The 129,926-nt window shown below is 41.2% G+C and overlaps 3 protein-coding genes across 4 annotated transcripts; all 3 read left to right on the plus strand.

Annotated features, from left to right (window-relative positions):
• The first annotated feature begins 16,756 nt into the window (after positions 1 to 16,756).
• Positions 16,757 to 50,912, plus strand: LOC144520777 (aggrecan core protein-like). The gene is made up of 19 exons (XM_078254798.1): positions 16,757 to 16,918; positions 26,731 to 26,825; positions 26,997 to 27,088; positions 28,416 to 28,707; positions 30,220 to 30,394; positions 31,613 to 31,740; positions 31,872 to 32,165; positions 33,150 to 33,452; positions 34,582 to 34,756; positions 34,867 to 34,994; positions 35,181 to 35,474; positions 35,904 to 36,002; positions 36,108 to 37,847; positions 38,943 to 39,020; positions 42,589 to 42,747; positions 43,065 to 43,147; positions 43,963 to 44,107; positions 46,586 to 46,768; positions 47,660 to 50,912. The coding sequence occupies exons 2-19, from the start codon at positions 26,741 to 26,743 to the stop codon at positions 47,725 to 47,727; spliced, it is 4,521 nt and encodes a 1,506-aa protein (XP_078110924.1). The 5' UTR covers positions 16,757 to 16,918; positions 26,731 to 26,740; the 3' UTR covers positions 47,728 to 50,912.
• A 1,480-nt stretch (positions 50,913 to 52,392) lies between these two features.
• Positions 52,393 to 77,521, plus strand: znf408 (zinc finger protein 408). 2 transcript variants are annotated; one of them, XM_078254813.1, is made up of 9 exons: positions 52,393 to 52,476; positions 56,637 to 56,922; positions 59,520 to 59,578; positions 62,666 to 62,877; positions 65,732 to 66,693; positions 68,003 to 68,212; positions 70,556 to 70,679; positions 73,891 to 74,124; positions 75,368 to 77,521. In XM_078254813.1, the coding sequence occupies exons 2-9, from the start codon at positions 56,641 to 56,643 to the stop codon at positions 76,003 to 76,005; spliced, it is 2,721 nt and encodes a 906-aa protein (XP_078110939.1). In that variant the 5' UTR covers positions 52,393 to 52,476; positions 56,637 to 56,640; the 3' UTR covers positions 76,006 to 77,521. The 2 variants fall into 2 exon arrangements, with proteins under 2 accessions (XP_078110939.1, XP_078110947.1); XM_078254821.1 differs by lacking the exon at positions 68,003 to 68,212.
• Positions 77,522 to 92,319: 14,798 nt separating this feature from the next.
• On the plus strand, positions 92,320 to 98,476 carry LOC144523025 (alpha-2Db adrenergic receptor-like). Its single transcript, XM_078258298.1, has 2 exons — positions 92,320 to 92,649; positions 97,297 to 98,476. The coding sequence occupies exons 1-2, from the start codon at positions 92,320 to 92,322 to the stop codon at positions 98,455 to 98,457; spliced, it is 1,491 nt and encodes a 496-aa protein (XP_078114424.1). The 3' UTR covers positions 98,458 to 98,476.
• Positions 98,477 to 129,926: the final 31,450 nt, after the last annotated feature.

The following is a 129,926-nucleotide window of genomic DNA, read 5'->3' on the forward strand; positions in this document are numbered from 1 at the left end:
GACCTTAAAATAGAATGAGTTGTCAGTCATTAGATTAGATTAGATTCAACTTTATTGTCATTGTGCAGTGTACAAGTACAAAGACAGCAAAAAAAAGCAGAAAAGTGCAATGCGATATTCAAGTATAGACAGGTGGTGCATAGGCAGGACAAGAAATATATTGCAGTGTTATAAGAGCAGAATAAATATGGCTATGTAACATGAACAATGTATGAACAACATGTACAGATATGTGCAATGTACTAGCAGTGACATTATACTAGTAGTAAGAATAATATATATATATATATATAGTATAGTATAATTACAGTATGTACATCTGTAAATAAATAAATAGAACAGTTTGGGTGGAAGGAGGATGGGTTTTCACCACCCTCTGCAGTGCTTTCCGGTCATGGGCAGAGCAGTTGCCATACCAAACTGTGACACAGTTGGTGAGGATGCTCTCGATGGTGCAGCGGTAGAAGTTCACCAGGATCTGAGGAGACAGGTGGACCTTCTGCAGTATCTAGTTGTTTTGCATGAAGACAAATTCATTGGATGTGCAAACCTACGTGGCAATAAAGCTGTTTCTGATTCTAATAGTAGTAGTAAGGTACTTCTATGTGTATCATGCACATACAAGTGTCAACATGGACTTAGTACAATTTGCAGTGGTGCAACATTTGTCAGAAAAGAAGACAGACTAATAAAAACCTGGACACAAATAAGAAAAGAACATAACTTCTTACATGAAACATTACATTGCAAACAAGAACTCTGACTTTTCTCAAGAGCTCAACATAGAAAATTTGCCACAAAAAAAAGTCAGTAGAGATGATGGACACTCTACTAAAAAATGTATCGCTCCATAAATCATCATATAATGAGCAACACAAACATAAAATGGCCTTTAGCCTCCCATAAATCATATACCAAACAAAGCCTTTCCTCTTAAGGGAAATCATTAAACGTGACTGTTTCTGACTGATGGTAGTGTAACTGAACACAGAAATCTTTCACTTTTAAATACATTCTGCTTCACATACAGCAAGGTTCTTCACTATTGTTGTTATTATGGAGACAATGTGTTTGTAATTTAGGTTTGTACCAGACATCAACAGACCATCTTTGTGCTGAATATTACTCTGTAGCCTTTTCAGACATTTCACAAGTCTGTTTCAAAGCTGAAACTTCTTTGGAGGTTACACAGTGCAAACATAATAAAGAAATACATTATGATGTATTACTATAGATTAAGTCAATACTTTCTTGAACCCAGGGGGAAATTCACAAAATATCCAGCAGTATATAAAGTACTTAAAATAGCTCCACCTTTACCAGCTGCAACATTAAAGTAAAGAACACATTAATGCATCAGTAATTATAATCCAATTATATAATATTCTGCATAATGAGTATGTTTACTTTTGGTTTTTTATACTTTATATTTTGATGCTAATACATTTAAACTTCCATTTAGGTAGCCTAACTTTTTGAATACAGGACTTTTATTGTAACAGAGTAGTTCTACACTGTGGTATTGCTACTTTTACTTAAGTAAAGTACATGAGTACTTCTTCCACCACTGTGCTACAGTCCCACACAAACCCTCGGAGCAAGCATTATTAAAGGCAGGGTTGGTAATGTTGAAAAGCTAGCAAGATTTGAAAGTAGCATCTCCTCGGGTGGATCCTAAATCGGATCTGCTAGAAGGGTCGACGTAGTTAGGCAGGCATGGGGAGTGGAGATTGGTAGGGTTAGGGTAAGAATACCAGAGTAAGCCAATCAGAGGTGCAGAGTCTTTTACCAACTCCTACAGTAGGCCAATGAGGTGGGACCAGGGAAGAACTTGCTTAGACGCGTGTTTTGCGTGCCAATAATCAATGTCCACAATCTGTCTGCATTTCGGTGCTGTGACCCATTTATTTTCTATTGCACACTAATCTAACAATGACACGGTGAAAAGCCGTCTGCTTTTCCCCCTAACCACACACCTGTGTATCCCTGGCTGTTACCTATATATATATATATATATATATATATATATATATATATATATATATATATATGTTACCTATATGCCTTCCTAAAGGCAATGCTCCACCCAGTGCTCAAACATAAAACTGCAGATTAATTAGCATAACCAACAAAACCAAGTTGTGTAATGGCTCCAACAAGAGGCATCATAAGGCGGGCCACGAAGCACATCCTGTGATGTCGACACTTCTAGCGAATCTGATCTAGCATCTACCCACCACACACAGACGTGTAGAGCAACGCTGCATTGCTGCTTCAGAGTAGAGCAGAGAAAGGAACATCATTTTACTTCATGTCTCATTCACCGGTAAGCAAACTCTGAATATTATCACACCGAACGTTTAAAACAAACAGGACTACTTTTAGCAACGCGCCGACGACGCGCATTGAGCTCAGGCTCGTACACGGGAGTGGTGGAACAAGCACAGCGGGGCAAGGAGGCATTTCATTGGTTCTTTCCAAGCGGGCCGCGAGGCAGTGATTGGTGGGTGTTTTTACAGATACAGCAGCTACAGATGACAGACCTTTTTCACACTTTTTTCCTGTGCCCATAAGTTATTTATTGCTTTTGTGGTGTAAAGACAATTTCAAACAATATATAAAAAAGTGTATATTGGTAATAGTTACTAACCCTGTCTTTAAAAAGCCTCTACAGCAACTATAAGCACTACGACTGTTGGTTAACTTCAATGACTATATTGTTTAGCATGAATCCAACAACAGGACATTTTGTGGTGGGTTCTCTGACACAACCTCAGCATTTTTCTAAAAGGTGACCTGCCCTCCTTCAATAGAGAGTCAGCAGAGCAACCCGCCTGCCTGCTGCTGATGTAAGGGCCAACATTGACGTCAGCGTGTCTCTGAGCTTCCCTGTTTAGACCAGAGTCTGTTTGACCACCACGCCACCCTGGCCGTTACATACCTGTGTGCAGGCCAGATGGGGCTGCTGCTGCTGTGAACTTTTGGGGGGGGGTCATAGTTGGCCACTCTGCTGCTTATGAAAAGAGCATTTTAGAAACAGCAGGGTTCTAAACAAGGCTCTTCTGTAATCAAACTGAACACATAGAGAAGAAGAGAGCATGCAACCACTTAAACAAATATTGTCAGTATAGAAATGGAAATACTTTTTCCCTGTTGGCATAAGATTTTCTTTTAAATAAGCTACAATATACACTAAAACTCAAATATGGTGTTTCTGTTCTTGTACGCACTTGAAACAGTGCATGGATTGTCCGATTTTCAGCCAGATTTATCTAAAGTATCCTTCACTACCTACAGCTCCTGCCACAAAGAGCCTCTGTGAGGAGGCCCTCCGCGGCCCTCCGCCCTCATATGGCTCCCATTTGCCAAAGTCAGGGGTGTCACACTCTCTGTGACTTACAGAAGCAGGTCAGACTAGGACAAGGAGGCTCATTATGGATGCAGTTCCAGTCTCTGTACCTTGGGTCTCTGGGCCCCTTAAAGGACCAGGTGGGTTTCTGCCTGGCTGTAAAGACGTTCCTTAAACTGCCCAACTGATAAATGTGGACGCAGCCATGTGGGTGAGGCAAACCTCAGCTCTTAGGTTAAAGTCTTGGCATATGGACATTTTTACTTCAAAGTCCAGTGTTTTATATATATATATATATATATAGGGTACTAGTGATGTTCTATATTTTTACTATTGTCAATAAATCCCACGAAGAGACCAAAACCAACAAGAAACTGACAGTTTCGAAAAGCTGTGCACCTCTCCAGTCGCCTCTCTGTCAGCCAGCTCCCCAAAAATGTATGCTGAATATATTTGACAAATATTAGTAGTTCTTTACTAATATGAGTCGCTCAACAGGACCAGGAAATCAACTTGCCATTCTCCTGCCGACTCCGCTAACCTCCTGTCGAGTCTTCTAGCCAGGGCTAGCTAGCCAGTTAGCATCAGACTATGCACTGAGGAAAAGGTAGAGAAGATGGGCTCCAGCTAGAAAGACCATCTCTGCGTCCAACTCATGACTATGAGTCGCTCATCAGGATGTGGAACTACGTATCTCCAAAAGTCAACTTTTCATGGTGTCAGAAACACAGCCCTGTTTCCAGCTTTGTGACGATGCTTTTTCCAGCTGATCCAAGAGGCTTTTTAAAGACTTTATTTAGCTTATGAAGTAGGAGAATCTACTCAACACATAAAGGAACATTTCATCATTCAGTTAATCCTTAACAATCAACATCAACACATGGTTTTCACTGGACAGGAAGGGGGATTAAAAACTGAATAGCAACTCAAGCTGTCAGACAAATGTAGTGGAGTAAAAAGTAGAATATTTTCCTCTGAAATGTTGGGTAAAGATCCTCTAAATGGATCTGAATCACTTTTCATTATGGTGCTTTTGTCTAACAACACATATATGAGTGACAACACTTGCATTGTCAGATGTGTCAGATATATTGAAATAAAATAAGTGATCACATGCAGAGCTTGAAGCAATCTGGTGTGGAAACACTAAATTCATTTTCAGGGTCATACTGTACTTAGATCTTTGCTTTATCCCATTTTATATTACCATATTATATTTTCTTCATGTACAGTAAAGTTGCCTGAAATTCCACATTCACGCTGCATTTTTGCTTTTTCTGTATCACAGGTTTTCATCTCTACAGAAGTAGTACTTCTTTTAGTTACATCTTTGCCTCTACAAACAAAACTGCCCAGAGAGGGTATAAATTATAACAGTTTCTAAAGAAACTCCATTTAATAAGGAGCTACAGTGGCTTTGAGTTATTTTAACATGACATTTGAACATGTCCTGTTTGACCCAGCAGCGGAGTGTAGCCTCTATGGTGTTAGAATATAAAACAGGTACAAGACTTCTTTCAGTGGGGGAAAGGCACGTGTCACAACACCCGTGCAGTTATGCGGCAGTTAATGGCTCTGGGTGTGAAGTAAACGCAGGCTGGCAGCGTTCTGGCTGCCGATGGACATTGTATTTTATCAGCTGTGTTTTCGAGCTCTGCTCAGTAAGAAGAACGTCTGTTCTGTTGGAAACACACCGAACAAGTCTGCAGATTAAGGATTAATTCTCATTTTAACAGAGAAACGTCGACACGCATGAACACGCGCAGACGTGTGCTATCTTGGTCAAACTGTAACGGTACTTTCAGGGGCTTTCATGCTTTCACTTTAACTGAAGAAATGCTTGGTCATCAAGTTAAAAACAAGGTGGTTTCCTCCTTTCTTTTCAACAAGCATTCACAAGACAAGTGCAAAGACTTTAATGGGAAACTTATATTTACCAGAAGGAACAGGAAAAAGGAAGTATCCATTATTCATACTGGACATAAACCTTGGCTTAACTTGTTAACCTTATATTTGCTCTAACATTAAATTACTGTATACTTCAAGAACACTAACGCAAACCTTAATCAAACAGCTGGCACAACAATTTCATCATATTTTTTGTATCAATATGTAAATTCCCAATAGTTATTTTTAGTTTTATATGATACAACAATAATCTACAGCCATACTAGCAGCTCTGTGAGGCTGTAACACTCATTGTAAAGACATCAAACCTGTAAAATGATCAACGTTGAGGTCCAAAGTTTGTTTATGATCTTATGTCAGTTTAAGGTTGTAAAGACTTGTATTTGTAAGATGCTGGACTCGTTACTCTAATTGGACTAGCGCACTAATGACTTGGACTCTGGATGAAGTTTCTGACTACTTTAATGTGTAATGGGTCATAAAAATGTGATATAAGATTATTTAGTCTGTAAATATCTCATGCAGGGTGATGCGGAGGGATGCGCCCAGGTCGTGAAGTTCGCCTTCACAGATTTTACATCCACTGCTGGAAAGACCACCACTGAATGGTCCATTTGCACAATTGGTGTCATTTTTGTTTAATATAGACCCTCTTTTAATTGTATATCAGCTCTTTGAAGGTGCCAGATTGGAGCAATGGAGGCAGTCTTGGAATTCAACTCAGGCGCAACCTTGATGACTCGAACGCTGGTAATGGTGACTTGGACTCAGACTCTTCTTTAAAGCTTTAGTGCGTATTAATGAATGTCTGTTACATTCAAGTCATTGCCAAATAAGTTGCTACAAAGCTAATTAAGACTATCAGCTCCACACAACTCTCTCTGGATTTCTCAGTATGGCTATGTTCAGAAGATTGTGGCGTCCGGTGACTTTTGCGCTCAGAAACTCGAGTGAAGATGATTACCTCTTCTGAAGAGTCCATCATGTTTTTTTAATCCTCCGTGTCCTCCTTGGCTACTAACAACTGCGTGGAGGAGGGGTGGAGGTGGTGCACAATCACAGAAGGCTTGTTTGTGGACGCGCCGACAGTTTTGCTGTCATTACTTAGAATTCCTCATGGGGGAGACAGAAACTACACACTTTAGCTTTAATGACTGGGACTTGGACTCGGACTCCAACACTGGGGCCTCGAGACTCGACTCAGACTCAAACTCAGGTCATGGTGACTTGACTCGGACTCTTCTTTGGTGACTCAGACTCAAACACTTGGGGACTCGAGACTTGACTCAGACTCGACTACAACACTGGTAAGATGTGTGTGGCAGTATTACATCATTTTGCAACCCTGGGAATTATGTTTATTGATATGCATGTTGATGGTCTGTAGAATCGTTTTCTCTCATCTTTAATATGGTCGGGCTACTTGCATTTGTTCCTCAACAGATAAATACTGTAGGTGCACCGATTGAAAATTTCTTGAGTTTATGTTCCCTTGGGCTAAAAAAAAAAGATGCCTCCAAGGTACAATATCTGTTTTCCAAAATAAAACCCATGCAGCAAGTTTGACCTGTTTTATTGGTTCTGTTTAATTTGTAGAGGAGACACGTTGTAGATATTGTAAAAGTCTCACATGCAGCAGGAATCAGGAGCTTGTTTCTGATCTCCTGTACAAGCTGAAGCTGCAGACTCAGTCCTGTTCTGCAGGTACAGAGAGAGCTGCACACAGCAGCCATTCATACGCACAAGGTAAGAAAAAATAAACACACTCTGCTTTCAACAAATGTTCTCCTGAGAGGTTTCTGACAAAATCCTTTCAGCAGCGGAGAGCAGACTTCCTGACTGCAGGGTAGCTTCTCCGGTCGGTCTGAAATGTTTAAATGAGAAGTTACAAGAAGAACATTAGCTCGAAAAATCCCCGTCTATACTGTATACACCCATACATGAGTGTGAAGTTAAGTACAGAGCTTGGGCAAGGACTGGAAGCTATTGGAAACAGCTAGGCTTTCTCTGTCCAAATTGCAAAAATTGAGTTAAGTACAGACGTTAGTTACTAAAGAACGAGTTAGGGAATTGATCAGGAATGACTTGATAATTAATCGTTAATAAGTCATTTCTGAATAACTTTGAATCCTGGACTCAATAGTAGTCAATGATAAGAAGAATCAGCTTTGAGATACTATACCAAAGATGCTATTTCAGTTTGATCATTTCTTGGTTCAAATGAAAAACAAACTATCAAAACGTACACGGATCCATTTGTAAATTACAGTGCAACCAATCAGGACGAGGATCAGTGTCCATTGTAAATAACGGACAGTGCAACCAATCAGGACGAGGATCATTGTCCAATATGTACCTACCCTTTCAGTTTCAGTCTTACTAATGCTGTCGTGTTGTGGGGAAATGCTATCATGTTGTGGCGAAATTCTGTCATGTTGTGGAATTTGCTATCATGGTTTGCACCAAAAAAATGCCATTTAAGTGTCAGAATGTTCTGGAGGTATGTCGCTTGTGAAAAATGGGTCCAATATATATACTTTGGTAACTATGGGGCGAAAGAATCAGTCATAATCTGTGTTCACGTTCACTTCTCCCATTGGGATCAATACATTCAGGACCTGCCACTAGTCTCCTATAGGGGAGTGGCAGTTGTGAAACCCATGTGACACTGATACAGGAAATAACTCTTGGTTGGGGGGTCTCAGTTCTAAACAATCTCTGACTCATTGGCGATTTTAGACCCTTTTGAGAGGGGCTAAAGCACACCCTAAATTTCATCTAAAAATTATAATAATAAAAAACAATAATAATAAAAAAAATATCTATCTATATCTATATCTATTTTAGTGCTTCAAGTTAGAGTTTGCAAACTAGTCTGTTAGTTACAGAGGACAAACAATTACAGGTTCAAAGGGTAAGTATTAGAACCCACATTGAAACGTAAGCAACTAAAATTGCTGAATGTTAGAACATTGTGTCAAATTATTACTGTGACTTATAAAGTGTCAGGTTTAGTTCCACCATAGTGTCAAAAAAATGTTAGCTGACGTTATTGTTCAGTAGCTAGCTCAGAGATTATTGGCTAATGAAATAACTGATTTAGGAAAGGGGTGGTAACACTTTTGCAAGACACTGTATCTGTGTCACATTCTCATTAGGGGCTGAGCCCCCCTAAAGATCTTAGAATCGCCCCTGCTCTGACTTGATAGTTCATAAATATCTGTGAATCTGCATACTGACCACTTTCTTTGTGAGTCGTTCCTGATTATAAATCAGCCACTGAGCGTCAATTGAAATACCTGTAATCTGACTTTTGATAGTGTTTCTGCCTTTATGCCCTTAAATATGTTGTTACAAACAATAAGCTCTGGTTGGAGAATAGGTAACAAACACAAAAACTGTTTTCCAGTTTCCAAAACAGCAAAGGCATTCTTCAGGTGGTGTTGTGTTCTGAAAACTTTTCATTCAATCAACATAATCACGGTATCAAAATGCCATTACAAAGACTATTCACTCAAGACAGCAAAAGCAAACAACAACCTTCACTGTTCAGACTGCAGCCCTTTTCCTGAACTGGCCTTTGCTGTGAAAGGAGCTTATGAATAAAGAATGTCTGCTGATCCCCGAGGATTTAACTGAAACTCTGTCATGGATCCATCACTGTGGGTCGCCTCAGTGCCATTTGTGTGGATCAACACTGTTTCTGATGAAGACAGAAAAATACAGACACAAATATAATCTGCCTCAAACAGCTCTGTCAATAATTTACAGTTTACTGTTAATCTTATGTCATTGGAAAACTTTGTTGACAGGTTGCTGAGGTGAGTTAAAATGTGTTTAATTAGTTTAACAATTTAGTCATTTCCCTCGACCTGTGTCCAGTATAAATAGCCCAGTTTGTAGCCACACCTTGACTCAAACTCCCTGGACAAATATTCCAAAAGTGGAAAAATCTAAACGTCGCAGAGGAAATGTGGGACAATAACCGTCACAATCTCAGCAGTCTTTCTCCTCCTCTCTGTTGCCTGTTCCAGGTGGTTCAGTTACTGCACACTATTCAGATTTAAATCCAGCAAGAACAAGTCCAACCCTACAGCCTCTCAAATGTAGCATTCTCCTAATTTCTGCATCCCCTCAGCCTCTCATCAGAGTGTTCATATGGAGATGGAGCGATAATACACGGTAAAATGTGCCCGAAAGTTGACTGTGAATCCATATCGTATCCCAGTATTCATGTTAAATGATGTTTTGACCAATCACTATAGACCCCCCAGAGCGGCATCAGATCAGGCTGTGCTGTAAAATCTACTGGGTACCGTGGCAGGCGACTCCATTCCCTAACTCAAAAGCCTAGAATCTTTAAGGGTTTTAAAATAACTTCAACTTTGTGTCAGTTCCCCTCAGTCTCACCAGCAAATCAATAAAGCAAAAGTTCTATTACTGGGGACATATCGAAGTTCATTCCCTGAACTCTACTAAAAATAGGTTTCAATATTTGCAATACTGTTTACGACAAATTCCTACCCTACCAATGTTGTGTAGCCTATTAAAATCTGACAATGTTTGCCTCTTTTAGGTGGCAGGAGTGAAAATCCTTAACATTTGTTGTGTTCTGGTTTCAGAATGATAAAGATTCAGATAATTAGACACAAAATAGGATGAAGGCTCTACAGGATAATCGTTTTCCTTGGTAAATATGTTTTTTTCCCAAATGATCCCCCCAAACTAACCTACCTTTAAGCTGCCTTTAACTCCTACTTTCGCCTAAGCTGCCATGGCTTATCTAGCTCCACTAATCTTACAAATAGTTATCAGTTCTATCAGAAAACTTTTCACACCATTTTCTGACATAGTGCACCTTTAATGCGTCCTTAAATCGTATCTTAACCCAAGCTAAGAGCAGATACTCTGCAAAATGATCCCGCCTTATATCTATGTTGTATTGAACAGTAACACAAGAAAATTAAATAATACTAAATAAAGATTGTGCAGGTGAGATTAAGAAAACCCATAGGGGCTAATAGAAGGAAGAGAGGAATAATAGAGATAATGAACAATTACAATGACAAGTGTCCTAAACAAAAACAAACAAATTGAACACAAGTAAGCACTGAATGTAAGCATAAGGTTGGCTACATAAACATCAAAGGCATAACATGAATTACAATAATATAGATAAAATGAGGATAAACCTTGTACCTGCTCAGGTTAACTGTAGTTGCTGGCCTGACTGGCTTAATAGGAAACTTCAATCTGAAATGTTAGAGCACCAACCACCATCACCGTTAGTCTTACTGACAGAAATATGGTTTTACCAGTAACCAGAGAAACTCTGGTATGAGTTCTTTTCTTTTAAGATTATTTTTTTGACGTTTTATTAGATTTGTGCAGATAAACAGGATATTGGGGAGAGATGGGGGATGACATGCAGCAAATCATGTCCCTTGACCTGTCTTACCAACAAAAGGAACATTGTGTCAAAATGTATCTGTGTGTTAGTGTAAGAGTGCAGGCAAGAATACTTGGTCATAAAGTGGACAACCTCTCAGTAATCAGTAATTGTTGAGTTGGGCCCACGACACCGAGCCAAATATTCCCCCTCAGCTACCTCCTCTTATAGCAAGCACCAAAGCACGCTCTCCTGTCTACCGTATCACCTCCGGCTAACAATATGTCAGGCCAATCATACACTGTCAGGGGCCACAGTTTGCCTGGAAGGCTTGATGTCTCTATCCCCTAATGCCAGGCACTACCTGCTGTCTCATTCCCTGGATCTGCCCCTTATCACTAAGAGCTGCATCACACCAACTACCTTAACCTTTAAAGGTCCCATATTATGCTCATTTTCAGGTTCATACTTGTATTTGTTTTTTTTTACTAGAACATGTTTCTGTGCATTAATGTTAAAAAAACACTTTATTTTTGTCATGCTGTCATTTTGAATATACCTGTATTCAAACTCTGTTTGAAATGCTTCGTTTTAGTGCTTGTCTCTTTAAACCCCCTCCTAAAACAAGCCAAGTCTGCTGTGATTGGTCAGTGTTTCTGGGTCTTCTTCATCTGCACTCTCGGAGTCTCTGCACCGTCATTGCAGCCGGGGAGTGACTGTAGCAGCAATTTCTACATATATATAGTATAGTTGTGACATCACAACCGTACAATCCTGACATCTCGTGAAAAGCAAGGGGGTAAGCGAGCATCCGGAAACGTACCTCCTATGGGGAGATTCTAGGCTAACAAGCCATCACCTTCCGTTCATTGACTCCCATTCATTTTTGTGTCACTTTGACAGCGAATAACTTTACATATGAAGCGTTTAAAGACTCTATTTGTCCATTGTTTATTTCTAAAGAAACATGACAATGTATAAAAGGCTCCATTACCTTGTATCTCACGTTATGGCCCTGTAGCAACCATTTTTGTAAATAGGCAATGACCACGCGACTTATTGTCGCACAGTAGAGGAATTACCGTACAGTACAGGAGAAGCTCGCAGGCAGTTTCAACTTACATTAGCTGTTTAAGTTTAATTACTAATGTTAACTAGCATTTTAGTTAGCAATAATTAGCCTGTGCCTATGTTATCTCCTTACATATTGACCCTTTGCAAACACGTCACACAACTACGTGACGGCGCCATGACGGAGGGCGGAAGCACAGGCTAAACAGTAGTAGACGAGCGGAAAGTTTCATAGTTTCAATCAGTTTGAAATACATAACACTAAATAAACTGTATTTATGGCTTTATATGACTTCTTCTATTGAACAACAAGTTGTCGTGCCGTTATCGGTTGAGGTAGGGCATCTGGTAGGTGCTCACAAAGAGCAGTATTTGGACAAGTTGGAGATAGCAGGATTGGATACCGACCCTTAATTCGTTCTCCCTCCGTTTTCACGAACCTCATTAAATCACCGAGTCTGCCACTGATCTGTACCACTATGTGGTAAACGGGGTACCCCATATACTGGTGCTGATCTCAAAGCTTTTAAAAGTCTGGATGCTTACCAGTTTGGGTTACAGGTACGCAATGCTACGCTAACGGCGGGGGGGTACCGCATAGTAAGATAAGACATCAATCTAGGGTTTGTTTTGTATTAACATCTATTCTTTACTTTAGTAAAGATTTATATAACATGTAGCCCATGTTTTTAGAGGACATGGTCGGTCGTGGCTACCCACATACCATTGTTCACTGGGTGTGCCAATGCAACTTCCTAGCTAATGAATGCCTGAACACATCCCAGCTCTTGGAAGTGCAGTCATTAATTATCTATCACACGTTAATCCATGCAGTAAATCACGGAGTGCCTATGATCAGTAGTAACCACACATAATTGCAACATCTAGCCATCTTCTTATCTGTGATTATATTTCGCTGTGTAGCCTATGTTTAGATTTGACCGGTGGATATTATGACGCGATGGGCCCAGTCGACCAGTCCAAAGCTAGCTGCAGCTAGCTCGTCACCTAGCCGGGGTAGGAGCTCTGCAGACCCGCATTTAACTTGTTTTTGAAGCTAGTTTCCGTGCCATGTCATCTTTAATTTAACCGATATTTTTTGTATGTGTGTTAAGTTAAATGATCAAGGGAACGGCTTTCTTTTTTGGATATGTAGCTAGGTCAGTGAATAACCGATGTTAGCTAGTTATGTGGGTCATCATCGGGTTGGACCTGTTAGCAGGACAGCTGGTTAGCACGGCAGCTAGCTGGTTGAGGATAATTTTATTTATCACTCATTTAAAACAGAAAGGCAATACATACACATGCTTGTGTTGGTGAGGATTACTCTGCAGATTGTGAATGTGAGAACACAAACACGAACGAAAACGTACGAGTTTAGCTTGCCGTCCATCTACAGCATAGCTCTTCTGCCGTCCGTCATGGTGTTCATAATTCCTGCATGAAGTCACGTACAAAGGGTCAATACCTACGCTCTCCGTCTCTGCAAGATTGGGAATGATTGAGATTTCTCTTGGCAGAGCTACCAGAAGACTTTCAGACAGGTTGTTTACGTCATATCTTCGTCATCAAGCTCAGTTTGAAGCTGCGCAGTAACGCTCAGCCATCACCGGAAAAGTGACTTCACTGGTCTCCGTCGAAGTATATGGCATCACTGTGTCCATTTCTTTTACTTTCTATGGTGAAAAGGCACAGTTTCTGAATACAGGCTGTGTGCATTTCTCTGTGGACTGAGCATTTTGATACTTTCACAGTATTTATATAACACCTCAACCTGCTTTATAAGACATGGAGGCTCACTTTTTACAATATGGGACCTTTAGCTGGCTGTTAGCACTGCTGGAGTTTCCTCCTCTAACTTGAAACCTTTTTCAATTGAAACACTCCTTAATGTACTTGTCTTAACCTTGAATCATTTTAGCACACTTTAAGTTACTGTTCAACTCAACCAGCAGCCTTTTGGTACATGGTGCTGTGAACCAGTAAGCCTACAATAATCAAACTGAAACCTCCTTAGTGAAATATTTCACTAAGAAGAGAACAAAAGGCAGAGGAGGAAATTGAACCATGCAGCATCACAGCATTGAACTTAATCAGAATATGTGCTGCTGTTGGAAATGGAGTGTAACTGTCATTATGTCCCACTTAAACTCAACCTAGACTCCCATTATTTGTTAAGTGGGGTTGATTTGTATCCGTAACAACATTATTTTTAGGCGTGTGAATACTCTGTAATTGCACATTTTGCTGTTTCCTGCCCAATGAGCTCTCAGTGGTACCTGAGAGAAAGGGCAGCTTTGTCTTCAGTTTTCTTTTCAGGAGCGAAAGCAAGCGGGCGAGGAGAGGTTAAATGGGCGAGGCGGGATAATCTCAGATGTTTTAGGGGCGCATTAAAGAGCCTAAAGGTGAAGGCAGGATGACAGAGCAAAGGTACACGTGAAATCGGAGGCATTAGGGTTCAAATGGGACTTGTACTTAAGTAAAAATTCAAGGTACTTTACTTAAGTATTTCCATTTTATGCTCCTTTATACTTCTACTCAACTACACCTTAGAAACAGTTTTTCATCCCTTCCTGTCCAATAAAAAAACATGTATCTCCAGTGTTGATGTTACATTTTTGTGATAAACTGAAGGATAAAGTTAAGGTAAAGATGTATGTACAGTGCTTAGCATAAGTGAATACACCCATGCTAAAGGAAAATTGATCGTAATGCCTTAACTAAAAAAAAATTGAAAAAATCCAACTTTAAGGAAACTTTAAATAATAAATTAATATTTTTTTATTCCTCTTTTTAGTCAACTTTAGCATGGGTGATTCACTTATGCTACGCACTGTATGTGTTATGTGTTGAGAAAGTTCTCCTACTTCTTTAAAGCTAAAAAAAAAAGCCTCTTGGATCAGCTGAGAAATGCATCGTCACAATGCTGAAAACAGGGCTGTTTTTCTGACACTGAAAAGTTGACTTTTATAGATACGTGGTTCTCACAGGACAGCGACGCTACAAACATATGATGATATTATAGAATATGATGTATTGCTGTAGATTAAACTACCCAACAGTATATAAAGGAGTTAAAATGAGCACAACCTTAAACATCTACAGCATTAAAAATGCAACATACACATTAATGCAGCAGTGATATTCATCCAGAAACATCAGATAGAAGAGGAAAACACTGACAGGGGACATTATACTGCACAATGAGTACTTTTGCTTTAATTAAATACATTTAGCTGATATACTTTTACTTAAGTCAAGTTTTGAATGCAGTGGGATATTAGTACTTTTACTTAACTAAAAACCAGATGTTTTTTTCAATCATAAATCTGGTCTTGTGTCACTTGACGGAGATGATGGTGATGATGGATAAAATGCAGAACAATAAAGTTATTATAAGCTCATTAGAGTCAGGCAGTGCATATAATATGAGCCCCTTTAGAAACACAGTAGTATAGTTGTGTGTTTCCTCTGATTCAAATAGACAAGTTTATTTGTTTTTGATTATTCATAAGAGTACATTGGCTGATCTCCATAAAAGGAGCATTACCTCATTTCTACCCAGTGGGTGGAACGGCACACACCCTCCTACCTCCAACCCTATTTCCTCCCTTGTCCCCCCCCATCAGATGAGTCAAGTATGCCAGATAGTGCCAGTTAGGTTTCCTTCAAAATAAAAGCAAAACATTTGCAAATATGTAGAAAAGAATATACTAAAAGGTGACAACAACAACCATACTTATAAGTAGTGCTACTGTTGCTATTAAAAGCACTACTAATAATACCACCACCACTAATAATTATTATAATAATCTTCATTTTTACAGCCCTTTTCAAACCCTATGTTACACAGTGATCCACACATAGCAGCAAATCAAAATCAACAATTATGAAATCAAATATGAAACTAATTAAATGGGGAACTTTTTGGTTAAAAAAAAAGAGACATTACCTGGCCCATAAAACCAATTCCAGTAGTATAACATACATGAAATAAAGAGACAATTCAAGTACAATCAAGAAAAAAAACAAAGAACTCAAGTAAAATCTGGATAATCTCTCCAACAAAAGTACTTTTAATGGAGAGATTTTAAAGATGATGCTGAGTCAGCCAACCTTATTTCCTAAAAGACATCTGTCTGAGAATCGTAATCTAACTACAGCTTGTATGGGACAAAAAGGTCAGAAATATGGCCAATAGTGAGGCCACCAAGAGTCTTCGAAGTAACCAAAATCAACCCTAAAACTGTGAGCCAGTGAGGCTGAAACAGGAGTGATGACTAAACATGAGTAAATCTCTGATCTCTACCAAAATAATTGATGTAACTCTAAATAACGTTAATAAAACTTTACCAAAATGACACAGCGATGGGTTAAAATGACTCTTAAAGCTTTAGTGCGTAACTTTTTGATATTGATGATCTGTTACATTCAAGCCTCCGTGTCCTCCTTGGCTACTAGCAACTGTGTGGAGGAGGCGGGGCTGTCGCGATCACAGAAGGCTTGTATCATGTGGCCGCAAAGCGAATGCAGAAGTGCCGTTCACCCTGTTACGAGTTGATGAACCACTGAAACGATTTTGGAAACATTATTTTAAGGTACAAAAGAGTCCTTGGTCTTGCTTTAATTCCACCAATAAGTCATTTCACGGACCCCAAATATGAAAAGTGTCATTCCAAAATAATTTATATGTATATCCTCCTGACAGTAGTTCAAGATAAAAGAATCATCTTTTACATTTAGAGTGAATCATCTCTCAGATGTGAGTGAAATGTGATGCATTTTGGATGCTTGATTTGACGTTCACAAACAACACTGAATTGGGGTGCAAGCTTCCCAAAGAGATGACCTTCTTCCCTCATCATGTGGACATCTTTTCCTTTACCGAGCACACTGTGATTCACTCCTTTGAGAAAAGTTGGCAGCAGCATGCCTGCTTTTATTTTGAAAGCAGTACTCAGAGCAGCTCACGCTTCACTGTGAGCAGCTTGACGGCGGTGTTTCCCTCTGAGGTGTGATGACCAGACCCGGTCCCGTCTCTTTCCTCTGCACACGGCTGAGCATCCTGAGCTCTCTGCTGCTGCTGCTGCTGCTGCTCACTGGGACTTTTAAACATCACAACCTGGAGCTCAACTGACCCCAGAAACACACCACTGGAGAAGAGTTTGGCTTTGACAAGAGTGAAGGTATTTCTACAACAGGTGGGCAATATACTTTGTTTTATTGTTTGGCAAATAGAAAATAAAAAATGTGAAGTTATGAAGAGGAGCAGGTTATTCGATATTATGTTATTTATGTGTATGTGTGCTTTATTACCACTCCTGTTGTCCTCAGGTTGAATTTGACCCTGTTTGAACAAGTTTTTAATATCAGATATATGAGTTTATTTCAAGCAAATTGCATGAAATTATACGCATGGTTCCATAGAAACGCTCTTCGAGTAGAATTAAAGATCAATTTACTACTTTTGTTTAATTGTGGGTGTTTTGTAGCATTTTGAGAGAAAAATGAAATTGTGAAATTGTTTCAAAACAGTATCCTGACTAAACTTTGACATATACCAGTCCGGGAAACATATGCTCCTCGGATTTGAACTATTAGTCAAAATAATTCAGAATTTCAGCTTTTATTTAGGAATAATTTCATGTAAATGAGATTTATTGGTCATTAATTACAAAAATAAGCGTAAAACTAATAGGTCAAAAAAAGAAAAAAGAAACAAAAACCTTGAAGAAAGCAACAGAAATTCAAAAAAGTGTCAAGAACGTTGAAAAAAAAGTCTAGAGAAGGGTACATTTTCTTGGTAACACTTTACTTGAAGGTATCTACATAAGAGTGACATGACACTGTCATGACACATGAACCCTAACTCTAACCCTAACCATAACTTGACAAAAACCGAATGACACTAAAAGAAGCGTTATCTCATAAATGTTTATGACTTGTTTATTATGTTTATGACACGTTCATGACAGTGTCATGTCACTCTTATGTACATATCTTTAAGTAAAGTGTAACTATTTTCTTTATCAGGGAGGACAACACAAGGGTTAAAACAGCATTTTAACTAGATATTTATGGTTATTTTTCTACCTTCATATATCCTCATTTGGGCTAATTCACATCTGTGTAATATATTGTAGTACACCGTACATTGTAAAGATTTATCTTATTCCAAAAAAAGCATTTAATAAAAGCAAGTTTTTTAAGTTTGAGTACTACACCTGCCTGAGTCTATTTGTGGATCCATCATCTCTCTTTATGTTCATCATGAATCATCTAATTGAAATCTTTAAAAAAAAAAAAAAATCAAGGGATTTGTGTTTTTCACGTTTTTATCTACTGGACAATCACTAATTCAGCATCATATCCGTGTAATTTGTAGAATAAATACAATAAAAAGCATTAGAATAAACATTAACAAAAGTACATTCGACAATCGACAAACTGAAATAAATCAAACCAAATCTGAGCGAATCTGAAAAACAAAATGATTTGATGCCTATAGGCAAACAGTATTTTATCCTAACCATGATATCAACGTACATACTATGGAACCACAAAGTATCAGACAGTAAGTATAACTCACTATGGAGTATCACAGACTCTTTTGTGTAACTTGATTACATTATGAAGCAGATTCAAAAACAGCTGATATTGACGAAAGAACAGCAGAAAGTCAATAAATCTAAAGTCTATATCCACGACGTTCCACTTCCGGGATTGCTCCGGTGTCGCAGGATATTCTGATATACACCTTCCTCTTTCTTTGTGTTGGCGTTCTAAACTCCGGTGGATTTCTGAGGACTATGGTTAACTGCTCCTCAGATCTCTGCAGGGTAAATCCAGACAGCTAGCTAGACTATCTGTCCAATCTGAGTTTTCTGTTGCACGACTAAAACTACTTTTGAACGTACACGTGCTCCACCGAAACAAGTTCCTTCCCGAGGCTATTCTCCAGAGGCACCGTGGCTCCGTCCGGGGCTCAGCGTCGCACAATACTATTGTGATTGGTTTAAAGAAATGCCAATAAAAAACAGAGCAGGTTTTTCTCCCATCCCGAATGCTGTGTGGACTAGCCAGACCCTCCTCCGCAGCGCTGTGGAGGAAGGTCTGGCAATCTGAGACTAATAAATCTATAACCTCTGACTACAACGGGTCACCAACATATTCTACATCCACGTGAGAGTGTGACAAGAATGTTCTCTCTATCTTCTTTCCATTTCATTCCTGATTGATCATATGAGAAATGTAAAAAGATGGACAGGTGAGGATCAAAGACCTTTCCGGCAACACCTTTAGCCCTCGCCTCCTCCCATCATGCCTCACACCGTTCTGAGTCTCCTGCCTGAATGTTGGCAGTGTTGAGACGTGAGGGAAAGGCGGCTGTTTACTTAGTGCCTGGTGTCGTCAGAGCTGCCATAATACAGGCTTCAGGGGGAACAGATCTGGTCTTATGGGCCCCGGTCTCTCTGGGAGTGGACCTCACCAGCAACTGAATGGGCTCAGTGTGGAGCCGGCCACCAGCACAGCTCACACACACAACTCAGCTGCTAATCAACTGTCACTTATTCCTAACACCACAGCTCAGTCCTGCTGCATGAAGAGACACTCCCTCCACGTTTCAAAACTTTCAAAAGAGAAAAAAGGTATAAGGCACTCTTCTTCTTCACACCCTGAAGAAGGCTGTTTTGTGCCGCTACGCGTGGTTTTCTGCCCATCTATTTTTAATGTTCTAAGATTCCGATATGAAATAGCTATTTAAATAAAGGCTTTTACATTTTTTGCAAGAAGAGTGCCTTGGACCTCTTTTTCTCTTTTGAACATTTGTGTTCCCCTTTCCAAACAGCACCTTCATCTTTTCTTTGAACTTCTGAGCACTCCAGACCTTTTTTTTTAATAAACTTTTTAAAACAGTTTGAAGAAAGTTAAGGTAAAGAAGCTGGAGATTGAAAGTCAAATAAATAAATTCTGACATCCAGTTAGACAAAAATATTGCCATTGAAAAGTTTGGAATCAGCTGTTATATCAATGATATTCTTCTCCCCTTCAATAATAACTATTAGGTAACACTTTACTTGAAGGTATCTACATAAGAGTGTCATGACAGTGTCATGAACACATGACCGTTTTCCTTTCCAGAAAACCATTAGTGACCCTTGATCATTATTGAATCACAATGGTGCAATGTGGCTTTAAACATTGAGTTGTAGCATTGGTTTCAGCCCTACGTTCCCACATTTCTAAGATTTTTCTTAAAATTAGGTTCTATGTTAGGGTTAGGGTTACATTCCATCTGTAGTCCATTGCTACTGGATAATAGGTTGGGTGTAATTGGCTACCAAATTGGGAGAAAGGGGGATAAAAATCTGATACAAATTTATGAAAAAGGAAATGTGGGAACATAGAGCTTAATTTTGGAAAGAAATCTTAGAAATGTGGGAACATAGAGCCTAATTTTGGAAAGAAATCTTAGAAATGTGGGAACATAGAGCCTAATTTTGGAAAGAAATCTTAGAAATGTGGGAACATAGAGCCTAATTTTGGAAAGAAATCTTAGAAATGTGGGAACATAGAGCCTAATTTTGGAAAGAAATCTTAGAAATGTGGGAACATAGAGCTGTGGGAAGATAGGCACGCTCCCGTTGCGTTTTATCTTTGGGCCCTCTGCAGTCTACTCAGTGGTATGATTGAAGATGTTTATAGTATATCAGCTGCTATTCCAATAGTGCTTACCCTAGAGACTAACTTTCTGTTTCTATTGTGAAGTTTGAAGAAGAGTTTTGCTAAAGCAACACGTTGACTGTTACATGTAATTCCAGCTTGTTCAAGGCTGCGTTATTGTGCACTCGACACTGAAACAGGAAGCTGTTCCTAATTAAATCTGCCCACATTTTGATGCTAAGCTTCCAGTTTCTTCTACCAAGGACTGCTGATTTCTTCCCTTCTTATTGAACGTTGTCTTTGACTTTCTACAACCTAAAAGCATTAAAGACCTTTCAAAAATATAAAGTATCTGACTGGACCCAAACAAGCTATTGTAGCAGGAGATTATAAACTTTTGAATCATAACTAGTTCAAGTTCAAGTCAAATTATTGTCAATTGGAATTTTGTTCTTCTGAAATGAATGGGGCAACAAAATCAAAACACGGACAACACAAACAAGACAATAAAACTAACAAAAAGCAACATAGCAGTGGTGGTAGAATTATTAAGATATTTTACTCAAGTAAAAGTAGCGATAGCACAGCATACTCTATTACATGTGAAGTCCCACATTCAAAATGTTACTTAAGTAAACGTACAGCAGTATTATCAGCAAAATGTGCTCAATGTATCAAAAGTAAAAGTACTCCTTGTGCAGAAAAACCCTATTCAGTGTGTTATATGTATCTTATATATATTATTGGAATATTATGACTGAGGCCGTCCATTCGTCTTATTGTTTTCCTTTATTTTTTATTTAAATATGAGAAAAAAGTAATTGAATGAGAGTTAGCAAAGAAGGCTAACTTCCATCTGCCAGATGTTAGAAAAGGCAGCACAAAAAAAGTTGAATTAAATGACATATCTATCTACATACTATCAGTGGTGGAAGAAGTATTCAGATCCTTTACTTACAGGAAAAGTACTAATACCTCACTGTAAAAATACTCTGTCAAAGTCCTGCATTGAAATGTTACTTAAATAAAAGTATGTAAGTATCATCAGGAAAATGTACTTAAAGTATTAAAAGTAAAAGTACTCAATGCAGAAAAATCCTCCCATTTTAGAAACTGGAAACGATCCAACCAGTTGTGTGTTTAATGGTCTAATCATCTCAGCTGGACTTGTAGGCCGTTATATTGTTGGGTAGTTTAATTTATGATAAAACATCATATTTTATAAACTACATGTCTTTTGTGTGCAAAAATCTTAATTTGTAAAATAACTAAAGCTGTAACAGATGAATGTAGTGGAGTAAAAAAGTACAATATTTCTCTCTGAAATGTAGCGGAGTAGAAGTAGAAAGTGACATGAAAAGAAAAGACTCAAGTAAAGTACAAGCACCTCAACATTTGGACTTAAGTACAGTACTTAGTTATATTCCACCACGGCATAGTATATATGTGCAATCTTCCTGCTCCTTCTGTCAATTTCACATCATGAACTCAGGTGTCCTCCTTCCTCTCCATCTCTGGCGATAAGTGAGCAATTTGTTCAGCTTGTAGAAAGTGTGTTGGATTTCCACAGCTCAGAAAAGTTCGCAGGAGCTTGTAGAATCTGTGGTGAGAGCCAGAGCTGCATCCCTGCATGGCAACACGCCTCGAGACAGTTTGTCCAAGACTTTTTGTGCTGTTTACCTCATTTCTCTGTGCTGTTGTCAGACGGTCTAAGAGTGTGTGTCGTTTTATCTTCATTTTTCTCTTCTGTTCTGCGTGTCTTAACTTGAATTTTGCAGTAGTTTAGTTCAAGGGTGTTGTTTGTTTCAACATGGGGGGGGGGGGGGACATTAAAACCGGGAGGGTCTGGGGGGTCCTCCCCCAAAAACCTTTTTCAGCATCATTTCCTGTGTCTGAAGTCGTTGGGAAACATACATTTACTGGTAAGAAGTAGGGCTGGATCTGAATATCCGACCATATGGATATTCATTCGTTGGGTAGGTGTTCGATTTTCAATTTTGGGATTTGAATATTTTGTTGTTGTTTTGTTTTTCTTTCAACACTGTAATAAAGTCGAGATGGATTCAACTTTTGGAGAAACCCAACACTAAGAGGCAGCCCTAAGAAGGATATATACATGTTTACCTCTTTTTGGGGAGTGGGTTGCCTTTCCATATTTTCTGAAGGGGGAGAAATCTACCTCTTCTAAATAATGGTGTGGGGGGGGGGGACATATCCCCTGCATCCCTGCCAAAATCTATGCCCATGGTTTAGCTGTCTCACGTGTCTCTGTCCAAATTAGAACAATTTGGGTTATTTCACATGAGACATTTCTGTATTTGTGTGGGCTCCATGCACCAATCAGGATTTAGCAATATTCAAATCAGAATTTGATGACAGTCACTGGGTTGTTTTGTCACTATCATCTATCTATCAAATCTGATCAAACAGATCAGCTGAATTTTTGAGTATTTATAGAGTAACTTAACACAAAATACACTTTTTTATGTCATTGAATTAAAGGTACAGTTACTTTATTACACTATCACCCAGTGTAGAGTTCATTGCAACACAAATTGATTGTGTCATGGTTGGAATACAATACTGAATTTGTGAGGGGGCATGTTCTAAAACAGGGGGCAGGTAGCCCACACAAATGCAGAAATGTTATTGTAACTTTGGCAGAAAATAGTATGATCATGGACGCCCAGATAGCTCAGTTGGTAGAGTGGGCGCCCATATATAGAGGTTAACTCCTCGACGCAGCGGGCCTGGGTTTGACTCCGACCTGCGGCCCTTTGCTGCATGTCTTCCCCCTCTCTCTCCCCTTTCTCACCTAGCTGTCCTATCAAATAAAGGCGGAAAAGCCCCACAAATAATCATTCCCCCTCTCTTGCCCCTTTCATGTCTTCAGTTGTCCTGTCAAAAATCGTGGCCGATCGTGGCCGGGTTGGTTCAGTGAGTAGAGCAGGCGCACATATACTGAGAGGTTTATGCCTCGAAGCAGAGGTCTAGGGTTCGAATCCGACCTGTGACAATTTCCTACATGTCTTCCCCCTCTCTCTCCCCTTTCTCACCTAGCTGTCCTATCAAATAAAGGCGGAAAAGCCCCAAAAATAATCTTTAAAAAAATAAAGGCTGAAAATGCCCAAAAAATAATCTTAAAAATAAAAAAAAATAGTATGATCATGTAGGACCCCAGTGCTGAGAAGCTGAGGGCCTTTAAGATTTGAAACAGGCCTTTAAAAGTAAAAGTAGCAAAAAGTAAGTTATGATAGGTTTTTGGGTTGTTCGCATGTTTATCAGTGAATTCTTTTGTGTTAATATTGCACAGAGACATATCAAGATGTCTGTGGCATTCAGTACTGTATATTTGATAATGCATGTCTGTGTTCAGTTCTCATGCGTGTGCACATGGATCTGAACAAATATACAAACTGAATTTGTGGAAAGTCTTATTAAGTCAGTATAGGAGGAGGGAGGAGCAGGAAGTGTTACTCAGGTGGAATAACAGAAAACATTAACTTTTGAAAGAACTCCCACAGAACTTTCCTGTGACCGTTGGTTGTTTGAGAGTGTTGTAATCACTGTTACAGAGATAAGTGGTTGTGTGTTATTCCTTTGGGAAATGAAGTTGCTGTGTAGCTGTTGTGGAGGAAAATTAGATTTTTTTCTGTTTGGGACATCAAACAAGATGGACATATTTTGACTTTAGGCTAAATGCGTCATTTGGATTTGAGTGTTGAGACTTATAAGTAGTGGCCCTCCCTTTCTAAGCCCAGAGAGGAAGAATGTTGTTAGGACCAGAAGCATATTCATGCAGACAGAGCAGGCATTCAGGCCAGTGTTCAAACTGTAGATCAGCATCATGTGTTTCCAATGAATGGATGTAACTTTGTGGAGGACTTCCATGTGTATTTTTAGAGAGAAAGAGACTGTTGTTTACCCATCTTATTGTTAGATTCAGTGGCACAGTTTTCTTTGAAATTTGATAAAAAGAAAAAAAATTACTAGTTTTTGGTGCAGCTCCAAGATTTATTTATTTATTTATTTTAAAAGTCCCATATCATGCTCATTTTCAGGTTCATAGTTGTATTTTGGGTTTCTACTAGAACATGGTTACAGGCTTTAATGTCCAAAAAACACTTTATTTTTCTCATACTGTCCATCTGAATAATACCTGTATTCACGTTCTGTCTGAAACGCTCCGTTTTAGCGCCTGTCTCTTTTACATGTCTCTTTAAGACCCACTCCCGAGAAAGTCCAGACTGCTCGGAGTGGTTAGCATTTCCGAGTCTTTCACTTCTAGGCTCTCTGCGTCGCTGCACCGTCATTGCAGCCGGGGAATGACTGTAACAGCACTGTAGCGGCACTTTCTACCTATATATAGTTGGGACATCACAACTGTACGGAAGACCTGACGGCTCGTTTAAAGGCACCATTTCTGAATACGGCCTGTGTGTCATGTGTGTTCTCTGTGGATTGAGCGTTTTGATATTTTCACAGTATTTATATAGCACCTTGGCCCCTTTATAGTGAAAAAAGACATGGAAATGTCACTTTACAATATGGGACCTTTAATATTTATATGCATAGTATGTAGCATAAACATATTCCACACCACAGCATTCATAGCCTAAGCTAATTTGCAATGCCTGTCCATTGATTGGCCTTTAAAATACATTAAACCCAACAACAAATACATAAAAGACAATACAAAACATAAACTCAAGATACTTACATTAAAATGCAAAACTCAGAACTCAACAAGAAAATACAGACAAAAGAAATACAACACAGACTAATACAATAAACAATATAAAAGAGGAAGCACCAGATTTTTCATAACTACATGACGGCTCCCTCTTTTTTTTTTAAGTTTAAAATGATCCCAGTTTGAGTTCAGCAGTTAAAGGTCCCATGACATGGTGCTCTTTGGATGCTTTTATATAGACCTTAGTGGTCCCCTAATACTGTATCTGAAGTCTCTTTTATATAGACCTTAGTGGTCCCCTAATACTGCATCTGAAGTCTCTTTTATATAGACCTTAGTGGTCCCCTAATACTGTATCTGAAGTCTCTTTTATATAGACCTTAGTGGTCCCCTAATACTGTATCTGAAGTCTCTTTTATATAGACCTTAGTGTCCCCTAATACTGTATCTGAAGTCTCTTTTATATAGACCTTAGTGGTCCCCTAATACTGTATCTGAAGTCTCTTTTATATAGACCTTAGTGGTCCCCTAATACTGTATCTGAAGTCTCTTTTATATAGACCTTAGTGTCCCCTAATACTGTATCTGAAGTCTCTTTTATATAGACCTTAGTGGTCCCCTAATACTGTATCTGAAGTCTCTTTTATATAGACCTTAGTGTCCCCTAATACTGTATCTGAAGTCTCTTTTATATAAACCTTAGTGTCCCCTAATACTGCATCTGAAGTCTCTTTTATATAGACCTTAGTGGTCCCCTAATACTGTATCTGAAGTCTCTTTTATATAGACCTTAGTGGTCCCCTAATACTGTATCTGCCAGTCCCACAATGATCTTTCCTTAGGATGTGCCATTTCTGTGTCTGTAGCTATTGAGGAGGAGAGGGGGGGGGGCAAGGTGGAGAGTGGGGGTGTGGCCTTGACCAACTGCCACTTTGCTTGTTTTCAAGCCATGATGTCTCTCTCTCATGGGCGGGCCAAATTCTCTGGGCGGGCAAAGCAGAGAAAGGTGAGGTAACCTTTCACCTTATGACGTCATAAGGAGAAGATTCCAGATCGGCCCATCTAAGCTTTCATTTTGTCAAAGGCAGAGCAGGATACCCAGGGCTCGGTTTACATCTATCGCCATTTCTAGCCACTGGGGGACCATAGGCAGGCTGGGGGAACGCATATTAATGTTAAAAAACCTCATAAAGTGACATTTTCATGCCATGGGACCTTTAAGGGAATTCTACAGGTTGATCCCTCGACCAGAAAAAAACTGTTGGTCCGAATGAGGATTTACGTAAGGGCACCTTACAATTCCCATTAGGTGCACTGCTGCACTTACTTGTTAAAATACTTTATTTTCTTTTTTTTTGCTGAATTAGTGAAAACAGAAATAACATTACATGCATTTTATATGTATCAGTGATGAAAATGAGAGGAACTTTTACATCCCATCACCAGCATAAAGTGATGTGAAGACACATCTGAGAGGTTGTATATGAGGCCTGTAGGGAAATAAAATATCTTAGATGACATCTTTAAAGCTATAGTGCGTAGTTTCTGCCGCCCCCATGAAGATTCTAAATAATGACAACAAAACTGTCGGCGCGTCCACATGATACAAGCCTTCAGTGACCACGCACTGCAACCCCCTCCTTTCTTAAATTCCAGGTGAAATACGATGAGGTGGATTGTGTTGCTGTCTGTGTGTCTACATGTCACGTTAGCAGCATTTGATGACCTTTATGAAGAACACTCGTTTATGGGTAAGAAACCATATTTTTTTCTTTAATGTATTAGATGGTCGAAACGCCAGTGGCAACATAATTGGAGCTCAGTGTGTGGTCATCCTCTCTTCAATGCATGTCACTGCCATAACCAGCAGTCCAGTCTTTGGAGTTCATTCAACCGGCAACTCTTGCTGATCTTTTCCACAGACCCGGAGGATGTGCTGAGTGTGAGCATTCCTCTGGAGGAGCCACAGCGTCCTCTACTAGGGGCAACGTTGCTACTACCGTGTTACTTCGAGGTGTGTAATTATGAGCTTTTACTAAAGGCAGTTTGTTATGAAACCCAGTATGTTATCCACTGTATATTCCATACTAGGGCTGCACAATATATTGTTTTGTTATCGTCATCAACCGTCGCAATATACAAAAATCGCAAAAAGCCTGTGACATATCACAAAATACACACTGAAAATATCAGTATAAAACTGCACTTTAAAATGGAACTGTTGTTCTTTTATTAGTGGTGCCTTTTATATTTAATGTAATATTCAATTTGTTCAATAAAAGAATGTTGGAAATGATTTTCTTTCATTTGTTTAAAATTTTAGCAGAATACTGAAAGCAACAGAAATGCAGAAGTGAGTACTTTAACATCTGTTTATTTATCGCAAGTAAGATCGTTATCGCAACATTCAACAACGTTATCGCATATTTTCCTCATATCGGGCCCTATTCCATACAATATACATATTTAATGCTACGGCATAACCACGCTCTGGGAAAACGAAATATTATCGTTACGTTATCGTCTAGGGCTTCCAGAGTTTGGCATATGAAACTACAGAAACTGAACGCTAGCCCACCAGGCTGAAAGTAAGTAAAGTAAGGGCACTGCTTGCTCCGTCTTCGACCAGCACAGTCCTTGGTGCAGCGTCAATTAGCATTAACACTCTGTCAATAGTTCATTTGTAGACATTTAAGACGCTGACAATACCATTAACACAACTTGACATCATCACAGCCTGGTGGTAGGCCAAAACAGCCAATAGGAAAAAGACTGTACTGTGACAATATAAGGATTTGTATTCTCCGCTTCTTTAAATTCTTTAAAATATTTACTAGCTGTCACTCACTGGTTTTAGATTTCTATGTTGAAAAACAAAAAAACTATTGAAGATTGAAATTGGTGGTTTTGTACTTTTACGATGTCCCTAACTACACCCCGCGCATTGGACAGACATTCAGTTATTTGCTTCTCAACTGCATCATAAATTTTAGGGAGTTTGAGTTGATCAAAACTGTTAATCATCTGCCTAAATTAGCTCTCCAACATAACCTAAAACTGGGGGAAATCGAGGCTTGGACATGGAGCTATTTATGGAAACGTCAAAGCAAACCGACAAATGCCAAACATTAAACTGACTTCACCCCGATGTTCATCAAGTGGACATAAACACAACTCCAGATGAATGCTAATGTTGCTTGGTGTCTGCTGTGTAAATAGGCAACAGTTTGCTAATGCAGTCGGATTAGTTTGTATGCTATTAAAGTTACAAAAGTTTTAATTGAGTACTACTGAGAGCGGACTGGAGTTTATGGTGAAAGGTGTTGTTGTTTATCACGTAGGACCACACTGTCCCTGACCCCGGAGCTCCCACCATTGCTCCACTCGCTCATCGCATCAAATGGAGCCTAGTCACCAAAGAAAAAGTCACGACTATCCTGGTGGCCTTGGAAGGACAGGTGCGTATCAGCGAGAGCTACCTGGACAGAGTTCATCTGGTGGGCTACCCCATGACTTCTATGGATGCTAGCATCAAGATATCTGAGTTGCGGTCCAGTGACACGGGAGTCTACCGCTGTGAGGTCCAGCACGGCATCGAGGACAACCATGACATCGTCCATGTGCAGGTTCAAGGTACGAAAATGAGCTGTCGCATCAGTGCCGATACTTTATCAACGACGTTTAATTTCCAGGATTGTTCAGGTGCCGCTAGAAATTCTGCCGGATGTCCTTAATTTTCGGCCAGATGTCTGTCCCTTCCGTTTTCTTTGTGTTGACATTTTAAACTTTGCTCTTCAGATCTCTGCAGGGAAAATCCAGACAGCTAGCTAGACTATGTGTCCAATCTAAATTTTCTGTTGCACGACATTAACAACTTGAATGAGCACGTTCCACCAAAACAAGTTCCTTCCCGAGGCTATTTTGCAGGGGCACCGTGGCTCCGTCCGGTGCTCAGCGCCACCCAAGACGATTGTGATTGGTTTAAAGAAATGCCAATAAACCCAAGCATGTTTTTCTCATATCCCGGAATGTTGTGTGGGCTAGCAAGACCCTCCTCCGCAGCGCTGTGGAGGAAGGTCTGGCAATGTGGCAGACCAGTGTCGATACAACATATCTGAATATCAAGGAAGCAGGGGCTGAGTGGGAGGTTTGCTTCTGGGGCTCCAGAGCCGAATGTTTTCTCAAATGTCCTAGTGTTTTTTTTTCTGTTTTTAAAATACCTTCAACTTCGTCATTTACCCCTAGACCGTCAAATCAATGGAGACAAAGTTATATTACTGGGGAATGCTGTCATCCATATGTCTGCCCTAACATTGTCATTGTTGTTGCTGCCACTATGCGATTCCCTAAAGAAATCTTATATAATTGAGTAAATGTTTTTCTGTTGGTCTAATATTCAATTCAGGGTACTGAAGACGACATTTACTTGGCAGGGTTGGGGATCCTTGACTTGCAATTAGAGCTGCCCAGATTATTATGGCATGGATTCAAATTTCATTCATTATGTGAACTCTTCTCCAGCATAGTAAAACAAAAATAGGTTTCAAGATTAGTAATGTTACCTACATTATGTAACTTAAAAATAGTAAAATCAGACAATTGTTACCCCTTTTAGGTTGGCAGGAGTCAAAACTAGTCGTCCTCAACATTTGTTGTGTTCTGGTTTCAGAATGATGAAGACAGTTTGAGACAGTTAGACACAAAACAGGATGTCGGCTCTACAGGATGATTCCTTGGCAACTATCATGTTTTTTGCAAATGATATACAGATTTTTAGGTATTAGGTATATTATACTATTAGGTATAGAATATATAGGTATTCTATAATTAAATGGCTTGAAAAATAGAACAAATAGCTGCCGTAAATGGGGGAAAAATGGGGGACCCCCCTAGGTTTGGGCTGAGCCCTGAATGTTTATAACTTCTGGCTCCGCACCTGCAAGGAAATAATTTGTAATTATTAATTATAATTTGATGAAAACATCTGTTCCAAGTGATCCTGCAAAGTTTGTTGCCACTCTGCCTATAAGTGGCAGGGAATTGCTCAACTTTTGTTGAGGCCTTCTGAGTACTATCTAGTTTTGTGGTATTGATCAAAAGATTACTTGAATTCATTCTCAGTTAAACTAAAGTTTATCTCTCTAGGTATGGTGTTCCACTACAGGGCCATCATGGGACGCTACACTTTGACTTTTGAAAAGGCAAAAACAGCATGCACCCAGAACAGTGCGGTCATGGCTTCACCTGAACAGCTTCAAGCGGCCTACGATGACGGATTCCACCAGTGTGACGCTGGCTGGCTCTCTGACCAGACAGTCAGGTTTGTTTGTCAACTCTCTTCTACTCCTGGTTAACACATTAGGTAAAGCCACATGAGACATTCAGGCTACATTTACAGTGCTACATTTTGGTTTAAAAACAACTATCTTTTGCAATGTTTACACCTCGCATTCCCCCTGCTCTGGTGTTGCAGTGCCCCTAAACATTTGCAAACACTTCTGACCCCATTTTGGTCTGGAATCTGTGGGGTTGTGTTGCAGTCTCAATGGCCGCAAACAGAGACCTTTAGCAATACCAACACTGACGCCAATGTTTAGCTGCCTGATTGGGTCATGATGTCTCATTCTCTGAGACAAAGGCTACATTTACATTGCTACGTTTTGGTTTAAACACGAATATCTTTTACTACGTTTACACCTCGCATTCACACTGCTCTGGCGTTTCAGGGCGCATAAACCAGAGAAATATGAAAACACTTCTGACCCCGTTTTGGTTTGAAATCTGCGTTGTTGTGTTGGAGTCTCAACAGCTGTAAATGGAGACCTTTGGCAACACCAACACTGACGCCCATGTTTAGCTGCCTGATTGGGCTAGACGTCTCGTTCTCTGAGACTAAGCTACTAACGTTACAATGGCAACTAACAGCACTGGCGGAGTATACAGTACATGCTGCCTCCTGTTTACCCCGGCACGCGCATGCCCAATATACGAGAATGTTGATGAAATATGCGGTTTGGGGCGTGTTAGTTTAAACAAAGCTCAACTTCAAATCATGTAACATCATAGTCTTGCCAGACACTTCCCAAAGCATACCATTAATCATTTTTCAAGGAAGCCCTTTTTCCCATTAGTTTAAGCACAGTTATAAAATCCCTCAAGAGCTACTTAAGATAAATTTCTTTGGTGTAAAATCTGTCACTTTTTTGAATGTTTTTTTCATAAGACCAGAGTTGTGTTGCATAGTTGCATCATTGTTTGAACAGACCATTTTGAAAACACTTCTTTGAGGTGCGTTCAAGAATGTTCTATCATCTGAGAATTCATAGTCAGAAGTACAGCATTGATTAACTCAAAGCCACAGGACAAACAAAGTAGGGATGTTGTGAAAAGGAAAGTGCATTTGGTAGCTTAAAGGTTGCTCTAAAGCAGCAAATGTTAGCTGTCAGTGTGCTTGACAAAAAAAAATTGTCCCTGTTTACAATTTAATATTCTAATGTTGATGTTGAAGACAGCAAAGCTTATTTCCATTTAACCAAAGGTACCCGATCCATGATCCTCGTGTGAACTGCTATGGTGACAAAGAGGAGCTGCCTGGCGTCAGGACATATGGAGTGAGAGATCTTAATGAGACTTATGATGTCTACTGCTTCACTGAGAAAATGACAGGTACACTAAGATAAACACTGCAATGTCTCTGTTTTGTGATTGTTGTGGGAGTTATCTTATGTTTTCAGGTTTGGGGTATTCTAAGCTTTCATTATTTTTTACTTAAATGAACCTTATCTTATCTGATACAGGCAGAGTTTTCTACACCGCTGCTGCAGAAAAGTTCACCTTCTCTGAGGCTGTGGTGGCATGCTCCAATCAGGGAGCTCAGTTGGCCACTACTGGTCAACTCTACCTGGCCTGGCAGGGTGGGATGGATGTCTGTAACGCCGGTTGGCTGGGAGACAGGAGCGTCCGCTACCCCATCAACATTCGTCGGCCGCAGTGTGGAGGGGGTCTGCTGGGGGTGCGAACTGTTTACCTCCACACAAACCAGACAGGATACCCACTTCCTGAGTCCCGTTACGACGCCTTCTGCTACACAGGTAGGCCAACATTTAGACTAAGAGCGATACTACTGTATAAATGCTGTTCTAACCTAACATTAGGCAAGGCAAGGCAGCTTTCTTTGTGTAGCACATTTCAGCAACAAGGCAATTGAAAGTGCTTTACATAAAACATTAAAGAGCAGAATATGAGAATAAAATGTACAGTGCAGTATAAGAAATTAACAATTATTTAAAGAAAGGCAACATCAAAAAGAAAGGTCTTCAGCCTTGATTTAAAAGAACTGAGAGTTACATTAGTGAAAGTGTTGACATATGAAAGCATCCAACATGTATTTTAGATGAATGAGATGAGAGTATATCAAGTTGCTCAGCACCGTTAAATTGTATGGACAGGACACAGGAGTTTTCGACCCGGGAAGCTACTGTAAACAGACATTGTGATTGGGTCTATTCTTGGTCTGCTCCCATATACTACCTATCATAGTGTCTTTATCACACAGAAAAATGCTGGACCATTCTTTTTTTACAGTCTGAATTATGTTTTTTATAAGCCTGGGTTCAGAGTGTGGAAACATATTAACAAAATGCCATCCATTATATTAGTTTGGACTTCTTTATGCTTTCTGTCCCAAATGTATGGGTGAGGGTACGTATGGAAATTGGAAAAAGGGCATTTGTGTATTCTGCACACTCGGCATGGAATATGTTGCAGAATGACTAGAATATCAATAAATTAATCTCATTCAATAATTTAAAGAATGAAAGAATTAAAGGCAGATACCTTAAGATCTCAGTGTGTTTAATTCACCTGACTATGAATGTAAATTTGTCTTTTGAAATGTAAGTTCTCTATGCTTGATTTAAGTTTTTTTATTTTGCTTAATTTTGTGTTTTCTTTCTGTGTTTATACATGCTTCTGCCTGTCTTGGCCTGGTCTCCCTTGAAAAAGAGATTCGTAATCTCAATGGGACTCTCCTGGTCAAATAAATCTGACTAATCTCTATCTTAAATCCCCTCCAGAGTCCCCTGATGAGGAAGGTTCAGGCATCATAGAAGAGGGAAGTGGCGTGTTGAGTGTTACCACAGTGACACAGAGCCCAGAGGTGTTCTTCAGGAGGACGACCACAGAGAGTGAGGCGATCGGAGAGGTGGAGACTCAGCAGCCTACCGTAGTGGACTTCACCTTCACAGAGAGCCCTACCGGGATGCCGCTGCCTCAGCCGCCCAACGTCACTGAGTTCATCACTGACCTGATAGAGGCGGCCACCGCCCGGCCCGACACAGGTCGAGAGCCCAGCAAAGGCTTTGTGATGCCTCCAATGGGTCAGTGATGCTGCACTGCTGATGCATGTTATGAACATCACATAGAAATTCCAGTAAAGCAAAGCCCTATTTGCACAGGACTATTACCTGGGGACCTCTAGTAATCTGTAATTGTGGAGGCCATCTGTGATCCTAATCCTGTGCAAATCTGTAGTAAAGTAAAAATTACACTGCAAGTTACCTACCATATATCGCCAAACACTGAGGTTGCATGATAATATTAGTCACGCCCCCACCAGACGGGAAAACAACTCTCCGCTCTCCATTGATTTATATTGCATGAAGGTGCCTCCTCGTCAATCACGTCTGCTTGCAGACAACAGAAAAATGCGTAACGCTGCTGTGTGGTAGGATGCCACTACCAACAATGTAAAGGACCCATAACTTAAGTTTTTCAAAGCTGCCAAATTGAAAAACTGAGCTTTAATGAAAACAAAGTGGATACAGATGTGAGGAATTAGCAGGGAGAATGGGAAGGCACTAAGCTAACGTTATGCACAAAGTTATGTTTGAAAGCATTTTTTTACCAAGTTAAATTTCCAATGTCAGTTTTAGGTTAACTATATTTCTGTAAGTTTAGCTAAAGAGTTTTGACAGTATGCAACTTGTGTTATAGTGGAATGTGGATAAATCCGAGAACTATAGTAGGCTATTATGTTTGCAAGGGCCTTAGCTTGCTAACACAAAGCTAACATTAGCTTACTAACAGCTAACTTGTCCTCTCTGGTAGACATACGTTGCTAAAATAATCCTTTGACATGCTCAATCAGATGTTTTTAGCTAGCTCCAGGCACTTTGCTTTGTTAGCATTTCAGCTGTTAGTTGCATATTGTGTTTTCCTCTCCGGTGGGCGTGGCTTTCAGAGTGTGATGTGATGCGCTTTGTCTCTATTGGCTGTGTTGGCAATTATAAATGAAAGTTTTGACAGAGCCTCGACATCATATACAGAGGATTATGTCAGTAAATTTGATTAAAATACAGACGTCGCTTATCCCGTTTGAATGCGCCGCACCAAACACAGACATTGGGGGGTAATTTCTAAATCACATGAGGTCCCCTGTTAATACTAGTCCCATGTGAATAGGGCTTAAGTGTCCCTAATAATAATATCTCTTGTTTCTCTGTGCAGGTGTGGTCTTCCATTATCGCTCAGGCTCCAGCCGCTATGCCTTCACCTTCGTTGAGGCCCAGCTGGCCTGCCAGAGTGTCGGAGCCTCCATGGCCACTCCTGAGCAACTGCAGGCAGCATACGAGGCTGGATATCACCAGTGTGATGCAGGATGGTTACTGGACCAGACTGTAAGGTAAATCTGAATTGTATTTTCAGATTTAGGTAGGTAGAGAATCTTTCAAGGTTCAGGTAGAGAGATTCCTGTCCCAAACGCAATACGTCATCACGCCTGCTCTTCTCTAGGTATCCCATTGTTTTCCCTCGACATAAGTGTGCTGGAGATCTGGGGGATCAACCTGGACTTCGGTCATATGGTTTGAGGCCAGCAGACGAGAGATATGATGTGTACTGCTACATTGATGGGCTCAAAGGTAAGAAAGAAAACACTACCCATTCCTCTAACATAAAATCTCTTATGTCCAACTTAAAGATGACAGAGTGAATCATCATGAACAGGCTTACTAGCACAATCCCTCTTTTTTACACAATGTATTATTTCAAGTTATTTTTCTTTCTTTTTCACCATCTTGACATCTCCTCCTCGAAAACCTCCACAGGTGAGGTTTTCCATGTGGGCTCCGCTGAGGGTTTCACATATGATGAGGCTGCTTCTAGCTGTCAACAGCAGAACGCCATACTGGCCTCCACCGGAGAGCTCTACACAGCCTGGAAAATGGGTTTCGACAAGTGCCGTGCTGGCTGGCTATTGGATCGTAGCGTCCGCTATCCCATCAACAACCCCCGCACTGAGTGTGGAGCTGGAAAATCAGGAGTACACACTGTGTACGCTCACGGCAACCAGACAAGCTATCCTGAAGTTGATGCCAGATTTGATGCATACTGTTTCCGAGGTAAACACTTGACTGTTATCTAACAGGCTGATTACAGCTAAAACTAACAATTACTTTCTCGATTAATCGATTAGTTGTTTGGTCTATTAAATATCAGAAAATGGTGAAAAATGTCGATCAGTGTTTCCCAAAGCCCAAGATGTCGTCCTCAAATGTCTTGTTTTGTCCAAAACTCAAAGATGTTCAGTTTACTGTCACAGAGGAGAGAAGAAACTAGAACATATTCACATTTAACAAGCTGGCATCAGAGAATTTTTACTTTCTTTTCATGATAAATGAGTCAAACCCATCATCGATTATCAAGATAGTTGGTGATTAATTTAATAGTTGACAACTAATCGATTAATCTTTGCAGCTCTAGGGCTTATTCAGAATTTTTATTTTCATCACCATTCATTTATCATTGCTCTTATTGTTTAATACTTACAGCGGATATTCTACTTATTGCAAATGAAACTGGACTGAACATCACAGATATCCAGGAGGCCCTGCTTAACCTAACATCAATTACTGATCTGCTGAGGCCTGGTAAGCTATATTTATATTGTGAACAAATTACAAATTACTTTCTTACTTGTGCAAATTGTCCCTTTATTTTCCAACGTCTCATTCTTTTTGTCTATGTCCCTTTAGCTGTTCCTTCCATCGTCTCTCCCATCCCCGTGGATACTTCGGGCTCTGGCTCAGGCTCAGCAGAATTTGGCTCAGGGTCTGGGGTTGACGGTGCCTCTGGGGGTTACTCTGGAGACTTGTCTGGATCTGGAGACCAGGTAACCAGTGGAGATCTGTCTGGATCTGGAGATCTGTCTGGATCTGGAGACCGGGTAACCAGTGGAGATCTGTCTGGATCTGGGGACCTGTCTGGTTCTGGAGACAGGGTAACCAGTGGAGATCTGTCTGGATCTGGGGACTTGTCTGGCTCTGGAGACCGGGTAACCAGTGGAGATCTGTCTGGACCTGGAGATCTGTCTGGTTCTGGAGACAGGGTAACCAGTGGAGATCTGTCTGGATCTGGGGACTTGTCTGGCTCTGGAGACAGTGTAATCTCTGGAGATCTGTCTGGTTCTGGAGATCAATTCACCTCTGGAGACTTGTCTGGTTCTGGAGACCTGGCCGGCAGTGCCAGTGCTGAGCTACCCAGTGGAGCATCAGGCTTCAGCAGTGCAGATGCTTCTGGATCAGCTGTCAGTGGAGAAGGATCCGGCATCACTGTTGTTTTTTCGGGCATCGACAGCATTGTCTCTGGAGAGGGCTCAGTTTCAGGAGGACTCCAAGAAGCCGGAGAGGGAAGCACAGGGATCTTTATCTTCCCTCCATCTGAATCAGGCTCTGGAGTGCTCAGTGGAAGTGGAGACCTCTCCGAATTTGGATCTGGATCTGGATTCAGCTCTGCAGAGAGTGGATCTTCCAGCTCTGCAAGTGGACAGTTCTCTGGCATGTCGTCCGGTTTCATCACCGACCAGGGCTTTTCTGGATTCAGTGGTTTTCCATCAGGCTTCTCCTCTGGAAGTGCTAGTGGACAGTCAGGAGAGCTTTCGGGAAGTGGAGACATTCAGATTTTACTGATAGATCGTGAACTGATTGATGCGTCCACCCCTAGTACCAACAAGGAGTATGAGCTTAGTGGAGGCCTACTGTCGTTCAGTGGCTCTGGAGACATTTCAGGATCTGGGATTCTCAGTGGCTCGGCCTCTGGAAGTGGCTCTGGGTTCTTCTCGGGTGTGACCTTTGTGGGATCAGGGTTCACTGACATGACAGTGTCATCCTCTGGAGAGCAGGAGGCCTCTGGGTTTTTACTCCACAGCTCTGGACAGCAAAGTGGTGGACATTTGTTTTCTGGATTTGGAAGCTCAGGTTTCCTCTCTGGGTCTGGATCGGGAATGTCTGGATCAGGAATGTCTGAATCACGAATGTCTGGATCTGAGTCCTCAACGAGCGGAGAAGAAGGCAGTGTTAAATTTTTGACTGGGGAGTTTTTGACAGAGGTATCCGGAGACGCTACACTGTCTATGGAGCTTGGACAGGGGTCGGTGGAGTACAGTGGGGAAGGAAGCAGTAGCAGCAGTGGCTTCTACTCTGGCAGCGGAGACACACGCTTGTCCACAGCCAGTGGCACTTTTTCAGGGGCTTCCTCTGGTGATCTGCCACAGGTGGTGGTGCTGCCCTCTCCATCCAGTGAGTGGGCACTGACAGAGAGCACCACAGGACCAGAGGAGGCCCTCAGTGGGGCTGAACTGTCACAGATCCCTAGTGGCATCTATGGAACTCCCCACCCTGTGCTTGCTCCCGCAGGACTGGCTGCTCCTCCCACCGCAACTACACCAGCCTCTGTGCAGGCACTAGGCAATGGTAAAGAAACAGATTCAGTGGCGGGTAGGTCACCATATTATTAATTCTTTCTGTTCTTGGTTGCAAAATGATATGTCCTTTTTCACATGTTGTTGTCCAGGTATTCTGTAAAATGAAGAGATAGAGTGGGAATGGAAAGCAGTGTTTGTTAAAATTTAAAGGGATGATGCATCCTCGCAGCTTACTGCTGGAGCTGAAATGGTTAGTTGATTAATTGATTAGTCAAGAACCAAGAACAGCTGATAGAATTTCTACTGCAGCATGTTGAAAGAGTTTTTTAAGGTCCATAAAAGCCAAGGGTCAAACAGAATCTCGGGCCATGTCTTAAAGGACATGCTCCCACTCATTGACACCAATAATTACTTACATTTTTCAACAGTCCATTGACCTGCATCTAGTCTCTTTGATATGGAGAAAGTCAAACGTTGGCGGAGTTCAAGGCTATCGTTAGATCCACAGCACTTGCATTAAAACAAAAGAATATTGTAACTTTGACTAAAGAAATGTTACACTTGTAAGGTTAGAAGTGTTAAGAAAAAGTACAAAATGTATTAGCTTATAATAGTTTTTGCTGAAAATCGAGAGGGAGGATGCATTCATTTGCTGTGCTGTGGCATTTGCAAACTACACATGGATGAAGTCAAAATTTGAAATTCAGCGAGGGCACAACAGCTGTTAGGAAACAATCCGATCGGAATGGTTTTATGGTTCGTATCCTATCATCTAATAGGCTTGACCTCTGTGAGTTGATTGTGAAAGCAGTTTCAAGCGCTCGGGTGTATAATGAGATACACAAGAATAGATACATTTTCTAACAATCGCTCCATTCACTTAGATGACGTGAGAGTAGAAAGATAAGAGAGAGACTCCAGAGGAAAGGAGAATTGGTTCAAGGTTGGTTCACGCTGAAAAATCTTCAGGAGGAATTTATTTTTACAGTCTATGATACAAATGAAAACAAATGAGAGAGTCTGTGTTTAAAATGTGTTTTGAGTTTTTACAAAATGGAATGTAACATATTCACAACAACTGCTATACCAGTTCAGATGATACTAATGCATCTCTCTTTTGAAATCAGAACTAGTGTATGTCATTGAATAATTCCAAATTTTTTTCTAGGTGGCTTTAACCCATGTGAACCCAACCCCTGTGGAGCTGCTTCATGTACCGTAGAGGACGGTGTTGCTCTCTGCCATGGTAAGTCCCAAAACTGTTGCAAGTGTTTTTTTGTTTTTTTTTACTCTTCTCCTTTCTTTTGTCTAAAAAACTACTGAATTCAATATTGTGTGATGATGATTTGGTTTAACAGACTTAATTTATGTCTTTGTTGTTGAGCACTTTGCATGTTTTGTATTGTTGTCTGCGTTCTGTTTATTAATCAGCTTGTCAGTTATATTTCCAGATACATATTTAACAGGTTGTGATTATATTTGCTGTTAATGAATCAGTATTACTAGACTCACCAAAAATCTTTTTTCTCTCCCTGCTGTTCTGTCCTGATGTGTTTTGCATCGCATTTGTGCTGATGTTTCGTGTTCCACTGATTTCCTTGTGTTGATTTTGTCTGTGTCTGGCTATGGGTCTCTGTGTTTGGGTCCTCGTCAAATATGCATCAGCTCTGCTCTGAGGTTGTACAGCCTCTGTGTCACACGTGTTATCACAATTGCCTTCAGCCTATATGTTGTTTTTGGTTTGCTGTGCCAGTATACGCCGCCTCCGCTACGCTGTATGCATGCTAAACCCGGGGCAACATATGTGCTTTCTGGCATCATATGGGTGCTTTCGTCCTGCTGGAATTTGAATACTGATCCTCTGCTGCAACTAACCACAGATTCAAACATACACTTACTGCAAATATTACAATTATTAGGTCTCTCTGCAGACATAAACACAGATTTGGTACATATTTCACAGAGGTGAAAATAGTACAAACATGTTCTACTTCTAAAAGTACTATTACTTGGGTGATCTTTTATTTAAATACAAGTTAAATTACCAGTATAAATATATATAATAATATATAATAATGTAATTTTTAACAGCAGTGGGTGCAAAAAGGACACTAGCAGGTTGCTAGTGCGAACCAACATTAGCAATGTCATGCACCAATATCTTTTTGGCTAAGCTATGAAAACTTCTTTTAAACTACTAATGCAATGCAAAGTATTATTTAACTTATCGTTCTTGTGATTTTAGCGCCACACAAACTGGCGCTGCCCATCCTGCCCATCACTCACTGCAGTAGTTTCTGGGGCGCAATTTTTCCCTTGCATTTTTTTATTTACTTTTTTTTTTTTCACTCAGTAACAGATGTGATTCAAACTAAATATACTTAAGTAAAGGCAAAATGACCGATTTTAAAAACTACTTTAAAAAGTAGAAGTACACAAAAAAACTACTCAATTACAGGAATGCAAGTAATTGTAATTTGTCACTTTCCACCTCTAATATTTCAGTATATATGGTCATGATTTGGTAACCTGAAACACTTTGAATCAAAAACAAAGAGACAGATGATGATTCAGTGTGCAGTAAGTCTAATCTGGATCAGAGGTTGCAGCAGCGACAGTATTGTTCACTAACTTCAACCCTGAGGTGTGATAGTCCTTCTATCACAGCTTCACCTCCCACACCTTGCTTGCCAACTCCTCCCCCCCCACCCCACGCTCAAACCGTAGTGTCAACCGCCCCCTTTTTTGCAGAGGTAGATGTGTGCCATCCCAACCCTTGTGCCAATGGAGCCACCTGTGTGGAGAGTGCAGACTCTTACAAATGCTTATGCCTGCCCAGCTACGGAGGGGAACGCTGTGAGATCGGTATGAGATCAGCTTCAGCTAATAAATACTAACTGCAGCCTCTCAAAAACAACCAAAGAGAGAGAGAGAGAGAGAGAGAGAGAGAGAGAGAGAGAGAGAGAGAGAGATGCTGAACATCACCAGCCAATAGCATCATTACTCGCTGTGGCTGTGAGGAGTTCTGGTGGTCCAGCAGTCGAAGATGCATCATGTAACTGTGATGTCCCTGGTTTGCCATGGGACCCTGTTTTCCTATCTGGGGAAAAGGCCATAACATATAACTAAAGGGTCAGTTCACTCCAATCACTCAAAGAACATTTTTTTTAATTAGCGCCTCAAATATGAATAAGGGCTGCACAATATGAGGAAATGCTCTAATTGCGATTATTTTGACTGATATTGCGATTGCGATTTTTGTCTCTCTTTCTCCGTGAAATGAAGCTGCCTTCAAGTGCAGTGGGAAATGTCGGTCTATAAACGATCTGATGGAAAACAATAAATGTGAACTATAAAGTCTACTTGTGCTGGATTGGGGGGTTAAATAACACAACAGGACGTCACACAAATGGGCATTAAAGTGACACTCCCACCACCGCACAGCCCTGCAACCAATCGCCGGATCGCTTTTTCTGGTCTGAACGTGCCCTGAGATTAGCCTGGAAATCCAGACCCAAATCCAAAAGATTAAGGGTCTGGCACTGACTAATGAAAATGGCCCAACTCGAGGGGCGGCACCAAGCATGGATTTGAAAATCTCACTGCACGCAATTGGATAACACTACGACCAATCACAGTGGGTTTTCGCTAAGCCCCATACACTTAGCTACCAGCGGAGCTAACTGGTAGATTAAACTCTTGCTGAATCCAGTCGGCAAAATAGCAAAAAAGTCCTCCTTGCAAAGGAACGATTCGAGCACCGTCTTCTGTTTCTCTTTTAGATAAAAAGCCAAGTCTAACTTGTTCACTGTAGCGGCCAAAGCCGTTTCAAACAACTGGTGTTCATCCATAGCCATCTTGCAATGTTTACTAATGACTTTTGTTTAGCTCGCCTCTGGCCCGCCTATATCAGGCATAGTTAATGAACATCATTACTGAATGCCAGAGTGACTCGCTGGGCAAATTCAAATTGTGCTCTCGCGAGAACTCTGGATTTCCAGGGTACCCTGAGATTGCAAAGAGACAACATTAAAAAACCCAACTGCAGGGTGTATTTTAACAAATAATATCCTACCCAGGATAAACCATTAAACACATTGTTAACCATTTCTATAGGGATATAATGTATTTGATATAAAGTACTTCCAATGACAACTGTTATTACAATAAGGTTTTTGCAGAAAGAAAGTGCGAAATGTGAAAATATCTTATTACGTAATTTAGATGAACTGACCCTTAAAATAAAGTCATTAAGGTGGAGTCAGAGAATGAGAATGAATGAAGCCTTTGAATGTTACAGTAAAAGGAAAAAAATGGAAATTCACAATTACATTACTGTTGGGCAGTGCTCTCCCAGCTTAAGTGAAGCATTGTGTATTGTTTTCCATTCTGCATTTTTTACGTCAGGATGGAAACACTGCCCGTCGTCAGACTTGTACTGAATGCCAGACCAACTGAAGGCATCGCAGTGGGAAAATGTACTCTTCACTGACTCACAAGACAAGTTCGGAATATGTAATACTGAAACACTACATGGGTTGTGACCAATATCAAGCACGTTATCAGCTGCTCCAACACTAATATCGCACAGGTAGCAGAAAGAATGATAAGAATACAGAAGAGCTTCTCATCATCAGATGCTGTGCTTTGGTTGTCCAACCCATTTGTAGTTGTCCAAGTTATAAGTCTCTGAGAGCTAATGAAATTGAAAATATAGTAAACTGTACTGACTATATAAACGTATATATAAGTGAAAGTGCATTCAGAAGGCCATACATTGTGTGAATGTTGACTCTTTGGTGTTGCGGCTGCAGATGAGCAGCAGTGTGAAGACGGTTGGACTAAGTTTCAGGGGAACTGCTACCTGCACTTCTCTGACAGAGAGGTGTGGCTGGACGCAGAGCAGCGCTGCCGGGACCTGAACGCCCATCTGGTCAGCATCATCACCCCAGAGGAGCAGAACTTTGTCAACTGTAAGTGCATGATGTTGTGTGTGTGTGTGTGTGTGTGTGTGTGTGTGTGTGTGTGTGTGTGTGTGTGTGTGTTTATACCCATGAAGACGGAGTAATATGCTTAATATTATGAAGACCTGCTGTATGCCAATGGCCCATGATTTTGTATATGTTTTTAACTGCATCTATAATATTTATGTCCCGGTAAATAGTTTCCTTCAAGTGGACTTAAATAAATTGTTGTGTGTGTGTGTGTGTGTGTGTGTGTGTGTGTGTGTGTGTGTGTGTGTCCATTGAGATGGAGACCATTAAAAATAAAACACTTTTGTCTCTCGCAGCAAATGCACAGGACTACCAGTGGATCGGGCTGAATGACAAGACAGTTGAGAATGACTTCCGCTGGACAGATGGCACTCCACTGGTGAGTGAGGACATTATGCTGGTGTGTTGCTCCTGTTACATGCAACAGGGCAGAGTATAGTATAGTATGGTGTAGCGTGGTGGTTCCCAACCTTTTTGGTTTGCAAATCCTTAAAATAAAGTCTACTTGCAACCCCACCAGCATAGCAGGCACAGGCCCAAGGAGTCGCACGGCCCCTGGGCCAGAGCCTCCGTATGAAGTGTTAGTATTTATTTTTGATAAGGCAATCAAACAACTACAAAGAAATGCAAAACGACCACAAAGAGATGCAAAATGACTACAAAGAGATCTGATCTGCATAAACACAACCTCAGCTGCACCATCCACCCACCTCAACACAAGCAGCTTTATTTAAAGGCACACAATTACCAAACAGGTGCAAGCACAAAGAGAAATTGACTTCAGTACACAGTGTTTGAATGGGAAACAGCACTGTGTTTAAAAAATGTGGCTCTGTGCTATCGGGTTTGCTCAAAACTAAGTATCATCTGGGCACACCTAAAGGCAAAACTGTTTATACTTGTTCCAAATGTCCGCGCTTTCGAAACCGAAAGCAGTATCAGTGATTCTCCCAGTATTTTTTTCTCTCTCCACTGCCGCCTACTTGCGCACGTCCAAAGAAAAAGACAACAACACACACATTTTGCCGTCCCTTGAGTGAGTAATTGAAACAAACAACCAAAGTGTGGGCTGAGTTTTAAAAGTTTAAATCCTGCTTACTTACAGTGTATAGTGCAGAATGTGCTCCCTCTTACCTGTTCTCTGTGTCTATAACTTGTAGTAAAGTAGGTTTCTACTTTCTCCTCCTTTTTCAGCAATTCGAGAACTGGAGGCCGAACCAGCCAGATAATTACTTCAACTCTGGAGAAGACTGTGTGGTGATGATCTGGCATGAGAACGGCCAGTGGAACGACGTGCCCTGCAACTACCACCTGCCGTTTACCTGCAAGAAAGGCCCAGGTATGTTAGTTCAGGTCTATATCCACGACATTCCACTTCCGAGATTGCTCCGGTGCTGCCGGAAATTCCGCCGGAAGGCCCTTATTTTTGGCCAGATGTCCGTAACCTTCCGCTTTCCTCCTCAAAACCTGTTGGGCAAATCCAGACAGCTAGCTAGACTATCTGTCCAATCTGAGTTTTCTGTTGCACGACTACAACAACTTTTGAACGTACACGTTCCACCAAAACAAATTCTTTTCCGAAGCTATTTTGCAGCGGCACCGTGGCTCCGTCCGATTAGCACCGCCCAAGATGATTGTGATTGGTTTAAAGAAATGCCAATAAACCAGATCACATTTTGATCTTATCCCGGAATGCTGTGTGGACTAGCCAGACCTTCCTCCGCAGCTCTGTGGAGGAAGGTCTGGCAATGCGAGACTAGTTCAGACCCAACATCTTTAAATCTCCTTTTATGGGCACTAGGGGTAGAAAAAGAACATATTAAGACAAGGTGACAGGCACAAAGCCATGAATATTATCGCCTTATGAAGTTAGTATGGCAAATGTGTTTGCATACTATTGCCTACTTACATATCCAGCAGATGTGGTCTGCTGGATGTTTTCAACAGCAAGTCGCTATCTTTGTCTGCTGTTTGGTGCTGGGGAAGTAGCGTACAGTGGGTTTATCAAAGCTTGTTGGCTGAAAATATCTCTGCCTGCTGCTGCTGGAAATGAGGTACAACTAAGCAAAAGAGATAAATGAACAAGCTAAAAAGATCCATAAAGCTGCAGAGTTGAATCCTAATTCTCAATAATTTCAACACAGAGCCATCAGATTCAATGTTCATCAATAATATTGATTTATGTAGGTTTGATTACTGCCGTCTGTAGTGAAAATACTCAATGCAAGAGACAACAAGTTCTCCAAAGTAGAGCTGAAGATCTTTGCCTCGGGTTCGGTCTTAATTTCTATCATTTTACACGGGCTCAGGCCGGGCTAAGGCCAGGCTTGAGCTTGCACTCCAGGTTGCGCGGTAAATGAGCGCTCAGGTGATGCATTTCGATTAGTGCGAAAATGGATGCTGAGGAGGTGAAACGGATCTGGCCTCTGGAGGACTTATTTTATTTCTTTGTTCCAACTTCCAAGTGGCCTGTAGCCTACGATAGTCATGAATTAATGATGTTAAAAAAAATTGTAAATGACTCATTCTTGACAAAAGGCAAAAGAGCTGTGTGTGTGCACATTTGAATAATGTCGGGCTGTAAACGGGTTCGGGATTTAAAAGCGCTGTCAATCAAAACGTACTTGTCCGGCTCGGGCCGAATTCTGTCGGGCTCGGGCCTTGTCGGGCCGAACTTTTAAGGCCTGATTACAGCTCTACTCCAAAGCATACGATTATATGAGTCGTTTGTTCTTACCTTGTAAAACGACCCACAGGAGCGTTTTATAAAATAGCGTCCCTAGTGGTGGCAGGAAATACTCATATATAAAACAGACAACGTCGGTCGCAGTTTTGAACGTAAAGTTCTCGATTTTAAACACGTACAGTATTTAAGGTTGTGAAATTGTTGCAGTTTAGTTATGTTTAGGCACAAAAACTACTAAAAGGTCATGGTTTTGGGTTGAAATCAGACATTTTCTTCACTTCTGGTTACGGTCATGACGCTGAAGGTGATGCCACGGTCGCAATTTAGTAATGATTAGGCCCAAAAACTACTTGTGGGTTTTACTATTGTGGGCTGAGTTCAAATCAGACGTTACTTCACTTCCTGAAGGTGACGCACATGGCACTGAACGTGATGTTCATTAAGTTAAAAAAAACCTTTCCATTTACTTTTATTTTCAAACGGGACTGGAACCCCGCTCTCCCGGGTGCCCACCACCCCCAACCCACCTCCTTACGTGGAAATTTGGGGCTCTCACACTTCCTCACCTTACTTCCTGCTTTGCTCCCGTCATAATTACTACGGCCAGTAAGAGGGCGCAGCCACTATAAATGTAAATAAAGGTCGCAATTGCTCCTTGAACCTAGCCTGGGAAACCCTGACGAACTTCTGGCAAATTTGGGATTTGCTCTGCAAGTCAGTCTGGCCAAGAGCCCATTCAAGCCCATTTCCAATTTTTCCAAATCGAGGCACCAATCACAACTGTTGAGGCGGGCTTTACACGATGACGATAGCGCAGCGACGGCGACCAGCTTTTTGTTTACATTCAACATGGTGGCTACCGAAGCGCAGCAACCCGTTGATGCCGCTGTCGCTGCTACGTCACCCGGATCGTTGGTCTGATTGGTTGAAGGACTATCCAATTGTGCCCAGAGGCATTTGAGCGGCGTCCGTTGGTGACGCCCCTTTGGAAATGAGCTGCAAATGAACCTTGCCCAAAACCCACTCTCAGTTACAACTGAGAAGGGTCTGGTGTCAACCAGGCTAACATGAACCGTCTCCAAGAGACACAAGTAAGTGGTTTGCTATGACAGCTTCTGGTTCTGTCCTCAGCGTCCTGTGGCACCCCTCCGGAGGTGGAGAATGCCCACATGTTTGGTAACAGGAGGGAGGAATACCCTGTCAACGCCATCATCCGGTATCAGTGCAACCCAGGCTTTACACAGCGCCACCCTCCCGTGGTTCGCTGTAAAGCAGACGGACAGTGGGAGAAACCCCAAGTGGAATGTACTGACGGTGAGTGCAGTCTGCGTGGATACCCCGTTCTTTACCTTAAAGTGCTCATATTATGCTTTTTGGCTTGTTCTCTTTCCTTTATTGTGTTCTATATCTTTTTTGTGCATGTTATAGGTTTACAAAATGAAAAAGCCCAAAGTCCACCCCAAAGGGACTTACCATCTCCAACAGAAAACACTGTTCACAAACTGCTCCAAACAGCTCTATTGTAGTCCAGCCTTTACTTCAGAGACAAACGTGGTCACTTTGTAACACACGTTACAATGCTCGCCTAGCTGCTAGCATGGCGCGCCCTCAAACCAAGCTAGTTAGAGCAGAGGCCTGAAGAGTTCAGATAGTTGTATCATCATGTCCAGGAGACAGAATTAAAACGTTATGTATGAAAGACTTATTTGTTAACATTTTAACAACTTACCACTCTGAAACATCTTGCTCCAGTCTAGCTTGTATGGCTGAGTCAAAGCCATGGTTACTGGCTGAAGTGGGTTTGTTTTGTTGTTTTGGATCACACTAGCTTGCTTGTCAGGGCCCGCCCTACTCTGCTTCTGATTGGCCAGCAGTCCTTACCTAGGTACTGCTCATGTGCGACTCCCAACAAAGATGGAACAGAAGTGCGATGTCTCACTCTGTAGCTAAAACAGAGAGTTCAACACACAGGGTGAAAAGAGGAGCTGCAGCAATGTGCGGTACAAAAATATGGTGTTTTTAAAAAAATAATCCATGTAAACCTATTCTGGTACAACCTCTAAATACAATTATGAACCTGAAAATGAGCATAATATGAGCACTTTAAGACTAGTTTGTAAAAAAAAAAGAAGAAGCTCCCTGACAGGTATGGACAGGTGTGTTATTTCTTTAACTCACTCTTGTTGTGTTTCTCCTTTGCCGCAGTGAAAGCCAGAAAAAGGATACAGCGGAGGAGCAGCATGAGTCTCGCAGCCAGCAGCAAGCTTCACTAAAGAGGGGGGGAAAAAAGAGGAATTAACTATTTAAGAACATTTGCAGCACACGGAAATCCATTTTCCATTTTAGTGAAGATGATTCGAAGCGTTAAATTGTTGGAAGGCTACATCATAGTTCGATCCACTGTCCTTCATAATATATTTTAATTATATGTAATTATTGTATTGCTCTGAGTTTATTTGCATCGTGTGTTTTGTTATATAATTTTGTTTGGTAAAATCATTGCTGGGATTCTTTGTTCCATATGAGTTTTTTAGATGGCAGCATCTGTCTGGTTCACTGTAGTCTGCTGTAGATCTGTACCACAGAGATGAGGGTCAGAGGATGTTGGCACGTTAGGATCTGCTGTAAAACTAGTTTATGGTGTGAGACATCAACAAGTTATATGTTTGTGTACCCACATGGCATAGCTTATCGTTATAGCTGTCAGGAGAAAAACACAGCAGGGAAGATACTCCTTTGGCAACGTTAAAGGGAAATACTGGTGTTTTTAAAATTCACATCAATCATCCCAGTTCCACTGCTTGGTTTCTGTCCTTCCTGCTGGTTTCTGCACTCAGTAAGTGTAGCTAAAGGAAACAGGATGCCAAGGCGGAAGTGCCAAAACCTGCAGTTCATCGAGTGTTCACTTGAGGATGGCTCCAAAAGGGAGTCAATCCCTATAGACCCAATCACAAAGTTTGTTTGCAATAAGTTCCCAGTAGAAAACCCCTGCGTCCTGTACATACAATTTAACGGTGCTGAGCAAACGGGGCCGAGGAACAACTGGATATACTTTTTATGTCATTTATCTAAAATGCATGTTTGACTAACGTTAGCTTGGAGAGCTAATGTACCTGTTGGGCCACTGACTAAAGAAAATGACGCCACCCAAACTAGCAGTCAGTCCGGCCGGCGGTGAGATGTTGCTGTTCGTAGCGCCAGATTTGGTTTATCAAAGACGCTAGGAAAGCAGCACAGGACAGGAAATAAGCACAGCAGACACGAGAGATAGGTCTGTCACTCTGCTTTGAGTGACAGGTGGCTGCCATCACAGGAGGCGAGTATAGACTGTAGGCTTCATTCGGCCCGCCTCAGCTTCATCCAAGCTTCACCTCTTTGCCCATTTTTTGATTAACCGACATCCGGAAGCCACCCACTTTGAGCTTCATTTTGGCTCTTCAGAAACCTATGGGTGATGTCACAGAGACTACGTCCATATTTTATACAGTCTTTGTTAAAGGTATCATATTTCCTCCTTCAGAAGAAGCCATTGGACGCTGTTCCTCCCTGAATTACAGCTTATAAAACAACTCCTATATGCGGTAAAAACCTGATATTTTCAAATTTCTCAGAGGTATACATGTTTAGGATTGGGATTATTTCACACCAGCCCGCAAAGTAGCTTGTAAAACAGTGGTTTAAAGAAGAGACGTTTTGGGCAACCATTTATTTAATAGATTCACACAGTGACAGAGTATCTGCTGGACTCAGTGATTGTTATATAAGACAGATTCAGTTCTGTCATGAGACTACAGCGGCGGCAGCAACACACAGGCAGGCTGAATAAACTTCTACTAGCTCAATTCTTTCATATTTAATCTGTACAGGATCAAGTGAAACTGCTTGTGACCCCACAGTTTGTCATGTTGGCTGGTCTGAGTCTTTTGTTTTTTGTGTGTTTTAGTAGTCATCATCTTCCACGAGGCTGTGCAGTGCATAGTGTTTCTGTGGAGCAAGTGTCAGTGTAATGAACCTGTTATCTATTTCATGTTTCTAACCTCAGAGGAAGTAACCTCACTGTAAACATTACAGTGTGTGAAATGCCTGTTTGTTTGTTTTCCCAACTTTTTACTGCTTTCATTTGCACACTTGTTTTGTGTCACTGTTGCTGTGTTTGGAGGCTGTGCCTCCTTCATTCATACTGTCACCCGCTGCATGATAAACCAAAGACTGAGAATTCAATTCACAAGCTGTACATGTGTCTGCTCTAGTCCCATTGTATTTCCTAATTTAAAGGATAAGTCTGTCAATATTCTCTATTTTTTTTCCTTTTTGTATAAAGGTACTTTGGACATTACTCCAGTTAATACTTTTTTTATTGCCACACAGACGTTTCGGGCAGCGCTCTTACTCATCATGTTTGACAAGCAATCACCTGTGGAACACACTGAGGAAGAGCACTGCCAAATTACTGTCCAAATTACCTCAATAAATTATTATTATCCACGCTAAGGATCCAGCACCCAGTCTTCAAAGTCTTCTAGTTTTAATGTGACAAATCCCATGAAAAGACCAAAACCAACAGTACAAGTATTGTGTGTGTGTGTGTGTGTGTGTGTGTGTGTGTGTGTGTGTGTGTGTGTGTGTGTGTGTGTGTGTGTGTGTGTGTGTCAAAGCCTGATATCTCTTCTTCCTCTGTGCCATAGAGCTCCATAAAGCATCCAAAAACTATTGAAAAGACATCAGTGAGCCACACTGTTGCACTGGACATGCTCCTTCATAACCATGAACACACACACACACACACACACACACACACACACACACACACACACACACACACACACACACACACACACACACACACACACTTTATTTTATTTTGACTCAATCCCACACACACATCATCCTGCTGTCTCAAATACTCACTAGAGCACCAAGTGTGGATTAATCCGCTGCTGAAAATAGTCCCCAACAACGGCACTTTTTCCTGAGTAACGTCTGATAAAAAAGTGTGGGAAATCACTGGGCCTTTTTGTTTTATAAAAATATGTATTTGTGACCTGTTCTTAAAGATGTACAGCATGCCTTCAGACACAAGAAAGTATTAAGAGATGGACTATCATATTGTAGGTTTTGGTCCTTTCACTGGATTTGTTGAAGAAACACATAGATTTACACCAGCTGATCATTTACATTTTCATCAGTTCAAATGCAAATTCAAACATCATGTACATTTTTGGGACAAAGCAGCAGTGTTTAAATCCAGCTATAAAACACTGGTTCTTTGCATGTGGCAGATATAAGCAAGGAACTGATATAAAACAGAGAAATAATATATGATTTAGGAGTCTCATTCTCATAATGTCTTTGTCTTATTTAATGTTTTCTGATACCAAAGTGCAGAATGAATTCACTGTCTGAATGTTTGTACTCACATCAATCAATGCCAAATAAAAACTCTTTGGTTGTTACCTTCTGCAATGGTTTCTCTGTCCATACAGCACAACTACTGCACGTGAAGATATTAAGTTTACATGTGGGAAACGTATATGATTAACTGACTGCAGAGATCAGTCAGTCCTCCATCATTCCTGGAGGGACACCGCCCAGGTATTCCAGGTACAGACAACAAACACGTCTTGTACCTCCCGTCTGCCTCTCAGTGAGCTCAGTGTTTCTGTGGCAGCAGCCGAGGTAAACAGGATACAGCGCTGACTCATAGGAATAATACAATTACGGTAAATTTGTATTTGCCCAACAGGGTGGGTTGAACATAGCGTCAGCATTCCCTTGTGGCAGAATAGGGTTCTTTTAAGCGTCCTCTGCACCCCACCCTCCACACACACCGGTTCACCTCTCTGCCCTGGGCCTCCGGATGAATCGTCTCTCTCTCTCTCTGCTCTCACCATGTTTTGCACTTGCTACTTAGTGGAGAACAGAAAATGTATGTAAGCTAAACCATAATGCTAAGTGCTTCTTGCTGTGAACAAGCCATGACCATTTCACATTACAGCTAATTAGAAATGCTAACGTCGTTACTGTCAGACTATGTGTCAGAGGCACCTTCACTTCAACATGGACATGGACACTAAAACTAAAAATATATATCGGAAAAAATGTATAGGCTACAAATGACTGGATAAAATGATAGCACTATATCATGTAATAACATGTACAGTGAAAGGGCTGCTGGACATTTTGGGAAATACATTTTGAACGGCTCTGAGTCCCATTTATATTTTAAAGTAGATTGCTTTATTCATTTAAAAAAAATAACATTATATACCACTCTTTTCATGGGTTTTATTACATTCATGTTTACATCTGTATATATGTGTTTGTACTTCTCATTATACATTTACTACCTTCCTGTTTACACCTCTGTGTATATATATATATATATATATATATATATATATATATATATATATATATATATATATATATATATATATAGAGAGAGAGAGAGAGAGAGAGAGACCTTGACCTTTGAACCTTGGGTGGTAATTCTATATATTTTCTCAACTGACCTAGAGAACATGCTATGATGTTTTCGCCACAATTGGACTAAAATCATCCAGATGCTTTGGGAAATGCAGATGTTTTGAGATGGCTCTCAATGGGTTTATCTTTTATTTTTTTAAAAGAACAATGCAGGTACTTTTTAATATACACTCAATAAATACACTTATATCAATACATACATATTCATATCAGGTACTTTCATGACTAAAAACTTAAACAATTTCTTTTATTTCTTTATGTATATGTTTTTCTCCTATGTCCACTTAATGTGTATTTGTGTTATTATGATGTGTGTACATTTTTTTCTTTTGAGCTGCTGCAGCACAGGAATTTCCCTAGTGTGGGATTAATAAAGTAAATCATCTTATCTTATCTTTTAACTTTTCTGTTTGCGGAACCAAATACACAACAACTCCGTTTCCGGTCGGACCACAGACTACGGGGACTTCCGTTGTTGCCTTTTCTTGCTGGATAACGATGGCTTTCCCAGAGTTTACATCGGAATAATTAAAGTGGTATGTAGATAAATAACCAATCCAAAACACAGAGCACGTCCGAAGTATGTACACAGTTACAATGAATATTAAAATTATTGATAAGTCGCTCGTGAGTCACATGCTTTTGCGAACCAAACACCGTACAGCTAGCATAGCTAACGTTAGCGGTGTTGGTCGATGTTGGCCAGAAATGCATTTGCCCTGCGTTAGCTCCAAGTCAGGCGAACCGGAGACAACTTTTTAAATATAATATATTAATATAAGAGAGCCATAGTGTGTTGCTTGACTTAAATATAACGATACGTTGTTGTAGTACAACCTAACTGAATTAAACCGCTTTAAAAACTCCAAAGGTAAAATTAAATAAACAATATTGGACATTGGATTTAGATTTGAGAAGGCCAGCAGTGTGCATTCAAATATTGTATTTAATATATTCAATATGCATGCACCTGCAACTGAAAAAATGAAAGTACCTGATATGAATATGTATGTATTTATATAAGTGTATTTATTGAGTGTATATTGAAAAGTGCCCGCCTTATTATTTTTTTTAATTTAATTTCAAAATTAAAAGATAAACCCATTGAGAGCCATCTCAAAACATCTGTACAAAACTAACAAGAAATAAAATGGAATGACAAAGTTATGACCATTATTTTATACATTTTTATTGTGTAACTTGAAAATATCTTATTTAGTGAAATTAGGTCAGTTTTGAGTTTGGCCTGCGTTACTAGGCCTGCTTAAACATTTATTTCTCTACGATGTAGCAGGCTCTTTCATACATGCATTAACAATGAATGCACATGATAATTGGAGTTTTCTGTTCCTATATCGCCTTGGATTAGGGTGGCACCAAGACCTGGGTTTTGGGTGCAGCTGTCGCTGTGGACCTACTACACCCTGCTATGCTCTGCGATTCCCTGCAGTGTCCGGCTGCGTCCTTGCGTCCACCCATGCTGTGCTATCCCACATTACACCCCGTAATGCCCTGCTGTGCCCTACTATGACATGAGCCACTACGACTACCATTGTAGTCACTGTTCCATTATCTTTATTGTGACTATTTCTGCCACTGTTCATCACACCCCCAACCGGCATCGTCAGACACCGCCTACCAAGAGTCTGGGTCTGTCCGAGGTTTCTTCCCGAAAGGGAGTTTTTCCTCGCCACTGTCGCAATAGCTACCACTAATGCTTGCTCTTGAGGGAATTATTGTAATTGTTGGGGCTTTGTCTTACTCTATCTGTAAAGTGTCTCGAGATAACTCTTGTTATGATTTGATACTATAAATAAAACTGAATTGAATTGAATAGACTTAATTGCAGATAATTATCTGCATTAATACCTCTACTTTTTGAACCTTTTGAAGGAATTAAAAGGAAAGCTGTAAATTTGCACTGACTCATGAAATAACAATACAACACACCTGGTCAGTTTAGGGTCTTTATGCTGCGCTCCAGGCAACCCGTAACCCGTGTTTTCACAACCTTTTACCCGTGAAAGCGCCCTGGAACGGCAGTCAAACCCGTAACTTACTACCCGTGAACTCGTACCAGATCGTTGTACTCCCAGAACAGTTTTTGATGTCACACACACATAAACAACAATGGCGACCCCTGTTGATGATGTACAGACGCCGGTGATTAACGGTGAGAAATAGAAATAAATAGACATAAATAGGCAACGTAAAGTAATTCCACACATTGTTATCAAAACAATACACATACGATTGTGTACTACTACAGGTTATGTTTATTAAATGAATCCCAAAATATGTCGCCGACTAGAAATCGCTAGTATCAGCTAGCGCTAGCTAACGTCAATGTTAGGTAGCCGCCAGCTAACGCTAGCTAGAAGGGTTTGTGGTGACTTTGTCTGGAACGCTATCAAGTCGTGAGTTGTGACTTGAAGGCCTAACTTACGGGCTAAAAATTGTGTCTGGAACGCAGCATTAGACCTTTATCACAGCAGACATTTTCACTTGTCATAGCAGGAAAAGCTCATGAACCATTGAAGTGTCACAGTAGACCACGTAAGTCAGACACCATGCAGAAATACCAGACCCCTTGAGCTGGTGAATCTAAATGAAATGCAGTGTTCCCCCCAGTGTATTGTACCGGTGGGCCACCAGGAAACAACCGGGCCTAAAGGCTGTTTTATGCTTCCGCGTCAACTCCACACCGTAGATACGCCGTCGCTCCTACGGCGTCATGACCCTTTCGGAGTTCTGCGTCGGGGTTGCTTTGCATCGCGGAGCATTTCACCGCCATAACGCTAGGGGGTGTGTGTGGCGGTGTCGCCTGTGTCTGTGTCGCTCACCACCTAAACGGTACTCAGAATGGCAAACCCCATAGACTGTCGTGCTAAAATATTAATCTTATTTGTTTGGCCTTTTCTTGCTTAGGTTTTGTAAAAAGTTTCGAGAAATAGACCCAGTAAAATCCATTGACCTAGTTACTGTAACCAGAAACTAAGTCTGAGGTTATTTGCGAGGTGTCTGCCAGCCAGTTTATGTTAGCAAGCAAACTTTAGCACAACTGCCCACAAAGTACTGCTTGCTGGCGAAGAGCTAATTTCAAAACGTTACCGACATATAGACACTTTACAAACGGATAACCCCAACCAAAATATGTCTGAGTTTATTTGCAAAGCTTATGTCAGTGAACTAGCATGTTGCTACTCCCCGCAGTAGGCTGCTTGAAACACCGACTATCAACACACTGGACCAGTTGACCAATCACTGTCCTTGCGGTCTGCGTCGACTCGACGCAAAGTTACACATTTTTGGAGGTGCACGTCGAGCTACGGCGGAGGGGTCTGCGGGGGGTAAGCCGTCGATGCGACGCAGAAGCATAAATCAGCCTTAAGTTACCCCCCACCAGGCCTAAGCCACATGTATTTTAAAGAAGTTTTTTAAACTACAGTTACAGCGGGGGGCCCGGTTGGAAACGTTGATGTAATCATAATTTCCAAGCTCCAGTCAGCTTTTAGCACTGACTTAATGCAGAGCCCTATATAATCTGTCTTAGAGCTTTTTTAAATGCTCAATTTTGCGATTCCTTCCATGATTCTGTTATCACAGAAACTATTTGGCTCTACATTAACGCTGCCATCAGTCTGTGACTGGCCCCAACCAGGCCCTCGTCGAAGGGGGAAACCCTGAGTGCATTCATCATTAATGTTATCAATTCATGGTTTGCTATTAATTTAAATATTACATTTATGTTATTAAAAAAGGTCTATTCTTGCTGTTTAGATAACGTATACACTTCTCACTGTCTGTCTCTTGATTGAAAAAAGCCCCACTAATGGACATTATCGTCAATCTAATAATAATAATAATAATAATAATAATACTAACTGTTTCGTTGCTTTTGTACTGCCAACACTGTCAAGCCAGTCTAGCTGGTTACCGACGCTGTAGTTCTTTCTCTTACATTTTGTACACTCACTGCACCTGAGAGCAGAACTTTATAAATAATGTACCTATGTAGACACACTGGGTAATTTATGGACTCTACGTTAATGGACTGTATTTATATAGTGCTTTTCTAGTCTTAACGACTTAACTCAAAACGCTTTTCAATGTACAGGAACCCCCACTCACACACATTCATACTCTGTGACCGAGGCTGGCGTACAAGGTGCCACCTGCTCATCAGATGAACATTCACACACATTTACACACTTCGATAGCACAGCATCGGGAGCAAATCACGGTTCAGTGTCTTGCCCAAGGACGCTTCGACAAGGAACTGCAGGGCCAGGGATGGAACCACGTAGACGACCGCTCTTACCACCTGAGCCACAGCCGCCCCTAATAAGCCACTGAGACTCTAAAAACAGAATAACTGACGGAAAAACAAAATGTCTAGCAAATAAAATGGAATATAGCTTAATTGTGACACTGCAGATAATATATATATATATATATATATATATATATATATATATATATATATATATATAGCTATATTCCATCCACACACACACACACACACACACACACACACACACACACACACACAGATGTCAACAAAATAAAGTTTATTTAAAAGCAATGGCATGATGTAAAACTAAAGGGTGTTTAGATGAGTCTTAGAGCTTCTGGTCGTAGTTGTCATGTTAAGTCTTTATTCTGCCTGTAACCTGCTTTTTATTTTTCTGTCCAGGTTGATGGCCAGTCTCGCTCCTCCCGTTCCATCTGCTCTCGCCTCGTCTCTTTCCACGTTGCTTCCCTGCGGCTTCGCTGTGGGGCCTTCGCGGCTCTGCGGGGGCAGGATGGGGCTGTGGTGGGTGGGCCGCTCGCTGGAAGCTGGATCCCTGCTGGGGAGGGACGGGGACACAGAGTGGACCTCGAAGTATCACAATGACCCGATGGCTCAGAGCCGAGACGGTGAACTTACGATGAACTCTGAGTCCAAATCGAGTGAGACCAACAGCTCAGAGGCAGAAAAGGTAAATTGAATACACATTTAAAAAAGGAAGAACATTAATACAGACACATATGCAGACAGAGCAGGCTGTTAACTCTATTAAAGAGCCCCTTTTATGCTCCTTTTCAGTTTCATATTTGTACTCTTGGGGTCTACTAGAATAGGCTTACAAGCTTTGATGTTCATGCTACAGGCAGCACGTATGAAAAACTGTGCTGGCTTTCTCAATCAGTGACATCACTAGTTAAGGAATTTCAGAAAGAGATGTGGGCGAGGTATTTTTAGGCAGTTGAGAAAAAGTGTTGTTTGTGGGAGAGAAAGCTCCACTTGGAGTGAAATTTGTTTTTTTGTACTTTATACATCTATTACACACACAAAAAACTATACAACACATTAAAATATGGGGCAAATCCAAAAAAGCATAATAGCATTTAAGGTTTTTGAGATTTGTTTTGGCATTTTTAGGCCTTTACTTTTGACAGGACAGCTAAAGGCTCTGACACACCAACCCGACGGCTGACCCTCGGCAGAAAAGGCAGTCGGACTGATCATTTGGCTCCCGTCTCCCCGAGTCGGTCCAAAAAGTGCCTCGGAACACACCGAAGCAATGCCGACTTGAGATTACGTTCTGCGCGTGCGCGAGACGCAATACCTCTCCATAAGAGCAGGCGGCGATAATCTGTATTGTCACCCAAAAAATGAAAACCAGAAATGACGGCACATCTCTCTAGACCTCGTAAACACAGAGCAAGCTGTCGTCAGTCATCGTTTTCATCGGAGAGTGTTGATAGTAGTCAAGAAGGGTCGTTGTTGTCATTACTCGCTGAACGGACGAATATACGATGGCTAGTAATAAGAAGATACTGGCGTTGTCAGCTCCGGTTTTCTCGTGCACTGATTCGCTAGTCAAGGGCTAACACTCCACCAATCAGATTGGTCATTGAGTCCGACTGCCCACTTGGCCGATTCAACAAGTCAAATCGGCCAAAATGAACGCCGACGGCTCCTCTGACTGACAGCGGCATGAACACACCGAACAGACTCGAGTCACCGACCTCGCCAGACTGTCCGACGGCCGATAATCGGGTTGGTGTGTCAGCGCCTTTAGACTTGAATAGGGAAAAGAGAGGGCAAATGACACGCAGCAAAGGGCCGCAGGTCGGAACCGGACCCGCGGCCACTGCGTCGAGGACTGAACCTCTGTATATGGGCGCGCTCTACCAGGTGAGCTACCAAGGCGATTTTATTTGGAAATGAAATGAATAACTTGGTTTTATTCTACTCAATATAGAATATTGACCTTCAAAAGAGTTTTGCAATCTTAGTTCTGTTAACTTGTCTATTGAAGTTTGCACCCATAAACTTAGTTTATTCAGTTCTGTTGAGATCTTTCTTCTCCCGCAAGAAGAAATTCTTTTTGCAGCAAGACAGCATGAAACAGATTAAAAAAATATATAAACCAAAACACAATAAAAAACACAATATGGTAAATAAGCACAGTGATGGAACTATATAAAAAGTTCATGTGATGAGACAACAGAAAAACTGCTACAATAAGAACAGGATGAGAGAAAGTGCCACGCTGTGCAGGGAAGCACGGAGGAGTTCATGGAATATATTTATATTAGAATTAAGAGCACTTATGTTTAATGTTTACTATGTTGATCTTAGTTCAGCGTGTTAGCATGCTAACATTAGCTACCTAGCTCAAAACATAAACCAAAGTATTGGGCAAATTGAAATTTTGACCTGATGGTGGCGCTAGATGAAATGTTCAGACATCACCGAAGTTATTACAATTCATCCTGAGGAGGACATGAATGCGTGAACCAAATTTCATGACAATCCTTCACAAAAACTGTCAAAACATTTGACTCAAAACCACAAATGTCAACCTCATGATGGCGCCAGAGGAAAAGTCAGGAGGATCAGCAAAGACGGTAGGAATAAATCTCTGGGGAACATGATAGTCTACAAAATGTCTGTCAATCCAACCAGTCGATGTTGAGTTATTTCAGTCTCCTGATCCCCCGACTTTGCCATCCATAGAGCCATTTAGCGAGCTTGGCTAAAAACACCATCAACTTCCTGTCAACATTCAGCCATTTAACCTCCCCAGAAAATATAGTCTTTGTTGCTCTTTCTTGCATTTATTTAGATTGTATTGCACATAAGAGAATACATAATAAATCAGTGAAAAAGGAACAAGATACAGTATATAGTGGAAGAAATTGAAAATAAAACTGAAATGTGCCGGAGGAGCCAAACAGAACCCATAGTGGCTTGTCAGGTAAGACATTCATTTAAAATACAAAGTAGTGCAAAAATATGTTCCTTTTTTTTATACTAAGTGGGACTGAGTCCGACATGGACAGTAATCATCACTTTTATGGACATTAATATAAAAGTACCTGTCAATCAATCTGTAGACATAGGAAGTAGGCTCATGATTCATTCATGAAACGTGATGTTATCCATAGCAATGGGGTCTTAGCCTTGGAGGTCTCTCTGTTCCTTAGTTAAAGTTGCTCTCAGCAGTGTTGTGAATAGGCTGTCAGTGGAAACTCTGAGCAAGGAACTTTAAGTGCCATTTATAAAGGACTCCTGTGTGTTGTGTAGGCACTGATGGAGATAGCAGCAAATGAAGAAGCCTTACTGCAAAGAGCCGTCTGGATCAAGTAAGTCGACACATTCACACTTTCACACACTAACCTTTATTTATCCAGGTAAGTTGAACAACGACCTGTCACATTCACACAGTTCCACATTCATACCTGGAAGCTGCCCAGTACAACCACAGTCTGATCTGCTGGCCACTGAGCAGCTCCACTGGAGCGGTTGGGGTTAAGGGCCTTGCTCAAGGGAACCCAGATTTTATCCTGTCGATCTGGGATTTGAACCGATAACCTCCCGGTCACAAGCTCGCGTCTTTAACCTTTAGGCCACTACTGCCCTTTAGACGCTTGGATTGGTTTGATTTATTGTCAATAAAATGCTAGTCTGGATCAATGGAAGTACATTGCCCCTCCGTTTCCGCTCTCTGTGTGTTGCCTCAAAATCCCATCGCTATGGGAAACTACAACAACAAACTTGAGCCAGCAAGCTACACGCTGAAAATGGCAAGTTTTGAAGGAAATTTGGATGCCTGCTTGGTTCTTTCGGGGAATAATTGTAAAGATTTACAAAGAACATGTTTACGGCATATATTCTCTAAGTGGGACATTTTGGGAGCGATTGGTGGAATTGCTGTGGACTAAATACACACAGCGATACACTGGTAAAAGTAAGTTACGTTTAACCATGTCTCCAGCTAATTTAAATAGCTCATGTTACTGTATTGTGTGAACAGTTAACTTTATTTTATATTGTACGTGGCGTTTTCTTTTGCAGGTTGCACATGTTCCACCAAAACAAGTTTCTTCTTCCCTGCTAGATTTAGCAGAGCCACCGTTGCTGAGTCCAGAGCTTAGTGCCACACAAGATGATTATTTTTATTTCTCCTATTGCAGAATGCATCTGTGGTCTAGCCAGACCTAGTCTATATCCTTGACGTTCCACTTGCGGGATTGCTCCGGTGCCGCAGGAAATTCCGCCGGGTGCATGTATTTTCGCCGATTTCCGTTTCCTTCCGCCTTCTTTTTTGTTGGACTTTTAAACTTCGTTGGATTTATAGGTCTGGCAATGCCAGACTAATAATATGCAAAATACAACATCTCGGACTTTGTTAAGTCCTGGACTTGTTTTCATCATTGTCCCTGGTGTTCATAGTCAAGTTAAACTTTGATCTGAAGAAGGTGCTAGATGAAAAGTTAAAGTATCACCAAACTGATTAGGATGTATCCTCTGGTGAACATGAATCTCTGTACCGAATTTCATATAGGTACTGAGATATTTCAATCTGGACTAAAGTGGTGGAACAATTGTTGAACAACACCATCCAAGGAGCCATGTTGCTAGCTGGAAAACTGAACCTTTAAAATGAAACGGACCAGTCAGATGGTATACTAGACACGTAAAAAATAGCACCATAAAAGACAAAAGTTGCATGGCATCATTCAAGGTGCAAACATCAATGGATGAAATAGTGACACGTAAAACAGTGTATTCAGATATCCACATTCTTTTGTGGGAATTATAGCTTCAGTAAAGTGCAGTATTTAACATCAGGAGGGTTTGACAGTTTATTCCAGTTAGTCATGAAAATATCAAGATTTAAGGATGCTCAAATTAATCAAGATGTTATTAAGAATCTTGTCTCACTAGGGCTGCTCGATTATGGAAAAAATCTAAATCACGATTTTTTTTGGTCAATATTGAAATCACGATTATTTAACACGACTACTAATGAGTTTTGGAAATATGTTGCAATTATGGAATTTAAAAAAACAGTGAAACAGTTAAACATATCAACAGGGAAACAAACGTCCCTTCATACTTTTCCCTTTGAACTTTTTTTCCCCTTCAGAACACAAGAAAAAATATGATTTATTTTTTCAATTACTTTTGGTATTGTTAGGAGCCAAAATCGAAGTCACCATTTAAAATTTGATTATTTGCACAGCCCTACATCTCACCAATTGATATTGACTTCACACCTCACTGAAGAGCATCCCTTCCCCCAACCAGTTCCTCTCTCTCTGCTCCATATTTCAGGTTGTTACCATATCGTGTTTATGGGAGGGGGGGGTCTAGTTTTAGCTCTAGATGGGGTGGGATAGGGGGACAATAATGTCTGTAGATTTTTATGACTTTATGTATCTGTGTTGTATACTGTAAATACTTTGTCTGTATTTTATTGTGCCATCTACCTGCCCAGGGACTATGGGCGGAAACTAGCAATTTGCTACAACCTGGCACAAGACATCTAATAATGTTTGTTTGTGCACTGTCCCTGTTCAAATAAATAATTACAATTACAATGTTGTCAGTGCTGTTGTTTGTGTGTTGGCTGCACTTTCTTTTTCTACTGCTGTCGGAGTATGTAGTGCCAACACTTACTCCTGCTGCAGGCAGTGTACCGTTTTGTATCCTGATTTAAAAGCGCCCCTATTTTTCTCTCCCAGAGAGTGAAACTGGGGCAAAAATTGCACTTTCATTTGCTGCCACCAAGTCTCCTGTGATGAGCCATAGGGGGCGGCTTAAATATAATTATCCTAAAGCCCATACTTCCACGTCATATTTGACTTTATATGCATTTGGTCTTTTATGTTCTAAATCTCTGACTGTGTTTCATTGGTACATTTGCTTAGACACCCACAGTCATGTCAGACCCAATTCAATGCATTACAAATACTCTTAACTGTCATTATACAGTTTACGTGCACCATATTTAAATTCAGTTTAACATAGGGCTGGACGATTAATCGAAAATTGATCGACATCGAAATTCTGAAGCTGTTATCGACGTATTTTTCCCATGACGATAATTTATTCCTGTTGATCTCCTTAAAAACATTCTACTGCGTGTGTAGTCACATGACTTCGCCCGGACCAGTCAGCCGCATGGAAAGCATAATGGAGGATAACTCAAACACTGAGTCCGAGTCAACTGAGCAACTTGTGCCCAAACAAAAAAAACAGTGTCCGTCGTCTGGAAACATTTTGGCTTCAGAAGAGATGATTTAGAACAACGTGATTAATTATCGTTCATTTATCGTTATCGAGATAAAATGTGCATTTAATCGTGATTTTAATTTTAGGTCATATCGTGCAGCCCTAGTTTCACATCTTTCTGTTTGCATCCATTTGTGTTTATTTCCCCTCAGATTTGCCTGCCAGGCGCGAAGCAGAGCCCAGCAGAACGTGTCAGTGCAGTGTGCCTGTGGAGAGGTGTGTGCGGGCAGATGTGCAGATGTGTGTCTGCGAGTGTGTCGGGACATCCAGCCTGGAACAGAGCTGCTGTTGTACGGGGACACCGCGGGGAAAAGTCAGACAACAGACAAACCTGACACACAGGACAACTCCACTGGACACACAGGTACAGACCATGGATGTATTATAAGAACTGGATACAGTGTTTGAGGCGGCGCTCCGTTCTTTCCTATGGGAGTTGCTCAATGGCGCATGAAGTCTTCATGGAGCCTAAAATTTACCAGGATGATCGGCACTACTTCCGCTCTATGTGGCCCATAGAGCCGGCTCGCTAGAGATGGGCGTCGGCCAAGCGGGCTCCTTCCACTTTAGCGCTCCGCTAACTTGAATGGGGATTCAGTTATTTAATCGTGCGACTCTTCTAGACTTTCCAAATGTTATCAGACCGAATGGATCAAATTCTGATAGTAAAACGAGTCACTTCGCAGGGGTTGAGATGCTAAAAAAAATCTATACACTGATTTATGGCGTCTCTTTTGCTATGGGCTATGGGCAAAAGTCTTTTTGGGCCCCATGGCATCACGTGACATCAAGTTCTATGACGTTTTTCAAGGTGCATACATTAACTTCATTAAGTCAAAAAATGACATTGTATAAAGCTTCTTCAGTCCACCTTAAATTCATTCACACTCTCCACCTGGAGGAGCTAGAGGGACGTTAAAGGTGCTGTAGGTAGGATTGTGAAGATCCAGGACTTAGCCAAAAGAATTGAACATTGACAACTTCTCAGTCCCTCCCCCTTTCCACTGAAGCCCAAAACGGTGCTAAGCCCCTCCCCCCACAGGGGAGAGCTGTGCATGATGAGCGCGTGTGAAGAGGGGGGAAGGGGAGGAAACCTGTCTGCAGCTCGTGTGCTAGGAAGGGGGAGGGGAGGATGCTATGAAATGCATGTGCATGAGCAGTGACTGACACCCCCCCTGGCCCTGATTGGTGCATCTGAACAGGGAGCTGTGGATTTTTGCAAATCACACTACAGGCTGTAGGTGGTGCCAGAGGAGCTGGATTATTTTTTAAATGACCTGCTTCATGTAGTTCTACTGGAACATAGAGTCAGTTTCAGCAAATATGACAGAAAGTTAGTTTTATAAGGCGTACCTACTGCACCTTTAAACTTTAATGAAAAGGCCTGTATGTGAACACAAAGGTCTTAGTAGATAAATGATCATAAAAGCAGAATTTCCACGCCGTCATTATTTAACATCCCAAACAGCCGTTAGTTTCATTTGAGAGCTTTGTGGAGACAAACCCTCTCTGATCAACTCAACAGGAGGATAAAGGCTGGAGGTTAATAATAAGGGATCGATCATTTCCTTGGAAAGTAAAATATAAAAACACCAATCAAGAAAACTCACGCAAATCATTAAAGCACACTTGATGAATAGGAATGATATGCTCCCCAGCCCTGCTAATCCATTAGCAGCATTTATGTGCTGTGATTGATGGGACATTAATGAGGACCTTTACCCAGCAGCAACAGACCGTGTCTCCACTGTGGATATCTTATTACACTCTTGCTCCTGTGCAGTGCTTATTTAAACATATTGAGCCTATAAATCATGCATGCATCTCTACAACAATTATGAATACTTAATGCAAGTTAATAAGATAAGAAACAATTGGTCCCTGCAGTACTACATTGTTATGGTAGCAAATATTAGTCAGAGTCCAAGGGAGAAAGGAAAGGTGTAATATAGGCAAGAAGTATAATAATCAGAAAAGAAGCTTTAAAAAATATATATAATAAATATATATATATATATATATATATATATATATATATATATATATATACACACACACATACATACACAGCCTCGTGGTGCATTTGAAGTTATTGTAAATGTCCTTTTCCCATCTGGTTGTTGTTTTTGTCGTTCAACAGCAATTTACTAGTGAAATAAGTTATTGTTATTGTTATACATTATTATTAATCATTTAATTTTGACCATATGGCCTTAGCAATAAACAAGCCGTTCTTTAATGTCACCAACTGTTGTTTAGTACCCTTTTTTTTTCTTTTCTTTTTTTACTTTCTTAAAAAGTATCGGTTCAGGCACCGTTAATTATGTATGCGATTAATTTCGATTAATTAATCACAGAGTATGTAATTAATTAATTAATTACATTTTTTAATCGATTGACAGCCCTAATATATATATATATATATATATATATATATATATATATATATATATATATATATATATATAATAACATAATGAAAGATTAAAAAAGCAATCAAATAAAATCCAAACAAGTATAAATTCCCACAGAAGAAGAAACACAACCAGATGTTACATTTGAAGTAAATACTCTACAGAACATGTATATATCACCAGACCTTCCTCCAGGACCCTGACAGAGGCTGTTCTGCATAATGAGTACTTTTACGTTTGATACTTTAGGAACATTTTGCTAATACTTCTTATGCAAAGAAGCACATTGTGCAAAGTGTCAAACTATTACTTTCCTTCAAGTATAATTTTGAATGCAGGACTTACTTTTCATGTATTATTTATTTACGTTGTGGTATTGTTACCTTTATCTGAACAATGCATCTGAATGCTTCGAATATAACAGCAGAGATGATATGGAGCCCAACAAGTGTTATGTTACTGTAACGCTAACTTACCGAATTACATTTACAATTATTATCTTTTTGGACTTTTTTTTCTGTAGGACTGCAACAAAATTACCAAAAAAATAGTCAAAAAAATGCCCATTACAAATTCCAAGCCTATCCTGACATAACTTGATTTTCTCTCATTAAATAAAAATATGAAGTTTATGAAGTTTATAAAGATATAAAACATTTGAGAAGCTGGAAGCAGAGCATGTTTGGTATTTCTGAATGACAAACAACTTCAATGATTATTCAATTATCAAAATTCTTGCACATATTTATCTTTCAATCAACTCACCATTTTACACTGCTTTACTGTCATTTTGTTGTTGGACAGGTAACCAGCTGACGCACAACAAAGACCCAGAGACTGTAGTCACCGACATAGGGATCATTCAAGAGAAGGGAGAGGAGATGGAGGACAAACGGGAGGACGAGGAGGAGGAAGAACGGCACAGAAACCAGCGCAGAAGCATCAAGAGAAGTCGCCCAACTACACACCCAAGGAAGAGGAGAGCGGAGAAAATCCTGGACAGAGACCCTGACGCTCATACACACAATAATAACATCACAGCAGCAGGTGGACACACAGACAGCGCAGGTAGTGTCCCAGCTGCTGGGGACAGACAGACGGACTGTAAACCTACGGACAGACAGGCAGACTGTAAACATGCAGACAGACAGACAGACTGTAAACCTACGGACAGACAGTCACACAGTAAACCTACAGACAGACATACAGACTGTAAACATGCAGACAGACAGACAGATTGTAAACCTACGGACAGAAAGGCAGACTGTAAACCCACAGACAGACAGTTACACTGTAAACCTGCAGACAGACAGACAGAGTCCGAGTCCGACAGAGGCCTCTCTGCCCCTCCTCCCGTCCGCTGCAGCTCCCGCCTGGCTGCTAAACCACGACGCGTTCACTGTCTGACCAGCCGGGGGAGGCAACCCCCTGCCTGCCCCGACCCACCCACACAGACGGATGGACAGAGCCGGCGTTCCGCCGAGCACGCCACATCTGTCCCAGAGAAGGCGGCGTCCATGGAGATCTCGCACCCTGATGCCGAGGCAAATTCTGAGGCGATACCAGCAGTGTGCGTTGCCGGGGCGGCTCTTTCGTGGCATCCGGAGGTCCGAGAGAGGCGCTACAGATGTTCCAGCTGTGGGAAAAAGTTCTACCAGATCGGCCACTTAAAGAAACACCAGTTCAGCCACACGGAAGAGAAACCCTTCAGCTGCCAAGACTGTGGGAAGAACTACACCTCTGCTGAAAGCTTCAGAGCCCATCAGGTAAATGATGATTGAGCAGATAAACTTCTTTCTTTCTTGGGTCCAAAGATATTCTGTTGATATTTGCGGGTTTAAGAAATCTGATATAATGCCAGATATTTGTATTTTAACATAAACACATCATGCTATCAAACATTTTCAGTTAGGATCCCTGAAATTTGGTAATTTAAGAGTTGCGACAGTAAATGTCACTGGAAATTAGACTAGTATACATATTTGTAATAACTACAAGCAGCACTAAAAATGCAACAAAAATATACTTAAAGATAAGAAAAATGAAACATTTTTTCATACCCCCCTTTTACAGCAACCAGCAGGTATCCAAAGTGCTTTACATCAAGGACCAAGAATAAAAACGTCACAAATTAAAAAAACCTCATAAAGTGAAATGTTCATGCCATGGGAGCTTTAAACCAACGGTGGTCAGCAAAAACAAGGTTTTCAGCGTGTTAATACAGTTACTCTTTAAGCAATCAAAAGAGGCTCTCCAAAGTGATGAGCATCAGTTTACACAATTTTTATTGTCCAATATGAACATTTTTTTTTATTGTGAAATGAACTTGGTGTTAGTCTTGGTTTGTTCCACTATAACGTCAGGCATCATCATACAGTAGTGGTGCAGTTACAATTAGAGCCAGATTTATTGTGGATTTTTTTAGACTGTTTAAACAATGTAACAACAATATATCGGCCAATCTTTCTCTCTTTATTTTATTTTTTTTGTTCTATATTACCACAAATGTTATTTATAGGCACCCCGTTTAATTTGGTACCAAGATCTATAATAACAAAAATAAAAAAAATAAAAAAAAAATTGTCAATGCTCTCTGGTGGACAAACTGTGATGAATCTAAACTACAAACATATCTTTGCCATCTGTGTACTGACATGTCTATATTAATCGGCCAACATTTACACTGATATTGCCAGATAATATTTCTTTCTTTCTTCCTTCTCCCAGCGGCTCTCTGTATCTTCTTTACCAACGGATGTCTCCCTTTATTTACTATACTATTATTTCATCGTCTTAACTCCGTTCTCAGCACGATTAATAAAATAAAACGACCTAAAAAACTCTCGACAGCCTAATGGGTTCAGAAAAACAAAATACGTCACCGGTGGCTATTTTTAAACAGCGGGTGTGTGGATATGGGGAGTTTTTTTTTTTTTTTTTTCTTTACTCACTGCTCCCTTGACGGCAATGAGGTTAGTCATCATACAGGGTTGCAATTTACTCACCCCAGTGATTAGGTACAATAGCAGTAGTAATAACCAGTGTGATTCCTAATAATCATGGTCCTATTTGTAGATGAGTCACCGTGGGGAGCGTCCGTTCCCCTGCCCTCACTGTGAGAAGACGTACGGCCTGAAGCGGGACCTGAAGGAGCACATGGTGCTGCACACCGGAGAGAAACCTTACGTCTGCGAGCACTGTGGCAAGGCGTTTGCTCGCCGCCCCTCCCTACGCATCCACCGCCTCCTTCACTGCAGCAGAGTGGTTTACACACAGCCTCCGAAGGTAGGGAGCTGTGAGTTTCTATTTAACTGCACTGTGGAAGACAAATTTCTCTCAGGTCCAATTCAGTGGCTGGTTCTGATGAGTTTTATTCACTGCGCAGTGGAGACACAAGTTCTCAAGGAGGAAAGGTGGCGAAATATTTCCCTTCAACCCTTAGAGAACGGAGATCCCGCGGACGACCGCTAGGGAAATCATTGTTTCCATGATCCTTTTTGAATCTATCTAAAATAAAAACCATAACAGCTAAAGTGTTCATTCATTCAGTCTAGAGATGCACCGATAGACCGGCCGGTGACCGGAATTGACTGATTTTCACGTGCTCGGCCATGACCGGCGACCGGCAGGTCAGTCTGACATTTCATGCCGGTCAATGCTACAATTAACTGACAACATAAGTTATACGTGTTACAGTTTTCAAGGACGCATGCACACACGGACGCGACAGCACAGTCTCTTTTTCCTTTCTCTCAACTTCTCCGCCGTGTGTCGTGCGTACCCGCTCGCGGTGTGACGCGCGTGTCCGCGCTATTCTCGCAAACGTAGGGAACCTCGTGAATTAACCTGCAACATGTCAGCTGTTTGGAAATTCTTCAGCGTGTGTGCAGAAGATAACAAGTTTGCAATATGCAACACCTGCAAGGAGAAAGTAGGGCGTGGAGGGACGACACCAAAAACCCAAATCCCATTTTTTTAGTTGGATATCTGACGTGAAAAGAAGGAAATGGTTCTAACATTGCACTTTAGATGTGTGTGAATTTCCCACACCAGGAGTAATTTATATAGTTGTATTTTATAGTGATCCATTATCTGTTCAAAAAATTTTCTATGTTCTGTGCAAAATGTTCTATTAAAGAAAAGATAGAAAATAAATATTTGTGTGTGCTGTAAAGAGGTTAGAAAAAATGAAATCGGAATCGGCTGAAAATCGGAAATCGGAATCGGCCTAGAAAGTTGTAATCGGTGCATCTCTAATTCATTCATAAAGTGTTCGCCCCATCCTGTTGTACGCTCGCGATGATGTCATCAACGTCCAGTGTGAAACACCTGGCGGACCATCTCTATTACAGATGAAGTTATCAAAACGCCTGTACACTCTGTGACAAAAATGAGCATATTTTAAAAAAAAACAACTAAAAACTTCACATAGTTCAAATAACTTCTGGAGTGTTGAGGAATATTTTGTTCATGTTTCTACATTTAGAAATCTTTTAGATCAATATGTTTTGTGTTTTTATTTCGGAAAATATGATGAAAACACGTATGATTTTTTAAATTTTTTTTATTTGACACGATTTTAATACTTTTATTAATTCTTATGGTTTATTGACTTACATAACCATTTAGCTTAGATTGTACTGATTTTAGGGATATGAAACATTTGAAGATAGTCCAGGTAAGGATAGTCACAATAAGCAAAAATACCAATGTAGCCACTTTCACACCAATTCTATTGCAGAGTTCAAAGGGTTAAGAGTGTACACCAGACTAATATAAGATATGATTAAGTAATGATACTGCATTAATAGAGATGTAACATAAATATAATACAGAATATGATGAAAAAATCAGTGTAAGATATTACCATAATGTAGTACACTATGTTATAGTATGGATATGAGATATAGTATAATGTGAAAGGCAGTAATAAAGTGTAATAATATATTGTAGGGTACAGAATTATGATCTAGAATAGAATATCAAATGCAATACAGTACATGGCGTAATATAAAGTGAAGTAGATAATAATTATAGTATAATAAATATATTAAATGTATGACACAATAAATCAACAGAATATGCTGCAATATGCAATACACGGCACACTATTTAAAATGGGCTGTATAAATGTTTTATGAGGAAGGAAATACATTCAACACACACTCGTTAGAGCTCTACACGCTGAGTTCTGTTGAGTAACACTGAATAAAATATGACTTTTGAGTGTTTACAAGAAAAACTCCACAGATTCCCTTGAGTGCTTGTTCACTCGTGTGTGGTGACATTTCCAGATGATTGCTGTTTTAATAGGGAGGACAGCGTGCAGCCTAATGAATTCATCTTTCACTCCTGTAACGTCTTTCTCCTGAAATCCGCCATTAACAAGGAGGAGCATTTTGAAATCTCTGCTGCTGCTTCCTCTCAACTATTTCCGACTCATGAAACACAGTTTCTAAAAAAGGTTTTTCTTTCTCTGCACCGCTCAGCCCAGTTTTAAAATCTTTCACGTAACATCTTTAAATTTTGCATGCAGGTCTTGTTTTTTCCTCCCCGAACAGCAGCTTGATTTTAAAGTATTTAAAAGGAGTGAGGAAGAAAAGCATTTTGTTTTTTTTTCTCACTCAGGTGCGGTGCACAGTCTGCCCAAAGCTGCTTGCTAACTCCGGCTCTTTGAGGAACCACATGAAGCTCCACACGGGGGAAAAACCTCACATCTGTCAGCACTGTGGGAAGTGCTTCAGTCAGAAAGGTAATGTCAGAGGCCCAAGACTGATCCTGGAGCTGCAACAAGCTGCCTAAGCGTCTCCGTTTGAAAATGCTGCTGTGGTTAGATGTTGTTTTTCTGCCAGCAGAGCTTTGTTAAAGCAGCATGTTGCACAGACCTGGCGCTGCTCTGATTAAAATTAACGTACAATGTGATCAATCAATAATTTGAGCTGAACTGAGCTGGAGAGATCCTGCATCTCGTCTTGTGATCAATTTAGTGACTAGATAGTCTATACGACTACGTTTCATTTTGGGGATTGTTCAGGTGCCGCCGGAAATTCCGCCTATGTCCTTCATTTCGGTCGGATGTCCGCCATCTTCCGCTTCCTTTGTGTTGGCGTTCTAAACTCTGGTGGACTCATGAGGACTATGGTTAACTGCTCCTCAGACCTCCTCAGGGTAAATCCAGACAGCTAGCTAGACTATCTGTCCAATCTGAGTTTTCTGTTGCACGACTAAAACTACTTTTGAACGTACACACGTTCCACCAAAACAAGTTCCTTCCCGAGGCTATTTAGCAGAGGCACCGTGGCTCCGTCCGGCGCTTAGCACCGCCCAAGACGATTGTGATTGGTTTAAAGAAATGACAATAAACCAGAGCACGTTTTTCTCCCATCCCAGAATGCTGTGTGGACTCGCCAGACCCTCCTCCAGAGCGCTGTGGAGGAAGGTCTGGCAAAGCGAGACTAGTGACTAGATGACGGTCTAAATAGACGGCTCTCTCCTTCAATACTTTGCCTTTGCTTTGGGAATTAGCATATATGCTTGTTTTTCTGAAGCGTGAGATACTTCATAAAGTATAATATCTTCAGTCGTTCAGATGTTCGTGGAGGCACTCTTCATTCCAGGCGAGGTGGGTTGCCTCCACTAGAGCTGGGCAATATATAGATATTATATCGATATCGTGATATGAGACTAGATATCGTCTTAGATTTTGGATATCGTAATATGGCATAAGTGTTGTCTTTTCCTGGTTTTAAAGGCTGCATTACAGTAAAGTGATGTTATTTTCTGAACTTACCAGACTGTTGTAACTGTTCTATTATTTGCCTTTACCCACTTAGTCATTATATCCACATTACTGATGATTATTTATCAAAAATCTCAGTGTAAATATTTTTTACGAAAAATATTGTGATATTTGATTTTCTTCATATCACCCAGTCCTAGCCTCCACTATAGTCTGACTGTATTGCACGCAGCATTCTCCTCCCCTTCTGCTATGTGCGTGTTACCGTTTTCCAAATCCCCTTTGCTATAGGGAAACATCATGAAAAATGTGTTTATTTATCAATGACAGGACTTAAAGAGCCTTATTGCTACAGTTGCAGGACCAAAAACACTTGTGAACACCGTCTCTCAGGAACTATATAACGGATGGAGACAAGATGATATCCAATAATAAAGGATATTTAGATATTTTCCATTAAAAATAGTTGGCAACAACACAGCACCAAAAGAGAGAAAAACACACTTCCAACATCTCAAGATCTCAAGAGATGTTGGAAGTGTTTACACGTTGGGGCACCCCGGTAGTTTACCAGGTAGGGTGCGTACCATTAAGGCTCAGTCCTAACCCCAGCAACCAGGGTCAGAGTCTGGCCCGGGGCCCTTTGCTGCATGTCTTCCCTGTTCTCTTCCTTTTTCCTCTCTTTTTCTGTATAAACAAAAGTAATAAAAAGGGGCATTTTAGGCCTCTATTACACAGGACAGCTGATTTGAAAAGGGGACATAGAGGGGAGGGGGGGGGGGGATGACATGCAGCAAAGGGCAGAAGGTCAGAATTGAACCCCCGGCCAATGTGCAAAGACTGAGCGTTTATACATTGGGGCCACGTTCAACCCGGTGAGCTATCCAAGTGCCCCGTCAGCTAAGTGTCTCAGGGGCTGGACACCAGGCCGAGCTGTTGTTGGTCATAAACGCTCATTGAAGCAAACACACACTAATCTAAATATGACAGCGTTGGAGCACCGAAGCTAATCACGTCCCAGATCGAGCACTTTACCGAACACACAATTAGATATTAATCTTCTCATCTGACCTTTAGAAGGAAAGTAAACACATTTCCCCAAATGACAAAATATGCCTTTAATTGTGAAAGACAGAAAACCAAATTGTGTTGTGATCCCATGGATTAGATAACTTTAATAGTGAGTATTTACAACACTCAGAGAATCCATTCTCCTGACGTGATCAATTTCCACAATTTATGTTTTCATTTGTCAAAGTGACAACAGTAATTCGGTGAGACAACCTAGTCTTTACACTTTGTTGGACAAATGCATATTCACTCTGCCCTGCTGCGACCAGAGCCTCCCCCATCGACAAGTATGATATCTGTCTGACTGTCTGTCTCTCTGACTGTCTCTAACTGTCTGACCGCCTGTCTGTCTGATTGTCTATCTCTGTTTTACTGTCTGTCTCTCTGACTGTCTCTAACTGTCTGACCGCCTGTCTGTCTGATTGTCTATCTCTGTTTTACTGTCTGTCTCTCTCTGACTGTCTCTATCTCTGCCTGACTGTCTGTCTCTCTGACTGTCTATCTCTGTCTGATTTTCTGTCTCTCCGACTGTCTCTATTTCTGTCTGACTGTCTGTCTCTATCTTTCTGACTGTCTGTCTCTCTGACTGTCTCTAACTGTCTGACCGCCTGTCTGTCTCTCTGACTGTCTCTATCTCTGACTGGCTTTCTCTCTGACTGTCTCTATCTGTCTGACTGTCTGTCTCTATCTGTTTGACTTTCTGTCTGTCTCTCTTTCTGTTTCTATCTCTGACTGTCTGTCTCTCTGTTTGTCTCTATCTCTGTCTGACCGTCTGTCTCTCTGACTGTCTCTTTCTCTGTCTGACTGTCTGTCTCTCTGACTGTCTCTATCTGTCTGACTGTCTGTCTGTCTCTCTGACTGTCTCTATCTGTCTGTCTCTCTGACTGTCTCTATCTGTCGGACTGTCTCTCTTTCTGTTTCTATCTCTGACTGTCTGTCTCTATCTCTGTCTGACCGTCTGTCTCTCTGACTGTCTCTTTCTCTATCTGACTGTCTCTCTGACTGTCTCTATCTGTCTGTCTGTCTCTCTGACTGTCTCTATCTGTCTGACTGTCTCTCTTTCTGTTTCTATCTCTGACTGTCTGTCTCTCTGACTGTCTCTCTGTCTGTCTCTCTGACTGTCTCTTTCTCTGTCTGACCGTCTGTCTCTCAGGGAACCTTGAGGCTCATTTGAGAATTCACAACGGAGAGAAGCCGTTTCCTTGCTCCGAGTGTAACCAGAGCTTCTCCCAGAAACCGGACCTCCGTCGGCACATGTTTTCCCACACTGGAGGAGGTTTCCTCTGCAGCTTCTGTGGGAAATCACTGAGGGACCCACACAGCCTGAAGTCCCACGAGAGACTGCACACTGGAGAAAGGCCCCACCGCTGCCCTGTCTGTGGAAAAGGTTAGAACATGATATTGAAATTTAAAAGTTAAATAAACACTGTGGGGAGAAAAAATAAAGGGATGAAACAGGCTATGGACCACTCCTCTAATCTCTCCTCATTTGCGATTCCCCCAATTTTCCTTATCACTGGGATTTTAAGTCTAAAAATACTACACATAGTGGCTTTAAACCTGCATTAACTGATTTTGTGTCCACTTGGAGGCAACACAACAAGCTGTGGCTTTTCTACACATCCAGCTGACACATGCATAACAACATTATCAGCAGCAGAGCCAGAGATATCATCTTCCACTTCTATGTGAGATTTTAACACTTTAGACTATTTTCATTTAAATTAAGAGAATTAAGTCATGTTATGCTGATCATTGTTCATGTTCTCAAATATTTCTTTAACTGTTTTTTGATGGCAGAAAATATAGAATAATTGATTTATTAGTATTTATATTAGGGCTGAACGGGCGCCCAGATAGCTCATATATAGAGGTTTACTCCTCGACGCAGGGGACCCGGGTTTGACTCCAACCTGCGGCCCTTTGCTGCATGTCATTCCCCCCCCCTCTCTTTCTCCCCTTTCATGTCTTTAGCTGTCCTGTCAAATTAAAGGCCGAAAATGCCCCAAAAAAAATCTATTTGGGCCTTTTCTGCCAAATACTACAATTTCGATTCGCGATTTATTTATTTTTAAAGTGTAGCTAAAGTTCAATATTCACTGTGTAACAGATAAAACATGTTATGGAGCATTATAACATGAGACACCATCAAACTGCTCTATATTCTTATAAAAGGATGAGAACATGGATATGAATTGCCAGCAGTACGTGTTTTTCTTTTAATAGGCATGGAACAGTGAACAGTCAAACACAGAACATTTATCACAAAAAGTTAAACCAGTTCCAATAAAAGATATGAGTACTTTCCTGTAAACTGAAATGTCTGCTCAGTTCAACAGCAGCATCTACATATACACCTTCTACCATCATGTTAAATAAAGTTCTACAAAATATATGAAAAATCCACTGTAAATGTTTCAGATTTCTGTCAACAATCTGTGATATGTAACATTATTCCAGCATTTATCTTATGAAAAAAACCGTAAATATAACAATGAAAAGAGGAGTAAAAAAAATGTTACACCAAACAGTCAACTAAATATTGCTATATTCGATTAATCGCGGTCTTCACGACTAGCTAATCCCGTCGTTCAGCCCTAATTTATATGTATTAATTGTTTTCCCCTCAGGCTACACCTTGGCCACCAAGCTGCGGAGACACATAAAGTCATCCCACCTGATGGAGAAGCCGTACCGCTGCCACTGTGGCGCCTCCTACACCGTGAGACAAAGCCTGCTGCGGCACCAAGCTCAGCACAGGACCGAGGGCGGAACTCAGGAGGAGGCGGCGGCGGAGTGGGAGGGAGGACACCGAGACGAGACGAAGAACAGCAGCGAGTCCGAGGTCGCGCAAGACTTGGCGTCTTCGGGCTCCAGTCACCCGAAGCCGATCAGAGGCAGACCCAAGAAGAACTCGCTCCCTCGGGGAGAAGGAGAGAAGCAGGAGGGTCACGTGAGGCGGAAAAGAGGACGAGAAAAAGTGGAGGAGAAGGAGGCGAGAGAAGAGACTGAGACCTCGAGAGCAGAGAGGGCAGGAGATGACGAGGCTTCGGGTAACATGCAACATGTCGTCTATGTCCACACAGACGACATGGAGAGCCCCACCCCTCTGCTCCTCACCTCGGAGGGCTCGCTGCCTGCGGGGACGGGCCAGGAGCTGGTGGAGGTGGTAATATCCGAGGGCGCCGAGCAATGCATCGTGATCCTTCAGGAGGAGGGGGGCGGACTCTGCTCTGTGGCGCAGACAATTGAGATTAACACAGCGTAGAGTAGTCTATTTCGATGACGTTCCACTTCCGGGATTATTCAGGTGCCCCCGGAATTTCCGCCGTATCTCCCTTTTTTTTTGGGCCGGATGTTCATCACCTTCGTCTTTCTTTGTGTTGGCGTTCTAAACTCCGGTGGACTTATGAGGACTATGGTTAACTGCTCCTCAGATCTCTGCAGGGTAAATCCAGACAGCTAGCTAGACTATCTGTCCAATCTGAGTTTTCTGTTGCACAACTAAAACTACTTTTGAACGTACACATGTTCCACCAAAACAAGTTCCTTCTAGAGGCTATTTTGCAGAGGCACCGTTGCTCCGTCCGGCGCTTAGCACCGCTCATGACAATTGTAATTGGTTTAAAGAAATGCCAATAAACCAGAGCACGTTTCTACCATCCTGGAATGTTGTGTGGACTAGCCAGACCTTCCTCCGCAGCGCTGTAGAGGAAGCCTAAAATCTCTGGTTTCTCAAACCGACTCTGGTGGCTTGGACAGGACAGATCGTGTCACGCTGTTACAGCAGATTTCATCAATTCATCACGTACGATACATCTCAGTTAACTTTGTGACTTACCTCGGCTACATTTCTAGTTTATTAATCTTCGCATTGCCTGATTACCCCACATTACCCCAGATTGCCTTTGAACAACCCTCCACAGAACAGATGTGAACTCAGACATTATTAGCCGCTGGTTAAACATGTATGGTAGCAGGGCAGAGCAATACCAACAGCAACTGTGATGTTTCCCAGTCGAGAACTTTAGAAGTAAAAGTCCAGCCCCCCACTTAGATGCCAACATGTGTTGCTGCTTGTGTAGAAACTGGTCCCTGAGGCTACATCTACACTACTACGGTTTGGTTTAAAAAGGAATATCTTTTGCTACGTTAACGCCTCCCGTCCACACTACTTCGGCATTTTCGAGCCCCTAAAACGGAGACATTTGGAAACACTGACGCCCCGCCGTTTTGGTTTGAAAACTCTGGGGTTGCTTTGTAGTCTAGACGGACACAAACGGTGACTTTTGGAAAACCACGATGCACGTCAGTCAGTCCTGTCGTTAGGCAGGCTTTTCAGTAACAGTTCCACCTCGTCGTCGGTCCAAGCAAATAAATCCCTGGACTTCGCCGTTGTTGTTCTTTCTCCAAAGTGTCTTCAACTTATACATCCAACATTTTCAACCTCAGCGTAACGTCAGACAATCTGCTTCCTGTTTACACTGGCACACGCATGCCCAATGTATGTGAATATGTGAATGTCATGTGATATGCATTCTCATAGACGTGTCACTATAGACGGAGATTAGTTCTGCTACTGAAGCTAAAACTCTTGTGTGGGCGGAGATTGTTTTTGTCTCAAAACATGGAAACGTAGCAGTGTGGATGTAGCCTGAGCCTCTTCAGTGATTCTTGTTGTTGTGGTTATTAAACATCGGCGCTCTCTTTGATTCTGAGTGGCTGACACCCAAAGCTGACGTCTACTGTTGATGCTGAAGATAAAGAAAAACTGAAACATTTGAGCTGTCAGAGTCTATTTGAAGTTGTATTGGAAATATCTCAACATGACGTCTTCTGCATTTTGCCATCCTCTAGAGTTAAAACAATAAAAGTGCAAAATTCACCCAGAAATGAAGTAAAATTCTTGTAGACTGTTTTTTTCTTCTTCTTAAACAGCAATCAAAAGGAACCGACAAGCCGTATTGATACAATCCTCATGATGCCCTAATTCAGTTTCTGTTTTGTGAAATTGGCTTATTGAAAGGTTAGGCAGATTTCAAGGGGGCACTGATGTAGGTGTAATTGCAGCTTCTCGGGCCAGAGGACCTTTGTTGCACAACATCACCCTCATTTCCTGTCTTCTCTCTGTAGTCTAAAAAAAAGGCATACAAAATACCCCACTTTCTAAGCCGTGTGGACACCCACGTTTTATTCCCAGTTGGATTTTTATTTTCGAATCGATATCAATTAGCTTCGGAACATTGCAGTTACAAAACCAATTTAGCTTGGGTATGAAAGAGATTCTACAATTGTAGAAGGTTTCCTCAAACCTGGTGCATTATTACAAGTATCAGTGTTTACATTATGAAGTGATCCCAAAGCTGTTACATGAATGTACTTTTTATTTCACATGAACACAGCAGTCAACACAATAAAGTGCAGCTCTACAGACTCAGATACAGTCGGTGAGTATTGAGGGATATTTCATTCAGATATATTGAGGTGAGAGTCCAAGGGACACCTTGGAAAATGGCCATGCCAATTTTTTCCCTGACCAAAATGTAGCCTAACTTTGGAGGGTTATTTAACCCCCTTCCCAAAAAGCTAACATGACACAGTTGGTACCGATCGATTCCTTAGGTTGATTCTTGGAAATCCATTTAAATCGGAACATCTTATTTAAACCCAGCCCTACAGTCTATGGTGGAAAGTCACTGAAACATGTACTGCTAATGGACCGCTGGAGCGGCTGAAATACATTGAGTATGTAGACAGGCCTTTCCACGTAAGGTTGGGTTGTTTGGGCTCCACCGATGTTGCAACTCAATTGTGCCAAATACAAAGATTCTTTAGACAACAGTTTGCTTCTAGCTGTTTGTGTTTGTTTTTGTCCTCTTTCAAGATGTCCTCATGCACAAAACGGCTCCACAAAGAAATGGTTTAATCCGTTTGGTGTAGAGGAACTTGGCTGGTCTGCATAGAGCCCTCACCTCCATCACTGCAGCCAGCATCAAACAGCTGGATGAATGCCTAAAAACCAGAAGAATGGAAGCTGTTAGAGCGGCGTCAGCATGCTTCAAAACAACGTCTGAAACAATGAAAGGAGGGATTGCCCAGGTGAGAGAGGATGCAGGCTTTAAACTGTTCTCAAGCTCTCCCTTTTCATCTTTCGCTCAACTACTTCCTTCACTTTTTTTATTTATAAAGAGTGCAAGATCATTGATGTCTTTGAGTAAAGTGTGCAGACGTTTCCCCATTTGAACGATTATACCGTCTCACCTCCAGTGGTGGAATGTAACTAAGTACATTTACTCAAGTACTGTACTTACAGTAAGTACAAATGTGTACTTGAGTCTTTTCTTTTCATACCACTTTCTACTTCTACTCCGCTACATTTCAGAGAGAAATATTATACTTTTTACTCCACTACATTCATCTGACAGCTGTAGTTACTAGTTACTTACAAATTAAGATTTTTGCACACACAAAAACATGCACTTTATAAAATATGAAATCTTTTATGAATTAAACAACCCAACAATATAACGGCCTACAAGTCCAGCTGAAATGATTAGACCATTAAACACACAACAGTTTGGATCCTTTCCAGGTTCTAAAAGTTCCTTCCTGAGACTATTTTGCAGAGCCACCGTTGTTGCATCCGGAGCCTAGCGCCGCCCAACACGATTGTGATTGGTTTAAAGAAATGCAAACAACTCAGAGGGTCCTATCTTGCACCCGGCGCACGGCAGCGCAAAGCCCGACGAAAGTGTCTTTGCTAGTTTAAGACCGACGCAGTTGTCAATTTCCTGTCCAGCGCCTGCATCGTTTAAATAGCAAATGCACCTGCGCCCATGGGCGTGCTGGTCTTACAGGGAGGTGTGTTTGAATTTCCTCTTGGGGATGAATAAAGTATCTATCTATCTATCTATCTATCTATCTATCTATCTATCTATCTATCTATCTATCTATCTATCTATCTATCTGTTCAAGTGCATTCTTGACGTATTGCTATCTTGAGGCAGCGGGAAGTGATCGCGCCATTGACCAACAAAAACCTGGTCTAAAGTCAATAGCGCAGCATTTCATTGTTATTTTAACAGCAAATTAGTAAAATGCTCCTAGGCTTATGCACAGCGCGCGCACACTATGCTTGTTACACACACACAGGGACGCGCAGCAGCACACAAACATGCAGAAGATTACAAATAAAAATATTACGGTGCAAATCCTCCATCATAATAGCAATGCTCCAAGGTCCAACCGCGCCTGGCTTTTAAAGGGAATGGGAGATGACACTCTGATTGGTTTATTGCATGTTACGCCCAAAACACACCTATGAATTAATGAAGACACTAAGTACAACCCTTTTGAACCATGCACCCGGCGCACGGACCCTTTTTTCCCGCCGTCAAACTAGCAAAAGTGGATTTGGACACGCCCTTAAACGCACCTGCGCCAGGCGCTTCATGCCGTGCGCTTAGATCATTTTCTCCTATCCCAGTATGTATGTGTGGTGTAGCCAGACCTTACGCCACAGCGCTGTGGAGATGGAGCTGGCAATGCAAACTACTTAAGACCTGCCAAAGTTTGTGAACCCTACAGAACTTGTGCTTCCCCCTCTTTGTAGTTTATATTCCATCACTGAGCTTCTGTATTAGTTGATATTCAAAGACAGAGTTCCTCAAGTGTTTTTTATCTTCGTTCCCTCGGCAAAGAATTTTTTTTCCCAGTCTGGCTTTTGGCCATCAGAGCTCGAGATATGACTCATCCAGATGGTACTCAGACGTCCCCCCTCGCTTCACTCTTCAGGCTATTAGGTGGGGAAACAATTTTTTTCTTTTCAGTTGCTTTCTGAGTTCCATTTCTTTTTAAATAGTTTCCGCAGAGCTGTCAAACTGGTTTCAGGCTGTTTTTCCAGCAGCAGCTCAGTGAAACTTCAGTGTGATTTAGCGCCGCTGTGGCTACGGGCTTTCCACTGTCATGCATCACCACTGTTTCTTCTTGAAACATTTTGACTTCAGCTGAACACCTGCAGAGATCAAATAAATGAACGTTGACCCTAAACCACCAACAGTTTGGACAGGAAGCCCTTCTCCTGTGACCACAGGACAATGCTAACTTGTATTTCAGTGCTCAATCAGAATATAAGCCAGGTTAATTTGGGACAATGTTTTTTTTTAACACTACGCAAATATTTTTAAGCTGTGTCTGTTATTTAGATACTTCTTCCAAATGCCAAGCTTTGTCTGCTGTTGTACCTTTCTGCCTTTGGTGCCACGGAGAAATGCAGGCATAAACTAAGCAAACAAGCTGTGTTAATGAACCACAAATTAATTAGTTTTTGGTTATTTGATTGTGCCTAAGGGAGGCTGAAACAGAACGTGTTGCAGCAGAGACAGCAGTGAACTTTGGTCTGGGTAGCCATTGAAATAGTAATTTATTTAAAATGACAAAATATTTAAAAAAAAAAGTATAATAATATGCAAAACAGAAATCATAGAATTAAAATGTCCTTAAAACCCAAGTATTTTTTAATTAATGTACTATTATATTATTGTGCTTTTATATGATAATTGTTTTTATATTTGTATTCATCATTGTTTTGGTTATTTAGTCCTTGTCACTTAATTTGCTTGGCGCTTGTTTGCTGTCCCCATAAGAGCTTTTTGCAGATCTATTCATATAAATATACAAAGACCCATTCCATATGTACAGGTAGGTGTGCCTAATGTTGATGTGTCTATGTTTGTGCTCTGATTTATTTATTTTTCATATCTTTTATTTTGTATGTTATATTAATACTAGTCCAATGTACCAATGGTTATTTGATCCTATGTATTGCCAGATATGCCGACCTTACACTAAACAACTTTTCAAGCGATTCCACTGTCGCAGACAAATTTCCAATATCTAAATGTAGTCTAAAAAAAGACGATGTTGTGCACATCCATGTAGTTGCTGCTGCAGGACAAAAAAAGTGAATGTTCAAAGAAGTTAAGTCCGCACACAACTTATTGTGTGCCTTATTTGCACTATTGAAGTATTTTCCCGGAGCATTAAGCTCTTGTGTGGACTTTACCTTCTTTGAACAATATGGGAATGAAATCATGAGTCTTGCTTGAGTTGGGGCGCCCTCCCGTTGTCTTAGATGTTTGGTGTAAGGTGTCAGTAGGTCATTTTCCCGTCTTGACTTTCTGGCAAAATCAAACATGTTTGATATTATCGTAAGTTTTAAATCTTGGTACTAAAATCTTCTAGCCTGGCTCCGCCCTCCTACGTACTTCCGCTCAATTTTAATTTTCCTTCAGTACTCCGTCTGGGTTTGCGGTATATTCGTGGGTTTTCTCCAGCCAAATCTTTACCGGTCCAATCAGCGAACAGAGGGAGTGGCTGAGAACGATGACGTTGAGGTCGTGCGCTGGTTTGAGTTGTAGTTCCGTAATGGCGGTGGAGAAAGATGCGAGCGAAGCCATTCGGTCCGTTGTGGCAACGCTGCTGAATATCCCAAAGTTAAAGCCCGAGCAAGAACAGTCTTTGCTGAGTTTTGTTGGTGGCCATGATTAGGATTGGGCATCGAGAACCGATTCCTACTTGAAATTGTTCCATAAATTACAATTCCATCGGAATCGTTTCTTTATTGGAATCGTTTGGAGGATTTGGTTTCAAATCCGATCATCGGTTCGGAAGTTTTGGTTTCCGTAGCAGCCAGGCGCTTGCTGTGTAGCAGCCATGGAGCACAGTAAGCAGTGCTCTAGTGTGGCTTTGTTTTACGCCCAGTAAACTGCAAACCACCACTGAATCAAAATAAAACATTCCTATTATTTGTGAAATAAGCATGTGACCCGTTTCAACTCCAGCCCTCAAAGAATCGGAATCGAGAATCGATAAGAACTGGAATCGAAAGGAAGAATCAGAATTGGAATCAGAATTTTTCAAATCCAAATGATGTTGTGGCCCTCCTCCCCACGGGGTTCGGGAGAAGTTAGATTTTCCAGCTCGCTCCGTTAGTGGTGGAGGAGTTGGCTATGGCGAACGCTAGCGATGCTAAGCTGACGTCACGACCAAATGTTAGCGATTGGTTATGGCAGATCCAGAGTGGCTCTGGGCAGATCCAATAGTTTTAAACTTCAACAGAGTACTCGCCTTCAAGGAAGTTAACACTTGTCAATGGAGAGTGGCCAGACTCTCTGTACAAATGAAATGTACCAGAGTCTGGTAGGACCAGGCTATACATTTTCTAGTCTGTGACTAAAAACTCAGTGACATTTTGACAGATTGTCTTTAGATGTAAGATGGTGTCACTTGAGTCTTGAGTCTTTTCAAAGTCTCTTCAGAGTCTTCCTGTGTATGGTAAGCATTACTTGTATATAGTTTGATTTATTATTATTATCCTCAGTTTTATTTTTAATGTAGCCTACACAAGGATTGTTTGAGGTGGGGGGGGGGGTTGTGTGAGGGGGATGGAGGTAGGGAGGGAGGGAAAAGTAATTTGCATAACATTTATTTAATAGAATTGTATTGGAGGGGGTTGGGGGAAGAAATCAAGGAATTCGTGACAGACTAGAGTGTCCAGACACACTGTAAAATTAGACTGAAGTTTTCTTCTACAGCTGTACACGTTATTTTAATTTAATGAATATAAATCACAGAACCTTTACTTCAAGGCTTCACTGAGATCTTAAGAACAGACTGTTCTCAGATCAGTCCTCTGGGTTAGAGAGTCTGGAGAGCCAAAGGACACTCACGGTGCAGATCCATTTGTCCGACACGACTGAAGCGTGGTGTCCCGACGTCATACATCCATGGTTGATGCTCCACGCCCTTGACTGGCAGCTGATTGGACAAACGCGTGACGTGGGTCTGGCTTCTCGAGAATTTCAAGTGTCATGACGGCTTGTTGAGAATACGATCTAGTATTTTACGAAAATAGTTCACCGAAACGTGTGTCTGAAAACATTTTAAGCGAAAAATAGGCCGTGCAGTTGTCTTCATTTCAGATCGACAAAGGTTAGTTTGAAAGGTTTTCGTCTACTTCTACTGGATAGTCGCGTCGTGTTCAACGGATTCATTTGCATAAAGATGGGCATCGGCCAGCTTTTTGACGCGCAGCATTTTTTCAAATGCAGCGCCGCCTTCCCGGAATGCTTTGCGTGCACATTGAAGTCGCTTGACGTCACCCATAGGAATAGAGTGGAGCGCGGCGCGACAGAAGCATCGCGAGGTCAAATGGATCTGTACCGTCAGTCTTTTCAATCCTACAGTATGTGCCTTTGAGCAAGGCCCTTTCTCCTTTATCCGCTCCACCGACACCTCTCAGTACTCCATTGCTTCTCCTTCAACTGTAGTTTGCCCTAAAACTGACTTTAATGTGTCATTATTACCAAATATTCTTTGAACTCCGTCTGCAGCATTAATACAGCTTACTGAGACAAGCTGCTCAGTTTATGGTGGAACCAGCAACCCTAAAATCTGCAGATTTGTATTCTAATGCCAACTAAACACATCCAACCACAGGAGCAGTTTGTTTGAGCTACCTGGGGAGCTGCCGGGTCCACCACAGCCTCCGGCACCGCCCACACACAGTCTAATGTTAGCTGAAGTCGGTAAAACAAAATCCTAAATCCCCCAAAATAAAAAATAAATAGGGAATGTTCTCACCCAGTATCAGCCTTATCTGCAGCTCTACGCAGCTATTTAGTAGAGCTGCACAGATTATTTGATTAGTTGTCAACTATTATATTAATCATGGGGTGCCTGGGTAGCTCACCTGGTAGAGCGTGCGCCCCATGTACAGAGGCTCAGTCCTCGCCACAGCGGCTGCAGGTTCTATTCTAACCTGCAGCTCTTTGCATGTCGTTCCCCCCCTCTCTTCCACTTTCCTATCTTCAGCTGTCCTGTCTAATAAAGGCCTGAAATGCCCCCCAAAAATATTTTATGAACATTAGTCTATATCCACGACGTTCCCATTCCGGGTTTGCTCCGTTGCCGACAAACGTCACTTTTTCCGGCCGAATGTCTGTTGCCTTCCTCTTTCTTTGTGTTGCCGTTCTAAACTCTGGGCCAGTCTGAGCGAGACTATTAATAGTCACCTATTTTGATAATCGCTTAATCAGTTGGAGTCATTTTCTATGACAAGTAAAAATTCTCTGATTCCAGCTTGTTAAATGTGAATCTGTTCTAGTTTCTTCTCTCCTCTGTGACAGTAAACTGAATATCTTTGAGTTGTGGACAAAACAAGACATTTGAGGACGTCATCTTGGGCTTTGGGAAACACTGATCCACATGTGTCACCATTTTCTGACATTAAATAGACCAAACATACGATTAATCGAGAAAGCAATCGAAAGATGAATCCACAATGAAAATAATTGTTAGTTGCAGCCCTACTGTTTAGACTCTTTGAGCTCAGATAAAACCACAACCTGCCAACATCAAGCAGACAGTCTTAGCAGCTAAAGAAGGAGTTATTTCTTCAGTTGAAGTAGACCGAAACCTTGAACTGAATATTAGATTATGATTGATCTGGTAGCCAAAGACATGCATCTAAATAAATGTTACCATGGCAAGCTGTAGACTATTATTTGCTAGCGCGTTCACCACAATAAGGTGATAATAGATCAGAGTGTCTGTCAGCAGCTGTGAAGACGACATATAATGAATGTATTTAGTGTGTGTGTGTCTGATATATCTTAAAAACACATCAATGATCCATAAATACAGCACCATAAATACGGCACCAAATATGGATTAATCCGCCTCTGAAAATAGTCCCCAAAAAATGCACTTTTCCATTTCCTCCTGTTTGTTTGATTAAAAACTACAGTGACCAGCTGTTTTAGGAAATTATTCTTCCTTTATTTTTTAATTTAACTATAATATTTTTTAGGTGTTCTAAAAGATTTACATCTCCAGTGGGAAACAATGGGTTTAGGACATTCATTATGTACAATAGTCCTTTTCACATGAATATACTGTATATATTAGTCTATATTAGCATACTGGATTATAATTATTGATGCATTAATGTGTTCATCTCTTTGTTGTAGCTGGTCAAGGTGCAGCTCATTTTAATTACTTAGTATACTGCTGGGTAGATTTATCTTTAGTAATACGTCAGCATTTTTTAGTTTTTATATTTAATTAATTAGAATATTAATTATACTACAGGCAAAAACATTGTTATTTCATGCACTGGTCAATTTTTTGATTTTGGGCTATTTTGCTTCCATAATATGTCTTCTTTCAGACTAGTAGAAAGGAAACATCCAAGGTGTTTATTTTACTACACTATGTCTTTTTGTGTCTTTAGATTTCTTCTAAACTCATTAAAATGTACTATTAGATAATGCCTTATTTGCATTTAAACAACATTTTTAGAAAACTTGTAATACAATAAATTATTGTCTTAATATCAGTAATCAACTAGGGAAGTTTCATGCTGATGTCTCTTAGTTCAAATGTTTTCCCTATTCACCTGTAGTGTCAAGATGTAGGCTGTAATGTTACAATCCATATTTTTCTCAAAATGAGTGCTTCTCCTTTCTGAGAATATAGTTCCCAGTATGTATACGGTTAGAAGATGGCTGTGTCTCATGTGACCTTGTTATTTGTACACGCTGTGACTATACAAATCACAACATGTAAATAGGAACATGTTGGTGTTATTTTGTCACTTATTGGGAGCAGTAGGCTAGATGGAGCCGATTACCTCCAGGATCTGTGCTAAGCTAGGCTAGCGGTGGGGGCGTCAGACAGAGTTACAACACGCACTGAGATGAGAAGGGTATGTATGGACTTATCTAACTCTGGGGGATACGGGGAATAAGATATCTACCTGCAGTGTCTCCTCTTAATAACCTCAATCTAAAGTAACTATCAAATAAATGTAATGGAGAAATATAAAGTTGCATGAAATGAAAATGCTCAAATAAAGTACAAGTACCTCAAAATTGTACTTACAGTACTTGATTAATGTACTTAGTTCATCAGGAATTTTTCCATACGCTGTTTAGCATAAATATATAGTATATATTTCTGACAATTGTTTCTTCCTAACGACAGATGATGCAGACTGAGACGATCGATGAAGCCCTTTGTTTGTTAATGATTATTTAAATTGTTTTTTCATCCTGTTAGTGATAGCGCCTCCTCATTATCCCATCACAATCCCCTTAATTCAGTCGGTGTCGATATGTGAATCTTCATTATTCCCAGCAATCTAAAGCCCTGAACGCTCTTTAGGCTGAGTAAACAGCTCTTAAAAACGCCCGGTGTGAACGCTCCCCGAGGAGGCTTGTTGATGTTTATCCAGCTCGGCGGGCGGCGGTGAGTGTAACTACAGTGGGAAGATGATACTGTATCCCCAATCTGTTAAATATGCCTGCAGGCGGTGGCAACATGGGATTATAACTCCCCGCCTGGATTCTTGTCACGTAGGTTTTTGGGATGTGTGATTTAAGAAGTCTTCCATTTTTTTGCTTTTTTTCATTTGCAAGATAGAAGACAAAACATTAACAGAGCAACAAAACGTGACAAAACAAACAAGAAACATTAACAAAAACAATGCCTATGCAAGAGAAAAGATGCTGAAATTAAACTGTGTATATATATATATATATATATATATATATATATATATATATACTGTATACGATAAAACTGTTTTTTATATATATATACTGTGTATATATATATACTGTATATGATTTGCCTTCAGAGTGTTATTTGAAAAAAAATTCAACTTACCACGTAGCATTTTTTTTCTTTTTGGCCGGATCAGAAAACAGAGTGATGCCACATTATCGTGTGTGTGTGTGTGTGTGCGTGCGTGCGTGCAGTGGCGCCGCCAGGAATTTTGGGCCCCATGACAAAAAAATCTAATTGGGCCCCCTCTGCGCAGCTGTTGTCACCACATCTCTAGGACCTAACTGTCCCATCAAAAGCTTTACATAACTCTAATTAAAGGCTTCTTGTAATTCAATACTAGCACTAGCACAATATTTACTGCTGGTGATTTGTACATGCATGCAAGTCTAGTATGCAGTTCACTATTTGATGCAAGATTAAAAGGACTAACAGCCATTACTGACTGTTGCAAGTTCTTCCATTTCAAATAGCAGTCTCTGTGTGCCGTATTCTTCTCATGGACAGAGAATTTATCATACACCCAACGCCACTTTACATCAGACATGTTATATCCCTTTTGGCTGTTCAGTACACTAAGAGAAGGTCTTTTTTGTAAATGAGAGAAAAGCACACATGGGATGCAATACAGTGCATTAGAAGATTTACCCAGTCTCTCTTCACCTTTTCCCTCCCATTGGCTGCCTTACTGTACAATAAGTATTCTGGGAATGGTTTTCCCTTAGAATCCTGTGGCAGTACATCATCATCATCTCTGGTGGCCAGTGCCCTCACAAAATCCTCTCTGTCCCTATCAGTCAAATTTGCTGGCCACAAACCTGGGTCATCCTTTTTATGACTTCGTCTGTCTTCTTCCACCATGCATCTCTCATCCTCATCATCACTGTTACTTTCTTTCCCTTCTTCCTCTGCTTCCACACTTCTTCCTCCTTCTACCTGAGAGGGCCCTGGCTCTGTAGGATGTACACAATGCATGTGATATAGACATATATACGGTGATATATACAGTATATATATTAAAATATGCCATATACCAATAACACTAACAGTACAGAACGTTGACCCAAATTACGTACAGTTCTGTATCACCACCACTTGATTACATACATTAGATACAATAGATTTTTTTTTGTGTGTGTGTGTGTGTGTGCGTGTGTGCAAGCGTCTCAAATAAATTGCCCTTCATGATGGGAATAATAAAGTCTGTATCTATAGATGTCATTCCACAATTCAATCTAAATGAATTTATCAAACTGGATTATTTTAATATTGTCTGTATCTTACATGCAGCCTCAGGTAAGCTACAGCATCCAGTACAGACAGTAGGTTGTTGTTTTTTTTATTTTATTTCATAATGATCATTATGTGAGAAAATAATTAATAGTTATTAATGTGTTTGAATTTCTGTCATTAATAAATATTTAATTTTATTTTTTGTAATGGTTAAAAGAGCAAGAGAGAAAGAAATCCCCACAGACTCCCTGCAATGATGCTAACTGGCATGTCATTGAATGTTGCTCACCTTCTTCACTGGGACAGGGAGGGGTACAGTTAGGGGGAGACTGGGGTGCTGCTGACTCATCTGTTGTTAAGTCTGCTAAAAGAGGCAGGGACAATGATTTAATATGAATATCTTGTTAAACGTTTCTCTGCACTGATTAAATGGTGATTAAATGTAGGCTAACACTAGTCTGTAGCTAGCTAGCTAGCTTATTTCACTATGGACATTAAGCCAACAGGTTAATACCACTCACAGACTACAGGCTACCCACCTTTTCTTGGTGAAAAACTTGGTTACAGTTTGACACCCTTTCCTTTGTCTTTCATCTCTCTCTTTTCTCTCTTTCCTTTTTTGACAACCAGATTTTGATTTAAAGTTACTTGGCAACATTGTGGTCACTGTAGTTCTGCTGCATCTACTGACTGCAACTAAACACGTCACTGAGTGCGCTAAGGCAGGACCAAACCATTTCATGCAGATACAGGGGGGTGGTCGGTCTGTATGGATGTTTACTTTTTGGTCAATGGGGATATTTAACTTTTACTGCCAAAAACAAGTAAAAACAAAGAGATCATTAATTTTATTATTATATTTGAAATATATATATATATATATATATATATATATATATATATATATATATATATATACTGAATGATGATGGTTTAATAATTTTATATTAGTTTTTACCTATTTTTTGGGGACCCTGTCAGTCATCGGCCCTTGGAATTGTCCTAACTTTTCCCCCCTATATGGCGCCCCTGTGTGTGTGTGTGTGTGTGTGTGTGTGTGTGTGTGTGTGTGTGTGTGTGTGTGTGTGTGTGTAAGGTGGATCATAGGAGAAGAATAAGGAAAGAAAGAAAGAAAAGAAAAAAGGTTCTGAAGCTGATATAAAAGGCATGCGAGTGTCACTGTGCACGGTTGTGTTCAGACGCAGGACAAATGTAACCATGGCGATCTGCCTACATGTCATCAGGCGGCTGAATTAAGAGCATCAGTGGCTGATTAAATAAAAGTTCTCACTCTCTCTCCAATCATCTCAGGATTAATGATCATTTTTCACAATCTAATTATCTGCTCTCCTCTTTGTTTCCTCCTCTCCTCTCATGTTTTCCTTCCATCCCTTTCCACTTTCTTAGCTTCTCTTTTGCTCCTCTTCTCCCCTCTCCTCTTTCATTGTTTCCTCGCCTCTCATGTCTTCTTTTAATTTTCCTCCACTGCCCTATCCTCTTCTGTGCTTTCCTGTTACTTGTTTCCTCTCTTGTCCTGTCCTCTTTTCCCTTTCCTCTTTTGTCTTCTCTTCTTTTTCACTTCCTCTCCTTTCATGTCTTGTCTTTTTTCTCTTCTCATTATCTCTCCTCTACCCTAATTTCCTCTCCTCCCCTATCTTCTTCTTTCCTCGTCCTGTCTTGTTTTTTTCTCCTCTTTCTTGTTCTCTCCTCTCCTCTTCTTTTTCTCATATTTCCTCTCCTCCTCCTTTTTCCTGTCCTCTCCTCTACCATATTTTCCTTTCCTTTGTTTCTCTCTTCTCATCTTCTTTTTATTTCTTTTCCTCTCCTCTAATCCCATATTCTCTTCTCTCCTCTCCTTATTTCCTCTCTAGTCCTGTCTTCTCTTTTTTCTCATTTCTTCTCCTCTAACGATTTCCTCTCCTCCACTATCCTTTTTTCTGTCCTGTCTTGTTTTTCTTCTCCTCTTTTTTTCTCCCCCCTTTCCTGTTCTCTTCTCAACCCTGTCTTATTGTGTCCTCAACTCTCCTTCCCCCCCAACCCTATCTATCCCTGTATCCTCTACTTTTCTTTCTTCTCCACTCTTCTTTTTCTATTTCCTCTCAGCCTCCTCTCCCCTGCCCTCTCCTCCTCTCCATTCTCGTATGCCATCCTCTCTTTGTCTAAGCCCTCCACTTCTCCTGTCTCATTTTCCCTTTCATTTTTTCCACCTCTCCTATTTTTAATCTCTTTCTCTCTCTTCTTCTCTATTTCTTTTCTCTCCTCTCCTCTCCTTCCCTCTTTCTCTCTGTCCGCTCCACTTATCGTTTACTCTCCTCTCACCTCTTTCTTCCTCCCACTCTCTCTCTCTCTCTTTCTCTTCATTTCTCATTTCATTTCTCCTCTCTAACTTATCCTCTTGTCTCCCGGTCTTTTTCCTCCCCATCTTTGTTCTCCTGTCCTCCTCTCCTCTTCTCACCCCTCCTCTTTCCTCCCATCTTCTGTCTTCTTCTCCTCGCCTCTCGTCCTCTTTCCCTTCCTCTCATCACCCCTGTATCTTAGCTCTTTCCCTTTCTCCCACTCTTTCTTTTAGTGTCCTCCTTTCTTGTCCAATACCTGCCTTTCATCTTCCTCTCCATCATCCACCACTCCTCCCTTCTCTCGCTCTCTCTCTCTATCATTTCTCAAAATCATGTCCTTTACTCTCTCAAATCATCTTCTTTTCCTTCAAACAAACCTTCCTCTCTCCCCCTCTCCTCTCCACGCATCTCCTACTCTTTCCTTTCTTCTCTCCAGTCTATTAGGTTCTCTCTCTCTCTCTCTCTCTCTCTCTCTCTCTCTCTCTCTCTCTCCCTCTCCCTCCCTCCCCTCCTCTCTTCTCTTTTCCAGCAGTGGAGGTTCAGTGAACAGCGGCGGCGGCAGCAGCAGCAGCAGCAGTGTCAGTCAGCACGGCAACGACTCGCAAAAAAACTAAGGACCTCTGTTTTTATTTTTCTCACCTTTTTCTGTTTTGTTTTTTTCATCGTTTCCTCCTCTTCCTCTTCTCCTCTCTCTCCTTCCCATTCAGTCATTTCTTCTCTACTTTTAAGTCCTGTCTTTCTGCCACATTGCGCTCTTTCGGAGTGCAGCAGTATGAGGGTACCATGCATCACAAATAGGGTTTCAGTCCTTGCTCCAACTAGAGCATGTAGCCATATGCTTTCTTCATTTTCCTGCATCTCATTGAAAATAAGTAGGCCATCAGTCTTGTACCTTAAATACAGTATATCAACCTCTGGGCTCAGATGTGCTTATGAAGGGATATTTTAAAAAGGTATGAATTTTTCTTTTTAATCCTAACTTAAATCATGCAAATCCCTCTTTCAGTGGCAGACGTGTTGCAGCAGGAGATGAAGCTGTTTGTTTTTAGGTACAATACGGTGAAATATTGACCACAGCAGTGGTGCTGGGGGAGGATTTTGAGACATGCATGGTATTTTGAGAGAGATTAAAAATCCGATATTTTGAAGCTGGTGAGGTTATTATTGGTTGCTCTCCTACTGTAACCAAAGAGGCAGCTTTTGGTATTCATTTCTTTTGGCAGATTCTTTCACTCGCTTCACTCTCCCTTTTTTCTCTCACTCCTTTTCTCAGTTTTGTACTTTGTTATTTTCTCACTGGCTGGCATTTGAAAAAATCTGTCGGCAGTGAAGGCACTGGAGTTAAAACAAAAATGGGGATCATAATGTCCGACATTTAAACCAGGATGGACTTATCGGATGTACTGACGCCTGTAATGGCCACGGTGCCGGCCACTTTGCCACCAAACTCTTCTTTGGAGAATATCAACCAGACCTCGCCGCCTTCCTCGTCGAGATCCACTCCTCTGCCTCCTCACTCGCAGGTGGCGTCGATGTTCATCGTGCTGGTGGTCACGGTCATCATACTGGGGACCGTGGTGGGGAACGTGCTGGTCGTCATGGCGGTTTTCACCAGCCGAGCCCTGAGGCCGCCTCAAAACCTCTTCCTGGTGTCTCTGGCTTCGGCCGACATTCTGGTGGCGACGCTGGTCATCCCCTTCTCTTTGGCGAACGAGGTGAGGAAACGGACTCTACATTTGCAGCTGGTATTCCAACACATTCTCACTCCCATGGCGTAAAATATGGACGCTTGGTCAGGTGCCTTTGGCGTTGTCATTGACGCTAAAAGTCTCCTTTAGCGTCATATCTAAACGAGCTTCATCTCAACGCGCTGCGTCGGGACTATTGGCATCACTTTTGACACAGTTAGGTGAAGCAATACTAGAGAACTTTTCCCGCTTCGGTCCCCCTATAGGTTGGAAGTGGAATTGTCCATTACATTACATTATGCAAATTTTCTCAGATCGGGTAGCAGATATGTAGTTCGAATGAACTGGACAATGTAATGGACAATTCCGCTTCCAACCTGTAGGGGGACCGAAGCGGGAAAAGCTCTCTGGTGTTCCTTAAGGAAAAGATCGTGGGTGGGCTTATAAAAGATACGTTTATGTGACACACGGGACATGAACGGGACAGTTGGGTTTAGGAAAAGAAGAACGGGACAGTTGGGTTTAGGAAAAGAAGAACGAGACAGTTGGGTTTAGGAAAAGAAGAACGGGACAGTTGGGTTTAGGAAAAGAAGAACGAGACAGTTGGGTTTAGGAAAAGAAGAACGGGACAGTTGGGTTTAGGAAAAGAAGAACGGGACAGTTGGGTTTAGGAAAAGATCGTGGGTGGGGTTGTAAAATGAACGTTTCAGTGACATGCGGGACACGAACCCATGTCTCCAGGCTGTTATGATCATTGTTAAGAAAAACTAACTTAACCCTTGTGTTGTCTTCGGGACAAATGTGCCCGTTTTCTTAATATATCAGAAATATGGGTTTCTTACTTTCATTGAATTTTGGGTGTTCTGTTAAATTTTTTAGCATTTGAATATTTTTTTTTTTTAAATGTTTCAAAACAGTATCCCAACTGAACGTTGACCCTTCTATCCTTCCTCTAATATTAGTCTAAATAATTCATAATTTCTGCTTTTTTAACTCAAGAATTAGGTATAATTTCCTATAACTGAGGTTTATTGATCGTGAATTCCAAAAATAAGTAATAAGTGTAAAACTAGTAATAAGTTAGTGTTGGTGGTGTTTATACATGGTAGGGAAAAGAAGCGTTAAACGTCAAAAAAGCGCCAAAAGTGTCGAAAAAGAGAAAAAAAACATCAGAAAAAGTGTTGATTTTCAGACGCAGGAGGACAATGCATGGTCGAATGGAACACAACACAAGGGTTAAGATAAACCAAAGTATTGGAGAAATTTGACTCGATAATTACGCTGTAGTAGATAGAAAGTTAAAGAATTGCCAAAAGCTCACATAGACCAGGAATTTCTTTCATCGAGACATGTCAGTCAAAACTGTAAACCTGCTGTTGGCGCAACAAGCAAAGTCAGAGAATCAGCAAAATCATGTTTATACTCACACAAGACACCGTGGCGCTGGCCTCAGTAGATGGAGCTGACATGGAGACGTTAATGCTTAACACATTGTTCGTTGCAGTATTCTCCGAACGGTGAGTTTTTGTTTTTTTACTTCACGAACGTCACGTTTATCGTCACGTGCGTAACCTTTAGGAAGTGAAGGAATGTCTGATTTTAATCCAAACCATGATATTTTTCTAAACATTTAGTTTTGTGCCTAAACATAACCAAACTGCGACCATTTCACAATGTAAAAGATGTGTTTAAAATCGCGACCTTTACGTTCAAAATAGTACATTCTCTGGTTTAGATATGAGGCCATATTTCCACTGCCGCTAGGGGCGCCGTTTTATGAAACGTTCCTGTGGTTCTTATTAGACGGTAGGAACCAACGGCCGATATCGTTGTATAGTTTGGAGGACTTGTTGGAGATGATTGTCTGCCTTTCGATTTTAAGAAAGAGCTTTCCATGAGACCGTTTTTTTTTACTTTGACAAAGAGATTTTTTTCGACACCCTCCAGGAAAATGCTTCTTCTTTTCCCAGTATGGTGGTTCTTTTACCACAAATGTAAGTCTGTTTGACTCCCTGTGGGCTGTACATGAAGAATCACATGAAGATGTTTGTACAGGCGAACCTGCTCGGACAGTCTTCCCAGCCGACCATGTTGCAACGGGAAACGCAGCGCGCCCTAAGTTACAAAAATTCAGAAGTGCATGACCACGTGCCGCAACAACTTGCAGAGCCTTTGCGCTGGACGGGAAATAAGTTTCTGCGTACCTTGCGCCGGGAATACACCGGCGACCATAAACCCACCTTAACTCCACCTCTTCCTGCCACCTCAACAAGTCAAGCTGTACTTGTGCAAAGGAAAAATAAGTAGAACCCATAAATCAGCAGTGCTTTTCTTGACCTAGGATCCAATCAGATTTTTTTTTTTTTGGGACCCCAAATCAAGATGACAAGAATGCTTATCAATGGCACACATTTTTATTCAACCATAACCATAACACCAGATACTGACTGGTTTTCGGAATGTGGATGAATCAGAAAGTTATAGTACTATGTTTACAAGTGCCTTATTTTGCTAAAAAATAACTAACATTATCTTACTAACAGCTAACTTGTCCTCTGTGGTAGACGAAGGGTGCTACGATAATCGTTCTACATGCTTAAATCTTGTGTTTTTTAGCTAGCTTCCGGCACTTTGTGGTGTTATTTTCGCCGCCGGTGGGGGCGGAACTTAAATGCACTCTGTCTCTATGATAGGATGGTAGTGGGCCATAGTGGGACGTAATTGGTGTTCAGATGAGAGACAAACCAGTTGGTTCCTCTCTGTGGGCCGGTCAGTCAAAGACCAAGGATGTGAATGGCCAGTGTTCACATGAAAGACAAGCAAATGGGTCAATGATGTGATGTCTCTTCTCTTTATGGGCCGATCAAAAAAGAATAAAATTTTTGACAGAAGTGCAGCCGCAGCCCATTCAGCCCACACAAACTCCCGATGGCCAATCCATGCCTGTCTATAGCCGGTGTTCCATCTCTGATTTTCTGCACCCAGTAATAACATTGATTTGTTCCTGCTTTTCTTCAGCCGTTTATACTTGGAATCTACCTGCGGTTTCTTCTGTGTTGCATTAGACATCAGACACTTCTCATGTCTGTGACTGTTTTCTGTCTGCTGTAGATGAACTCTGGTACTTGGAGTTCATTGAGGTTGCTCTTCCATAACTTTTTATTGCTACACGTTTTTTGTTCACAACACAGGCTGTCTGGTTACTTTGGGTCATCTGAGGGGAGTCATCATATAAATTTCTCTGACAAACCGAAGAAAAAAAACAGACATTTTTACTGCAGTAACATTTAGACTCAGTGCAGCTACATTTATCTACTGATGACCAAAATTCCTAAACCTAAAATTCAGCCAATAATGTTCGGGCTGCAGCAAATAATTTCTTTCATAAATTATTATTCTACAGATTTGTTAGTCATGCTGGAGCAGGCTGTTATCATTCTCATTCGACGTGCAGGGTTGCCTCTAAAGGCTCGATTATACTCCCAAATGGACGCCAACACGGACAGCTACGGACACCACGGAAACATACTAGTTATGTTTATACTATCTGTAGCCTATACACCTTCGACACTTGCACAGTAGATTGCTACATTACCACTTGTAACAGAGTAGTTGTAGAGGACGTGGACGTGCAGAACCCTCATGCACTTGCGGGGGCCACGTACGTAAGTTAACATACCTATTTTTAGCCCAAACCACAATCTTTTCCCAAACCTAACCAAGTAGTTTTGTTACTTAAACAGGTTCTGCTTGCGCAGGCGCAATTATTGTTTGTGTTGCTGGACATTAGTAGGATAACGCACGAAAAATTGTGCATAACATTTCATAAGATATTTTATGAACCGTTAAATGAGGATACGTTGGCTGGTGGCACGGCTGGAGTAAGGGCAACATCCATCTGTTGTTCCTCTACTCTTTCGTCCAGACTAAAATATCTCGACAACCCTTGGATGGATTGCCATGAAATGTTGTACATACATGAAAGGTCACTGGATCATCATACTATGTCCGTTGTCCTCTATCACGTGTGTCCGCGTGGAGCAGATACGTTACGTATTACAGAACGTATTACATAGGTAGGTTAGAGGTTGCGCAGTGAGGGGAATAACTCATCAAACGTTTTCTTAGAAATAAAGATTATTCACGAGTCCCGCATCTCAAGCCCGACTCGAGACTGAGAGTCTTTTTAGAACGAGTCTCAAGTAATAATTGTTCATTTAAAGGCAAAATGACCTTTAAGGCGCCTCGCTAAAGGCCACTTTCTATTCCTCTGTAGGTCATTACCAGTGCTTAAAGCTTTAGTGCGTAACTTTTTGAACGTCCGTTACATTCAAGCCATTGCCAAATGAGTTGCTACAAAGCTAATTAAGACTATCAGCTCCTCACAACTCTCTCTGGATTTCTCAGTATGGCTATGTTCAGAAACTGAGTCCATCATGTTTTTTTAATCCTCCGTGTCCTCCTTGGCTACTAGCAACTGTGTGTGTGTGTGTGTGTGTGTGTGTGTGTGTGTGTGTGTGTGTGTGTGTCTGGGGGGGGGTCACGGAAAGCATCATGTGGATGGGTTGACAGTGTTGTTGTACTTAGAATTCCTCATAGGGGTGACAGAAACTATACGCACTATAGCTTTAAATTATCATTAACATATTTCAATTTGGTTTCTCCTCTTTCCAGGTCATGGGCTACTGGTATTTTGGATCCACCTGGTGCTCCTTCTACCTTGCTCTGGACGTCCTCTTCTGCACTTCCTCCATCGTCCACCTCTGCGCCATCAGTCTCGACCGCTACTGGTCGGTCACTAAAGCCGTCAGCTACAACCGCAAACGGACGCCCAAACGGATTAAAGCGATGATCAGCATTGTGTGGCTCATATCTATAGTCATCTCCTCGCCGCCGCTCCTCATGTCGCAGAAGGAGGACGTTTTGGGGACGGAGGAGGAGGACACCGACACACAGAGGCAGGAGTGTAATCTCAACAACCAGACTTGGTACATCCTCTCCTCCTGCATCGTTTCCTTCTTCGCCCCAGGCGTCATCATGATCCTTGTGTATTGCAAGATCTACCGCGTTGCCAAACAGCGGGCCTCCACCGTGTTTGTGGTGAAGAACGCGGTGGAGCGGCAGCCGTCGCAGTCTGAGACCTGTTTTGAAGGCACTGCCAGGACTTGCCAAAGAAAGGATACCGGTTGCGGGAAATTCCAGTATGAGCTGCAGAGCCCACGGCCAGCCAACCGACACAGCTCTTCCAACGTAGACAGCAAAAGCAGCAGCCACAGGGGGGGAGAGCTGGACGACATCGACTTGGAGGAGAGGAGTTGCGACGCCGACATAAAAACATCCTCCTCGTTTTCCCTGGCTCTTCGCTTCCCAAGGAGATCCGGCGAAAGTGTGAAAAAAGAGGAGCGGATGGACGCAGAGGGGCCGTCAAACAGATTGAAGCCTCCCCCTCTTCCTCCTCCATCCTGCGCCTCCATATCATGGGCATCATCCGAGAACTGCTCCCACCACTACCTCCTCCCGTCTCCGGTGCCTCTCCGCAGCAGGCAGATGTCTCAGTCCAAAAACAAAGTGGCACAGATGAGGGAGAAGCGCTTCACGTTTGTTCTAGCGGTGGTGATGGGGGTCTTTGTCCTGTGCTGGTTCCCTTTCTTCTTCACTTACAGTCTCCACGCTGTGTGCAGAGAGAGCTGTACGATCCCTGATACACTCTTCGACCTGTTTTTCTGGATCGGATACTGCAACAGCTGCCTGAACCCCATCATATACACCATCTTTAACCGAGACTTCAGGAGGGCCTTCAAAAAGATTTTATTTCACACTCATAAACGAAAATAAGGTGTGTGTGTGTGTGTGTGTGTGTTTGGCCTCACACTGAAACTATGGATTGCCGATTCTTTCAATATTAAATAAATAAATGAATAAATGCATAAATAAACATGCCTATGAAATACATCCTGAAATAAATAATAATACAAGATGAAATAAATTAGGCAATACATGTATATAACACAGTATATAAATAAATGTAAATATAAAAATGAGTAATAAATGAAAAACTTGTTTTTTTTCTATTTATTTGAAGGGACCGTTTTAAATACATCCAGAAGGAAATAAATAAATGTAACCTGTTTATAATAAAACTTGTTTCTTTTTTTATTTATTGAACTATATCGACTAATTTATATATTTATATTTACATTTATTTACACATACAGTATGTTTCTATATTGCCTCATTTATTTCAGGATGTATTTCATTGGCATATTTGTTTATGTATTTATTTATTTATTCATTTATTTAATATTGAATAAAAATGGCATTCCATATGAAACAGACACACAATCAAACACAAATGTGGATGCACACAGTTGTAATCCTGTTTTCCACTGTGCTGTCATACTGACATTAAAGGGCTTGCCATACAGCCTGCGTGTTGATTTATTATTCAACTATTTATTAATTTATTAAAAAAAACACTCAAGATGATTATGACACATGGATAGTGTGAGTGCTTTCACTCAAGTGTTTCCAACGCTGCGTCGCTGATGCAATAACAGTTCAACATTGCCTGAATTTCAAAGTTTATAGCGGGAAATGGCCGCAGGGCTATGAACTATGTCCCAGCAGAGATGTCTGCACTGTAGCAAGCACGCTGACTGCCAACCTCATGTTGACACAAAGGCAAATTTATAGGGACCTGAGAGAAAAAAACGCTTTAAAAAAACACACAATGAGTTTTGTGCCTCAGAGTAATTAAACACCAGCAGCACCCAAGTTTAAACTTTAACTTCAAGTAGACATAAAGACCAGAAATGCCGAAATGAAAGTTAACAGTTTTTCACGAAGCAGCAATGTTCTGTTGAGACTGCACAGCACGGGGGCAAAGACATTAAAAATGAATATGCAGCTAGCAGATGGGCTGAGCCGCTGAACACAAAAAGAGAGAGGACAAAAGAGAAAGAACAAAAAAGAGAGAGCGTCCTATACCCGAGCCTCTGAATACATATAATAAACCCCAGGCTCATATAACAAAAGCTATAATTATGCTCTGAAGCTCAGGATGACATAACTGTACCTGTGCTGAACCCTAACCTGGAAAACACTAGACGCAGCACTTCAAGACAACTAAGCATAAATACTGTTTAATTTAATGTAGATATGTAATTTCATGTAGATTGTGGAAATTGTGTATTCTGTTGCTTTTAATTCGGAAATATAATCAGGCGAGATTTAATATCTTCAAACACAAAGTACAGATACGAGTGTCAGCGGCAGAAGGCGCGACAAGCCCAAGGCCACGAGTGTTGTTAGGTCCTTCTGGTTGCCATGCAACTCAGATTTTAACAAACACTCAAGCTGCATGTAGTTAATTATCTCACCTGAAGCTTGTCTCGATTTGTCAGACCTTACTTCACAGCGCTGTGGAGTAAGGTCTGGCTACACCACAGACACATTGTGGGATAGGTTAAAAACGCTCTGTGTTGTTTGCATTTCTTTAAACCAATCATCTTGGGCGGCGCTAAGCTCCGGCATAACGACGGTTGCTCTGCAAAATGGTCATGGAAAGGAACTTGTTTTGGTGGAACATTTGCACCCCGCAAAAGAAAACTGCACATACAATATAAAATAAAGTCAACTGTTCACACAATACAGTAACGTGAGCTATTGAAAATTAGATGAATACATGGTTAAACCTCATTTGCTCTTACCAGTGTATCGTAATCATTCCCCGAAAGAACCAAGCAAGCCTGCCTTGTTGCCAAATCCAAATTTTCGTCAAAACATGCCTTTTTCATCGTGTAGCTTGCTTACTTGCTCGACATTTTTTTCTTCTTCTTTTTTCGGAAGCAAACAAGAGTTTAAGAACGACAACACACGGAGAGCGGAAGGTGAGGGACATGCGGTGCATGAGCCGCACGCAGAATGTCGGGTAATTATCCTGGAGATGTACTTCCTTTGATCCAACCAGAGCCAAACGTAATACCAGCATCTCCACTGAGTAGACTGACTAGTAGCCGTCCAGTTTTCCTGTCTGTTGTCGGAGCGAGACCAGCTCACTATTATGTCGCTGTTATGTTGTCGAGACTAAGTACTCAGCTCTTTTACATAATTAAAAAGAAGTGATACCACGTGCAGAATACTCCGTTTCAAGTAAAAGTCCCTCATTAAAAACATTACTTAAGAATTAGCATCAAAATATACTTAAAGGAACTAGGGAGGGGCATAGGAAACTAGGTAATAGCTATAAATGCTGTGATGCTGTACACTGAAGATTTGTTGCCCAAATGTCTATGTCGTAGCATCTGTCCCTATTCAAATAAACATGAAATGAAAAATTAAGTACCAAATGTTAAAGCACTCATTCTGGAGAATTTCATTTCAGAATAATATTTTTTATATAATTGGACTATCTTTATTGGTATATCATTGTATCACTTTAATGTTGAAGCTGGTAAATGTGGAGCTAATTGTACATGCTGTATATGCTTTTACATATACTATTTCATATAAGTAACTAAAGCTGTCAGATAAATTTAGTGGAGTTCAAAGTAAAAATGTTCCCTCAGAGATCTAGTGGAGAAGAAGTATAAAGTTGCATTATGTGGAAACAGGAAGGCAAGTACCTCAAAATTATTCTGATTCCCCCTCTTGGTTTGAAGTTGTTTTTTTATTCACTCCTGTATGCTATTTAGCGGTTCAAGAGGATACTCATTGGTTGAGTAAGGGTTAATGCCCGACGAGGTGTCCATTGTCAGGTATTAATGGACGACGGCGAGGCAGGAACCGTCCGACGCGCTTACCGTTACCGTTACAGATAGAAACAAGGCACACCTATCATCAGCATAAGTAAAAAGTAAAGTATTCCTTAACTTGCAATCATTTGAGTCTGGCTGTCTGGAACTCATTTAATTATCTTTTTTAAAACTGAACTTTATCACCATGTACAAGAGTTCACATCTTTGAGCCCAAATAAATACTGAGCGCCCGGAGAAGCTCTGTCATGCAAATGATTTAAAAAGCATCAGTTATGTTTCCCAACCCTGAAACTGTCCTTGTGCTCTCGTTTGAATGCATGTACGTGCTGGTTATTCTAAAATCTGGCAGTTGCTTGGCTTGTTGGTTTGGAGGCTCACAGGCCACAGTGACTACGTATACATGCACATATTATTCTGGTTCTTGCCCTTATTCCGAAAAAGACAATACTCAGACTAAGCTGTTTACATGGCTAGTGAAATGAATATTCCAATAATATTCCTGTTTACGTGCCGTGCAAAACAGGACTTTTTCAAAGTTGGACCGTGCGAACACAGCCTCCCTCTTCCTTTCCTTTTTGAAAAGGTTGCCGTTGTAATGTTTGCGCTAGTCTGGATCAACGGAAGTACATTTTCAGGATAATTTCCTCACATTTCGCTCTCTGTGTGTTGCCGTTCTCTAACTCGTTCGTTCGTTTCAGGGAACAACAAACTTTGAGCTAGCAAGCTACACGCTGAAAATAGTAAGTTCTGAAGTAAATTTGAATTGTGAACAAGGCAGGCCTGCTTGTTTCTTTCAGGGAATGATTGTAAAGATTTACAAAAAATATTTTTACGGCATTTCCTCTCTAACTGGGACGTTTTGGGACTGATTGGTGGGATTGCTGTGGACGAAGTACACACGGAGATCCACTGGTAAGAGCCAATGAGGTTTAACCATGTATCAACTAATTTAAAAAGCTCACGTTACTGTATTGTGTGAACAGTTAACGTTTAATATTGTATGAAACGGAGGGGTTTGACCTCCCACAATTTAACTGCTTGAGGCATAGATATGGACTTGGCTCCGGTCAAAGAATCAGGCTCCAGAGGAAGTATGTCTGGTTAACAGAGCTTTATCTTGAGGCGGTCAGTCCTATTTTCCCACAGCCCAATGGTCCCACAGCCCTATGTTCCCACATTTCTAAGAATTTTTTTTTCTACTGAAAATTAGGCCCTATGTTAGAGTTAGGGTTAGGGTTACATTCCATCTGTAGTCCATTACTACTGGATAATAGGTTGGGTGTAATTGGCTACCAAATTGGGAGAAAGGGGGATAAAATCTGATACAAATTTATGAAAAAGGAAATGTGGTAACATAGGGCTTAATTTTGGAAAACAAATCTTAGAAATGTGGGAACATAAGGCTGTGGGAACATAGGCACGCTCCCATTTTGAGTTGCATTTGGTGTTTGTGGTCTACAAGAAACAAAGATAAATATATCAAGAATATCAATTGAAGCTGCAGTATAGTGATGCCAATGATAAAGGAGCTATACTAATAATTATGAATGTTATAGGAATAAACAGTGGTTTGCAGGGCTGTAGTACTTGAGTCCGGACTCAAGTACTACTCACACACGACTCAAGTGCTGTCTCTCACATCACATAAATTATAAACAGGTAAGTACACGTGCATGTATCCTCACACAGTTTTCACACTTGCATGTATGGTCAAATAATGTAGTCATATCTGTAGTGACTTAATATATCGAAATAAGCCACTGAGGGCGAACGCGTTTTCTGGGCTAAAAATAAACTGACGTCCAGTGCGCTGTATAACTTTAGATTCGGTGATCCATTTATTCACATTTCTGTAAAACACATGTTCACTGTAATGCTCTTCTACAAGACAGAGATAAGAGTAAAGTTCTTGCATGGACCCCTATCAGCTGACTCACCCACTGTGGCCTGGCTGTGCGATCCCCTGGTCTAATGTCATGTACAGCAGGGTGACGTTATAAGCATCCTCAGCAGCAATCACAGCCGTGGTCAGATCACCTTCCTCCGCTTTTCTTCGTCCCAGTTGGTGAAAAGTTCACCATATCTCTCAGTCTCATTTACAGATTTTGATAAAGTCTTCACACTTTGACGTTTAGGGAGTAAAAAACTATCCATTGCTAGTTAGACTCACTTCTCTAATCCTAAGGGCTCCAAATATTGAGCTCTTCTTCTTCTTTGTGAATACGTTACTGCGGAAGTAAGGTCAAAAGTTCAATGTGTGTTGCACCCTTTGGCCGAATACGATCACCTGTGTGTTTTAGCCTAAAAATAATCGGTTTGTTTTATTAATGTATTTATTCATTTTTCAAATATAATACTATTTACACATTAACAATTTTTTATTTATTTAAAAATCAACCACAGCAATTTCTTGGGGGTGCTAAGGGGGTGCTATTGCAGTCCTAGGGGTAGCTACAGCACCCCCTAGCCCCTCCCTGGCGCCGCCTCTGCAGACATGGAGCGTTTAATAAATTACGAGATGATGGAAAGCACATAGCCTACAGAGCACAGACACTGAGATTCACTTCACAATAACCTCCTACATTATATTATAAAAGTTAACTTTAACATATAAACACCCAGAGCACACACAGAGTGTGATATAAACTGGAGTTTTAACATATTAACGGCGATGATTAGCTAAGTAGACTCTTAACAGACAGTGCCGCTCACTAAACCCATCAGACTGCCGCAGCGTCGCCGTCCACCTGCGGGGAGCGTGGACAGGCTTTCCAACATTTTATGTGGCGTTTTCTTTTGCGGGGTACAAATGTTTCACCAAAACAAGTCCCTTGCCGAGACTATTTTGCAGAGCCACCGTCGCTGCTTCCGGAGCTTAGCGCCACCCAAGATGATTGTGATTGGTTAAAAGAAATGCAAACACCCCAAAGTGTTTTTTTTATCCTGGAATGTATCTATGGTTTAGCCAGACTTTACTCCACATCGCTGTGGAGATACAGTAGGTCTGGCAATGCGAAATGAGTTTGTGCTTATCCAAAAACTTTCATAATGTGTTTCCCCTTCCGACCAGAGATGTGGGCTTTTCTTTTGGCCATGCATCTCTTCGCAGCCTTGCAAACTGTTGGCTGGTTGGTTTGTGTACAACAACCATAGCAACACACAGAGCTGACCGTAAGCCGTGAACATGCAAGAGGCCGTAAACTGTCACAAACTGCGGTAAAAACCCTGATTGAGACGTGAATTCTGAATGCGCTGTATACATGTCCAAAGATTGCAGAATAATCAGATAATCATATCACACGTCTCAATCGGTAATGCAATCGGAATAATAGTGCAAAATTAGTGTGCATGTAAACATACTCACTGAGGAATACAATGCTTCTGTCAGGAGCAATGATGACTCAAGGTCTTAGACTCCACATGCACAACACTAGCGGCTGTCTCTGACTGTGTGAGTAGGGTGTCGATTTGCAGCTGCAAGCCAAAATGTTAATTTACTGTTCGTACAAAAAAAATCAGTAGTAAGCCTCAAATAAAGGCAGCAGTTTTACATGCATATTCATGTGCAGTGGGCCAAGGAAGAACCCAATAAATTTGGGAGCGGATTCAAATCATGGAGTGCATATACAAATTACTTTTGACTTTTGACATTGCGAGATAAGTCATGGCCTTTGCTGACAGCGCTCTCCCAGTGCCCTTTTAGTTTGTTGCTCTAACATTTCCAAGAGAAGACCTCCAGCCAGGACACAGTCAGGAATGTGTTTTTCGCAGGAAAAAAACACCCAGTCAAAGCTCAGCAAGACAATTTTGTATTCCAAAAGAAATCCAAAGTATTTATAATATGTTACTTAATTTGAGTAATCTAATGGAATATGTTACAAATTACATTTTAGGGCATGTATTCAGTAATCTGTAGTGGAATACGTTTTGAAAGTAACCTTCCCCACACTGCCTGCATCTTTTTAGAAAGCACGTCAAATACAATTTATGGGAGACATTTTTGAAACGCAACACGTTGCATCAATCAACTGTTGTTTGACCTTTTTGGTATCAAGTGCAGGAAGTATGTTTGAGGCAGGAACCTCAGTCTCATTTTATTTTTCACATGAACACACTGCTGCTGCTGCTGCTGAAATTAGTGTGTTGTCCTCTGACAGTTGAACTCAGCAGTCACAGAACTCATTACAGCGCCGCACACTTGACAAACCTGAAGCAACCTGCATAAAGAGTTGAGTATCCGCTGTGGGATACGAGGGATAAAAAAAGACTCCATGTCACTGTCAGTCGGCTTTTGGCTCAGTCAGGAAATACTTGACATGTTGGAAACATCTTTCAATACAGTATGTTTGGATGAACCTGACTTTTTTGCCAGGTTTTTTTGCCAGGTTTTTTTTTAACCTGACCCGTTTTTTGGTACATTTCCAGGATAACTGCCTGACATCTGGTGCGTTGGCCCCTAACCTTCCGCGCTCTGTGTGTTGTCGTTCTCAAAATCCCTTCTCTTAGGCAAACAACAAACTTTGAGCTAACAAGCCAGATGCGGAAAATTAGCAAGCTTTGAAGAGAATTTGGATGGTGCAACAAGGCAGGCCTGCTTGGTTCTTACTGGAATTGGTTGTTGATTGATTGATGATTTACAAAGAATATGTTTATGGCATTTACTCTCTAACTGCTTTGGGACCGATTGGTGGGATTGCTGTGGACGAAGTACACACGGGGATACACTGCTAAGAAATTGCAAAGAAATACCTTATTAAGGTGTCCAGGAGGCATCCTCGCCTGATGCCCAAATCACATTAGCTTGCTCCTTTAAACTGAACCTGACACGCCAGACCGTGCAAAATAACCTTTCAACATGAAGACAGTTATATTCTGAGCTCGTCACGCTCTGAAACCCTCCAAAAGAATTAGGCTGTTTGTCGGGGTGGGTGTGGAAAATTCAAAGCCCTGCTTCTGTAGGCAATAAATTACTGCACATTTTTAAAGTTAATTTTTTTATTTAGAAACAAATGTAACAATGTTAAAGGTATAGTAAGTGATGTTAATCCAATACACTTTGACTTCAACTTCATTATCCAGAATGAAATTTGATCTGCAGCAGGCATCAAATCACATCAGGAACCATGACAAACAAAACAATATTGACAGCACAACAATAGCAAACAGAACAATTCCACACTACAAATGGAAACAAGGTACACCTGCCAAACTGAACCAGAAACTAAAAAACAAGCTAAAAACATTAGAAAAAGCACAGTAAATAAATACATGTTAAGTGATGTACAGAGGCAGGTAAAAATTGAATGGAATAAATAAATAAATGATCAATCCAATCTTATCCAGCTATCTAACACAGATACGCATAAAAAGCAGCAGTTAATGAAGTAAATTAAGCCTTTCAACCGCCTTGTTCTTGTTCTGGGCATTCGGAAACGGTGGCCAGAGGGCAACAGACCAAACTCCTTAAAAAGTGGGTGGTTAGGGCGGGGTCAGCCCTATGTTCCCACAGCCCTATGTTCCCACATTTCTAGGGCAGTTGAGAGGCATGTGAATGTGCTGGCAGGCCAGTAGTTATCCATCCGTGAATCTTGGGGGGGGGGGGGAGCTTCTGAAGGGATTTGTTTGGCAGTTGAAATATCAACAATCTTTGCGCAGCATCGCTTACTGCACCTTTAGAACGTTTCATCAGCTGAATCTGCAGCTCCCGTCAGCTTTATGGAGCTTTATAGTCAGTTTCAGCTCATTGTTTATCTGTCCGGTCCACATTTTTACTGTTCTGGTTCACTCTCAGCGCTCTCAAAACGTGTGTTTTTTTGTATGTCTGAAAAAATGGTTGTAAGAAGCCACTGCATACTACTTGCTAAGCAGTAAACTGCAGGCAGACACAGTTAAAGACTGAAAGCAAAGAGGAGCATTTAGCAGCTAAAGAGACAGATATTTCCTCGAGGAGTTGGTGGGGAGAAAACAGCTAAAAGAGAGATTTGACTTCCAGGTTGACACAAGCACAGAAACAACTGCTTGCCACAGCTGACATAAAATCAGTTTTTGAAGTTAGATGAAAAAATCCATAATAATCTTTCAGCATGTTGTAATTCAAGTGTTCTGAGATTAAACTAGCCTTCTGCACCTCCTCTTGGTTGTCAGGCTTTAGAAAATCTAGCCAGTGACAGGAGACTTCGGCCAATCACAGGTCATTTCTGAGAGAGGGCGTTCCTATTGCTTGTCTCCAGATGCAGATGCATGTGCACGTCCCTTCAGATTGTGAAAGCCTGATTCAATGGAGGAAAATCCTGACGAAAAAGTTGCTATTCCTGCCGACTGCCGACACTGCAAACAACCTAAAAAAAAAGGAAGACAGCCTTCTCAAAAAGAGTTGAATATGGCAATAAACACAATGAAACACGTGTCTATATCGTAGAGAGAAAATGTTGCTAATAGTTTTGTCTCCTGCTAACCGTAGCCAAAAGCTCGGCTGTGGCTGATTCAAGTTAATGTTTTTGTCGCATGTTTTTGTTGTTTTGAGCCTTGAATCACAGTTTGTCACCTCAAAGGGCTTTATGAAGGAAACAGGATCCTCATAGAATGATAGTTTGCTAAATCAGTTATCGACAATAGATAAAGGTTGGAACTAGGCCTGCACGATTCGGGGAAAAATATGAATCACAATATTTTAGCTTAGAATTGATATCACGATTTTCTGCCACGGGTTTTTTCTCACGAAGTGTAATGTTTATTGCACACATGAACCATGACAAAACAAAACAAACTGGCAGTACCAAACATAGAGTTTTTTTTGGCACCTATAGCACATTGTGCATCACCACAAGCCTGTAAACACAGAGGCTTCAATGAAGAGAAGGGAGAGCACTGCAGCGCTTGGGAGCTCTTTAAAACCTATTTTATACAGTCCATGTTTAAAACTCACAGAAGGAAGTAGTAGCGTTTGTGATGCAGTTGGCTCGTAAAATTAAATGAGAATCAAAGTCATAAAAAATAAAAAAAAATTATTACATTTTTTTTTTTTATCAAAACAAAAATCTCAGTTATTTAAAAATTAAATCGTGAACAGGGTGAATCGAGATCGCGATTTTATAACGATTGATCGTGCAGGCCTAGTTGGAACGTAGATCTCTTTGGGACACAGTTTCCTACAGATTTCAGTCTTCTGTATCTGAGGAAAATACTTTGTAAAACTTTGGCTGGGAAAATATATTTCCTCATCTTTCAGGGAAAGTTCATGTCAAGTGTCTCTCTGGCCGTCCGGTGACAAGCCATTAATTTGAACATGATTCTTTTCTTTCTTTTGTGACTTTTTCAATCACATATTCGGAAATCTCATCCCAGCGAGCGACGAGTAGTTCCGGTTTGATGATTTGACAGACATTCTGTCTCCCCTTCCTCTTGTTGTGAATGTTGTGTGCGTGCATGCATGTGTGTGTAGTGCGGCAGGTATTTGCCCTGTGAAAATATATTTTGTTGTTAAATGATATTTGTTGTGCAATATGTGACTTTTTGTCCGTGCTGTCTACTGCGGACAGTAAGTGGTTATTATACAGTAAATGTACCTTTTGTTCCAGTTTGATGGTGCTTCATAGTTCAATTTCATAGCAGTCAACTAAATGCATTTATGTAACATGATTACATAACTTTTTGTGTTAACATATTTGAACAGAACTTGACTACATTGCACGTTATCATTAAAACCCACGACTGCTGACCCTTTTCTAAAGCAGACCCATGATTCTGATTGATTTTCTACCTTTCAGGAAGAAACCCTCCAGGAACGCAGAAAATCATTGGTAATTGATCACACTTGGTGTGCTTCAGATGTAGCAGGGAATATTCTGACAACTCTTGTGGCTGTTACTCCGGCATCTGAGCCTGTAGAGTGACAAATCTCAGATGTTAAAGCTTTCTTGGATGCACCACCCAGTAGCGCTGGCAGGATTCTATTTTCATTGCCAAATACACCACACACACACATAGCGACACATAGAAAACACATGCACACATTCTGACACAATATTCATACTTTCACACATTGTCAAAACAATGAAGTCCTATCTGGAGTGTGTAGGGAATTATGTACAAAATAAGGCCCTAAGGCCTGTCAAATCTGACTCCAATTTATTAATTCCTGCACCTTCTTTCATCGGACTTAAGTTTACCAGAACAAAAAGGATCAATCTGAGATGAAGAGTTCAGTTAAGCAAGTTTACTGAAGTCCAGCATTTAAGTTTATAAAACACAATTGTGGGTTCACAAAAATGACACTAAGTTTCTCTAACCGCAGACAAAGTATACGGAGTTCAAGTCAGAAAAGTCTATGTCAGCTTATGAACCCCCCCCGTCTAACCCATCCTCCTATCTTTTATCATCTTGCTTGAAGGCATCCCTCCTGTCTCCGTCATGTCTCCGGGCAGATTCTCCAGCTCTCACGCACACACACACACACACACACACACACACATTGACCCAAAAGCTAAGCCCTCCCATTCCACCTCTCCGTCTGGTACAGTAAAACATACACTCACATTCCTGGGCTATAAGGTAATCAAAGCTTAAGCTAACTATCTGTGTGTCCTGAATCTATACATTATACAGGGAATACAACTTTAATACTGAGAATAACACATCTAGATTATAGAAATATTTCTACAAGTGACAAGTTAATGTGTTCGCCCCTCAAATTGTTTCAAACGTGTTTCCTGGGCTTAAAATAAACCAATGTCCAGTGCGCTGACGATTCATTTATTCACAGTTTTTTATGCACATTCACTGAGTGAACAGTAACTCTCACATTAACCGGTTTATTAAACCACTCAAAACGGTGTCGAGAATACTTACATATTTGTCACAATGTCTGACAGAAAACAGCGCTCTCACTCCACGGTAAAGTCAGAAAAAATGTTTTAAAAGCAGTTTCGTAAATGGCGATAAGCAGTAACTGCAGGTGTTGTTTTGGATCTCACTTTCACTTGTTTTTTAAAGTTCCATCGTCTGTAGTCGTGGCTCTTTTCTTTATTTGTCTGTTACCTTCCTCTTTCTGAGTTTTCTGTTCCACAACTTTTAAACGTACACGTTCCACCAAAACAAGGTGCTTAGCACCGCCCAAGACGATTGTGATTGGTTTAAAGAAATGCCAATAAACCAGAGCATTTTTTTCTCCCATCCCAGAATGCAAATGTGGACTAGCCAGACCCTCCTTTGCAGCGCTGTGGCAATGCAAGACTAACCTTGAACCAATCCTCCTTTACTCTGGTGTCTCTTTATTATCTCAAGTCATCGAAGTTAATAGAGCGGTTGTTAAATATATATATATAGCTGTCAAAATAACGCGTTCATTTCGGTTAATTAATCTGGAAAAAAATAATGCGTTAGAAAAAATAACGCAGATTAATCCATTCCATATTGACGTTTGACCCGGAGCCGTTCTAGCCACCATTGGACTGTAAAATGAAGGAGGGACGAATGTTCTGTCGGGATCATTAATTTGAACCTTTACTTGTAAAAATCTTTTCCTGCCAACCTGGCTACCGAAATCTGGTGCCATTGATATGTCTGGCGCTTCTTCTGATGCTCTGAACACAAACCTCGCTGCACGGACGCCAGTTAACACTATACTCAACAGCAGCTAACGTTAGCCTACCGCTTAGCCAGTTAACACTATACTCAACAGCAGCTAACGCTAGCTCACCACTCAGATAGTTAACACTACTCGACAGCAGCTAACGTTAGCTCTACCGCTAGCTAGTAGCTGATTAAACACGTTAAAATAGCGACAGCCAACTCTAAACGTGTAAAGTGTGACTGTTACTGTAGAGGATTCAACAATCGGATGTAAATAACTGTAGCTGTCGTGGGAGAAACAATACAGACGGTGCGTTCAATGAAACTGGTAAACTACAGCCTCGTGGTATCGGAAGGCATAATGTCCTTTTTACCATCTGGTGGTTGTTTTTATCGTTCAACAGCAATTTACTAGTGAAATAAGTTATTGTTATTGTTATACATTATTATTAAACATTTAATTTTGACCATATGGCCTTAGCAATAAACAAGCCGTTCTTTAATGTCACCAACTGTTGTTTAGTGCCCTTTTTTTCTTTTCTTTTTTTACTTTCTTAAAAAGTATCGGTTCAGGCACCGTTAATTATGTATGCGATTAATTTCGATTAATTAATCACAGAGTATGTAATTAATTAGATTACATTTTTTAATAGATTGACAGCCCTAATATATATATATTCTTGTGTGTCTCATTCAACCTTTAGAACATTGTGAACTGAACCCTGCTTCGTGTCACTTTGTGTCACCGAGCTCCTAACTGCTTTCAGAATCAACTCACAGAGGTCAAGCCAGTAACAGTAGAGGTCAAGCCAGTAACAGTCTTGATCGGATTGTTTCATAACAGACCGTGAACCAAGGATTTTACAGAAAACCTGAAACACTTTCTAATTCCAAGCCTTTGTACTTCTGTTTCTCTCTGATGTCCGAAACAGGAAACAGATCAGATCCCAAGTGGTTTCCAGCTCGTCCGACAGCCTTGGGTTGACAAAGGTTAGAGATGCAGTAGATGATTTTTGTGTCAGATGTGTGGCGAGTTTTGTGTGTAACTATCAAGATAAAAGGAGAGAAGGTGCGCAGACACACAAGGAGAGAGGACATCTAATACCAAACAGAAATGACAGACTTTGTAATAGTAGCTGGTGTTTCTGCCTGTTTTTGTCTGTTATCTCCTATTTCTTCTTTTACTTTCTTTCCATCATTGATCCTCTGAACCTCATGTGTGCACTGTCATCTTCCTGTCATCTAATCTAATTTCCTTCCTTCTGTATTCATTATTCTTTTATTTTTTTGCATACAGAATATAGATAGTACTGCAGCAATGAATAGGTGTACATCAATAGGAAATACACATCGGAGAAAGGCAAGTGAAATTCTAATGATACATCCATGTAACACAAAGCTACATAGCCCTTTAGTTAAGCTAGACAGAACGGAGCAAACCAAAAAAGAGAAATACAGCGTATTACTTTTTTTTAAAGAAAGGAGAAACCAGCTATCGAGGAAGTAAAAGTGAAGAGAAATAACACATTCTTTGTCTATAATCAATCATTATTCGTTTGGAGAATGAAGAGCATGGAGGTTGTTTATTTCTCTCACAATGCAAATTCACCATCAATAATTTGACTTTGTCCCAAGGATACGGAGATTTTTTTCATATTGTTAGATGGTGAAAGTTGGCTGGTTGCTGCCTAAATTGATGCGACAAGTAGGACTGCATCCACTTTGAAATTCATATTACCCAGATTATCAAAGAAAACACTGTCCCAGTTTTCCAGGCAGAGCCTTGTGATGTGAACTGAAGCGATGCAGAGAGCTGAAAGAGGAAATGTTCCTAAATGCAGTTTGTGGAAAAGGTGGAAGACTTTAAGCATTTCACCTCATTGTCACCTTGCAACATATTGATGTTACTAAGTAGCAACACAAAAACCTCATTTGCAAGGATTTAGCAAATAATCAGTAAAGTAGGACTTTCCTCGGTCTGAGTTAACAGATTCCTCTGCAGTCGGAGCTGCTTCATACAGTAACTCAACTTAGAGGAACAAAATCTCAAAATACAGCAAATGATCATTTTCTACATGGATTTGTCACATACAAGGACTTTGCCTTGGTGTTTGGGTGCATAACAATAAACAGAGTGGGGTGTTTTGGTTAACTGACTGGATGGTCTTGCTGTTTCATTTCCACTGTCGCTTGAAAGTAGACCTGGCGCATATCTTTAGCGGAGCTGAAAGTCGTTTCACGCACGCTTCTGGGTAGCGGCGCGGCTGGTGGAATATCAAGTATTGACTTAAATGGCCGTGATTGACACGTCCGGAACGCGGCGCAGACACGCCTGGTGGAAAGTAGGGGGTTACCCTTCGGTGCTCTTCAGCTTGGGGAACCAAGTGTCCACGGGTTAAGGGAAACTGTAGCACTCAGGAGGGTAAAGTTTAAAAAGCCTTTAATATATTTCTTGGCTAAATCATTAAAATATGGCAACATGTTTCAGCTGTTGGGGCCTTCATCAGGGCAAGTACTTGCCAATTTCCTCAAACCCTTACGGACTTTGGTGTCTTTTAGTGACGGTAAATATCAATGTAAATGTAGGCACTCTGCAGCCGAGGCATCAGAGTGGAAAGATGATCTGAGTTTGTGCTGTGATTGGTGCATTGTTATTAATAATTATATCATATAAAATGAAATAAATAAGTTTGCATTGATCTTTATCATAGTCATAATGAGATGTTAAATCAGGGCTTTTTTTTAATTATAGATATGTTTCATTTCTTTCTCATTCAAATAATTTATCTTAACGTGGTAATATTTCTGTGGGTGTTATGAATTTGTGTCCTTATAATAATATCATTTAAATTGAAATAGTCTGTCTCTCTCAGCAGCAGTAATAATCAGCCGATAACGAGCCTCGTCTGCTGTATGTCGGGGGGCAAAACTTACAAACTCACATGGTCTTAGAGTTCGTCTTTCAAACTTTGCTTAAAAACAAAAAATACACAAACATTTCATACACGATACATCTTATTCCATTGGAGACGTTTTGCAGCTGCATCAAACACTGTCGAAAGAAGGGAAACAGATATTTTAATGAGATGATGATGAGATGCATTAAAGCCACCTCATCTCTTTCTGATCACTTGTATCTCTTTGTTGTCCTCTCTCCCATTATCTAACCTTCCCATTCATAACACCCATTCCCTGCCAGCTCAACTCTACGTTACCTAATTCTTTGTTTCTGTCCTTGACTCACTTAGGCAGATAAATCAGTTTATGAAATCCAATTTGTGTGTTTGTGTTAATCAGGTTGGATTTGTGCATCCAAGTTTTGTTTACTTGGCAGCTTTAACAATGTATATGAGCCGTCGATGGGGGTGTTTTTTTGTTTTTTTCTGTTGGCTGGATGAAATCCTTTGTGTCGCTTTCTGAATGTGATTTGAGACCGAGACAGCCTCGGGAAATTTAATCTGAATTGGATTTGAAAAACACAAATGAATATGATGTAAATGTGATTCGCAGAAATCTGTTTTTTTCGCTGCCGATACATCATAAAAACAACCTGACTGCAGGATGTAAATACTCATACATGTTGACAATGAATGAACGATGGCTGATATAAATTATATAGAAGTTCTTTTTGGACAGTCTGAAACAAATGAAAAGCTTCGTTCTGACACGTTCTGACCGTTAGACAGGGGAAGATTATTTGTTTTCTGAAAGCAGCAAACTCATACTGCAAAGATTAGTCGATTAGTTGTCAACTATTAGATTAATCGCTAACTATTTTGACAATAGATTCATTGGTTTAAAGGACAATTCCGGTGCAAAATGAACCTAGGGGATAATAACATATGTGTACCGAGTCGACCGTTCTCTAGGACATGTTTTCATGCTAATCAAATGTGTCTCTAGCTTGAAACAAGCTAGCGCAAACCGGTGATTAGCTTCTAACGCTAGCCTTCGGGGCAGAGGGTAAATCACTATTTCTACACTACTAACCAGGCTCAAAATAGCACCACACTGCAATGGTAGCATAATGAGGGTCCCTACATGTAAACCGAAGCATTGAGAACTTTGTAAGTGTACAGACAGTTTATTAAAAAGATAGTTTATAAAGACTGTATCGTTCATGTATACAGGTAGGCGCCATCTTGGGAAAACAATCATGACCAGTCGAACCACGAACGCCGTGCTTGAGCTATGTTACTGGTTACTGGTTGCACGGCGTTCGTGGTTCGACTGGTAATGACCGTTTTCCCAAGATGGCGCCTGTCTGTATAGTATCTGAGTTATGTTTCTCATGTTCTACCATTTCCACACACAATATGTTGTCACAAACAATAAAGGCAAACAGCAACCCACTGAAAAGACTTCTGTGTATGTATCCATACTTTGGTAAAAACAGGACGGTTTGGAACATACAGTGGATTACACAGCAGACTGTGAAGTTTTCATCATTGTGATACTGTCAAAGTGAAACTGTCAGTCTTTGACTCCACGCACCTTTCAAGCCTCTGTGTGACAAGTATTTGATACTCGAAACATAATAGTATTCCTTTAAAATGAAAACTGGGACGAATAAGAACTGACAGACAGTCTCTCTCTTCACACTCACTAAAACAAGAAAGTGGCCCAGCTGGTAGTAAACACACGTCAGGAACAGAAAGAGATATCTACACACGGCAGATGGATAAACCTGAAAACGTTACTTTCCAACTTGCTATATAAAGGGCACACTACTTCCTGCGATGGACATCTATCATGAGGTGTGGTATCATCTGATGTGGATGATCAGGCTGGTCTTATGAATCATTCGTACATATAGCTACGAAGAGTAATGCACTATAATTTGTGTGTATTCCATGTAGTTATTTCTGTATGCAGCACAATGACTGCTGCTGTATAAGAGCATGAAGATCCATTTAGGGAGGAAGTCAGGGTGGATGGATGGGTCTTAAAACACAGGGCTTTTAAGCCAGGGACTGGAGTTCATGTCCCGGAAGAAGTTAAGGGGAAAACACAAGACTTTCACCCAGGAAACGGGGGTGTTCATGTCCCAGGACTACTATTTAAAGGAGAACTCCAGCCAATTTTTATGTGAATCTGATTGCTATAAATATGCGAGTACTCAGGTATTCAGGTCCTTTTTTTCTATCGACAGTACTCGCATATTTATAGCGATCAAGATTCAAGTAAAAATTGGCCGGAGTTCTCCTTTAAGGGAGCCGGTATTTGAACCCAAACCACAATCTTTTTATCAATCCAAACTAGTTGTTTTGGTGTCTAAACTTTGGAGATTGCAGACTGGGATAATTTACCTGTTGAAATAAGATAAATTTCAATATTTTACGCATGTCTTCTCACTGTAAAATGGACTGCCATTGTTATCAATGATCATTCCTTTACCTACTGTTTATATCTAATGTTTACACCCGACTGTGGTTGGTGAGCCACTCACACTCTACCGTTTATTTATTATTGGCTATTTTGGCCAAATAATAATAATAATAATAAAGAATAGTAATAATAATTAAAGCTGCAAGCAGCGATGGATGAGCCCTCGCGTCTCTGCCAAATTGTCACCAGTGAAAAGGGAACTCCCTGCCGAGTTCAACGATACCACACACAAGACTCTATGTCATACAGTTCATTAGCTGTGAAAGGGGGCGTGGTTAAATTATAGGGGGCGGGTCAAACCATCACTAATTAAAAAGGATCTCTCTTCTGAGTTCAATGATACTTCACACAAGACTCTACCTTAAACGGTTCAAATGTTATGAAAGGGGCCGTGGCTTAAACATAGGGGGCGGGCCAAACCATCACCAATGAAGAAGGAAGTCTGCTGAGTTCAATGACACCTCACACAAGAGTCTACCTTAAACGGTTCAAATGTTATGAAAGGGGGCGTGGCCTGAGTAAGTGGGCGTGGTTAAAGTATAGGGGGCGGCTCAGTATCACATGTCGACCACACATTATAAATTTCATGTAAATCGGTTGATGTTTGTCATATAAGGCGCATTTCCTGTTGCCAGCAGGGGGCGCTATGACCAAAAGTCTGCCTGTTGTCGAATTGACAATTGTCACTCCTCCGTTGTTATGTAGGCTACTGATTGTGTAGTTTCACTTTGCCAGACCTTCTTCCATAGCGCTGTGGGTCTGGCTAGTCCACATAGCATTCTGGGATGGGAGGAAAATTTGCTCTGGTTTATTGGCATTTCTTTAAACCAATCACAATCGTCAAGGGTGGTGCTAAGCTCTGCACGGAGCCGCAGCAAAACAGTCTCAGGAAGGAACTTGTTTTGGTGGAACATGTGTACGTTCAAAAGTAGTTTTAGTCGTGCGAGAGAAAACTCAGATTGGACAGATAGTCTAGCTAGCTGTCTGGATTTACCCTGCAGAGATCTGAGGACGAGTTAACCATAGTCCTCGGAGTTTAGAGTGTGGGAGACTTGTGGAGGAGATTCAGATTGACATTGATTCTGGAAGTAGGAAGTGAGCACGCTGCAGGCTGACGATGGAAAGCCTTGCGCTTCCACGCGGAAACCACTATTGGAGAGAAAGACTGTTTAGGATTGAAGAGACGTTTTCTTGTTTTCCCACAACACAACTTCTGTAAATACACATTTTAAAACCTGAACTACAACAAAGAGAGAAGGGCCCAGCGACGACGGCGACAGAGTAGAGGACACTGGAAGCCAGACGCTGCAAGCCAGATGCTGGAAAAAACACGTTGCAAGCCAGATGCTGGAAGCCCGACGCTGGATGCTGGAAACCAGATGCTGGAAACCAGATGAGGAGCAGCGGATGAGGAGCAGCGGATGAGGAGTGGACGGGCAGCAGACGGGCAGCAAACGCGTTGCAGCGAACATGGAGCAGCGGCCTCCCAACGGCAGGAGAGATCAAGGCCAGTAGCCATCTTTCGACCGCAACCTGAAGCAGCAACTGGGTGAGTCACAAACCCCTCTAGAAGTAGGAAAGACGTACAGTCATCCAGGCCAGCTTAGGTCTCACTCTCACGTTAAATGGACACATGCAGGGAGAGAGGAGACAATATAATGTTCCGAGCTAAGTTAATTGGAAATGGGATTCATTGGAAATCATTGGCGATACCTAGCCCTACACATCAAATCCTGACGTTTCGAGTAGAAACTTCACTGCTAAACATAGTAAACTGCACAGTATTGCGCTTGCACATTGAGGCAGAATTGCTACTGATTTGATGTCAAGTAATATAGTCTTCACTGACATCCTTGTCAAGGCAGATAAGTGATTGATGAATAGACTCATCAACAGGCGGACAGCAGCAGGGGGAAAAAAGTGCCTTTCAATTTCCAAGCCTCTTTCTCCACAACAAAGCACGGTGGATCGCAGGCTTTTTAATCACTGCCGTCTCTTATCTGTCATGCAGTTTGTGTGCTGAAGCATCAGAGTTTTTTAAAATACATTTCCTTACATATCAACATTAAATCAGATGCCGCTTTTAAATATAAATGGCACAATCTGTACTCTTCAATGTGCTCCCTCTTACTGCATGTCTATTTGGGACTGTTTTAGGGGAATGAGTGACAGCAAACGCCCACTTTCATTTTTTTTTTTTAATCAAGCAACTGCACCTGCTACAGCACTTTCTCCTCTGAGATGTTACATTAACACAGACATCTGAGTAATGTAAAGGAAAATGCAGTTTGTAGTCCGAGCCTACCTGTTACCAGACTCACCGTAGTCTCGCTTCTCAGATTTATCTCCGCAGCGCAGTAGAGTAAGGTCTGGCCCATCTACACATACTCCTGGATAGGAGAAAAAAAACACTGGGTTGTTTGCATTTCTTTAAACCAATCACAATCGTCTTGGGTGGCGTTAATTTCCAGACGCAGTGACGATCTATCTGCAAATTGGTCTCGGGAAAACTTTTTGGTGAAACATTCGCAAAGGAAAAAGCTGCATACAATATTAAATGAAGTTAGGGACTGTTCATTTTTTATTAAAGGGGCTACCGGAGGAATTTTGGGATCTTTATTCAAAATAGACTTAACCCTTCCTTTCGCAAGCAACACATTTTTCTATGACCCTGCAAAACGATTGGGAAAAAAGGCATGAGCCTATCCGACAATTTATTGATGCCTTCTGTACTGGTTTGTGCTTGGCAAAGATGTACAGCCACTGTTTTTTTTACAACCATGACATACATGACTTAGCCTCTGCTTTCTCATCTTACGCATCACACTCCACTATTATGGTGGCCATTCCAGTAAATTTACTCACTAACATTGTTGTTGAAACACAATAAGCACGGAAACTAAATGCACACTTCCTGCATTACTGCATAACTTCAAATACCAAGTTACTCATCTAGTAAACTAGACATGAAATAAAACACTGAGACCATTCAACAAAGCACACTGAGTAATAACCCATATTGACAGCTGGCCCGCCCAATCAGAAATTCAAAGTTAAAGCAATACTAGAGAACTTTTCCCGCTTCGGTCCCCCTACAAGTTGTCTCATTGGAACTACAACTGGAAACTTTATACATTGTTCGTCTACTATTTCATTACTAGATTCACTTCTGAGACTTTTTTATGCGAGAAATCAACTATGTAGAGCTCAAATATGGGCCGTTTTACGAAAATGTATGGCTATTGCAAATATGGTCCGACTGCGTCGGATTTCAGAAGCTCCACAGTCTGACGTGACAGCCGGCGGGTGTCTGCCGGGGTCGCTGGCTTGCCGCCCGGCCTGTCCACCTTCACAGACCTCGCTGTGAGCTGGCTGGAGCTCTCTCAGGAGACTCGTTTATTTCCCCGATCGTTTGTTTAAATAACTCAACACACATCCATTATAAGATTAACTGGAACCTGTGGTTTTTCCAAGTTATAATGCTCCACAAGAGATTGCAGGCATAACAAGCTTGCTGACTGGCCACGGAGCAGGCGGTGGAGAGGGAGAGCAGCGTCTGACAGGGCAGAAAGATACCCGTCTCCCTTTGACAGTCTTGTAAATAAATTATAACATGTAGATCTGTCAGTCTTCCTCTATCATAGGCGGCGATTTATGTTTTCTTCCATGGGTGCTCACCGGCGCACGCCCTATAAAAAAAAAAAAAAGTAGTCCAAATTTTTTGGCATTTCTGAACCTTAGGAAATGGACAGCGGCCGACACAAACACACACTCCTATTAACTCAATAATAAAGCCGTAAAGTAGGCTATCTTCCAACTCAGGACAGCACCACTTCTCACAAATACAGATAGGATGGAGGAGATGAGAAGTTTAACTGACACTTAACCACGATCTGCAATGTTTAATTTTAAATGAATGTAGCCTGCTGGCAGTCTGGCACACGTGGGTGCTCAGTATTTTCCATGGGTGCTCGAACTTGAGGCAACGTGAAACCTTTCAGCTAGTCAGCTTCATTATATTCCATCTTCATGTCAGTGACGATACTTTGGCAACAGGTGGCGCAGTTAGCTATAGGTTGCATTCTCAAAGAAAGCAACTCCAAACTCGTGTTGCTGTCATGTTGCGATTATTGTTGGGTCAGACCCATCTGTTAGCGATGGGGGGCTGAGACTGAGATCTACATGGAAAAATATACACCAAACAAGCCACTTTGAAATGTTGCTGTTTTCATGAATACAAAAGTTGGGTGACCCTCCCTCCTAGACTAAAAACCGTTGGGTGACCCTCCCCTCAACAAAGAATAAAAAGACATGACCCTTCCCTATTTTCCTCCGGTGGTCCATTCCATAAATACCGAACGGTCCCTTAACTGTTGACACAATACAGTTACATGAGCTATTTAAATGAGCTGATACATGGTTAAACCTCATTTGCTCTTACCAGTGTATCTCCGTGTGTACTTCGTCCACAGCAATCCCACCAATCGGTCCCAAAACGTCCCAGTTAGAGAGGAAATGCCGTAAATATATTCTTTGCAAATCTTTACAGTCATTCACCGAAAGAACCGAGCAGGGCTGCCTTGTTGCACCATCCAAATTTTCTTCATAACTTGCCATTTTCAGTGAATAGCTTGCCTACTCCAAGTTTGTTGATGTTTCCCAAAACCAACGCATCCGGCGGAAGTTCTGGCGCCAATGGATGTTCCGGCATTTTTTCGGTAAATGAATTGTTGTCGATCCAGTCTATAGACCCACCGTGACTTCTGACAGCTGCTTCAAAACCGACAAAATGAGTGATTGATTGATTGATTGATTGAAATTTATTTTGAACATGTTAAAGAAAACAGAAAGGGTCATACGGAAAATAATAATGTTATGCAAAATAGAAAGCATATCGACATACATCAATGACACTTGATGCAACACTTGATGATTTGGCTCACATGTCTGAAAAGGAGTAGGAAGAAGTACGCACTTATATAATCCCACACCTTCTCCTGTCATTGCTATCAAGCTTCTTCAGTCACAGTTTTTTTTTGTCTTTTTGAAACTCATCCAATTATATCATTTTACTTACCAAGTATCTTACAAAATATAATTATTTCTCAAATGTTTATATCAAATTTATAATATAATTTCTTGCATGTTTATTTAATTTAGTCAAATGCAAAGAAAAGAGTTGTCAAAAAGAGAAAGTAGGTCAGAGAGACCAGTGAACACTGATATTTAATAAAGTGTAGGCAACATAAAATACCCCCCGCAGGGTTCTCAACTAAATCCTGCCAGAAAAAAAGTGGAAAAAAATAACAAAAATAAATAAACAGAAAATGAAAAGAACAAATCACGGCAGCCATAGTGATCTGCATCATATTTGATATACGGTTTAAACAGAGACCATGATGTTTGTGGTGGATATATTGTTTGACATTTTAAGTTATGATAGACAAGCGTGATGTCCATGGGGACACACAGAAAGAAACATCTCATTTATTGCACGTTGCTTTTTTTTACTTTTGCATTGCAACTGCATTCATAATGCTTCAAAATATTATTTCTGGCAACCTTTTTTCCCAGTCCAGGAAGTGTTTCAATTTTGCTCAGACATCACAGGGAGGTTATATGGACATGATGTGTAGGACTTTGATACCGGAGACTGAAGTCCTGCATCCCTTGTGTTGTTACTTTCAGATTGCTTAACTTTTGGGCATCACTAGGCACATCATTCTCATCATTTTGGCTGTGTTAATGCATACGGCATGAATTTTGACAAGGCGTGAGGTTTGCGAATTTTGGAAGTTAAACATCAGCTCCTATGATAACTATAATAAATGCATAGCCAAATTACAGACACTCAGACCCAGGGCTGTTGTCAAGTCCACCTTTGTCGAGTTTAAGACAAGTCCAAGACCAGGACTAGTCAAGACTGAGTCAAGTCCAAGTCAAGACCGAGTCCAAAGAGGTTCAAGTCCAAGTCAAGACCGAGTCCAAATGAGAGACAGTCAATACCAAGACAGAAAAAAAAAACAATCCTCTTCAAGACTACTCACTTCAGACGGTTAACTATTGGTAAGCAGGGTAAGCGGTGCTTACGGGCCCGGACCAATCACGTAGCCCGCGTGACTAGAAGATATTGATTGACAGCCGGGGCCCCCTATCGCATTTGGCCACTGACCAAGCGAGAGTGAGAATGGGTCAAATTCATTTCCTTGTTTCAGAGATCGTTCTCTTCACGTGTGTGACTCGAACATCTCACATTTACCAACAAAACGTACAACGAAAGACCATGCAGAACATTTCAGACCGTCCTGCCAACCTGTAAACATTTTAACATCAATGTAAGCAGTAACGTTTTTTCACTCCAAAGTCAATGAAAGCTGCTGCTGTCAGGGGCTGCTGAGTTCCCCCCGCGACTGACACACACACACACACACACATACACACACACACACACACACACACACACACACAATGATGACCTAAACTGAGGACAGCTACACTCGTTTTTATTTTTATTTATTATATTTTATTATATTTATTTATTTTTGTCTTAAATCCACCAGCCATTTTCATATTATACCAACATTTGCAGCATCCTGAGCCTTTTTGGCAAGGTTCCTAGGAAATCTCAGCCCAGAGTAATTAATTAATAGTAATAATTTTGCAACTTTCACTGTCTTCTGCAACTTCATTGCAACAAACATATAAAAGACATTGCAACTTTTATTGCAAAATCAGGCATTTTGGGCAGCAACAATCTAAAAAAAAGGCCACGAAATCCTGAAGGGACTGCCCTTGTGTGTTTTTTCATGTGTTATGGTGCGCATTCACCAGTGTTTTTGTTGTTGTTGTTGTTGTTGTTGTTGTTGTGGTGCGCTACTCCTGATTTTGTCATCTCATCTCTTATATGCTGTGTCTCTATGATCCTATCCTGTCCTATTGATGGTAGCCTACTCGTGGACATTGCGCCGTCATCACGTGCTGTAGTAGGGGGGCCCGCCTTGATAATCCTGCTTAGGGGCCCGGTGTTGGCTCGTTACGCCACTGACTCACTTACCTGTTTATAATTTATGTGATGTGAGAGACAGCACTTGAGTCGTATGTGAGTACCTTGTGAGTGTGAGTGTGAGCCCTGCTCAGACCCTTAAAGACAAAAATATTCTCATTGAAACCCATTAAAACCACAATGTTTGATCCCACGGCCGTTACAACATAAATTCATGCATTCTGTTATATCAGGCTTTCAATAGAGCCCTGACGTGAAAGAAGTATTCAGATCCTTTACTACAATAAAAATACTAATACCACACTGTAAGAATACTCTGTTACAAGTAAAAGTCCTGCATTGAAAATGTTACATAAATAAAAGTATGTAAGTATCATCAGGGAAATGTACTTAAAGTATTAAAAGTAAAAGTACTCAATGCAGAAAAATCCTCCCATTTTAGAAACTGTAAAGGATCCAAACAGTTGTGTGTTTAATGGTCTAATCATCTCAGCTGGACTTGTAGGCCGTTATATTGTTGGCTAGTTTCATTTATGATAAAACATCGTAATTTTATAAATTACATGTGTTCTGTGTGCAAAGTAATTTGTAAGTAACTAGTAACTAAAGCTGTCAGATGAATGTAGTTGAGTATAAAGTACAATATTTCTCTCTGAAATGTAGCGGAGTAGAAGTAGAAAGTGGCATGAAAAGAAAAGACTCAAGTAAAGTACAAGCACCTTAAATTTGTACTTAAGTACAGTACTTGAGTAAATGTACTTATGGCACTTTTCCATTACATGGTACCTGCTCGACTTGCCTCGACTCTACTCGCCTTTTTTGGTTTTCCATTACCTTTTTTGGTTTCCCATTACGAAAAGTACCTGTTACGCTAACAGGTACTTTTTTTAGTACCACCTCAGTCGAGGTTCCAAGCGAGCTGAGCCGATACCAAAAGGTGACGTGAAAGCGACAGACGGGGGTGTCCTGAACAAACCCGCCATTTTTAAGTAGTTTAGCCAGCTGTGTTTTTTTTTGCGTTCCAAACAAATAGGGACAAAAGTCAAAATAAATCAACCCCGGAGGGGCGAGGGAAGGCACAAGAGTCACACGGGGCAAGGGAAATTGAGGACAGTGGGTCCTAGGGAACTGAGGACAGAGGAGCCTGGGCACCGAGGTGCTGCAGCCAACTAGGTCTGGGGTCCAGGGCTGCAGTCAGCTGGGCTGGAGTCTGCCAAACAGGCAACGGCAACAGAGGTCGACAGGGGTGCCGACAGGGCACAAGGGGCAGGAGTGGGTCTGACCGCCGACAGGGCATGAGGGGCAGGAGTCGGTCTGACCGCTGACAGGACACGAGGGGCAGGAGTCGGTCTGACCGCCGACAGGACACGAGGGGCAGGAGTGGGTATGACCGACAACAAAGGCAAGGTCTCTCGGGGACAGGACAAGGGCAAAGTCACTGGGGAGGTCTCAGGGATGCCGGAGACCAGCAAAGCCTCAGGGGCAGTCTCTGGGGCACCGGAGATCGGCAACACTCTGGGAGAGTGGTCGACGTGAACTCTGGGAGAGCGGTCGACGTAGACTCTGGGAGAGCGGTCTGGGCGGCTGCATGTCAGCGGCGGTTCTGGGCGGCTGCACGTCAGCCGGGGATCAGAGTGGCTGCTAGCCGGTTCAGGGCAGCTGGACGTCAGCTGGGAGTCCAGGGAGACTGCTAGCCAGCCGAGGTTCAAAGCAGCTGCTAGTCCGCCGGGGTTTGGAGAGGCTGCTAGCCAGCTGGGGTTCGGAGAGGCTGCTAGCCAGCCGGAGTTCAGGGCAGCTGCTAGCCAGCCGATGTTGGAGAGGCTGCTAGCCAGCCTGAAAGTGGGAGGCTGCTAGCCAGCTGTGATTCTGAGAAGCTGCTAGCCAGCCGGGATTCTGGGAGGCTGAAAGCCAGCCGAAGCTCTGGGCGGCTGCTAGCCAGCCGGGATTCTGGAAGGCTGCTAGCCAGCTCGGGGACGCTAGAAAGCTTGGGGACGCTAGAGAGCTCGGGGACACTAGAGAGCTCGGGGACACTAGAGAGCTCGGGGACACTGGGCAGTGCTGGGACACTGGTCAACTTGGAGACACTGGGCAGTACTGGGACACTGGGCAGTGCTGGGACAATGGTCAACTCAGGGACACTGGGCTGCTCGGGAACACCTACTGACCATGTAGCAGGCTGGGTGCCAACTGGCAGCAGGGGTGGCTGACTGGTAGCAGGCTTGGAAGAAGATGGCCTGCTAGCATGTTGGGGTGATGGCTCACAGCTTGGAGTCTCCAAAAAGTCCTGAATCCACTCCGGCAGGGAGCTCCTGAGCCAGGGTCGAGTGGAAACTCTCCAGCGAGCAGACCTAAGAATTGCCTCCTTAGCCTCCCAACCTTTAGTAAATCTCCATTCCCCAACAGTGCAAATAAGCCTACAGGTTAGGTCAAAAAGCTTGTCCTCGAACGAATCCGCTGGGTCCATTGTGGTCAGATCATTCTGTTGTGTGTAGCAGGAGATAGTGGACCCAAATGCAGGGAAAGCAGGCAGGCAAGCAGGAGAAAGTTGAAGACGAGGATTTATTGAAAAAACACAAAAATAAACCAAGGAAGTCCTGAGCGCAGCAGCAGACAAAAAACCAATACCAAAAATGAAGACAAAGAGAATCCAAAAAACCAAGGGAGTACAAACAACTGGAATACACAAGAAGCACAGAAAATGACGAGAGCTGACACTAGGAGATAGAAACAGGAACAAAAAAACAAATACGATAACAAACACAGGCACACTTACTGAAACACACCGACAGGACACAAAATGATCTGACACTGGACAAGGGGAAGACAAAGGGTGTTTCTCAATCTCAAGAATGCAAAGAACAGACTTGTGTTCTTGGGGAGAACGTTCTTGCTGGTTGTTCTTGGAAGAATGAACTCGCAAGTTCACAAGCACAGAAAACCCTGTTAACAGTTTGAGACGATGCGTTCTTCCAGTTATTGCTCAACACCCCCAGCAATATATATAACAATATAACCACTTTGTATTAAAACAAGAAAACCTCATAATGTTACAACTATTGCAATAATATTGAAACATAAAACTAATTGAGCTTTAATTTTATTGTTTATGGTTTAGCTCAAACACCCCTTACTTATTTAAAAGAGTGGAACGCGATCCCTACTATTATTAGTGTATAAATTTAAGTCAGTTTAAATAAAAAAATAAGTAGGCATATGCACTGGTGTGTCCTATGTGTTCCTATTAGTGTTATGTGGAATTATCATTTCTATATTATTGTAGTGCACTGTATATGCCCAGGAAGATGGAAATTAGCAATTAAAATTATAAAGGTTGATGTCTCACCTTTAGTCTACATAACATGTCATTGCATGTTACCACTTTATGTACAACTGTTAATTTATCATACAGACTGAAACTCAACTAATAAATCAGAAAACAAATACACCAAAAAAATATGAACTAAATACTAAATCTAATGTATAGCCTATGGCATAATTTAAACAAGTCTCCCAAAAAGAAACGGGTATATCTCTCTCCCCCGCCTTTGCCTGCTGCGCTGTGTGTGTGTGTGTGTGTGTGTGTGTGTGTGTGTGTGTGTGTGTGTGCTTGAGGAGTTTAACTCTGAAAGGCAGGTAATCACAGGTTCCCGTTAATCTTATGATGGACATGTGTTTACACAAACAATCCGTCAATGGCAAAATAAAAGCCTGTTATTTACGGGACCGGTCTAAAAGACCTCTGGCTTACAGCGGGGTCTCTGAGCGTGACTGTCCGAGCGACAGAGCTAGCGGCCCCGGCAGGCGCAAGCTGGCGGCCGCATCACTTTATGGAGCTCCGAAAACTCCGAAAACTTTGGAGCAAATTGAAAAAAGATTTTTGCAAGACTGCCTATATTCGAAATCTCCCGTTTTTGGGCTATTTATGTACCGGAAACCCGACCATCATTGAATGCCGAAATGAATGTTGGGATACAGGTGCTGCGAAGTTCATACAAGTTACCAACCAATGCATCCTCGGTAAAATGGGTCAAAAACATTTCCGGGAATCTTAACTGTTCTTGGTGAAATGCGAACTTGTGTATTGGGACAGTACTTTGGCAACACGAGATGACGTTTCACAGGGACACAAGAACACAAGTCAATAGAAGAACACAGATTGAGAAACGCCCAAAGACTAATTACACAGGGTAACGAGGAAACACAAGACAGGTGACACAAGGCTGGGGAACAGGTGGAACACATTAGGGCAATCATAAGGGCGGGAAAACACAGGAAGTAAAACAAGACAAGACAGAAAACCAGACCGTCAAAATAAAACAGGAAACAGGGCAAAAATACAAAACAGAAAAAAACGGATTACATTAGGCCAAACCCTAACAGAAACAGAGCAAATTACAAAACAGACCACCACAATGAAACGAAACACAGCAACAACAAGCCAAACCCATAACACTATCGTCTTTATATTTCCACATTTATTTCTCCCTCGTTTTATGTTATGTAAAGCACTGTGTGATTGTTATTTTTAAAGATGAAATTACATAGATTAAGATTATATATTTTTATAAAAGGTATGTAGGTTTCGTGATAAAGGACATCACTCTTTTAACATTGTCTGTATTGTTGCGACTCAGAAATACTTCTGTTGTTTAGATTTCTAGCTGTGCGTCAGCTCGGCACCGCTGATGGATCCAGGAGAAACTCTGGCTCCTGGCCATCCTCAACCTCCACCTCCTCATCTGTCAGAGGTGCTGCTGGCTGCTGGTGGGGGCTCTTGAATTTAACTCTCTCCCTGCTTGGTACTGTACAATGATGGAGGATGGTGCGAAAACAAGACAGATAAAATCCCCCAAAATAAAAAACAGATGATGGAAAAGCAGCTCAATGGGATTTAAGAGCAGACAGTGAGGAGGGAGCAGAGACACAGTGGCTTTGCTCCTGTGTACGTAAACAGTTTGGAAAAGCCGAATCAACTCGATGCTAATACAGACCCTCAATTTCACCACTTGACTCTGTTACCATAGAAACACATCCTCAAAAACATCTCCACACATGTTGCATTTACAGTTTGCATTAATACTGAGTAGCTACTGGTGGAGAGTGGATTTTAATAACCAGACAGTATTATAATATATTTAATTAAAGTGCTCATATTATGCTTTTTGGCTTTTTCTCTTTCCTTTATTGTGTTATATATCTTTTTTGTGCACGTTATAGGTTTACAAAGTGAAAAAGCCCAAAGTCCACCCCAAACGGACTTACCATCTCCAACAGAAAACACTGTTCACAAACTGCTCCAAACAGCTCTATTGTAGTCCAGCCTTTACTTCAGAGACAAACGTGGTCACTTTGGAACACACGTTATAATGCTCACCTAGCTGCTAGCGTGGCACGCCCTAAAACCAAGCTAGTAAGAGCAGAGGCCCGAAGAGTTCAGGTAGTTGTATCGTCATGTCCAGGAGACAGTGCAGAATTAAAATGTTGCGAATGAAAGACTAATTTGTTAGCATTTAAATAACACACTGAAACATCTTGCTCCAGTCTAGCTTGTATGGCTGAGCCGTAGCCATGGTTACTGGCTGAAGCGGGTTTGTTTTGGATCACACTAGCTTGCTTGTCAGGGCCCGCCCTACTCTGCTTCTGATTGGCTAGTAGTCCTTACCTAGGTACTGCTCATGTGCGACTCCCAACAAAGATAGAAGATAGAAGTGCGATGTCTCACTCTGTAGCTAAAACGGAGAGCTCAACACACAGGGGGAAAAGAGGAGCTGCAGCAATGTGCAGTACAACAAAAATATGGTGTTTTTTTATTTTTTTATTTAACCAGGTAAACCTATTTATATGAACCTGAAAATGAGCTTAATATGAGCTCTTTAAATTAAATGTCTATCTATCTATCTATCCATCCATCCATCCGTCCGTCCGTCCGTCCGTCCATCTGTCCGTCCGTCTATCTATCTGCAAGTCACATTATTGCTGAAGCTAAATTCCAAACAAAGGCAAACTATATTATCTATCTAGAGCAGGACGTTTTTCTGCGGCCCATTCGAGTACACTTTAGGAAACTGACAATTTACATTCACAGATGAATTCTGTCCCTTAGCTATTTTTAATTAAGACACAACGTTACACTTTTCAAAAAAGCTTAGCTAAATCCATTACTGATATAGCGTATAGTTTTGGTGACTTCCAGCTCTTGTTGTTGTGGAGTTTGAATGCTCTTTTTATAAGTTGCTTCGGAAAAAAGGCTGACTTATCAAACTGGGCGAGACGGGTATTTCACCACGACCGTCAGGTCATCAAACGTTCTCTGAATCCCAGCAACAGCACTTTAACGGTGTAGTTCACCTTCAAAATGTCGCTGAACGCAAAATAGCCGTTTTTTGAAACCCAAAGCAGATCTGCTGGCATCACTGATGTTTTCATATCATAAACTGAAACTGCTAGAGCGCATTTATTTTGCAGCCATGCAGTTGTGTTTTAATGGTGCACACTTGTTTGTTGACAGCTGTCACTGCAGGCACGAACATCTGGAGCCAGAGGGATAGACACTCTGTAGTCTCATGACTAAACCCCGGTGTACGCAC

This window comes from Sander vitreus, chromosome 1, assembly GCF_031162955.1.
Source record: "Sander vitreus isolate 19-12246 chromosome 1, sanVit1, whole genome shotgun sequence".
Lineage (NCBI taxonomy): Eukaryota > Metazoa > Chordata > Actinopteri > Perciformes > Percidae > Sander > Sander vitreus.

Excerpts from the sequence above, each read along its gene's own strand:
- LOC144523025 (XM_078258298.1), top strand. The coding sequence starts at position 92,320 with ATGGACTTATCGGATGTACTGACGCCTGTAATGGCCACGGTGCCGGCC. Across the intron at positions 92,650-97,296 it reads CCTTCTCTTTGGCGAACGAG|GTCATGGGCTACTGGTATTT; the intron begins GTGAGGAAACGG and ends TCCTCTTTCCAG.
- znf408 (XM_078254813.1), top strand. The coding sequence starts at position 56,641 with ATGGCCAGTCTCGCTCCTCCCGTTCCATCTGCTCTCGCCTCGTCTCTT. Across the intron at positions 62,878-65,731 it reads CAACTCCACTGGACACACAG|GTAACCAGCTGACGCACAAC; the intron begins GTACAGACCATG and ends GTTGTTGGACAG. Across the intron at positions 70,680-73,890 it reads GAAGTGCTTCAGTCAGAAAG|GGAACCTTGAGGCTCATTTG; the intron begins GTAATGTCAGAG and ends TCTGTCTCTCAG.
- LOC144520777 (XM_078254798.1), top strand. The coding sequence starts at position 26,741 with ATGAGGTGGATTGTGTTGCTGTCTGTGTGTCTACATGTCACGTTAGCA. Across the intron at positions 44,108-46,585 it reads TACCTGCAAGAAAGGCCCAG|CGTCCTGTGGCACCCCTCCG; the intron begins GTATGTTAGTTC and ends TTCTGTCCTCAG. Across the intron at positions 46,769-47,659 it reads CCAAGTGGAATGTACTGACG|TGAAAGCCAGAAAAAGGATA; the intron begins GTGAGTGCAGTC and ends CCTTTGCCGCAG.